At 45.3% G+C, this 144,179-nt stretch overlaps 3 protein-coding genes across 10 annotated transcripts in view; 2 read left to right on the top strand and 1 right to left on the bottom strand.

The window, feature by feature from the left end:
- LOC142466201 (putative cation-transporting ATPase 13A4) overlaps positions 1–18,245 on the top strand; it is a 74,319-nt gene extending 56,074 nt beyond the window's left edge. Inside the window, exons 24-30 of the mRNA XM_075571081.1 lie at positions 430–526; positions 1,762–1,834; positions 12,067–12,238; positions 15,257–15,468; positions 16,764–16,852; positions 17,394–17,474; positions 17,854–18,245. Coding sequence (XP_075427196.1) covers positions 430–526; positions 1,762–1,834; positions 12,067–12,238; positions 15,257–15,468; positions 16,764–16,852; positions 17,394–17,474; positions 17,854–18,093 — 964 coding nt within the window. The 3' untranslated portion in view covers positions 18,094–18,245. The remainder of the gene's footprint in view (positions 1–429; positions 527–1,761; positions 1,835–12,066; positions 12,239–15,256; positions 15,469–16,763; positions 16,853–17,393; positions 17,475–17,853) is intronic.
- A 42,134-nt stretch (positions 18,246–60,379) lies between these two features.
- LOC142466196 (putative cation-transporting ATPase 13A5) lies at positions 60,380–134,473 on the top strand. 3 transcript variants are annotated; one of them, XM_075571066.1, is made up of 30 exons: positions 60,384–60,617; positions 93,627–93,800; positions 94,414–94,548; positions 95,089–95,159; positions 95,593–95,673; positions 96,793–96,862; positions 97,506–97,640; positions 97,729–97,801; positions 98,295–98,426; positions 98,831–99,001; positions 99,921–100,078; positions 100,750–100,938; positions 101,322–101,383; positions 102,022–102,172; positions 102,918–102,998; positions 104,697–104,853; positions 109,986–110,103; positions 110,244–110,368; positions 114,072–114,235; positions 114,962–115,087; positions 116,063–116,142; positions 116,613–116,655; positions 117,309–117,418; positions 119,664–119,760; positions 122,044–122,116; positions 125,785–125,959; positions 126,532–126,704; positions 128,095–128,183; positions 133,227–133,307; positions 134,141–134,473. In XM_075571066.1, the coding sequence occupies exons 1-30, from the start codon at positions 60,549–60,551 to the stop codon at positions 134,387–134,389; spliced, it is 3,612 nt and encodes a 1,203-aa protein (XP_075427181.1). In that variant the 5' UTR covers positions 60,384–60,548; the 3' UTR covers positions 134,390–134,473. The 3 variants fall into 3 exon arrangements, with proteins under 3 accessions (XP_075427182.1, XP_075427181.1, XP_075427184.1); XM_075571067.1 differs by lacking the exon at positions 128,095–128,183 and having other exon boundaries at positions 60,380–60,617; positions 134,141–134,277; XM_075571069.1 differs by lacking the exons at positions 60,384–60,617; positions 93,627–93,800; positions 94,414–94,548; positions 95,089–95,159; positions 96,793–96,862 and having other exon boundaries at positions 95,599–95,673.
- Positions 134,474–135,596: 1,123 nt separating this feature from the next.
- On the bottom strand, positions 135,597–143,436 carry PLAAT1 (phospholipase A and acyltransferase 1). 6 transcript variants are annotated; one of them, XM_075571077.1, is made up of 6 exons: positions 143,337–143,413; positions 142,560–142,579; positions 140,873–141,011; positions 139,550–139,818; positions 137,983–138,068; positions 135,597–135,790 (listed from the first exon to the last, which is right to left on the bottom strand). In XM_075571077.1, the coding sequence occupies exons 1-6, from the start codon at positions 143,356–143,358 to the stop codon at positions 135,766–135,768; spliced, it is 561 nt and encodes a 186-aa protein (XP_075427192.1). In that variant the 5' UTR covers positions 143,359–143,413; the 3' UTR covers positions 135,597–135,765. The 6 variants fall into 6 exon arrangements, with proteins under 6 accessions (XP_075427192.1, XP_075427189.1, XP_075427191.1 ...); XM_075571074.1 differs by having other exon boundaries at positions 135,597–135,786; XM_075571076.1 differs by having other exon boundaries at positions 135,597–135,786; positions 140,873–141,110; positions 143,337–143,388.
- Positions 143,437–144,179: the final 743 nt, after the last annotated feature.

The raw sequence follows: 144,179 nt of genomic DNA, 5'->3' as shown, positions 1-144,179 counted from the left end.
AAGCTAGAAATAAGGAAAATCAAGTTTTTAACAGCAGAAAAATGTTTAAAAAAAAGAGCAGGATGTGTTTGGGGGACAAGGTGCCAGCATAATATGGGTTAATCGCTAAGCTATCAGTGCATTGTAACGGGTTACTCTGTGTACTCCTAGGGTTGTATATCATGTATTTGCTATAATAACAGAGCACAAGGCCTCATAGTAATAATAGTGATGTGCAGTAGAAAATGATAATAATATTGATAATAATAATAATAATAATAATAATAATATAACACCTGTAGTAAATGCAGCATAGATAAGGTTGAGCTTACAATGTAATACTGTGTACCCGAGGCACAGTGAGATAAAGTGACCCTCTGCTCCAGCTCCTCCTGATGAACACTGCAGGAAATAATTACTCTGTATTATGCATTTATTTTCTCTGAACAGGGAAGGTCGAGCCACTCTTGTCACTTCCTTTGCTGTCTTTAAATACATAACTCTGTATGCCATGATACAGTTTATCTGTTTGCTGCTACTTTACTGGGTATGTTATAACACATTGACTTGTCCGTATAAAGCGGGGGGTCCCTGCCTGCTATAGCGTCCCATTCAGGGGCTGGTGCATTGCACGACTCTCCGGCAGGAAGAGGATATATGTGCCTATTACACCAATGTGCACACTGTACTATTATTCGCTGTGTTCCCCACAGCTGGAAGCTCTCTCTGTTTAGAAAATCAACAACGTTTGTTAAATGCGACACCTTTTAATAGAGGAAATTGTACAGAACTTTATGGAACGAGCAGATTTCTGCTATGAGAGTACTGTCACTGGCTGCACAACGTGTTTGCACAGGGACTGTTTCCTTATTATATATGCCAGGTTCGGGGCCGCCGACAGTGGAGAGCAGCCGGGACACGTGGGGCCCGGACAGAGGGGGGAGGGGGAGGACAGAGGGGGGAGGGGGAGGACAGGGGGGAGGGGAGGGCCGGGGGGAGGGGGAGGACCGGGGGGAGGGGAAGGACAGGGGGGAGGGGAGGGCCGGGGGGAGGGCCGGGGGGAGGGGGAGGCCCGGTGAAAACTCTATTCCTGGGCAAAAGGAAATCTGTCGACGGCCCTGACCTTGTAATATAGATTATACACGTACATACATACAAATACTAATCTGTGACCATGTAATATAGATTATACACGTACATACATACATATACTAATCTGTGACCATGTAATATAGATTATACACGTACATACATACATATACTAATCTGTGACCATGTAATATAGATTATACATGTACATACATACATATACTAATCTGTGACCATGTAATATAGATTATACACGTACATACATACATATACTAATCTGTCACCATGTAATATAGATTATACACGTACATACATATACTAATCTGTGACCATGTAATATAGATTATACACGTACATACATACATATACTAATCTGTGACCATGTAATATAGATTATACACGTACATACATATACTAATCTGTGAACATGTAATATAGATTATACACGCACATACATACAAATACTAATCTGTGACCATGTAATATAGATTATACATGTACATACATACAAATAATAATCTGTGACCATGTAATATAGATTATACACGTACATACATACAAATACAAATACTAAACTGTGTTTTGTTGGTAAAAGGTTCTTTGCCTGTAGAGACCGTCTGTCCGGCATAGATAGAGGAATTACAGCGTGTGCTAGTTTTATGTTAAAGGTCTGATCTAACTTGTATTTTTCAGCAATTGAAAATGGTAGGTCTTTACCAATACCTTATCCAGGATGTGGGCATCACTATACTGGTCTCCCTAACAAGTACGTTTCTCATCAGCTGACCTATGTGCTTGTGTCCAGGGCTGCTAAGAGAGGGGAAGGGCTGTCTGGGGGGGAGGTAGCAGCTGGGACTCCATATCTCCCCCAACCCCAACTGCCAGGCCATTATCTTTTCTACCCTCCAGGCCCATACAGTATCTCCTCCACCCTGCAGGTCCATAACTACCCCCAGATACAAAACTACCATCTCCCCCCAGGTCCACAAGTATTCCTTCTCCTTCCCCCCCACCTCCAGAACAATATCTCCTTCTCCCGCCTCAGGGACCCCCAGTGTAGTGTGTGTTTGTGGGGTGGGAGTGGGGACTTGTTCCTTTTATTTGTCCTGGCCGCAGGGTTTCCGCTGGCGGCCCAGCTCGTAACACAGTTAAGTCTATTTCTATAAATCTTCTCAGTCACAAAAAGTATTTTAGCAAACAAAGAGAAAAAGGTCCTTGGCGCACTACCAGGTATAATAAACCTGATGGGCAAGTTCCCAGTTCTCTGAATGAAGGAACAGTTTGTAGATCTTTCAGAAATTCTTTGCTGGTGAATGTATATCTGAAATCAGACAAAACAAAAGAACCATTGCGCAGTACAGGCATAACCCGGTGTAAGGACACTCACTTTAAGTATATTTTCGCTTTACATACATGCTCCGGTCCCATTGCGTACATTAATGCGGGGTATGCCTGTATGTATATATGCGTACGTTAATGTGGGGTATGCCTGTATGTATATATGCGTACGTTAATGCGGGGTATGCCTGTATGTATATATGCGTACGTTAATGCGGGGTATGTATGTATATATGCGTACGTTAATGCGGGGTATGTATGTATATATGCGTACGTTAATGCGGGGTATGCCTGTATGTATATATGCGTACGTTAATGCGGGGTATGTATGTATATATGCGTACGTTAATGCGGGGTATGTATGTATATATGCATACGTTAATGCGGGGTATGTATGTATATATGCGTACGTTAATGCGGGGTATGCCTGTATGTATATATGCGTACGTTAATGCGGGGTATGTATGTATATATGCATACGTTAATGCGGGGTATGTATGTATATATGCGTACGTTAATGCGGGGTGTGCCTGTATGTATATATGCGTACGTTAATGCAGGGTATGCCTGTATGTATATATGAGTATGTTAATGAAGGGTATGTATGTATATATGCGTACGTTAATGCGGGGTATGCCTGTATGTATATATTTGCGTACGTTAATGCGGGGTATGCCTGTATGTATATATTTGCGTACGTTAATGCGGGGTATGCCTGTATGTATATATGCGTACGTTAATGCGGGTATGTATGTATGTATATATGCGTACGTTAATGCGGGGTATGTATGTATATATGCGTACGTTAATGCGGGGTATGCCTGTATGTATATATGCGTACGTTAATGCGGGGTATGTATGTATATATGCGTACGTTAATGCGGGGTATGCCTGTATGTATATATGCGTACGTTAATGCGGGGTATGCCTGTATATATGCGTACGTTAATGCGGGGTATGCCTGTATGTATCTATGCGTACGTTAATGCGGGGTATGCCTGTATGTATATATGCGTACGTTAATGCGGGGTATGTATATATGTATATATGCGTACGTTAATGCGGGTATGTATATATGTATATATGCGTACGTTAATGCGGGGTATGTATGTATATATGCGTACGTTAATGCGGGGTATGTATGTATGTATATATGCGTACGTTAATGCGGGTATGTATGTATGTATATAAGCGTACGTTAATGCGGGGTATGTATGTATATATGCGTACGTTAATGCGGGGTATGCCTGTATGTATATATGCGTACGTTAATGCGGGGTATGTATGTATATATGCGTACGTTAATGCGGGGTATGCCTGTATGTATATATGCGTACGTTAATGCGGGGTATGCCTGTATATATGCGTACGTTAATGCGGGGTATGCCTGTATGTATCTATGCGTACGTTAATGCGGGGTATGCCTGTATGTATATATGCGTACGTTAATGCGGGGTATGCCTGTATGTATATAAGCGTACGTTAATGCGGAGTATGCCTGTATGTATATATGCGTACGTTAATGCGGGGTATGCCTGTATGTATATATGCGTACGTTAATGCGGGGTATGCCTGTATGTATATATGCGTACGTTAATGCGGGGTATGCCTGTATGTATATATGCGTACGTTAATGTGGGGTATGCCTGTATGTATATATGCGTACGTTAATGCGGGGTATGCCTGTATGTATATATGCGTACGTTAATGCGGGGTATGCCTGTATGTATATATGCGTACGTTAATGCGGGATATGTATGTGTAACCCATATTCCCCCCACCCCCCAGACACAGATGCTATATCTAGGGTGTAGTGAGGGCTGGCTACATGTGCTTGAGTGGTGCGTACCTGCAGGTAACAGGAGGGCCTGAGCTTCCCGCGGTGATGTTGGGGACACAGGACCAGGCTTCTGAGGTAGTTGCCTCCATTTCCTTAGTAATGCAGCGCCTCCATCTTCTATAACTTCCCAGGGATGTGGGGTAGGACCCTTATAGAAGAAGAACCCTGGTCCCAGGGTGAATGCTCCAGAATCACACAGTCTTATGTCAAATCAGCAAGGTCTTTATTGTCTCTTATCTGGCACACAGCAGCAGTAGTACACGACAGGTTATATACCAAGGCACTCCAAAGGTACACCAGACCTCCTCCTCGTCTCCTCTCCTCCAGCCTGTACTCCTGCAGGATGGTCTGTGGGGGCCTCAATACCCCCAATGCCCACCTCAGAGGATATGCTCTGGGTGGGGGTAGATTCTCCCCCTCACCCCCTCAGTAGGGTGAGGGGCATTGGTCCACTCTAGCTCTGCTTACTCTCCCAACTCATGGGACCGTAGGCTCTATCTCTGGTCCCAGGACAGAACTTCTCTCCTCCACCTCTCACATAACAGGGAGAGGAACAACAGCCAAGAGCTCACAGGAACTGGCCACTAAATAGAGTCAGCCCCACCCCTCATGATGTCAGCAGGACCTCCCCTCTGTCTCATGCCTGCAGCAGAGTCAGGGGCCTGCATCTATCACTCGAGGCAGGGCGTGAAGGGGGAAAACCCATGATTACTACTGGCGCCTGCCCTTAACAGGACTTACCACAGTAGGAGAAAGATATATAGCCCGTTCTGTTTACAGGGGGCTACACTCTCCCTCTGGTGTAATCCAATGGTCCCCACTTGGACCTAACTTTAGCAGTACCATCCTGCGGTGAACAAACCTGGGAAACAAAACACATCATGGCAGTTTGTTAAGCATAACATATACCACATGAGGTAGTATCACGAGAAACCCGGTTACTCCCAACGGGGAGAACCCTAATAATAATGATTCGGATCAGGTTTCCTTACTTTTCTTCCATTGTGATCCGTAATGGTCACAAAGAAGGACTGTACCGACCCATGCTCTGGCCGATATATGATGCTGCGCATGTATATGCACCGTCCTATACTCCAGATCCTGACCAACTCACTTATCCGGTCCTCATTATGGTAACCTGCTTTACTACATTTTGTCCTCAAATATTCTTGCACGGCTTCTCGGAGCCAACTGTCTCTTTGCTCCTCAATCTCCTGCATTATAGGCTCGGGCACATAGGGGTATTCGTACCCATGGGACTGCCGGTACCTAGCCACTATGGCTCTGTCTGCCCTGCTCAACTTCATGAGTTTCTTATGGCGACCCGCCCTGCTTGGCAGTACCCAGAACTCTGGTTCTGTAGGGGCAATGTCATCGTACAAAATACTGGGCCCCTGGGAAGAATTAGCTTCTGCTCTATCTCCCGATACCTGTGGTCTATTTCGTCCGCCACCTCCTGAGGAGTATAGGCACCCGCCGCCCAACAATAATCAACTACATTGTTCCTGATTAACAGGAACCTGGTGCGGTCCATACCTTCGTGGTACCCAGTGAATAAGGGGGCCCACCACTTGTCACGGTGCTCGTACTCTGATAAGGGGCTAGGGCCCTCTACCTCTGACTCTGCTTGGGATGAGACACCGGACGTCCCCGCCTCTGTAGAGCGCGAGCAATCTCTCCTCCCTTTGGCGTTGATATACACGGTAGGGTTCATCTTGTGAACCACCTCACTGACAGACCCAGCCTCTGCTGGAGTGTGGGACCCTCGGGCCCTCCCTCTAGCTGTAGGAGAAAAAGGCACAGGGTTAGGCACACGTATCACATTGTCATATGGTATTTCCCCATCAGACTCCTCGTCGCTCAATTCCCAATCCCGTACATCTCTGGAATATTTGGGGTACTTGCTTAATTTATCCCCGCTAGGTCCCGGTGACAACACTCGTGACGGGGCAGGGGCAGTGGCCGGGGCGATGGAGCTAGGGGTTGGGCCTGGGGCAATGTTCACGTCAGTGTCCAGCAAGCAGGTAATACTGCGACCAGTGGGCGCTTTCTTGGTTGTTCTATCCGCCATGCTTCGCGCTTCTCTGGATGGGCCTTGGCTCTTCAGGGTGGCCATTGCGGCTGCCATGGCTACTCTCCGTAGGGAGAACAGCGCTCCCGGGCCCCGTTTCCCGTCGGACCCGGAAGTGACGTCATCGCCCGGTGCCCGCGGAATCTCCATCCGCTCCGTGGTCACGCACCGGAAGTGCGTCGAAAACCGGAAGGGGCGGTGGTGGAGATTCCGGTTCGCGGACGGACAAATAGGCCGCAAGCCTATCCTTCTCGTCCTCTGCGGGTGCCGTCTTCGCCAGGCGGAAGGAAGGGGGTGGTGGAGTCTCCTTACCGCTCCAGGCTGATGTACTCAGGGTCCTCCGGAGTCGTCTCGGACGTCCTCTCCGCCGCACTGGGAGTCACTACGGCCGTGGGACTGCTACGGGCCTCAGGCCGCACCAGCGCTCGCCGTCGGAAGGTGTCTGGACTCGTCTGCCCCTCTTTATTACCGCTGGGGTGGTTCGCCGGTGGTTGCATCGCCACCGAGGGTACGCCAACCTCTTCCTCCGAGGATATTACTATCGGATCCACCGCAAGGGAGTCACTGGGTTCTTCGGCGATACAGCTAGTGGGTATTGGTACGAAACGGGCCCGCTCCGGTACCTCCACTGCGGTCGCACTCTTCTCCGCCGACAGTTCTCTCGGCTCTGTAGCTGGCTGGGCCTTGGTTCTTCCTGCATGGTTGAAACGGGGAACTAGGGCAGCCTTGTCTTTCGTATCCGCCACCTCCGTTAGTGTTCCCGGAAAGGCACCCCGCGGGGTCTCGATCAGTGGCCATGGCTCGTTAGGCCACAGTAGTACGTGCCACATTGAGGGCATCGTGCCTTGGTGCTTGGGACCGCTCCGGGTATCCTGCAGTGGACGCACAGACACCGGAGGTATTCGTGTTCCTCCACCTCCACTACCAGTAAACCTCCCGGTAGCTGGTAGATCGTGGTGCTCAGTTCGGACATCTTTTGCTCAGGGGTGGAACAGTTCAGTCTTTCAGCTCCTTGCTCTTCGAATGTCAGGCAGAAGTGAAGCTCCTCGCTCTCGCTTCCGGTCCCTCCCTTTGCTGGGGAGGACGTCTCTGATTGGCTCTCCTTGTGCCCCCTCCCGGTGGAAACAAGAGGCGGGGCACTCCTTCTTTAAGTGTGACGTGGCCTGGTTTGTTGGTCAGTCACAGTACAGGTGGGTGGGCTTTCGGCTTTCGCTCCGCCCCTCTTGCAGGGGATCTGGGTTTGCGCCAAACGCCTGCACATCTCCCGCCACATTTCACATACAGTCTCTTTGCACGATTCACGTGGGCGCTCCAGGATTGGTGGGAATCGACATTTTAGGTCGGCTGCTAACTGCTGGGCTGTGGATTGCGCGTTTGTCACCATTTTGGATTCTTCTTTGCTGCGCGGAGCACATGTAGTGACGGCCGCCATCTTCGATGAGCCCACCACATGTAAATGTGCACTATTCTCAGTGTCTACGGTGTAACACGTTCCTAGACACTGACGGACCTCCACTTGCTCCTTACACTCCCTGATGCTCTCTGCATGCTTTCTGACTGTGCCCACTGATATGAGGTGGCATACCCCAGGCTCGGCAGAACTCCCTGTCTCTGTGGTGCGTTTTATGTGGGTGCTGGCTAGTGTACCGGGCATCTCCCTAAGTATGGGCGTCCCTACTTTTGGCCACTCATAGTGCGGGCCCTGGACAAGTTAACAGGCTAACCCCCCCAGTTGCCACACACTATCTGCCTTAAGGGACTAGAACAGCTATAGCTAGGCACCCATCTTACGCCACCCTCTTAGGGCGCTCAGGGCGTACTGTGCGGAGGCTACGCTCCCCTGACTACCCCTGGTGTACAATTGCGCCGCGTCTATGGGGAATTACCCCTGAGGAAGTGACGTCAGTAGTCACGAAACGCGCGTAGGGTGGAGCTTAGACTTTACGTGTTACTGCGTGCGCGAGCCGGCTGAGGAGAGGAGCGGCGGTGTTTAGTGACGTCATCTGAGGTGGACCTGGCGCTCCGAGTCGCGGCTGCGAGTAGGAAATAGACGCAAAAGACCAAGCCTCCCTACACACCGCGCAGCCACCTTCTCAAGCCTGCGGACGGCACGTTGTAATCCTGTTGCCAGGTCACATAGCACGTGAGTGCATTTGCTGTTGGTCTTAATTGTTTTATTAAATGTTGTTACGGTGCACACCATTGGCATTTTTATTATTTTATGTATCTTCCGTGACTGTGATTGATCCTTGTGGAGAGGGCAACTCTCACCACCTGAAGACCCACCGCTATCCAGTCTCATACACCAGAGCACCAGCTAAAGATACCTTTCAAGGCCTCTTGCTACCTACTTTCATGTAAGTAGTTAGCAGCTGCGTGGTATACCCCACATTAACGTACGCATATATACATACAGGCATACCCCACATTAACGTACGCATATATACATACAGGCATACCCCACATAAACGTACGCATATATACATACAGGCATACCCCACATAAACGTACGCATATATACATACAGGCATACCCCACATAAACGTACGCATATATACATACAGGCATACCCCACATTAACGTACGCATATATACATACAGGCATACCCCACATAAACGTACGCATATATACATACAGGCATACCCCACTTTTAAGGAAGGCATATATACATACAGGCATACCCCACATTAACGTACGCATATATACATACAGGCATACCCCACATAAACGTACGCATATATTCATACAGGCATACCCCACATTAACGTATGCATATATACATAGAGGCATACCCCACATTAACGTACGCATATATACATACAGGCATACCCCACATTAACGTACGCATATATACATAGAGGCATACCCCACATTAACGTACGCATATATACATACAGGCATACCCCACATTAACGTACGCATATATACATACAGGCATACCCCACATTAACGTACGCATATATACATACAGGCATACCCCACATAAACGTACGCATATATACATACAGGCATACCCCACATTAACGTACGCATATATACATACAGGCATACCCCACATTAACGTACGCATATATACATACAGGCATACCCCACATTAACGTACGCATATATACATAGAGGCATACCCCACATTAATGTACGCATATATACATAGAGGCATACCCCACATTAACGTACGCATATATACATACAGGCATACCCCACATCAACGTACGCATATATACATACAGGCATACCCCACATTAACGTACGCATATATACATACAGGCATACCCCACATTAACGTACGCATATATACATAGAGGCATACCCCACATTAACGTACGCATATATACATACAGGCATACCCCACATTAACGTACGCATATATACATACAGGTATACCGCACATTAACGTACGCATATATACATACAGGCATACCCCACATCAACGTACGCATATATACATACAGGCATACCCCACATTAACGTACGCCTATATACATACAGGCATACCCCACATTAACGTACGCATATATACATACAGGCATACCCCACATTAACGTACGCATATATACATACAGGCACACCCCGCATTAACGTACGCTTATATACATACAGGCATACCCCACATTAACGTACGCATATATACATACAGGCATACCCCGCATTAACGTACGCATATATACATACAGGCATACCCCGCATTAACGTACACATATATACATACATACCCCGCATTAACGTACGCATATATACATACAGGCATACCCCGCATTAACGTACGCATATATACATACATACCCCGCATTAACGTACGCATATATACATACAGGCATACCCCGCATTAACGTACGCATATATACATACATACCCCGCATTAACGTACGCATATATACATACAGGCATACCCCGCATTAACGTACGCATATATACATACATACCCCGCATTAACGTACGCATATATACATACAGGCATACCCCGCATTAACGTACGCATATATACATACATACCCCGCATTAACGTACGCATATATACATACAGGCATACCCCGCATTAACGTACGCATATATACATACATACCCCGCATTAACGTACGCATATATACATACAGGCATACCCCGCATTAACGTACGCATATATACATACATACCCCGCATTAACGTACGCATATATACATACATACCCCGCATTAACGTACGCATATATACATACAGGCATACCCCGCATTAACGTACGCATATATACATACAGGCATACCCCGCATTAACGTACGCATATATACATACAGGCATACCCCGCATTAACGTACGCTTATATACATACATACCCCACATTAACGTACGCATATATACATACAGGCATACCCCGCATTAACGTACGCATATATACATACAGGCATACCCCGCATTAACGTACGCTTATATACATAGAGGCATACCCCGCATTAACGTACACATATATACATACAGGAATACCCCGTATTAACGTACACATATATACATACAGGCATACCCCGCATTAACGTACGCATATATCCATACATACCCCGCACTAACGTACGCATATATACATACAAGCATACCCCACATTAACGTACGTATATATACATACAGGCATTCCCCGCATTAACGTACGCATATATATATACATACCCCGCATTAACGTACACAATGGGACCGGAGCATGTATGTAAAGCGAAAATGTACTTCAAGTGAAGCACTACTTTTTCCCACTTATCGATGCATGTACTGTACTGCAATCGTCCTATACATGCATAACTGATGTAAATAACGCATTTGTAACAGGCTCTATAGTCTCCCCGCTTGCGCACAGCTTCGGTGCAGGTAGGGAGCCGGTATTGCTGTTCAGAATGTGCTGACCGGCGCATGCGTGAGATGCAGTTTGCCTATTGGGCGAGATGTGCTTACTCGCGAGTGTACTTAAAGTGAGTGTCCTTACACCGGGTTATGCCTGTACTGCGCAATGGTTCTTTTGTTTTGTCTGATTTCAGATATACATTCACCAGCAAAGAATTTCTGAAAGATCTACAAACTGTTCCTTCATTCAGAGAACTGGGAACTTGCCCATCAGGTTTATTATACCTGGTAGTGCGCCAAGGACCTTTTTCTCTTTGTTTGCTAATTTGTCTCTAGCCTCATGGATCTTCCTGTTGTATATTCATAGGCAGCCCCCCCCCCCATTCACTCTTGGTGATTGTGGGGTCTCTTTGCATTATTGGTTTATCCTTGCACAATTAGGGATAATCATTCTCACAATATCTGTTATCATTACACTGATCTGCATTTATGTTTGTTGAGCATCACGTATATGTAAATAGGTTGAGCGCTTAGTATATGTTTTAGGTTCACCTTTCTTTCACAAAAAGTATGTTGTTTAACCTTTCTTTCAGAAAAAGTGGAATTGCGATTGCAAGGTATTGAGACATTTAGACAGGTGTCTGTCTTTGTTTCAGTGTTTTACAGATGTGTTCAGTTATAGAAGGTCTTGTTTAGTCATTATATTGTGCGCAGTAAATGAAGAGATACCATGTTTGTAAAGCAGCGCAATATTTTAAAGTTACATAACCGTGTAAACGCACACACTATATTCGTTGGGTTATGGCTTGTGTAAAGTTACAGAAACAGTACTTATTCAGTTCTCCTGTCCAGATTTGTCCTTTTCACACATTAACATATTCCTTGATATCACGCAGACGGTGTAATCTATATTACATTCATAGAAGGCAGTGTTTTATTTAATTGCAGTGAGTTTAACTCATGCCTATCCAAAGCTGGCACCATACCGACCTCCGGCACAGCTGATCTCGCCACCGTTGCTGCTTTCAGTGATCCTGAATGTACTTCTCGCTCTGGCCATTCAGATTTGTGGCCTTGTACTGGTGCAGCAGCAGCCATGGTACAGCACTTCCGACTACAGGTACTCTCACTTTACTTGATCTTGTAATCAGTGGCGGATTTCACATTTTGTCGCCCATAGACACTTACCATTTTTGCCGCAGGGCCACCTCCTCCTGCAGTGTTACGGCATCAAATTACACCATGACATCACGTGATGAAGCGTTTCCATGACAACAAGACACCCTGTGATGTCACGTTGTCATGGCAACATTGCATTGTCATTTGATGCCGCAATGCTGCAGAAGGAGGAGGGTAGCGCGAAAAAGAAGGTAAGAGACCCTTTCAGGGGCCCCACACTCTCCCCCGGCAATCAGTGGGGAAAAGAGCGAGGCCCCTGTATATGGGATAAAAAGAGACAAAACAGAATTTGCTGCCCCATTACGGTGCCGCCCGAGGCCCGGGCCTAATGGGAAATCCGTCACTGCCTGTCGTGAATGGAAAGCGTGATTCTTTGTACCTGTTTAACAGAATCACATTTAGATGAGGTTCTGATCATTTGAATCAGTTCCCTTCTCTGAGGGCCTTGTGTTCTATAAAGTGCGATAGCGTCGATTCAGAGATGAAACTTCATTGGGCTGCAAGCCATTGTACAGAATGTACCATCTGGTAGCAAAGCCATTGTACAGAATCTACCATCTGGTAGCAACGCCATTGTATGTACCATCTGGTAGCAAAGCCATTGTACAGAATGTACCATCTGGTAGCAACGCCATTGTATGTACCATCTGGTAGCAACGCCATTGTACAGAATGTACCATCTGGTAGCAAAGCCATTGTACAGAATGTACCATCTGGTAGCAAAGCCATTGTACAGAATGTGCCATCTGGTAGCAAAGCCATTGTACAGAATGTGCCATCTGGTAGCAAAGCCATTGTACAGAATGTGCCATCTGGTAGCAACGCCATTGTATGTACCATCTGGTAGCAAAGCCATTGTATGTACCATCTGGTAGCAAAGCCATTGTATGTACCATCTGGTAGCAATGCCATTGTATGTACGATCTGGTAGCAAAGCCATGGTATGTACCATCTGGTAGCAATGCCATTGTATGTACCATCTGGTAGCAAAGCATGGTATGTACCATCTGGTAGCAATGCCATGGTATGTACCATCTGGTAGCAAAGCCATTGTATGTACCATCTGGTAGCAAAGCCATTGTATGTACCATCTGGTAGCAAAGCTATTGTATGTACCATCTGGTAGCAAAGCCATTGTATGTACCATCTGGTAGCAAAGCCATTGTATGTCCCATCTGGTAGCAAATCCATGGTATGTACCATCTGGTAGCAATGCCATTGTATGTACCATCTGGTAGCAAAGCCATTGTATGTACCATCTGGTAGCAACGCCATTGTACAGAATGTACCATCTGGTAGCAAAGCCATTGTATGTACCATCTGGTAGCAAAGCCATGGTATGTACCATCTGGTAGCAATGCCATTGTATGTACCATCTGGTAGCAAAGCATGGTATGTACCATCTGGTAGCAATGCCATTGTATGTACCATCTGGTAGCAATGCCATTGTATGTACCATCTGGTAGCAAAGCCATGGTATGTACCATCTGGTAGCAATGCCATTGTATGTACCATCTGGTAGCAAAGCATGATATGTACCATCTGGTAGCAATGCCATGGTATGTACCATCTGGTAGCAAAGCCATTGTATGTACCATCTGGTAGCAAAGCCATTGTATGTACCATCTGGTAGCAAAGCTATTGTATGTACCATCTGGTAGCAAAGCCATTGTATGTACCATCTGGTAGCAAAGCCATTGTATGTCCCATCTGGTAGCAAAGCCATGGTATGTACCATCTGGTAGCAATGCCATTGTATGTACCATCTGGTAGCAAAGCATGGTATGTACCATCTGGTAGCAAAGCCATTGTACAGAATGTACCATCTGGTAGCAAAGCCATTGTACAGAATGTACCATCTGGTAGCAACGCCATTGTACAGAATGTACCATCTGGTAGCAAAGCCATTGTACAGAATGTACCATCTGGTAGCAACGCCATTGTACAGAATGTACCATCTGGTAGCAAAGCCATTGTACAGAATGTGCCATCTGGTAGCAACGCCATTGTACAGAATGTGCCATCTGGTAGCAACGCCATTGTATGTACCATCTGGTAGCAAAGCCATTGTATGTACCATCTGGTAGCAAAGCCATTGTATGTACCATCTGGTAGCAATGCCATTGTATGTACCATCTGGTAGCAATGCCATTGTATGTACCATCTGGTAGCAAAGCATGGTATGTACCATCTGGTAGCAATGCCATGGTATGTACCATCTGGTAGCAAAGCCATTGTATGTACCATCTGGTAGCAAAGCCATTGTATGTACCATCTGGTAGCAAAGCTATTGTATGTACCATCTGGTAGCAAAGCCATTGTATGTACCATCTGGTAGCAAAGCCATTGTATGTCCCATCTGGTAGGAAAGCCATGGTATGTACCATCTGGTAGCAATGCCATTGTATGTACCATCTGGTAGCAAAGCCATTGTATGTACGATCTGGTAGCAACGCCATGGTATGTACCATCTGGTAGCAACGCCATGGTATGTACCATCTGGTAGCAACGCCATTGTATGTACCATCTGGTAGCAACGCCATTGTATGTACCATCTGGTAGCAACGCCATTGTATGTACCATCTGGTAGCAACGCATGGTATGTACCATCTGGTAGCAACACCATTGTATGTACCATCTGGTAGCAAAGCCATTGTATGTACCATCTGGTAGCAAAGCCATGGTATGTACCATCTGGTAGCAAAGCCATGGTATGTACCATCTGGTAGCAAAGCCATTGTATGTACCATCTGGTAGCAAAGCCATTGTATGTACCATCTGGTAGCAAAGTCATTGTATGTACCATCTGGTAGCAAAGTCATTGTATGTACCATCTGGTAGCAACGCCATGGTATGTACCATCTGGTAGCAACGCCATTGTATGTACCATCTGGTAGCAACGCCATTGGAAATACTAATGATGTTCTAACTTGCATACTGTGTTGATGTATTTTTCTAGAGCTTGTGCTCCAGCCAATGAAACCCTGACTGAAAGTTTTAACTCAGTTGGCATCAGTATCTCAAATGGGAGCAGTATTGAGGCACAAGGCAGCTCTGGTTCCGAAGACTATGAAACCACTTCTCTATGGTCACTAACCACCATCAGCTGTATAATTGTTGCATTTGTGTTCTCCAAAGGAAAACCTTTTAGGAAGCCAATTTATACTAATTGTAAGTATGCCACATTGAAAAGTTTCCAAGAATTAACCATCGGTTTACTGATAATTAATAAATTAAGATCCTTTTTAAATCATTCAATTATAGTAAATATTCTACATCTACATCTACATATTGGTGACCTTTGCTGTGTACAGACTAAGGATCCTGGTGGACTTACAGTGCACACACCAGAATCTTTGAATCCTTGCAAGAACTTACAATTCATTCTTGGGTTAGTGTGAGAAAAAAATCTAAGGAATCTGGAAGTACAACTCTTGTTCTCAATTGGAACTCTTGACCCTGTTTCACAGTTCAGAATTGAGACGTGTGGCAAATACAATTCAACATTTCTTAGAACAAGAGTATGAATATATATTTCTGCAAAAATAACAAAGGATGGGCACACCATGAATGTGCCAAAAAAATATTTTATTGACCCAACGTTTTGGCACAAGACGTACTTTATTAAGGCTCCAGAAGGGGCGCCAAAACATTGGGCCAATAAAAGATATCTGTTTGCATATTTATGACGTGCCTATCACTTTGTTATCTCTGTTCAGTGCCTAATAGGTACTCTGATAGCAGCACCTTCTCCAGTAGTCTGCCATATACTAGGTAAGTGTGTGCCCCAATCCCTTCACACTATATTTATTTCTGCACAGTTTAAGGCTAATGAGTTGTTTATTCTCAGTGCAAATAAGATGAAATTATAGTAAACATTTGAAGAGACGTACACTGTGCACTGTAATTCTTCATAACAATAATTATTTCAATGATAAATACTTTTCCTCATGTTAAACTTGTAAATAATTTCACAATACACGATAAATATTAATTCGGTATTGTTAAGGGTACAACCAGCATTTTCATGAACAGGAAAAATTAAACTAATATTTTGAAAACGTATCCCTTTAGCCACCAGAAAAATATATGAAAGCCAATATTTCTAATTTAGTGCATTAAAGAACAGAATCTGCATAACTTTGCGAGTTAGCGATGATTTACAAATCTTTGTCAAAAAGTTTGTGGACCGAAAGTTGACACATGTGCCCATCCCTACCTGTAACATGGCTGCTATGGGTAGGGACTTTATTTGGTATGGGAGAGATCTGAATGATCAAGTTTCATACGATAATGTTTCATTTAACAAGGTTTAGTAGAATGGAGATTTGTTTGATGAGTGATGGTATGGATACCATATATGTATTACTTTGTGTTAATCCAATAAACATGATCAATACATTGCACCTTAGTACAATATGCCATGATCAGAAATGCTAACTTAACTTGTACTTTAATCCCTACAGATATATTTTTCTGCCTGTTGCCAATACAACTTGCTGTTTGTCTTTTCATTCTGTTTGCTGACTATGACAGTGTATATCGCGCATTGCAAGTGAGTATACTAATTAATTGGTAATACTTTATTAGAAGATATTATATTGTTATATTATGTATTTATTGAATGTATTGATGCATTCATATATACTGTATATATTGTGCTTTCCAAACCACACAGGTTGTAATACCTTTTTAATGGACTAGCAAAAGTACTCTCAGTATTGCAAAATTAGCATTACACGAGATTTCAGCAGTCAAGAATCACAAGTCTGCAGTCTGGATGAATATATATGTATATAGATACATCCGTTTTGTTGTAATAATGCATAGTAGATAACAGGTAGCATTGTTCTTTGTCACAAGATTGGTACCGAGAACTGCACCATACCAAATAAATGACACAGAAGAGAGCTGTGGGGGTTTGAACCATACGCACTATTTGATCTCTGCCAACGGTACTGTTGGGACATTAAAACGTATCGCAACCTATCAAAGGTGAAAGGAATTTTAGATCAGTTACCAAATCTTACAGACCTGAAGTGACGAATAAAGGTCGAATTCTTATGTCACTGACAACCATTCTCTTGTTTCCCCAGCTTATCTGCACTCCGACTCTCTGGAGGGGTTACATTGTCATCATGTTGCTTGCTTTTTTTCTTGTGTCTTTCACTGTAGAGGTAAGATTACTTCCAAAGGGTTTACAATGTTATTGCACAACAACAAGGTAGAAGACACAAGTTGACTTCCTCCAGTGATGTACTGAAAAGCAAAGCATTGCTGGTCCCTAAACATTGAACCCCAGAACCTGCAGCTGCAAAGCAGTAGCTCGGAATCCGTGCGTTCTCCTACTTCTTACATCCAAATATCATTTAGTTGGTATAAATATATTGGGCAACTGTACCAATTTACCACAGAGACTCCAGATACTTAGCTGAAAAATGTATTATCTTACTATTAGAAGAATTGATACTTTTGATTGTTGTCAAAATGTGACTCAGCGCTATAGGCTGAAGGCTTTATTTTCTTGCATCAAATAATGTTTTTTTTCTTCCTCAGGAGACCGTCATTGAAAACAGGAGACTTTGGCTGTATTTAAAAAGGATTTTCAAATACCAATCACAGAGCCAGTACAGAATATTACACAGAAAGCTCCAACATGATCCCAGCTGGCCCCCGACGAACAATACTCAGTATGCCAACTCAACCAATACAGAGATCAATGTCCAAGGAGCGGTCTATAGCAATGCATGTTATGTACATGAGGAAAAGGAGCACGTTGGATCATGTATAAGCTAAGAACTGTTCTAAACGTATAATGTGTCTATATATTTTTTTCATAGTCTGTATGATTCTTCATAACAATAATGTACTCAAAGAATTATTCTGTCTCGTTAAAACTTGTAATTCGTTACATGATATACTGTAAAAAAATTGTTGGCATTGTTATGATCTCTGAAAATTAAAATATTATTTTAAAAACTGTTATCCCTAAAATCAACAGAAAAATATAAGAAAGCCAATATTTCTGATTAGTGTATGTAAGGAAAGCATCTGCATAGCTTTCCATCAACATAGTTACATAGTAGATGAAGATGAAAAATGACATACGTCCATCAAGTTCAACCTATGCTAAATTTAGACGACAGATACTTTATCCTATATCTATACTTACTTATTGATCCAGAGGAAGGCAATCAAACCCCCTCATTGTTAAATCATCCAATGATATCTCATAAGGGGAAAAATAAATTCCTTCCTGACTCTTAAGAATTGGCAATCGGATTAATCCCTGGATCAACATCCTTCCCATGTATACTTATTTAGTATATCCCTGTATACCAATCCTTTCTAAAAAGATGTCCAACCTTTTTTTGAACAAATCTATTGTATCTGCCATCACAGTCTCCAATGGAAAAATATTACACATTGTAACTGCCCTTACAGTAAAGAACCCTTTCCTTTGTTGCTGGTGAAACATAACTGCAGTATGGAAAGCAAAAACGACATTCTTTTATCATCAAGTTTCATATTAGAAAAACACTCAACTTTAATAAAGGGGACAGCAGTCAAAGAAAACATATCTTTATTTATCTTTTCCATAACACAAATATTATTAGAGGAAATCTTTCACTGATTAGTACTTTCAAAGAGATTTATTTACTTGTCACAATTACCCATAGCAAATGTAGGGTCTCCACTTGTTTGAGGGACGGTATGGAAAGCTCACAACATCTACAAACATATTTTATGTTGATCTGGAAATAGGGTTTTCAGCCTACAAAAATATAAAGAATGCTGTACGACCCCCAGCTGTATTGCAGCATTAATGAAGTAATAAACCTCCAGAAGGACACTGCTAATTGCAGCATTAATGAAGTAATAAACTCCCAGAAGGACACTGCTAATTGCAGCATTAATGAAGTAATAAACCTCCAGAAGGACACTGCTAATTGCAGCATTAATGAAGTAATAAACTCCCAGAAGGACACTGCTAATTGCAGCATTAATGAAGTAATAAACTCCCAGAAGGACACTGCTAATTGCAGCATTAATGAAGTAATAAACTCCCAGAAGGACACTGCTAATTGCAGCATTAATGAAGTAATAAACTCCCAGAAGGACACTGCTAATTGCAGCATTAATGAAGTAATAAACTCGCAGAAGGACACTGCTAATTGCAGCATTAATTAAGTAATAAACCACCAGAAGGACACGGCTAATTGCAGCATTAATGAAGTATTAAACCTCCAGGAGGACACCACTGCTAATTGCAGCATTAATGAAGTAATAAACTCCCAGAAGGACACTGCTAATTGCAGCATTAATGAAGTAATAAACTCCCAGAAGGACACTGCTAATTGCAGCATTAATGGAGTAATAAACTCCCAGAAGGACACTGCTAATTGCAGCATTAATGAAGTATTAAACCTCCAGGAGGACACCACTGCTAATTGCAGCATTAATGAAGTAATAAACTCCCAGAAGGACACTGCTAATTGCAGCATTAATGAAGTAATAAACTCCCAGAAGGACACTGCTAATTGCAGCATTAATGAAGTATTAAACCTCCAGGAGGACACCACTGCTAATTGCAGCATTAATGAAGTAATAAACTCCCAGAAGGACACTGCTAATTGCAGCATTAATGAAGTAATAAACTCCCAGAAGGACACTACTAATTGCAGCATTAATGGAGTAATAAACCCCCAGAAGGACACTGCTAATTGCAGCATTAATGAAGTAATAAACTCCCAGAAGGACACTGCTAACTGCAGCATTAATGAAGTAATAAACTCCCAGAAGGACACTGTTAACTGCAGCATTAATTAAGTAATAAACCACCAGAAGGACACTGCTAATTGCAGCATTAATGGAGTAATAAACCTCCAGAAGGACACTGCTAATTGCAGCATTAATGAAGTAATAAACCTCCAGAAGGACACTGCTAATTGCAGCATTAATGAAGTAATAAACTCCCAGAAGGACACTGCTAATTGCAGCATTAATGAAGTAATAAACTCCCAGAAGGACACTGCTAATTGCAGCATTAATGAAGTAATAAACTCCCAGAAGGACACTGCTAATTGCAGCATTAATGAAGTAATAAACCACCAGAAGGACACTGCTAATTGCAGCATTAATGAAGTAATAAACCACCAGAAGGACACGGCTAATTGCAGCATTAATGAAGTAATAAACCTCCAGGAGGACACCACTGCTAATTGCAGCATTAATGAAGTAATAAACCTCCAGAAGGACACTGCTAATTGCAGCATTAATGAAGTAATAAACCACCAGAAGGACACGGCTAAGTGCAGAATTAATGAAGTAATAAACCTCCAGGAGGACACTGCTAATTGCAGCATTAATGAAGTAATAAACCTCCAGAAGGACACTGCTAATTGCAGCATTAATGAAGTAATAAACCACCAGAAGGACACGGCTAAGTGCAGAATTAATGAAGTAATAAACCTCCAGGAGGACACCACTGCTAATTGCAGCATTAATGAAGTAATAAACTCCCAGAAGGACACTGCTAATTGCAGCATTAATGAAGTAATAAACTCCCAGAAGGACACTGCTAATTGCAGCATTAATGAAGTAATAAACTCCCAGAAGGACACTGCTAATTGCAGCATTAATGGAGTAATAAACCCCCAGAAGGACACTGCTAATTGCAGCATTAATGAAGTAATAAACTCCCAGAAGGACACTGCTAACTGCAGCATTAATGAAGTAATAAACCCCCAGAAGGACACTGCTAATTGCAGTATTAATGAAGTAATAAACTCCCAGAAGGACACTGCTAATTGCAGCATTAATGAAGTAATAAACCTCCAGAAGGACACTGCTAATTGCAGCATTAATGAAGTAATAAACTCCCAGAAGGACACTGCTAATTGCAGCATTAATGAAGTAATAAACCTCCAGAAGGACACTGCTAATTGCAGCATTAATGAAGTAATAAACTCCCAGAAGGACACTGCTAATTGCAGCATTAATGAAGTAATAAACTCCCAGAAGGACACTGCTAATTGCAGCATTAATGAAGTAATAAACCCCCAGAAGGACACTGCTAATTGCAGCATTAATGAAGTAATAAACTCCCAGAAAGACACTTCTAATTGCAGCATTAATGAAGTAATAAACTCCCAGAAGGACACTGCTAATTGCAGCATTAATGAAGTAATAAACTCCCAGAGGGACACTGCTAATTGCAGCATTAATGAAGTAATAAACTCCCAGAAAGACACTTCTAATTGCAGCATTAATGAAGTAATAAACTCCCATAAGGACACTGCTAATTGCAGCATTAATGAAGTAATAAACTCCCAGAGGGACACTGCTAATTGCAGCATTAATTAAGTAATAAACCACCAGAAGTACACTGTTAATTGCAGCATTAATGAAGTAATAAACCACCAGAAGGACACGGCTAATTGCAGCATTAATGAAGTAATAAACCTCCAGAAGGACACTGCTAATTGCAGCATTAATGAAGTAATAAACCTCCAGAAGGACACTGCTAATTGCAGCATTAATGAAGTAATAAACCTCCAGAAGGACACTGCTAATTGCAGCATTAATGAAGTAATAAACTCCCAGAAGGACACTGCTAATTGCAGCATTAATGAAGTAATAAACTCCCAGAAGGACACTGCTAATTGCAGCATTAATGAAGTAATAAACTCCCAGAAGGACACTGCTAATTGCAGCATTAATGAAGTAATAAACCACCAGAAGGACACTGCTAATTGCAGCATTAATGAAGTAATAAACCACCAGAAGGACACGGCTAATTGCAGCATTAATGAAGTAATAAACCTCCAGGAGGACACCACTGCTAATTGCAGCATTAATGAAGTAATAAACCTCCAGAAGGACACTGCTAATTGCAGCATTAATGAAGTAATAAACCACCAGAAGGACACGGCTAAGTGCAGAATTAATGAAGTAATAAACCTCCAGGAGGACACCACTGCTAATTGCAGCATTAATGAAGTAATAAACCTCCAGAAGGACACTGCTAATTGCAGCATTAATGAAGTAATAAACCTCCAGAAGGACACTGCTAATTGCAGCATTAATGAAGTAATAAACCTCCAGAAGGACACTGCTAATTGCAGCATTAATGAAGTAATAAACTCCCAGAAGGACACTGCTAATTGCAGCATTAATGAAGTAATAAACTCCCAGAAGGACACTGCTAATTGCAGCATTAATGAAGTAATAAACTCCCAGAAGGACACTGCTAATTGCAGCATTAATGAAGTAATAAACCACCAGAAGGACACTGCTAATTGCAGCATTAATGAAGTAATAAACCACCAGAAGGACACGGCTAATTGCAGCATTAATGAAGTAATAAACCTCCAGGAGGACACCACTGCTAATTGCAGCATTAATGAAGTAATAAACCTCCAGAAGGACACTGCTAATTGCAGCATTAATGAAGTAATAAACCACCAGAAGGACACTGCTAATTGCAGCATTAATGAAGTAATAAACTCCCAGAAGGACACTGCTAATTGCAGCATTAATGAAGTAATAAACTCCCAGAAGGACACTGCTAATTGCAGCATTAATGGAGTAATAAACCCCCAGAAGGACACTGCTAATTGCAGCATTAATGAAGTAATAAACTCCCAGAAGGACACTGCTAACTGCAGCATTAATGAAGTAATAAACCCCCAGAAGGACACTGCTAATTGCAGTATTAATGAAGTAATAAACTCCCAGAAGGACACTGCTAATTGCAGCATTAATGAAGTAATAAACCTCCAGAAGGACACTGCTAATTGCAGCATTAATGAAGTAATAAACTCCCAGAAGGACACTGCTAATTGCAGCATTAATGAAGTAATAAACCTCCAGAAGGACACTGCTAATTGCAGCATTAATGAAGTAATAAACTCCCAGAAGGACACTGCTAATTGCAGCATTAATGAAGTAATAAACTCCCAGAAGGACACTGCTAATTGCAGCATTAATGAAGTAATAAACCCCCAGAAGGACACTGCTAATTGCAGCATTAATGAAGTAATAAACTCCCAGAAAGACACTTCTAATTGCAGCATTAATGAAGTAATAAACTCCCAGAAGGACACTGCTAATTGCAGCATTAATGAAGTAATAAACTCCCAGAGGGACACTGCTAATTGCAGCATTAATGAAGTAATAAACTCCCAGAAAGACACTTCTAATTGCAGCATTAATGAAGTAATAAACTCCCATAAGGACACTGCTAATTGCAGCATTAATGAAGTAATAAACTCCCAGAGGGACACTGCTAATTGCAGCATTAATTAAGTAATAAACCACCAGAAGTACACTGTTAATTGCAGCATTAATGAAGTAATAAACCACCAGAAGGACACGGCTAATTGCAGCATTAATGAAGTAATAAACCTCCAGAAGGACACTGCTAATTGCAGCATTAATGAAGTAATAAACTCCCAGAAGGACACTGCTAATTGCAGCATTAATGAAGTAATAAACCTCCAGAAGGACACTGCTAATTGCAGCATTAATGAAGTAATAAACTCCCAGAAGGACACTGCTAATTGCAGCATTAATGAAGTAATAAACTCCCAGAAGGACACTGCTAATTGCAGCATTAATGAAGTAATAAACTCCCAGAAGGACACTGCTAATTGCAGCATTAATGAAGTAATAAACTCCCAGAAGGACACTGCTAATTGCAGCATTAATGAAGTAATAAACTCGCAGAAGGACACTGCTAATTGCAGCATTAAGTAATAAACCACCAGAAGGACACTGCTAATTGCAGCATTAATGAAGTAATAAACCACCAGAAGGACACGGCTAATTGCAGCATTAATGAAGTATTAAACCTCCAGGAGGACACCACTGCTAATTGCAGCATTAATGAAGTAATAAACTCCCAGAAGGACACTGCTAACTGCAGCATTAATGAAGTAATAAACCCCCAGAAGGACACTGCTAATTGCAGTATTAATGAAGTAATAAACTCCCAGAAGGACACTGCTAATTGCAGCATTAATGAAGTAATAAACCTCCAGAAGGACACTGCTAATTGCAGCATTAATGAAGTAATAAACTCCCAGAAGGACACTGCTAATTGCAGCATTAATGAAGTAATAAACTCCCAGAAGGACACTACTAATTGCAGCATTAATGGAGTAATAAACCCCCAGAAGGACACTGCTAATTGCAGCATTAATGAAGTAATAAACTCCCAGAAGGACACTGCTAACTGCAGCATTAATGAAGTAATAAACTCCCAGAAGGACACTGCTAACTGCAGCATTAACTAAGTAATAAACCACCAGAAGGACACTGCTAATTGCAGCATTAATGAAGTAATAAACCTCCAGAAGGACACTGCTAATTGCAGCATTAATGAAGTAATAAACCTCCAGAAGGACACTGCTAATTGCAGCATTAATGAAGTAATAAACTCCCAGAAGGACACTGCTAATTGCAGCATTAATGAAGTAATAAACTCCCAGAAGGACACTGCTAATTGCAGCATTAATGAAGTAATAAACTCCCAGAAGGACACTGCTAATTGCAGCATTAATGAAGTAATAAACCACCAGAAGGACACTGCTAATTGCAGCATTAATGAAGTAATAAACCACCAGAAGGACACGGCTAATTGCAGCATTAATGAAGTAATAAACCTCCAGGAGGACACCACTGCTAATTGCAGCATTAATGAAGTAATAAACTCCCAGAAGGACACTGCTAATTGCAGCATTAATGAAGTAATAAACCTCCAGAAGGACACTGCTAATTGCAGCATTAATGAAGTAATAAACCACCAGAAGGACACGGCTAAGTGCAGAATTAATGAAGTAATAAACCTCCAGGAGGACACCACTGCTAATTGCAGCATTAATGAAGTAATAAACTCCCAGAAGGACACTGCTAATTGCAGCATTAATGAAGTAATAAACTCCCAGAAGGACACTGCTAATTGCAGCATTAATGAAGTAATAAACTCCCAGAAGGACACTGCTAATTGCAGCATTAATGGAGTAATAAACCCCCAGAAGGACACTGCTAATTGCAGCATTAATGAAGTAATAAACTCCCAGAAGGACACTGCTAACTGCAGCATTAATGAAGTAATAAACCCCCAGAAGGACACTGCTAATTGCAGTATTAATGAAGTAATAAACTCCCAGAAGGACACTGCTAATTGCAGCATTAATGAAGTAATAAACCTCCAGAAGGACACTGCTAATTGCAGCATTAATGAAGTAATAAACTCCCAGAAGGACACTGCTAATTGCAGCATTAATGAAGTAATAAACCTCCAGAAGGACACTGCTAATTGCAGCATTAATGAAGTAATAAACTCCCAGAAGGACACTGCTAATTGCAGCATTAATGAAGTAATAAACTCCCAGAAGGACACTGCTAATTGCAGCATTAATGAAGTAATAAACCGCCAGAAGGACACTGCTAATTGCAGCATTAATGAAGTAATAAACTCCCAGAAAGACACTTCTAATTGCAGCATTAATGAAGTAATAAACTCCCAGAAGGACACTGCTAATTGCAGCATTAATGAAGTAATAAACTCCCAGAGGGACACTGCTAATTGCAGCATTAATGAAGTAATAAACTCCCAGAAAGACACTTCTAATTGCAGCATTAATGAAGTAATAAACTCCCATAAGGACACTGCTAATTGCAGCATTAATGAAGTAATAAACTCCCAGAGGGACACTGCTAATTGCAGCATTAATTAAGTAATAAACCACCAGAAGTACACTGTTAATTGCAGCATTAACGAAGTAATAAACCACCAGAAGGACACGGCTAATTGCAGCATTAATGAAGTAATAAACCTCCAGGAGGACACTGCTAATTGCAGCATTAATGAAGTAATAAACTCCCAGAAGGACACTGCTAATTGCAGCATTAATGAAGTAATAAACTCCCAGAAGGACACTGCTAATTGCAGCATTAATGAAGTAATAAACTCAAAGAAGGACACTGCTAATTGCAGCATTAATGAAGTAATAAACCCCCCCCAGAAGGACACTGCTAATTGCAGCATTAATGAAGTAATAAACTCCCAGGAGGACACTGCTAATTACAGCATTAATGAAGTAATAAACTCAAAGAAGGACACTGCTAATTGCAGCATTAATGAAGTAATAAACTCCCAGAAGGACACTGCTAATTGCAGCATTAATGAAGTAATAAATCCCCAGAAGGACACTGCTAATTGCAGCATTAATGAAGTAATAAACTCCCAGAAGGACACTGCTAATTGCAGCATTAATGAAGTAATAAACCTCCAGAAGGACACTGCTAATTGCAGAATTAATGAAGTAATAAACCTCCAGGAGGACACCACTGCTAATTGCAGCATTAATGAAGTAATAAACTCCCAGAAGGACACTGCTAATTGCAGCATTAATGAAGTAATAAACTCCCAGAAGGACACTGCTAATTGCAGCATTAATGAAGTAATAAACTCCCAGAAGGACACTGCTAATTGCAGCATTAATGGAGTAATAAACCCCCAGAAGGACACTGCTAATTGCAGCATTAATGAAGTAATAAACTCCCAGAAGGACACTGCTAACTGCAGCATTAATGAAGTAATAAACCCCCAGAAGGACACTGCTAATTGCTGTATTAATGAAGTAATAAACTCCCAGAAGGACACTGCTAATTGCAGCATTAATGAAGTTTTAAACCTCCAGAAGGACACTGCTAATTGCAGCATTAATGAAGTAATAAACTCCCAGAAGGACACTGCTAATTGCAGCATTAATGAAGTAATAAACCTCCAGAAGGACACTGCTAATTGCAGCATTAATGAAGTAATAAACTCCCAGAAGGACACTGCTAATTGCAGCATTAATGAAGTAATAAACTCCCAGAAGGACACTGCTAATTGCAGCATTAATGAAGTAATAAACCCCCAGAAGGACACTGCTAATTGCAGCATTAATGAAGTAATAAACTCCCAGAAAGACACTTCTAATTGCAGCATTAATGAAGTAATAAACTCCCAGAAGGACACTGCTAATTGCAGCATTAATGAAGTAATAAACTCCCAGAGGGACACTGCTAATTGCAGCATTAATGAAGTAATAAACTCCCAGAAAGACACTTCTAATTGCAGCATTAATGAAGTAATAAACTCCCATAAGGACACTGCTAATTGCAGCATTAATGAAGTAATAAACTCCCAGAGGGACACTGCTAATTGCAGCATTAATTAAGTAATAAACCACCAGAAGTACACTGTTAATTGCAGCATTAACGAAGTAATAAACCACCAGAAGGACACGGCTAATTGCAGCATTAATGAAGTAATAAACCTCCAGGAGGACACTGCTAATTGCAGCATTAATGAAGTAATAAACTCCCAGAAGGACACTGCTAATTGCAGCATTAATGAAGTAATAAACTCCCAGAAGGACACTGCTAATTGCAGCATTAATGAAGTAATAAACTCAAAGAAGGACACTGCTAATTGCAGCATTAATGAAGTAATAAACCCCCCCAGAAGGACACTGCTAATTGCAGCATTAATGAAGTAATAAACTCCCAGGAGGACACTGCTAATTACAGCATTAATGAAGTAATAAACTCAAAGAAGGACACTGCTAATTGCAGCATTAATGAAGTAATAAACTCCCAGAAGGACACTGCTAATTGCAGCATTAATGAAGTAATAAATCCCCAGAAGGACACTGCTAATTGCAGCATTAATGAAGTAATAAACTCCCAGAAGGACACTGCTAATTGCAGCATTAATTAAATAATAAACTCCCAGAAGGACACTGCTAATTGCAGCATTAATGAAGTAATAAACCCCCCCAGAAGGACACTGCTAATTGCAGCATTAGTGAAGTAATAAACTCCCAGAAGGAGACTGCTAATTGCAGCATTAATGAAGTAATAAACCCCCAGAAGGACACTGCTAATTGCAGCATTAATTAAGTAATAAACTCCCAGAAGGGCACTGCTAATTACAGCATTAATGAAGTAATAAACTCCCAGAAGGACACTGCTAATTGCAGCATTAATGAAGTAATAAACCCCCAGAATTCACTGCTAATTGCAGCATTAATGAAGTAATAAACCCCCAGAAGGACACTGCTAATTGCAGCATTAATTAAGTAATAAACTCCCAGAAGGACACTGCTAATTGCAGCATTAATGAAGTAATAAACCCCCCCAGAAGGACACTGCTAATTGCAGAATTAATGAAGTAATAAACTCCCAAAAAGGAGACTGCTAATTGCAGCATTAATGAAGTAATAAACCCCCAGAAGGACACTGCTAATTGCAGCATTAATGAAGTAATAAACCCCCAGAAGGACACTGCTAATTGCAGCATTAATGAAGTAATAAACTCCCAGAAGGACACTGCTAATTCCAGCATTAATTAAGTAATAAACCCCCAGAAGGAAACTGCTAATTGCAGCATTAATTAAGTAATAAACTCCCAGAAGGACACTGCTAATTGCAGCATTAATGAAGTAATAAACCCCCAGAAGGACACTGCTAATTGCAGCATTAATGAAGTAATAAACTCCCAGAAGGACACTGCTAATTGCAGCATTAATGAAGTAATAAACCCCCCCAGAAGGACACTGCTAATTGCAGCATTAATGAAGTAATAAACCCCCAGAAGGACACTGCTAATTGCAGCATTAATTAAGTAATAAACTCCCAGAAGGACACTGCTATTTGCAGCATTAATGAAGTAATAAACCCCCCCCAGAAGGACACTGCTAATTGCAGCATTAATGAAGTAATAAACTCCCAAAAAGGAGACTGCTAATTGCAGCATTAATGAAGTAATAAACCCCCAGAAGGACACTGCTAATTGCAGCATTAATGAAGTAATAAACCCCCAGAAGGACACTGCTAATTGCAGCATTAATGAAGTAATAAACTCCCAGAAGGACACTGCTAATTCCAGCATTAATTAAGTAATAAACCCCCAGAAGGACACTGCTAATTGCAGCATTAATGAAGTAATAAACCCCCCCAGAAGGACACTGCTAATTGCAGCATTAATGAAGTAATAAACCCCCAGAAGGACACTGCTAATTGCAGCATTAATGAAGTAATACACTCACAGAAGGACACTGCTAATTGCAGCATTAATGAAGTAATAAACTCCCAGAAGGACACTGCTAATTGCAGCATTAATGGAGTAATAAACTCCAAAAAAGGAGACTGCTAATTGCAGCATTAATGAAGTAATAAACCCCCAGAAGGACACTGCTAATTGCAGCATTAATGAAGTAATAAACCCCCAGAAGGACACTGCTAATTGCAGCATTAATGAAGTAATAAACTCCCAGGACACTGCTAATTCCAGCATTAATTAAGTAATAAACCCCCAGAAGGACACTGCTAATTGCAGCATTAATGAAGTAATAAACTCCCAGAAGGACACTGCTAATTGCAGCATTAATTAAATAATAAACTCCCAGAAGGACACTGCTAATTCCAGCATTAATTAAGTAATAAACCCCCAGAAGGACACTGTTAATTGCAGCATTAATGGAGTAATAAACCCCCAGAAGGACACTGCTAATTGCAGCACTAATGAAGTAATAAACTCACAGAAGGAGACTGCTAATTGCAGCATTAATGAAGTAATAAATCCCCAGAAGGACACTGCTAATTGCAGCATTAATGAAGTAATAAACTCCCAGAAGGACACTGCTAATTGCAGCATTAATTAAATAATAAACTCCGAGAAGGACACTGCTAATTGCAGCATTAATGAAGTAATAAACCCCCCCAGAAGGACACTGATAATTGCAGCATTAGTGAAGTAATAAACTCCCAGAAGGAGACTGCTAATTGCAGCATTAATGAAGTAATAAACCCCCAGAAGGACACTGCTAATTGCAGCATTAATTAAGTAATAAACTCCCAGAAGGGCACTGCTAATTACAGCATTAATGAAGTAATAAACTCCCAGAAGGACACTGCTAATTGCAGCATTAATGAAGTAATAAACCCCCAGAAGGACACTGCTAATTGCAGCATTAATGAAGTAATAAACCCCCAGAAGGACACTGCTAATTGCAGCATTAATTAAGTAATAAACTCCCAGAAGGACACTGCTAATTGCAGCATTAATGAAGTAATAAACCCCCCCAGAAGGACACTGCTAATTGCAGAATTAATGAAGTAATAAACTCCCAAAAAGGAGACTGCTAATTGCAGCATTAATGAAGTAATAAACCCCCAGAAGGACACTGCTAATTGCAGCATTAATGAAGTAATAAACCCCCAGAAGGACACTGCTAATTGCAGCATTAATGAAGTAATAAACTCCCAGAAGGACACTGCTAATTCCAGCATTAATTAAGTAATAAACCCCCAGAAGGAAACTGCTAATTGCAGCATTAATTAAGTAATAAACTCCCAGAAGGACACTGCTAATTGCAGCATTAATGAAGTAATAAACCCCCAGAAGGACACTGCTAATTGCAGCATTAATGAAGTAATAAACTCCCAGAAGGACACTGCTAATTGCAGCATTAATGAAGTAATAAACCCCCCCAGAAGGACACTGCTAATTGCAGCATTAATGAAGTAATAAACCCCCAGAAGGACACTGCTAATTGCAGCATTAATTAAGTAATAAACTCCCAGAAGGACACTGCTATTTGCAGCATTAATGAAGTAATAAACCCCCCCAGAAGGACACTGCTAATTGCAGCATTAATGAAGTAATAAACTCCCAAAAAGGAGACTGCTAATTGCAGCATTAATGAAGTAATAAACCCCCAGAAGGACACTGCTAATTGCAGCATTAATGAAGTAATAAACCCCCAGAAGGACACTGCTAATTGCAGCATTAATGAAGTAATAAACTCCCAGAAGGACACTGCTAATTCCAGCATTAATTAAGTAATAAACCCCCAGAAGGACACTGCTAATTGCAGCATTAATGAAGTAATAAACCCCCCCAGAAGGACACTGCTAATTGCAGCATTAATGAAGTAATAAACCCCCAGAAGGACACTGCTAATTGCAGCATTAATGAAGTAATAAACTCCCAGAAGGACACTGCTAATTGCAGCATTAATGAAGTAATAAACTCCCAGAAGGACACTGCTAATTGCAGCATTAATGGAGTAATAAACTCCAAAAAAGGAGACTGCTAATTGCAGCATTAATGAAGTAATAAACCCCCAGAAGGACACTGCTAATTGCAGCATTAATGAAGTAATAAACCCCCAGAAGGACACTGCTAATTGCAGCATTAATGAAGTAATAAACTCCCAGGACACTGCTAATTCCAGCATTAATGAAGTAATAAACCCCCAGAAGGACACTGCTAATTGCAGCATTAATGAAGTAATAAACTCCCAGAAGGACACTGCTAATTGCAGCATTAATTAAATAATAAACTCCCAGAAGGACACTGCTAATTCCAGCATTAATTAAGTAATAAACCCCCAGAAGGACACTGTTAATTGCAGCATTAATGGAGTAATAAACCCCCAGAAGGACACTGCTAATTGCAGCATTAATGAAGTAATAAACTCACAGAAGGAGACTGCTAATTGCAGCATTAATGAAGTAATAAACTCTCAGAAGGAGACTGCTAATTGCAGCATTAATGAAGTAATAAACTCCCAGAATGAGACTGCTAATTGCAGCATTAATGAAGTAATAAACCCCCCCAGAAGGACACTGCTAATTGCAGCATTAATGAAGTAATAAACCATCAGAAGGACACTGCTAATTGCAGCATTAATGAAGTAATAAACTCCCAGAAGGACACTGCTAATTGCAGCATTAATGAAGTAATAAACTCCCAGAAGGGCACTGCTAATTGCAGCATTAATGAAGTAATAAACCCCCAGAAGGACACTGCTAATTGCAGCATTAATGAAGTAATAAACTCCCAGAAGGACACTGCTAATTGCAGCATTAATGAAGTAATAAACTCCCAGAAGGACACTGCTAATTGCAGCATTAATGAAGTAATAAACCCCCAGAAGGACACTGCTAATTGCAGCATTAATGAAGTAATAAACTCCCAGAAGGACACTGCTAATTGCAGCATTAATGAAGTAATAAACTCCCAGAAGGAGACTGCTAATTGCAGCATTAATTAAGTAATAAACCATCAGAAGGACACTGCTAATTGCAGCATTAATGAAGTAATAAACCCCCAGAAGGACACTGCTAATTGCAGCATTAATGAAGTAATAAACTCCCAGAAGGAGACTGCTAATTGCAGCATTAATGAAGTAATAAACCCCCAGAAGGACACTGCTAATTGCAGCATTAATTAAGTAATAAACTCCCAGAAGGGCACTGCTAATTGCAGCATTAATTAAGTAATAAACCATCAGAAGGACACTGCTAATTGCAGCATTAATGAAGTAATAAACCCCCAGAAGGACACTGCTAATTGCAGCATTAATTAAGTAATAAACCCCCAGAAGGAGACTGCTAATTGCAGCATTAATTAAGTAATAAACCATCAGAAGGACACTGCTAATTGCAGCATTAATGAAGTAATAAACCCCCAGAAGGACACTGCTAATTGCAGCATTAATGAAGTAATAAACTCCCAGAAGAAGACTGCTAATTGCAGTATTAATGAAGTAATAAACCCCCAGAAGGACACTGCTAATTGCAGCATTAATGAAGTAACAAACTCCCAGAAGGACACTGCTAATTGCAGCATTAATGAAGTAATAGACTCCCAGAAGGAGACTGCTAATTGCAGCATTAATTAAGTAATAAACCATCAGAAGGACACTGCTAATTGCAGCATTAATGAAGTAATAAACTCCCAGATGGAGACTGCTAATTGCAGCATTAATGAAGCAATAAACCCCCAGAAGGACACTGCTAATTGCAGCATTAATGAAGCAATAAACCCCCAGAAGGACACTGCTAACTGCAGCATTAATGAAGTAATAAACTCCCAGAAGGGCACTGCTAATTGCAGCATTAATTAAGTAATAAACTCCCAGAAGGGCACTGCTAATTGCAGCATTAATTAAGTAATAAACCATCAGAAGGACACTGCTAATTGCAGCATTAATGAAGTAATAAATCCCCAGAAGGACACTGCTAATTGCAGCATTAATTAAGTAATAAACCCCCAGAAGGACACTGCTAATTGCAGCATTAATGAAGTAATAAACCCCCAGAAGGACACTACTAATTGCAGCATTAATTAAGTAATAAACTCCCAGAAGGACACTGCTAATTGCAGCATTAATGAAGTAATAAACTCCCAGAAGGACACTGCTAATTGCAGCATTAATGAAGTAATAAACCCCCAGAAGGGCACTGCTAATTGCAGCATTAATGAAGTAATAAACTCCCAGAAGGACACTGCTAACTGCAGCATTAATGAAGTAATAAACTCCCAGAAGGACACTGCTAATTGCAGCATTAATGAAGTAATAAACCCCCAGAAGGGCACTGCTAATTGCATCATTAATGAAGTAATAAACCCCCCAGAAGGACACTGCTAATTGCAGCATTAATGAAGTAATAAACCTCCAGAAGGACACTGCTAATTGCAGCATTAATGAAGTAATAAACCCTGAGAAGGACACTGCTAATTGCAGCATTAATGAAGTAATAAACCCCCAGAAGGACACTGCTAATTGCAGCATTAATGAAGTAATAAACTCCCAGAAGGACACAGCTAATTGCAGCATTAATGAAGTAATAAACCTCCAGAAGGACACTGCTAATTGCAGCATTAATGAAGTAATAAACTCCCAGAAGGACACTGCTAATTGCAGCATTAATTAAGTAATAAACCATCAGAAGGACACTGCTAATTGCAGCATTAATGAAGTAATAAACCCCCAGAAGGACACTGCTAATTGCAGCATTAATGAAGTAATAAACTTCCAGAAGGACACTGCTAATTTCAGCATTAATGAAGTAATAAACCCCCAGAAGGACACTGCTAATTGCAGCATTAATGAAGTAATAAACCCCCAGAAGGACACTGCTAATTGCAGCATTAATGAAGTAATAAACTCCCAGAAGGACACTGCTAATTGCAGCATTAATGAAGTAATAAACCCCCAGAAGGACACTGCTAATTGCAGCATTAATGAAGTAATAAACCCCCAGGAGGACACTGCTAATTGCAGCATTAATGAAGTAATAAACTCCCAGAAGGATACTGCTAACTGCAGCATTAATGAAGTAATAAACCCCCAGAAGGACACTGTTAATTGCAGCATTAATGAAGTAATAAACCCCCAGAAGGACACTGCTAATTGCAGCATTAATGAAGTAATAAACCTCCAGAAGGACACTGCTAATTGCAGCATTAATGAAGTAATAAACCCCCAAAAGGACACTGCTAACTGCAGCATTAATGAAGTAATAAACCCCCAGAAGGACACTGTTAATTGCAGCATTAATGAAGTAATAAACCTCCAGAAGGACACTGCTAATTGCAGCATTAATGAAGTACTAAACCCCTAGAAGGACACTGCTAATTGCAGCATTAATGAAGTAATAAACTCCCAGAAGGACACTGCTAATTGCAGCATTAATGAAGTAATAAACTCCCAGAAGGACACTGCTAATTGCAGCATTAATGAAGTAATAAACTCCCAGAAGGGCACTGCTAATTGCAGCATTAATGAAGTAATAAACTCCCAGAAGGGCACTGCTAATTGCAGCATTAATTAAGTAATAAACCATCAGAAGGACACTGCTAATTGCAGCATTAATGAAGTAATAAACTCCCAGAAGGACCCTGCTAACTGCAGCATTAATGAAGTAATAAACTCCCAGAAGGACACTGCTAACTGCAGCATTAATGAAGTAATAAACTCCCAGAAGGACACTGCTAACTGCAGCATTAATGAAGTAATAAACTCCCAGAAGGGCACTGCTAATTGCAGCATTAATGAAGTAATAAACCCCCAGAAGGGCACTGCTAATTGCAGCATTAATGAAGTAATAAACCCCCAGAAGGACACTGCTAATTGCAGCATTAATGAAGTAATAAACCTCCAGAAGGACACTGCTAATTGCAGCATTAATGAAGTAATAAACCCCCAGAAGGACACTGCTAATTGCAGCATTAATGAAGTAATAAACCTCCAGAAGGACACTGCTAATTGCAGCATTAATGAAGTAATAAACCCTCAGAAGGACACTGCTAATTGCAGCATTAATGAAGTAATAAACCCCCAGAAGGACACTGCTAATTGCAGCATTAATGAAGTAATAAACCTCCCGAAGGACACTGCTAATTGCAGCATTAATGAAGTAATAAACCCCCAGAAGGACACTGCTAATTGCAGCATTAATGAAGTAATAAACCCCCAGAAGGACACTGCTAATTGCAGCATTAATGAAGTAATAAACCCCCAGAAGGACACTGCTAATTGCAGCATTAATGAAGTAATAAACCTCCCGAAGGACACTGCTAATTGCAGCATTAATGAAGTAATAAACCCCCAGAAGGACACTGCTAATTGCAGCATTAATGAAGTAATAAACCCCCAGAAGGACACTGCTAATTGCAGCATTAATGAAGTAATAAACCCCCAGAAGGACACTGCTAATTGCAGCATTAATGAAGTAATAAACCCCCAGAAGGACACTGCTAATTGCAGCATTAATGAAGTAATAAACCTCCCGAAGGAGACTGCTAATTGCAGCATTAATGAAGTAATAAACCCCCAGAAGGACACTGCTAATTGCAGCATTAATGAAGTAATAAACCCCCAGAAGGACACTGCTAATTGCAGCATTAATGAAGTAATAAACTCCCTCTGTCCATTCTTTATACTCAGACTTTTATTTGAGAACGAAGGTTTATAGAGCGATGACCAATGATTGATTTGAGATGTGAGTTTATGGGCCGAGATAAGCGCACAGTTAGTTACTACTCTGGATATAATCTAGATGTTAGGATCCCACGTGCGGGCTGTTGGAACCTATTGTATCGGGGTGCGTTCATTTTTTCTTTTATGAATGTCCTTCTGTTTATGTAACTCCTGTTCCCCCATTATAGCGCACAGCAGAATATATTGGCGCTTGGATAAATGAATGATAATAATACTTACAATACCTGCCCAGGTTTACACTGTGTATTTAGCAGTAACGTTTATCACACGCTGAGTAATTACATTGAATAGTTTCTAACACAAAGGATTTTCAGTGTTGGAAATTGGAAGGATGTGATAATGTTCTCCGGCCATTGTTACCCGTCGCTGAGATACCGTATACCGGAATTAGTGTGCTCGGTCATTGTTACCCGTCGCTGAGATACCGTATACCGGAATTAATGTGCTCCGGCCATTGTTACCCGTCGCTGAGATACCGTATACCGGAATTAGTGTGCTCGGTCATTGTTACCCGTCGCTGAGATACCGTATACCGGAATTAGTGTGCTCCGGTCATTGTTACCCGTCGCTGAGATACCGTATACCGGAATTAGTGTGCTCCGGCCATTGTTACCCGTCGCTGAGATACCGTATACCGGAATTAGTGTGCTCCGGCCATTGTTACCCGTCACTGAGATACCGTATACCGGAATTAGTGTGCTCCGGCCATTGTTACCCGTCGCTGAGATACCGTATACCGGAATTAGTGTGCGCCGGCCATTGTTACCCGTCGCTGAGATACAGTATACCGGAATTAGTGTGCTCCGGTCATTGTTACCCGTCGCTGAGATACCGTATACTGGAATTAGTGTGCTCCGGTCATTGTTACCCGTCGCTGAGATACCGTATACGGGAATTAGTGTGCTCCGGTCATTGTTACCCGTCGCTGAGATACAGTATACCGGAATTAGTGTGCTCCCGTCATTGTTACCCGTCGCTGAGATACCGTATACTGGAATTAGTGTGCTCCGGTCATTGTTACCCGTCGCTGAGATACCGTATACGGGAATTAGTGTGCTCCGGTCATTGTTACCCGTCGCTGAGATACAGTATACCGGAATTAGTGTGCTCCCGTCATTGTTACCCGTCGCTGAGATACCGTATACCGGAATTAGTGTGCTCCGGCCATTGTTACCCGTCGCTGAGATACCGTATACCGGAATTAGTGTGCTCCGGCCATTGTTACCCGTCGCTGAGATACAGTATACCGGAATTAATGTGCTCCGGCCATTGTTACCCGTCGCTGAGATACAGTATACCGGAATTAGTGTGCTCCGGCCATTGTTACCCGTCGCTGAGATACCGTATACCGGAATTAGTGTGCTCCGGCCATTGTTACCCGTCGCTGAGATACCGTATACCGGAATTAGTGTGCTCCGGCCATTGTTACCCGTCACTGAGATACCGTATACCGGAATTAGTGTGCGCCGGTCATTGTTACCCGTCGCTGAGATACCGTATACCGGAATTAATGTGCTCCGGCCATTGTTACCCGTCGCTGAGATACCGTATACCGGAATTAGTGTGCTCCGGCCATTGTTACCCGTCGCTGAGATACCGTATACCGGAATTAGTGTGCTCCGGTCATTGCTACCCGTCGCTGAGATACCGTATACCGGAATTAATGTGCTCCGGCCATTGTTACCCGTCACTGAGATACCGTATACCGGAATTAGTGTGCTCCGGCCATTGTTACCCGTCACTGAGATACCGTATACGGGAATTAGTGTGCTCCGGCCATTGTTACCCGTCGCTGAGATACCGTATACCGGAATTAGTGTGCTCCGACCATTGTTACCCGTCGCTGAGATACCGTATACCGGAATTAGTGTGCTCCGGTCATTGTTACCCGTCGCTGAGATACCGTATACCGGAATTAGTGTGCTCCGGCCATTGTTACCCGTCACTGAGATACCGTATACGGGAATTAGTGTGCTCCGACCATTGTTACCCGTCGCTGAGATACCGTATACCGGAATTAGTGTGCTCCGGCCATTGTTACCCGTCGCTGAGATACCATATACCGGAATTAGTGTGCGCCGGCCATTGTTACCCGTCGCTGAGATACCGTATACGGGAATTAGTGTGCTCCGACCATTGTTACCCGTCGCTGAGATACCGTATACCGGAATTAGTGTGCTCCGGTCATTGTTACCCGTCGCTGAGATACCGTATACCGGAATTAGTGTGCTCCGGCCATTGTTACCCGTCACTGAGATACCGTATACCGGAATTAGTGTGCTCCGGCCATTGTTACCCGTCACTGAGATACCGTATACGGGAATTAGTGTGCTCCGACCATTGTTACCCGTCGCTGAGATACCGTATACCGGAATTAGTGTGCTCCGGTCATTGTTACCCGTCGCTGAGATACCGTATACCGGAATTAGTGTGCTCCGGTCATTGTTACCCGTCGCTGAGATACCGTATACCGGAATTAGTGTGCTCCGGCCATTGTTACCCGTCGCTGAGATACCGTATACCGGAATTAGTGTGCGCCGGCCATTGTTACCCGTCGCTGAGATACCGTCTACCGGAATTAATGTGCTCCGGCCATTGTTACCCGTCGCTGAGATACCGTATACCGGAATTAGTGTGCTCCGGCCATTGTTACCCGTCGCTGAGATACCGTATACCGGAATTAGTGTGCTCCGGCCATTGTTACCCGTCGCTGAGATACCGTATACCGGAATTAATGTGCTCCGGCCATTGTTACCCGTCGCTGAGATACCGTATACCGGAATTAGTGTGCGCCGGCCATTGTTACCCGTCGCTGAGATACCGTATACTGGAATTAGTGTGCTCCCGTCATTGTTACCCGTCGCTGAGATACCGTATACCGGAATAAGTGTGCTCCGGTCATTGTTACCCGTCGCTGAGATACCGTATACCGGAATTAGTGTGCTCCCGTCATTGTTACCCGTCGCTGAGATACCGTATACCGGAATTAGTGTGCTCCGGCCATTGTTACCAGTCGCTGAGATACCGTATACCGGAATTAGTGTGCTCCGGCCATTGTTACCCGTCGCTGAGATACCGTATACCGGAATTAGTGTGCTCCGGCCATTGTTACCCGTCGCTGAGATACCGTATACCGGAATTAGTGTGCTCCGGCCATTGTTACCCGTCGCTGAGATACCGTATACCGGAATTAGTGTGCTCCGGCCATTGTTACCCATCGCTGAGATACCGTATACCGGAATTAGTGTGCTCCGGCCATTGTTACCCGTCGCTTAGATACCGTATACCGGAATTAGTGTGCGCCGGCCATTGTTACCCGTCGCTGAGATACCGTATACCGGAATTAGTGTGCTCCGGCCATTGTTACCCGTCGCTGAGATAGCGTATACCGGAATTAGTGTGCTCCGGTCATTGTTACCCGTCGCTGAGATACCGTATACCGGAATTAGTGTGCTCCGGCCATTGTTACCCGTCGCTGAGATACCGTATACCGGAATTAATGTGCTCCGGCCATTGTTACCCGTCGCTGAGATACCATATACCGGAATTAGTGTGCGCCGGCCATTGTTACCCGTCGCTGAGATACCGTATACCGGAATTAGTGTGCGCCGGCCATTGTTACCCGTCGCTGAGATACCGTATACCGGAATTAGTGTGCTCCGGCCATTGTTACCCGTCGCTGAGATAGCGTATACCGGAATTAGTGTGCTCCGGTCATTGTTACCCGTCGCTGAGATACAGTATACCGGAATTAGTGTGCTCCGGCCATTGTTACCCGTCGCTGAGATACCGTATACCGGAATTAGTGTGCTCCGGCCATTGTTACCCGTCGCTGAGATACCGTATACCGGAATTAGTGTGCTCCGGCCATTGTTACCCGTCGCTGAGATACCGTATACCGGAATTAGTGTGCTCCGGCCATTGTTACCCGTCGCTGAGATACCGTATACCGGAATTAGTGTGCTCCGGCCATTGTTACCCGTCGCTGAGATACCGTATACCGGAATTAGTGTGCTCCGGCCATTGTTACCCGTCGCTGAGATACCGTATACCGGAATTAGTGTGCTTCGGCCATTGTTACCCGTCGCTGAGATACCGTACGCTGAGATACCGTATACCGGAATTAGTGTGCTCCGGTCATTGTTACCCGTCGCTGAGATACCGTATACTGGAATTAGTGTGCTCCCGTCATTGTTACCCGTCGCTGAGATACCGTATACTGGAATTAGTGTGCTCCCGTCATTGTTACCCGTCGCTGAGATACCGTATACCGGAATTAGTGTGCTCCGGCCATTGTTACAGGTCACTGAGATACCGTATACCGGAATTAGTGTGCTCCGGTCATTGTTACCCGTCGCTGAGATACCGTATACCGGAATTAGTGTGCTCCGGCCATTGTTACGCGTCGCTGAGATACCGTATACCGGAATTAGTGTGCTCCGGTCATTGTTACCCGTCGCTGAGATACCATATACCGGAATTAGTGTGCTCCGGCCATTGTTACCCGTCACTGAGATACCGTATACCGGAATTAGTGTGCTCCGGCCATTGTTACAGGTCACTGAGATACCGTATACCGGAATTAGTGTGCTCCGGCCATTGTTACCCGTCACTGAGATACCGTATACCGGAATTAGTGTGCTCCGGCCATTGTTACCCGTCGCTGAGATACCGTATACCGGAATTAGTGTGCTCCGGTCATTGTTACCCATCACTGAGATACCGTATACCGGAATTAGTGTGCGCCGGCCATTGTTACAGGTCACTGAGATACCGTATACCGGAATTAGTGTGCTCCGGTCATTGTTACCCGTCACTGAGATACCGTATACCGGAATTAGTGTGCTCCGGTCATTGTTACCCATCACTGAGATACCGTATACCGGAATTAGTGTGCTCCGGCCATTGTTACCCGTCACTGAGATACCGTATACCGGAATTAGTGTGCTCCGGCCATTGTTACCCGTCGCTGAGATACCGTATACCGGAATTAGTGTGCTCCGGTCATTGTTACCCGTCGCTGAGATACCGTATACCGGAATTAGTGTGCTCCGGTCATTGTTACCCGTCGCTGAGATACAGTATACCGGAATTAATGTGCTCCCATCATTGTTACCCGTCACTGAGATACCGTATACCGGAATTAGTGTGCTCCGGCCATTGTTACCCGTCACTGAGATACCGTATACCGGGATTAATGTGCTCCGGTCATTGTTACCCGTCGCTGAGATACAGTATACCGGAATTAATGTGCTCCCATCATTGTTACCCGTCACTGAGATACCGTATACCGGAATTAATGTGCTCCGGTCATTGTTACCCGTCGCTGAGATACAGTATACCGGAATTAATGTGCTCCCATCATTGTTACCCGTCACTGAGATACCGTATACCGGAATTAGTGTGCTCCGGTCATTGTTACCCGTCGCTGAGATACCGTATACCGGAATTAGTGTGCTCCGGTCATTGTTACCCGTCGCTGAGATACCGTATACCGGAATTAGTGTGCTCCGGTCATTGTTACCCGTCGCTGAGATACCGTATACCGGAATTAGTGTGCTCCGGTCATTGTTACCCGTCGCTGAGATACCGTATACCGGAATTAGTGTGCTCCGGCCATTGTTACCCGTCGCTGAGATACCGTATACCGGAATTAGTGTGCTCCCGTCATTGTTACCCGTCGCTGAGATACCGTATACCGGAATTAGTGTGCTCCGGCCATTGTTACCCGTCACTGAGATACCGTATACCGGAATTAGTGTGCTCCGGCCATTGTTACCCGTCACTGAGATACCGTATACCGGAATTAGTGTGCTCCGGCCATTGTTACCCGTCACTGAGATACCGTATACCGGAATTAGTGTGCTCCGGCCATTGTTACCCGTCACTGAGATACCGTATACCGGGATTAATGTGCTCCGGTCATTGTTACCCATCGCTGAGATACAGTATACCGGAATTAATGTGCTCCCGTCATTGTTACCCGTCACTGAGATACCGTATACCGGAATTAGTGTGCTCCGGTCATTGTTACCCGTCGCTGAGATACAGTATACCGGAATTAGTGTGCTCCGGTCATTGCTACCCGTCGCTGAGATACCGTATACCGGAATTAGTGTGCGCCGGCCATTGCTACCCGTCGCTGAGATACCGTATACCGGAATTAGTGTGCTCTGGCCATTGTTACCCGTCGCTGAGATACCGTATACCGGAATTAATGTGCTCCCATCATTGTTACCCGTCACTGAGATACCGTATACCGGAATTAGTGTGCTCCGGCCATTGTTACCCGTCGCTGAGATACAGTATACCGGAATTAATGTGCTCCCATCATTGTTACCCGTCACTGAGATACCGTATACCGGAATTAATGTGCTCCGGTCATTGTTACCCGTCGCTGAGATACAGTATACCGGAATTAGTGTGCTCCGGTCATTGTTACCCGTCGCTGAGATACCGTATACCGGAATTAGTGTGCTCCGGTCATTGTTACCCGTCGCTGAGATACCGTATACCGGGATTAATGTGCTCCGGTCATTGTTACCCGTCACTGAGATACCGTATACCAGAATTAATGTGCTCCGGTCATTGTTACCCGTCGCTGAGATACAGTATACCGGAATTAGTGTGCTCCGGTCATTGTTACCCGTCGCTGAGATACCGTATACCGGAATTAGTGTGCTCCGGTCATTGTTACCCGTCACTGAGATACCGTATACCGGAATTAGTGTGCTCCGGTCATTGTTACCCGTCGCTGAGATACCGTATACCGGAATTAGTGTGCTCCGGTCATTGTTACCCGTCGCTGAGATACCGTATACCGGAATTAGTGTGCTCCGGCCATTGTTACCCGTCGCTGAGATACCGTATACCGGAATTAGTGTGCTCCCGTCATTGTTACCCGTCGCTGAGATACCGTATACCGGAATTAGTGTGCTCCGGCCATTGTTACCCGTCACTGAGATACCGTAAACCGGAATTAGTGTGCTCCGGCCATTGTTACCCGTCACTGAGATACCGTATACCGGAATTAGTGTGCTCCGGCCATTGTTACCCGTCACTGAGATACCGTATACCGGAATTAGTGTGCTCCGGCCATTGTTACCCGTCACTGAGATACCGTATACCGGGATTAATGTGCTCCGGTCATTGTTACCCATCGCTGAGATACAGTATACCGGAATTAATGTGCTCCGGTCATTGTTACCCGTCGCTGAGATACCGTATACCGGAATTAGTGTGCTCCGGTCATTGTTACCCGTCGCTGAGATACCGTATACCGGAATTAGTGTGCTCCGGCCATTGTTACCCGTCGCTGAGATACCGTATACCGGAATTAGTGTGCTCCCGTCATTGTTACCCGTCGCTGAGATACCGTATACCGGAATTAGTGTGCTCCGGCCATTGTTACCCGTCACTGAGATACCGTAAACCGGAATTAGTGTGCTCCGGCCATTGTTACCCGTCACTGAGATACCGTATACCGGGATTAATGTGCTCCGGTCATTGTTACCCATCGCTGAGATACAGTATACCGGAATTAATGTGCTCCCGTCATTGTTACCCGTCACTGAGATACCGTATACCGGAATTAGTGTGCTCCGGTCATTGTTACCCGTCGCTGAGATACAGTATACCGGAATTAGTGTGCTCCGGTCATTGCTACCCGTCGCTGAGATACAGTATACCGGAATTAATGTGCTCCCATCATTGTTACCCGTCACTGAGATACCGTATACCGGAATTAGTGTGCTCCGGTCATTGTTACCCATCGCTGAGATACCGTATACCGGAATTAGTGTGCTCCGGTCATTGTTACCCGTCGCTGAGATACCGTATACCGGAATTAGTGTGCTCCGGTCATTGTTACCCGTCGCTGAGATACCGTATACCGGAATTAGTGTGCTCCGGCCATTGTTACCCGTCGCTGAGATACCGTATACCGGAATTAGTGTGCTCCCGTCATTGTTACCCGTCGCTGAGATACCGTATACCGGAATTAGTGTGCTCCGGCCATTGTTACCCGTCACTGAGATACCGTATACCGGAATTAGTGTGCTCCGGCCATTGTTACCCGTCACTGAGATACCGTATACCGGAATTAGTGTGCTCCGGCCATTGTTACCCGTCACTGAGATACCGTATACCGGAATTAGTGTGCTCCGGCCATTGTTACCCGTCACTGAGATACCGTATACCGGGATTAATGTGCTCCGGTCATTGTTACCCATCGCTGAGATACAGTATACCGGAATTAATGTGCTCCCGTCATTGTTACCCGTCACTGAGATACCGTATACCGGAATTAGTGTGCTCCGGTCATTGCTACCCGTCGCTGAGATACCGTATACCGGAATTAGTGTGCGCCGGCCATTGTTACCCGTCGCTGAGATACCGTATACCGGAATTAGTGTGCTCCGGCCATTGTTACCCGTCGCTGAGATACCGTATACCGGAATTAGTGTGCTCCGGCCATTGTTACCCGTCGCTGAGATACCGTATACCGGAATTAGTGTGCTCCGGCCATTGTTACCCGTCGCTGAGATACAGTATACCGGAATTAGTGTGCGCCGGCCATTGTTACCCGTCGCTGAGATACCGTATACCGGAATTAGTGTGCTCCGGCCATTGTTACCCGTCGCTGAGATACCGTATACCGGAATTAGTGTGCGCCGGCCATTGTTACCCGTCGCTGAGATACCGTATACCGGAATTAGTGTGCTCCGGCCATTGTTACCCGTCGCTGAGATACCGTATACCGGAATTAGTGTGCGCCGGTCATTGTTACCCGTCGCTGAGATACCATATACCGGATTTAGTGTGCTCCGGTCATTGTTACCCGTCGCTGAGATACCGTATACCGGAATTAGTGTGCTCCGGCCATTGTTACCCGTCGCTGAGATACCGTATACCGGAATTAGTGTGCTCCGGTCATTGTTACCCGTCGCTGAGATACCGTATACCGGAATTAATGTGCTCCGGCCATTGTTACCCGTCGCTGAGATACCGTATACCGGAATTAGTGTGCTCCGGCCATTGTTACCCGTCGCTGAGATACCGTATACCGGAATTAGTGTGCGCCGGCCATTGTTACCCGTCGCTGAGATACCGTATACCGGAATTAATGTGCTCCGGCCATTGTTACCCGTCGCTGAGATACCGTATACCGGAATTAGTGTGCTCCGGCCATTGTTACCCGTCGCTGAGATACCGTATACCGGAATTAGTGTGCTCCGGCCATTGTTACCCATCGCTGAGATACCGTATACCGGAATTAGTGTGCTCCGGCCATTGTTACCCGTCGCTGAGATACCGTATACCGAAATTAGTGTGCGCCGGCCATTGTTACCCGTCGCTGAGATACCGTATACCGGAATTAATGTGCTCCGGCCATTGTTACCCGTCGCTGAGATACCGTATACCGGAATTAGTGTGCTCCGGCCATTGTTACCCGTCGCTGAGATACCGTATACGGGAATTAGTGTGCGCCGGCCATTGTTACCCGTCGCTGAGATACCGTATACCGGAATTAGTGTGCTCCGGTCATTGTTACCCGTCGCTGAGATACAGTATACCGGAATTAATGTGCTCCCGTCATTGTTACCCGTCGCTGAGATACAGTATACCGGAATTAATGTGCTCCGGTCATTGTTACCCGTCGCTGAGATACAGTATACCGGAATTAGTGTGCTCCGGCCATTGTTACCCGTCGCTGAGATACCGTATACCGGAATTAGTGTGCTCCGGCCATTGTTACCCGTCGCTGAGATAGCGTATACCGGAATTAGTGTGCTCCGGTCATTGTTACCCGTCGCTGAGATACCGTATACCGGAATTAGTGTGCTCCGGCCATTGTTACCCGTCGCTGAGATAGCGTTTACCGGAATTAGTGTGCTCCGGTCATTGTTACCCGTCGCTGAGATACCGTATACCGGAATTAGTGTGCTCCGGCCATTGTTACCCGTCGCTGAGATACCATATACCGGAATTAGTGTGCTCCGGCCATTGTTACCCGTCGCTGAGATACAGTATACCGGAATTAGTGTGCTCCGGCCATTGTTACCCGTCGCTGAGATACCGTATACCGGAATTAGTGTGCTCCGGTCATTGTTACCCGTCGCTGAGATACAGTATACCGGAATTAGTGTGCTCCGGCCATTGTTACCCGTCGCTGAGATACCGTATACCGGAATTAGTGTGCTCCGGTCATTGTTACCCGTCGCTGAGATACCGTATACCGGAATTAGTGTGCTCCCGTCATTGTTACCCGTCGCTGAGATACCGTATACCGGAATTAGTGTGCTCCGGTCATTGTTACCCGTCGCTGAGATACCGCATACCGGAATTAATGTGCTCCGGCCATTGTTACCCGTCGCTGAGATACCGTATACCGGAATTAGTGTGCGCCGGTCATTGTTACCCGTCGCTGAGATACCATATACCGGAATTAGTGTGCTCCGGCCATTGTTACCCGTCGCTGAGATACCGTATACTGGAATTAGTGTGCTCCGGTCATTGTTACCCGTCGCTGAGATACCGTATACCGGAATTAGTGTGCTCCGGCCATTGTTACCCATCACTGAGATACCGTATACCGGAATTAGTGTGCTCCGGCCATTGTTACAGGTCACTGAGATACCGTATACCGGAATTAGTGTGCTCCGGCCATTGTTACCCGTCACTGAGATACCGTATACCGGAATTAGTGTGCTCCGGCCATTGTTACCCGTCACTGAGATACCGTATACCGGAATTAGTGTGCTCCGGTCATTGTTACCCGTCGCTGAGATACAGTATACCGGAATTAATGTGCTCCCATCATTGTTACCCGTCACTGAGATACCGTATACCGGAATTAGTGTGCTCCGGCCATTGTTACCCGTCGCTGAGATACAGTATACCGGAATTAATGTGCTCCCATCATTGTTACCCGTCACTGAGATACCGTATACCGGAATTAATGTGCTCCGGTCATTGTTACCCGTCGCTGAGATACAGTATACCGGAATTAGTGTGCTCCGGTCATTGTTACCCGTCGCTGAGATACCGTATACCGGAATTAGTGTGCTCCGGTCATTGTTACCCGTCGCTGAGATACCGTATACCGGAATTAGTGTGCTCCGGTCATTGTTACCCGTCGCTGAGATACCGTATACCGGAATTAGTGTGCTCCGGTCATTGTTACCCGTCGCTGAGATACCGTATACCGGAATTAGTGTGCTCCGGTCATTGTTACCCGTCGCTGAGATACCGTATACCGGGATTAATGTGCTCCGGTCATTGTTACCCGTCACTGAGATACCGTATACCGGAATTAATGTGCTCCGGTCATTGTTACCCGTCGCTGAGATACAGTATACCGGAATTAGTGTGCTCCGGTCATTGTTACCCGTCGCTGAGATACCGTATACCGGAATTAGTGTGCTCCGGTCATTGTTACCCGTCGCTGAGATACCGTATACCGGGATTAATGTGCTCCGGTCATTGTTACCCGTCACTGAGATACCGTATACCGGAATTAATGTGCTCCGGTCATTGTTACCCGTCGCTGAGATACAGTATACCGGAATTAGTGTGCTCCGGTCATTGTTACCCGTCGCTGAGATACCGTATACCGGAATTAGTGTGCTCCGGTCATTGTTACCCGTCACTGAGATACCGTATACCGGAATTAGTGTGCTCCGGTCATTGTTACCCGTCGCTGAGATACCGTATACCGGAATTAGTGTGCTCCGGTCATTGTTACCCGTCGCTGAGATACCGTATACCGGAATTAGTGTGCTCCGGCCATTGTTACCCGTCGCTGAGATACCGTATACCGGAATTAGTGTGCTCCCGTCATTGTTACCCGTCGCTGAGATACCGTATACCGGAATTAGTGTGCTCCGGCCATTGTTACCCGTCACTGAGATACCGTATACCGGAATTAGTGTGCTCCGGCCATTGTTACCCGTCACTGAGATACCGTATACCGGAATTAGTGTGCTCCGGCCATTGTTACCCGTCACTGAGATACCGTATACCGGAATTAGTGTGCTCCGGCCATTGTTACCCGTCACTGAGATACCGTATACCGGGATTAATGTGCTCCGGTCATTGTTACCCATCGCTGAGATACAGTATACCGGAATTAATGTGCTCCCGTCATTGTTACCCGTCACTGAGATACCGTATACCGGAATTAGTGTGCTCCGGTCATTGTTACCCGTCGCTGAGATACAGTATACCGGAATTAGTGTGCTCCGGTCATTGCTACCCGTCGCTGAGATACCGTATACCGGAATTAGTGTGCTCCGGTCATTGTTACCCGTCGCTGAGATACCGTATACCGGAATTAGTGTGCGCCGGCCATTGTTACCCGTCGCTGAGATACCGTATACCGGAATTAGTGTGCTCCGGCCATTGTTACCCGTCGCTGAGATACCGTATACCGGAATTAGTGTGCGCCGGCCATTGTTACCCGTCGCTGAGATACCGTATACCGGAATTAGTGTGCTCCGGCCATTGTTACCCGTCGCTGAGATACCGTATACCGGAATTAGTGTGCTCCGGCCATTGTTACCCGTCGCTGAGATACCGTATACCGGAATTAGTGTGCTCCGGCCATTGTTACCCGTCGCTGAGATACCGTATACCGGAATTAGTGTGCTCCGGTCATTGTTACCCGTCGCTGAGATACCGTATACCGGAATTAGTGTGCTCCGGCCATTGTTACCCGTCGCTGAGATACCGTATACCGGAATTAGTGTGCGCCGGCCATTGTTACCCGTCGCTGAGATACCGTATACCGGAATTAATGTGCTCCGGCCATTGTTACCCGTCGCTGAGATACCGTATACCGGAATTAGTGTGCTCCGGCCATTGTTACCCGTCGCTGAGATACCGTATACCGGAATTAGTGTGCGCCGGCCATTGTTACCCGTCGCTGAGATACCGTATACTGGAATTAGTGTGCGCCGGCCATTGTTACCCGTCGCTGAGATACCGTATACCGGAATTAGTGTGCTCCGGCCATTGTTACCCGTCGCTGAGATACCGTATACCGGAATTAGTGTGCTCCGGCCATTGTTACCCGTCGCTGAGATACCGTATACCGGAATTAGTGTGCTCCGGCCATTGTTACCCGTTGCTGAGATAGCGTATACCGGAATTAGTGTGCTCCCGTCATTGTTACCCGTCGCTGAGATACCGTATACCGGAATTAGTGTGCTCCGGCCATTGTTACCCGTCGCTGAGATAGCGTATACCGGAATTAGTGTGCTCCGGCCATTGTTACCCGTCGCTGAGATACCGTATACCGGAATTAGTGTGCTCCGGCCATTGTTACCCGTCGCTGAGATACCGTATACCGGAATTAGTGTGCTCCGGCCATTGTTACCCGTCGCTGAGATACCATATACCGGAATTAGTGTGCTCCGGCCATTGTTACCCGTCGCTGAGATACCGTATACCGGAATTAGTGTGCTCCGGTCATTGTTACCCGTCGCTGAGATACCGTATACCGGAATTAGTGTGCTCCGGCCATTGTTACCCGTCGCTGAGATACCGTATACTGGAATTAGTGTGCTCCGGCCATTGTTACCCGTCGCTGAGATACCGTATACGGGAATTAGTGTGCGCCGGCCATTGTTACCCGTCGCTGAGATACCGTATACCGGAATTAGTGTGCTCCGACCATTGTTACCCGTCGCTGAGATACCGTATACGGGAATTAGTGTGCGCCGGCCATTGTTACCCGTCGCTGAGATACCGTATACCGGAATTAGTGTGCTCCCGTCATTGTTACCCGTCGCTGAGATACCGTATACCGGAATTAGTGTGCTCCGGCCATTGTTACCCGTCACTGAGATACCGTATACCGGAATTAGTGTGCTCCCATCATTGTTACCCGTCGCTGAGATACCGTATACCGGAATTAGTGTGCTCCGGCCATTGTTACCCGTCGCTGAGATACCGTATACCGGAATTAGTGTGCTCCGGCCATTGTTACCCGTCGCTGAGATACCGTATACCGGAATTAGTGTGCTCCGGTCATTGTTACCCGTCGCTGAGATACAGTATACCGGAATTAATGTGCTCCCGTCATTGTTACCCGTCACTGAGATACCGTATACCGGAATTAGTGTGCGCCGGCCATTGTTACCCGTCACTGAGATACCGTATACCGGAATTAGTGTGCTCCGGTCATTGTTACCCGTCGCTGAGATACAGTATACCGGAATTAGTGTGCTCCGGTCATTGTTACCCGTCGCTGAGATACCGTATACCGGAATTAGTGTGCTCCGGTCATTTTTACCCGTCGCTGAGATACCGTATACCGGAATTAGTGTGCTCCGGTCATTGTTACCCGTCGCTGAGATACCGTATACCGGAATTAGTGTGCTCCGGTCATTGTTACCCGTCGCTGAGATACCGTATACCGGAATTAGTGTGCTCCGGCCATTGTTACCCGTCGCTGAGATACCGTATACCGGAATTAGTGTGCTCCCGTCATTGTTACCCGTCGCTGAGATACCGTATACCGGAATTAGTGTGCTCCGGCCATTGTTACCCGTCACTGAGATACCGTATACCGGAATTAGTGTGCTCCGGCCATTGTTACCCGTCACTGAGATACCGTATACCGGAATTAGTGTGCTCCGGCCATTGTTACCCGTCGCTGAGATACCGTATACCGGGATTAATGTGCTCCCGTCATTGTTACCCGTCGCTGAGATACCGTATACCGGAATTAGTGTGCTCCGGTCATTGTTACCCGTCGCTGAGATACAGTATACCGGAATTAGTGTGCTCCGGTCATTGCTACCCGTCGCTGAGATACCGTATACCGGAATTAGTGTGCTCCGGTCATTGTTACCCGTCGCTGAGATACCGTATACCGGAATTAGTGTGCTCCGGTCATTGTTACCCGTCGCTGAGATACCGTATACGGGAATTAGTGTGCTCCGGTCATTGTTACCCGTCGCTGAGATACCGTATACGGGAATTAGTGTGCTCCGGCCATTGTTACCCGTCGCAGAGATACCGTATACCGGAATTAGTGTGCTCCAGTCATTGTTACCCATCGCTGAGATACCGTATACCGGAATTAGTGTGCTCCGGTCATTGTTACCCATCGCTGAGATACCGTATACCGGAATTAATGTGCTCCGGTCATTGTTACCCATCGCTGAGATACCGTATACGGGAATTAGTGTGCTCCGGTCATTGTTACCCGTCGCTGAGATACAGTATACCGGAATTAGTGTGCTCCGAGCATTTGTTACCTGTCGCTGAGATACAGTATACCGGAATTAGTGTGCTCCGGTCATTGTTACCCGTCGCTGAGATACCGTATACGGGAATTAGTGTGCTCCGGCCATTGTTACCCGTCGCAGAGATACCGTATACCGGAATTAGTGTGCTCCAGTCATTGTTACCCATCGCTGAGATACCGTATACCGGAATTAGTGTGCTCCGGTCATTGTTACCCATCGCTGAGATACCGTATACCGGAATTAATGTGCTCCGGTCATTGTTACCCATCGCTGAGATACCGTATACGGGAATTAGTGTGCTCCGGTCATTGTTACCCGTCGCTGAGATACAGTATACCGGAATTAGTGTGCTCCGGGCATTTGTTACCTGTCGCTGAGATACAGTATACCGGAATTAGTGTGCTCCGGTCATTGTTACCCGTCGCTGAGATACCGTATACCGGAATTAGTGTGCTCCGGCCATTGTTACCCATCGCTGAGATACCGTATACCGGAATTAGTGTGCTCCGGCCATTGTTACCCATCGCTGAGATACCGTATACCGGAATTAGTGTGCTCCGGTCATTGTTACCCGTCGCTGAGATACCGTATACCGGAATTAGTGTGCTCCGGTCATTGTTACCCGTCGCTGAGATACCGTATACCAGAATTAATGTGCTCCGGTCATTGTTACCCGTCGCTGAGATACCGTATACCGGAATTAGTGTGCTCCGGTCATTGTTATCCGTCGCTGAGATACCGTATACCGGAATTAGTGTGCTCCGGTCATTGTTACCCGTCGCTGAGATACCGTATACCGGAATTAGTGTGCTCCGGCCATTGTTACCCATCGCTGAGATACCGTATACCGGAATTAGTGTGCTCCGGCCATTGTTACCCGTCGCTGAGATACCGTATACCGGAATTAGTGTGCTCCGGTCATTGTTACCCGTCGCTGAGAAACCGTATACCGGAATTAGCGTGCTCCGGTCATTGTTACCCGTCGCAGAGATACCGTATACCGGAATTAGCGTGCTCCGGTCATTGTTACCCGTCGCTGAGATACCGTATACCGGAATTAGCGTGCTCCGGTTATTGTTACCCGTCGCTGAGATACCGTATACCGGAATTAGCGTGCTCCGGCCATTGTTACCCGTCGCTGAGATACCGTATACCGGAATTAGTGTGCTCCGGCAATTGTTACCCGTCGCTGAGATACCGTATACCGGAATTAGTGTGCTCCGGTCATTGTTACCCGTCGCTGAGATACCGTATACCGGAATTAATGTGCTCCGGCCATTGTTACCCGTCGCTGAGATACCGTATACCGGAATTAATGTGCTCCGGCCATTGTTACCCGTCGCTGAGATACCGTATACCGGAATTAGTGTGCTCCGGTCATTGTTACCCGTCACTGAGATACCGTATACCGGAATTAATGTGCTCCGGCCATTGTTACCCGTCGCTGAGATACCGTATACCGGAATTAGTGTGCTCCGGGCATTGTTACTCGTCTCTGAGATACCGTATACCGGAATTAGTGTGCTCCGGGCATTGTTACCCGTCGCTGAGATACCGTATACCGGAATTAGTGTGCTCCGGCCATTGTTACCCGTCGCTGAGATACCGTATACCGGAATTAGTGTGCTCCGGTCATTGTTACTAGTCGCTGAGATACCGTATACGGGAATTAGTGTGCTCCGGCCATTGTTACCCGTCGCTGAGATACCGTATACCGGAATTAGTGTGCTCCGGTCATTGTTACCCGTCGCTGAGATACGGTATACCGGAATTAGTGTGCTCCGGTCATTGTTACCCGTCGCTGAGATACCGTATACCGGAATTAGTGTGCTCCGGTCATTGTTACCCGTCTCTGAGATACCGTATACCGGAATTAGTGTGCTCCGGTCATTGTTACCCGTCGCTGAGATACCGTATACCGGAATTAGTGTGCTCCGGTCATTGTTACCCGTCGCTGAGATACCGTATACCGGAATTAGTGTGCTCCGGTCATTGTTACCCGTCGCTGAGATACCGCATACCGGAATTAGTGTGCTCCGGTCATTGTTACCCGTCGCTGAGATACCGCATACCGGAATTAGTGTGCTCCGGTCATTGTTACCCGTCGCTGAGATACCGTATACCGGAATTAGTGTGCTCCGGTCATTGTTACCCGTCGCTGAGATACCGTATACCGGAATTAGTGTGCTCCGGTCATTGTTACCCGTCGCTGAGATACCGTATACCGGAATTAGTGTGCTCCGGTCATTGTTACCCGTCGCTGAGATACCGTATACCGGAATTAATGTGCTCCGGCCATTGTTACCCGTCGCTGAGATACCGTATACCGGAATTAGTGTGCTCCGGTCATTGTTACCCGTCGCTGAGATACCGTATACCGGAATTAGTGTGCTCCCGTCATTGTTACCCGTCGCTGAGATACCGTATACCGGAATTAGTGTGCTCCCGTCATTGTTACCCGTCGCTGAGATACCGTATACCGGAATTAGTGTGCTCCGGTCATTGTTACCCGTCGCTGAGATACCGTATACCGGAATTAGTGTGCTCCGGTCATTGTTACCCGTCACTGACATACCGTATACCGGAATTAGTGTGCTCCGGTCATTGTTACCCGTCGCTGAGATACCGTATACCGGAATTAATGTGCTCCGGTCATTGTTACCCGTCGCTGAGATACCGTATACCGGAATTAATGTGCTCCGGTCATTGTTACCCGTCGCTGAGATACCGTATACCGGAATTAGTGTGCTCCGGTCATTGTTACCCGTCGCTGAGATACCGTATACCGGAATTAGTGTGCTCCCGTCATTGTTACCCGTCGCTGAGATACCGTATACCGGAATTAGAGGCTGCATGGGGCACAATATTGGTTTGGTTATGTGCGCTCACACAATTCTCTCCTCCACACACACACAATTCTCTCCCCCCCGCACACACACAATTCTCCCCCCCCCGCACACACACAATTCTCCCCCCCGCACACACAATTCTCTCCCCCCACACACACAATTCTCCCCTCCCCCGCACACACACCATTCTCCCCTCCCCCGCACACACACAATTCTCCCCTCCCCCGCACACACACAATTCTCCCCTCTCCCGCACACACACAATTCTCCCCTCCCCCGCACACACACAATTTTCCCCTCCCCCGCACACACACAATTCTCTCCTCCACACACACACAATTCTCTCCCCCGCACACACAATTCTCTCCTCCACACACACACAATTCTCTCCCCCCCCCACACACACAATTCTCCTCCCCCCGCACACACACAATTCTCCCCTCCCCCGCACACACACCATTCTCCCCTCCCCCGCACACACACAATTCTCCCCTCCCCCGCACACACACAATTCTCCCCTCTCCCGCACACACACAATTCTCCCCTCCCCCGCACACACACAATTTTCCCCTCCCCCGCACACACACAATTCTCTCCTCCACACACACACAATTCTCTCCCCCGCACACACAATTCTCTCCTCCACACACACACAATTCTCTCCCCCCCCCCACACACACAATTCTCCTCCCCCCCGCACACACACAATTCTCCCCTCCCCCGCACACACACAATTCTCCCCTCCATACACACAAACACAATATACACACACCCACACCGCCTGTGTGGGAGCTGCTGAGTGCTCTGTGGTCAGCGTTTTGTTGCTATTGAGAGGTTTCCTTGTGGGTGTTGAATCCAGACTTGGAGATCAGGAGAGAGGAACTTTGATGAGCACTAAAGGCAAAAAGATTTACGGATATATAATAATAATAATAATCTTGTATAGCGCTGCTAGTTTTACGTAGGGCTTTACAGAGACATTTTGCAGGCACAGTCCCTGCCCCGTGGAGCTTATAATCTATGTTTTTGGTGCCTGAGGCACAGGGAGATAAACTGACTGCCCAAGGTCACAAGGAGCCGACACTGGGACTTGAGCTCTGCATCAAGCTCACTGCCAGCCAGTGTCGTCGTTACTCACTGAGCCACCCCCTCTCTCATAGATATTAAGTGTGTTAAATGACAAAGGCCAGGCAGTAAAGGGTTGGTAGATCAGATAAAGGTTTGTTTGTCACTGAATTATAAGCACTTTGTATTCCTAGTTACCTTAATACACAATGCTGGCATTATCTTGAGCGTATACAAAGACTTTCAGCCTGTTGTATAATCACATTAAATTCTCTGATGGAGTTAGCCAGTCATGCTTATCCAGTTCTACATCTTACAAACAATTGTTAAATTGTTATGGTCTCCGTACCTTTTAAAACATTCACACTTTTTTCTAAATTGCCTAAACTCTCCCTGTTCCTTCAATGCTGCAGTGTAACATTTCCCAGTAGTTTTCTGTAGATATAAAATCCTGTTATATTGCTATTTTAACATTGCTTTGTAAGTCCGCTTCGCTTTAACCTGTGCAGTTTTGAAATTGCTTCTGCATCATCAGTTACAATAAATATATACTTGCTACTAGTCCATAACAAAAGCAGCAAATACAAAATGTTCCTGTATACTGTATTTCTCATTCATGTACTTTCACTGTTAGCTTGGCAAATTTAATGTAAAACTTCGTCTACATGTTATATCATGAGTCAAAAGACATACAAAGATATGGAAGGATGTATCTCCTAAAACTGTCAGTCTCTCCTGGCTTCCTATTAAATCCCGTATTACTTACAAAATTATCCTCTTTTTTAAGGCTATACCGTCCTCTGTCCCTCCTTACATCTCACCCTAATATCTCACTATACCCTCCTCTGTCCCTCCTTACATCTCACCCTAATCTCTCACTATACCCTCCTCTGTCCCTCCTTACATCTCACCCTAATATCTCACTATACCCTCCTCTGTCCCTCCTTACATCTCACCCTAATCTCTCACTATACCCTCCTCTGTCCCTCCTTACATCTCACCCTAATATCTCACTATACCCTCCTCTGTCCCTCCTTACATCTCACCCTAATCTCTCACTATACCCTCCTCTGTCCCTCCTTACATCTCACCCTAATCTCTCACTATACCCTCCTCTGTCCCTCCTTACATCTCACCCTAATATCTCACTATACCCTCCTCTGTCCCTCCTTACATCTCACCCTAATCTCTCCCTATACCCTCGTCTGCCCCTCCTTACATCTCACCCTAAATCTCTCACTATACCCTCCTTACATCTCACCCTAATATCTCACTATACCCTCCTCTGTCCCTCCTTACATCTCACCCTAATCTCTCACTATACCCTCTTCTGTCCCTCCTTACATCTCACCCTAATCTCTCCCTATACCCTCGTCTGCCCCTCCTTACATCTCACCCTAAATCTCTCACTATACCCTCCTTACATCTCACCCTAATCTCTCACTATACCCTCCTCTGTCCCTCCTTACATCTCACCCTAATCTCTCACTATACCCTCCTCTGTCCCTCCTTACATCTCACCCTAAATCTCTCACTATACCCTCCTTACATCTCACCCTAATATCTCACTATACCCTCCTCTGTCCCTCCTTACATCTCACCCTAATCTCTCACTATACCCTCCTCTGTCCCTCCTTACATCTCACCCTAATATCTCACTATACCCTCCTCTGCCCCTCCTTACATCTCACCCTAATCTCTCACTATACCCTCCTCTGCCCCTCCTTACATCTCACCCTAATATCTCACTATACCCTCATCTGCCCCTCCTTACATCTCACCCTAATATCTCACTATACCCTCCTCTGCCCCTCCTTACATCTCACCCTAATCTCTCACTATACCCTCGTCTGCCCCTCCTTACATCTCACCCTAATCTCTCACTATACACCTGCTCACCTCTTGCGTTCTGTTTAAGGATGTCTTCTCTCTACCCCCTTTTGTATCTAAAGCTCTCCCCCCACCTAAAACCTTTCTCACTGACTGCCCCGCACCTCTAGAACGCCTTTCCGATCAATACCCGTCTATCACCCTCTCTATCCACCTTTAAGACCCATTTTAAAACTCACCTCCTTAACAAAGCATATAGGTAACTCTGTGGCTGATGCACTGAACATGGCTCCTTACAGATGCTCTTACCCACCCTCCTGCTGTCCTGGAAATTCTCCCCACTTACCACTTAGATTGTTAGCTCTTCGGGCAGGGACTCCTTTCCCTAATGTTACTTATGCAGGGCCGCCTTGAGCCCCGCGCTAACTCCTTGGGGTGACGAGAGGTGGGAGCGCGGGGCCAGAGAGGGGGTGCGTGTATGTGTGTTTTCTCACCTTTTCCGAAGTGGGCCCCCACCTGTTGCATGGCAACGTGATGTCACATGATGCCACGGCGCTGCCAGAGGAGGGCTGCTAGTCAAGGTAAGTCCCCCTCTTTTTTTTACAGGGTGGTCCCTCTGCCAGCATGTCTCCTTGGGCCCCGCAAAGCTTAAGGCTGGCCTTGCTTTTATTATTCCTATTATGTCACGTGCATTACTGCTGTAAAGTGCAATGTACAGGTATGGCGCTGTATAAAGAAACATATAGATACATAGTATTTAAAGCCCCAACTGAAGTTAATAGGGTTTCTGTGTCACAGTAATGCAGTTTATACAAAAAAAAAGCCAAAGTCATAATCAGGGCCGTTTTAACAGCATTATAGGCCCCCGGGCAAAGCAGCGCACTGGGCCCCGCCAACTCTCCGCTACAAGTTGTAATGTTTCTCCTTCTACCGAGCTAGCGGGAGATTTGAATGTTGAGGCGGGTGATCGGAAAATTAGTGTTAAATTCTGGTCTGTGCATAGGTTACCATAGGGCCCCTATGCTCGTGGGGCCCCCAGGCGACTTCCCAGCATGCCCATGCATATATTGTATTTGATAAAAAGTGAAATCACTTGGTAACATTTATTCCGATGTGCTCTGTCACATGAACGCTGAACTATCGCGTGCTTATTTATGATTATGTCATTCCCAGCCAGAAGATTATGTTATTTACAGTTTTTAAACATAGACCCAAATGCCTAAATCCAATTAAACGCAGGACACTTGAGGAAGGAACCTGTGAGGTTTAAAAAAGCCCCGTACACTGCACTTTTATATATGAAGAACTTTCTTATTAATCCACCACAAGGTATCACAACCTGCAACATCTCTACACGGCTTCAGGAAGGATGCAGCTATTAGATTTAATGATCACTTTAAGTAGAGACCATCACTAGCTACAACAGGCCTGCACAACACGCGGCCCACGGGGGGATATGTGCAGGGGGGTGAGGTGCAGGGGGTTTAGGTGCAGGGGGGTGAGGTGCAGGGGGGTGAGGTGCAGGGGAGTGATGTGAGGTGCAGGGTGGTGAGGTGAGATGCAGGGGGGTGAGGTGAGGTGCAGTGGGTGAGGTGAGGTGTAGGGGGTGAGGTGCAGGGGGTTTAGGTGCAGGGGGGCGAGGTGCAGGGGGGTGAGATGCAGGGGAGTGATGTGAGGTGTAGGGTGGTGAGGTGAGGTGCAGGGGGGTGAGGTGAGGTGCAGGGGGGTGAGGTGCAGGAGAGGTGAGGTGCAGGGGAGGTGATGCGAAGGGGGGGTGATGTGAATGGGGGTGATGTGAAAAGGGAGGTGATGTGAAGGGGAGGTGATGTGCAGGAGGGGTGATGTGAGGTGCAGGGGGGAGATGTGAGGTGCAGGGGGTGATTGGAGGTGTAGGGGAGGGTGATTGGAGGTGCAGGGGAGGGTCATTGGAGGTGTAGGGGGTGATTGGAGGTTTAGGGGGGGTTGATTGGAGGTGCAGGGGGGTCATTGGAGGTGCAGGGGGGGTTGATTGGAGGTGAAAGAGGGGAGAATGATGTGAGGTGCAGGGGAGGTGATGTGAAGGGGGTGATGTGAAGGGGGGGTGATGTGAAAAGGGGGGTTATGTGAAGGGGGTGATGTGAAGGGAGGTGATGTGAAGGGGAGGTGATGTGAAGGGGAGGTGATGTGAAGGGGAGGTGATGTGCAGGAGGGGTGATGTGAGGTGCAGGGGGTGATGTGAGGTGCAGGGGGGTGATTGGAGGTGCAGGGGGTGATTGGAGGTGCAGGGGAGGGTCATTGGAGGTGCAGGGGGGGTTGATTGGAGGTGCAGGGGGGGTTGATTGGAGGTGCTAGAGGGGAGAATGATGTGAGGTGCAGGGGGGGAGAGTGATGTGAGGTGCAGGGGGGGAGAGTGATGTGAGGTGCAGGGGGGGAGAGTGATGTGAGGTGCAGGGGGGGAGAGGGATGTGAGGTGCCGCGGGGGAGAGTAATGTGAGGAGCAGGGGGGAGTGGTGTGAGGTGCAGGGAGGAGAATGATGTGAGGTGCAGGGGGGAGAATGATGTGAGGTGCAGGGGGGAGAATGATGTGAGGTGCAGGGGGGGAGAGTAATGTGAGGAGCAAGGGGGAGTGATGTGAGGTGCAGGGGGGGAGAGTAATGTGAGGAGCAGGGGGAGAGTAATGTGAGGAGCAGGGGGGAGTGATGTGAGGTGCAGGGGGGAGAATGATGTGAGGTGCAGGGGGAGAATGATGTGAGGTGCACGGGGGGAGAAGGATGTGAGGTGCAGGGGGGAGAATAATGTGAGGTGTACGGGGAGAAGGATGTGAGGTGCAGGGGGGGTGGGATGTGTGTGGTGTGCAGGGGGGTATTGTGTGTTTGATGTGGGGGGGAGTATTATGTGTGTGGGTGAGGGGGAGAGATGGGGGTATGAGAGATAGATGGGGAGTATCGCAAAGGTTGATAGTGAGGGTTCTGGGGGAGATATGAGGATGATGATGAGGGGTGCTGGGGGAGATATATGAGGATGATGATGAGAGGTGCTGGTGGAAAGATGATAATGATGATGATGATGATGATGATGATGATGATGATGATGATGATGATGATGATGATGATGATGATGATGATTTTACCCGTGCGGCCCCAAATTTTTTTCCTTGGGGCAGTTCGGCCATTCTCGCTTTACGAGTTGTGCAGGTCTGAGCTACAGTATGAAGAAAGACACCACCAAACCTGATGTGTCACCTAGGCGGAGATTACTTTATTTAGATGAGTTTAGTTAATTAAGGGGGTGTGTGCAAGGTAATAAAACACAGGAATGAGAAGTAAAATGCTTGTGGAGTCGGGAGGCGCTGCATTATCTGAGCTCCTTTCTTCCCGGCTTTGCACATCAGGGAAAATACCGTACCCAATCCTCTAATGGATTTCAGCAGCGGGAAGAAGGCAGACAGTCATGCACTGCTTAACCCAGGGGAGGAAAGTGAAATGGTGAGTGTAACTAATTGTTACTTTTAAGTCTGAAGCGCTTCTTCCCATCATGTGTTATTTGTATTATTTGTTACTTATATGATTGTCACGTGTATTACTGCTGTGAAGTGCTATGTACATTAATGACGCCATATAAATAAAGACATACATGAATAAATACATGTGTGTGTTACAGTGCGTTCATGTGTTACAGTGTGTTACAATGTGTTTTTTACCTTTGTGTTTCTGATGCTTTTGTCACACAGCAGAAATATTTTGAAACCCAAAACTTTTTTTGTTGCATGAGTGCTGTATAGAACGTATAAGGTGCTGTATAGAACGTATAAGGTGCTGTGTAGAACGTATAAGGTGCTGTGTAGAATGTATAAGGTGCTGTGTAGAATGTATAAGGTGCTGTGTAGAATGTATAAGGTGCTGTGTAGAATGTATAAGGTGCTGTCAAAATCATACAGAAAACCAATAGTCAGTTGCATGTCGAAAGTTAAAAACCTGTAATATTTAATACTAGCTGAGAAACCCGGCGTTGCCCGGGATGTGAAGTGTGAATAAGTATGTGTAAATGTTGTATGTGAAAGTTGTAATGTGATGCCAATGTTATGTAATATTAGTTAGAATTGTGTTTGTAAATCAACAGTAGTAGAAAGCACATGTATATGAGGGCAAATGTTTGAAGTGTATGTTAGTTGTTACGGTAGTTATTTTTGAAAATGTTATTGTTGGAAATGCTTCTTGAAAGATGTGAATGTCCATTGTTGAGAGGAGTGTATTTGATGTAATGTTAAAGTGTGTGTTGTAAAATAATGTAGTAATAAAAGATGACAGTAGTGTATTGAGTGTCTTTCATTTTTTTGTAATTTCTTATGGCAATATGTAGAGTTCATGGAAATTGAGGAAAGTCAATGTTCATTGTAATGCTTGTTTGTAAACGACATTTTTGGTAGTTCCAGTTGGAGCAAAGATGTACAATTGTTGGGGGGATCCAACTCTAGAGCACGCAACATATAACTGGCCGTGGGAGAAACATGGTGATTCTAAGTTGATACCAGTGCACTTTATAGATTGTCCTTGTGCTTTGTTAATGGTGATAGCAAAAGCTAGTTTGATGGGGAACTGTAGCCGTTTGAAAGTAAAAGGCATGTCTGTAGGAATGAGTGGAATGCGGGGGATGAAGACATCTTGGCCTTTGGCGTTGCCAGTTAAGATAGTAGCTTCAATTAGGTTGGGCATCAATGTTTTTATGCACAGTCTGGTTCCATTACAAAGGTTAGGTGTGTGTAGGTTGCGAAGTAGCATGATGGGTGCTCCAACTTTGAGGCGAAGATGATGTGGTGGCATCCCTGATGGTTCGAGGGAGTGTAGGAATTCAGGTGGATAGTTAACGGCTTCATCGCAATCCACAACTGTATCGATTGAGTTGTATTGAGTAATTGTGTTTGGAATAATGTCTTGAATTTGATGATTGATGTCATTGACAGAAGTATTTTTGGCAGCAAGGATGGCTCTTTCACAGAGCCACTGGTGGTTTGTGTAATTGTGTAAGAGATTTGGATAGACGTGATGTATGAGATCTTCAAGTGATGTCATCATGTGACAAAAATGTGTGGGAAAAGCAATTTCACCTGATGTTAAGTCAGTAGGTAAAGTGCCTTCACCTATTTGAAGAAGTGTGTGTGCAAAAAGTTGTTCATTTGAGTGGCCGAGAAGTTGGACTCGCATATTGGTTGTTAATGGAAAATGTTTGACATGTCGCCATAAAATAGAGGATTTAAGGCATGCATGAAGTTCGTCTGCTGGTGTGGATCGTGGTATGACTGGAAGTGTTTGTCTGAAATCACCAGCTAAAAGAATGACAGCACCACCCATTATTTGTTTATTGTTACGCAAGTCTAGCAAGGTTCTATTAAGGGCTTGAAGTGCTTTTTTATGCGCCATGGTACACTCATCCCAAACAATAAGTTTGCAAATTTGAAGAACACGGGCTTGGCCAGATGTCTTGGTAATATTACATGTTGGGTTTTCTTCATGAGCAATGTTTAGTGGTAATTTAAGAGCTGAGTGCACAGTTCTTCCTCCATCCATAAGAGTGGCTGCAATGCCAGATGATGCAAGTGCAAGTGCAACATGATTGTGCATTCATATTTCTGCAAGGAGTAAATTTATGAGAAATGTTTTGCCTGTTCCACCTGGAGCATCAAGAAACAGGATTGCACCTTGTTCGTTGTTTATGTGCTGCATGATGTTGTCATAGGTGTTAAGTTGTTGTGGAATTAACATTGGTTTTCTTGTGGCAACATATTCTTGTAGTATGGAAATATTGTATTGTTTCTCTCGCATAAGGTCTGTATTGAGTACATCGTGATGATGACGTTGGGGAGCTTCTAGACCTAATTGAAGTAGTGTTTTGTTATTGATAGAGAGACATGTATCTTCTAACAATATGAGTACCTCGTTGAAAATGTCAGGTGAAAAGGTAACATTGAGTGATGGGTTGTGTCTCTGTGCTTTGTGAAGTATATCTTCACTCATGTGAGGTAGCGGGATAGGGGGAGGGACATTGGTGGCATGGTGTAGCGGGGTAGGGGGCCTCGCGGTCCGGTTGTGGTAGGGAGATGTGTGAGGTGCAGGAGATGTGAGGCGTGCTGTGCGGTTCGCGGGAGCTACACTGTGTGAGGTGAGGGGTATTTATTTGTGTTTGGTGTGCGTTTGTGTAGGTGTTGAAATGTTGTGTGTGTTTTTGTTTTGTGTTAATGTTGGCTGTGTGTGTGGCAGAATAGTGTGTGTATGTAATTATTGTGTGTGATTGTTGATTGTGTGGGGTGTGTGTGTGGATGAGTGAGTGTGTGATGTGATTGTGAGTGTGTGGTGTGTGAGTGTGTGTGTCAGTGTTGGTTAGTTGAGTGTTTGTGTGCAATAAATTAGACAGATGTGTAAATAGTAATGTTTTGTGTAAAATATGTTATTGAAAGGAAGAGGTGATTTATTGTGCTAGGTGTGTTAGTAGCGGAGGTGTTGTGTTGTTGTTAATGTTTGTGTGTGGTGGGATGTTGATGTGCAATGGGAGTGGGTGGTGAGACGTGTAAATGTGCATTGTATTCAGTGTAGTGTGTATGGTGAAGGGTAGGTAATTGGAACAGTGGGTTGGGTGTGTGTGTTTGTTTAGTGGTGGTTGTGTTGTGTGTGGTAGTTAAGGTTATGTTGAAGTGTTGTTTTGTGTGTTGTATCAGCAGAGGAGGTTGGTGTGTGTGTGTGAGTACGTGTGTTGCGTGGTTGAGGGCGTGTGGCGTTGCTGAGTGCGTGTGTGTGTGCATGTGTTTGTGTATTTGTGTGTGTGTTGTGTGTGATGGTGTGTGGTGTGTGTGAGAGCATGTGTGTATGTGGCGTGTGTGATGGCATGTGTGTGTGTATGACGCATGTTGTGTGTGTGACGTGTGTGAGTGCGTGTTGTTGGTCATAGACATGTTGTAAATTGCATGTTTTTGAGTGTAGTGTGTGTATTATGAGGGTGAAGGTGAGGTGTGATTTGTTGTTATGTGTGGCATAGAATGACAGGATGTTTGCGTGTGTGTGTGTGTGTGTGTATGAGGGGGTTTTGTGTGGGTGAGTGTTGTGTGTGAGTGGTGGTGTGAGAAGTGTTTTAGAATAAATTATACAGACAGTGAAATTGTTAGGAAAACATATTTTATTGTAAGGAACAGCTGAGTTTCAGTGGTAGGTGTTGTCATACAGTGTGTGAGGTAGCGGGAGTGACATTGGTGGCATGCTGTTTGACTGTAGTCCGCGGCGTTGCGGTCCGGTTGCGGAGGGAGATGTGTGAGGTGCAGGAGATGTCAGGCGTGCTGGTTGTTCCGCGGGAGGTAGAGTGTGTGAGGTAGCGGGATAGCGGGAGTGACATCGGTGGCATGGTGTGTGGTGTGTGTGAGAGCATGTGTGTGTGTTGCTGGTGTGTGATGGCGTGCGTGTGTGTATGAGGCATGTTGTGTGTGTGACGTGTGTGAGTGCGTGTTGTTGGTCATACACATGTTAAAAATGGCATGTTTTTGAGTGTAGTGTGTGGCATAGAATGACAGGATGTTTGCGTGTGTGTGTGTGTGTGTGTATGAGGGGGTTTTGTGTGGGTGAGTGTTGTGTACATTATACAGACAGTAAAATAGTTAGGAAAACATATTTTATTTCAACGAACATCTGATTTCCAGTGGTAGGTGTTGTCATACACTGTGTGAGGTAGCGGGATAGGGGGAGGAACATTGGTGGCATGGTGTGTGAGTGTAGGCCGCGGCCTCGCGGTCCGGTTGCGGTAGGGAGCTGTGTGAGGTGCAGGAGATGAGGCGTGCTGTGCGGTCCGCGGGAGCTACACTGTGTGAGGTAGCGGGATAGGGGGAGGGACATCGTTGCCATGGTGTGTGAGTGTAGGCCGCGGCCTCGCGGTCCGGTTGCGGTAGGGAGCTGTGTGAGGTGCAGGAGATGTGGCGTGCTGTGCGGTTCGCGGGAGCTACACTGTGTGAGGTAGCGGGATAGGGGGAGGGACATCGTTGCCATGGTGTGTGAGTGTAGGCCGCGGCCTCGCGGTCCGGTTGCGGTAGGGAGATGTGTGAGGTGCAGGAGATGTGAGGCGTGCTGTGCGGTCCGCGGGAGCTACACTGTGTGAGGTAGCGGGATAGGGGGAGGGACATTGGTGGCATGGTGTAGCGGGGTAGGGGGCCTCGCGGTCCGGTTGCGGTAGGGAGATGTGTGAGGTGCAGGAGATGTGAGGCGTGCTGTGCGGTTCGCGGGAGCTACACTGTGTGAGCTAGCGGGATAGGGGGAGGGACATTGGTGGCATGGTGTAGCGGGGTAGGGGGCCTCGCGGTCTGGTTGCGGTAGGGAGCTGTGTGAGGTGCAGGAGATGAGGCGTGCTGTGCGGTTCGCGGGAGCTACACTGTGTGAGGTAGCGGGATAGGGGGAGGGACATTGGTGGCATGGTGTAGCGGGGTAGGGGGCCTCGCGGTCCGGTTGCGGAGGGAGATGTGTGAGGTGCAGGAGATGTGAGGCGTGCTGTGCGGTCCGCGGGAGCTACACTGTGTGAGGTAGCGGGATAGGGGGAGGGACATTGGTGGCATGGTGTAGCGGGGTAGGGGGCCTCGCGGTCCGGTTGCGGTAGGGAGATGTGTGAGGTGCAGGAGATGTGAGGCGTACTGTGCGGTTCGCGGGAGCTACACTGTGTGAGGTAGCGGGATAGGGGGAGGGACATTGGTGGCATGGTGTAGCGGGGTAGGGGGCCTCGCGGTCCGGTTGCGGAGGGAGATGTGTGAGGTGCAGGAGATGTGAGGCGTGCTGTGCGGTCCGCGGGAGCTACACTGTGTGAGGTAGCGGGATAGGGGGAGGGACATTGGTGGCATGGTGTAGCGGGGTAGGGGGCCTCGCGGTCCGGTTGCGGAGGGAGATGTGTGAGGTGCAGGAGATGTGAGGCATGCTGTGCGGTCCGCGGGAGCTACACTGTGTGAGGTAGCGGGATAGGGGGAGGGACATTGGTGGCATGGTGTAGCGGGGTAGGGGGCCTCGCGGTCCGCTTGCGGTAGGGAGATGTGTGAGGTGCAGGAGATGTGAGGCGTGCTGTGCGGTTCGCGGGAGCTACACTGTGTGAGGTAGCGGGATAGGGGGAGGGACATTGGTGGCATGGTGTAGCGGGGTAGGGGGCCTCGCGGTCCGGTTGCGGAGGGAGATGTGTGAGGTGCAGGAGATGTGAGGCGTGCTGTGCGGTCCGCGGGAGCTACACTGTGTGAGGTAGCGGGATAGGGGGAGGGACATTGGTGGCATGGTGTAGCGGGGTAGGGGGCCTCGCGGTCCGGTTGCGGTAGGGAGCTGTGTGAGGTGCAGGAGATGTGGCGTGCTGTGCGGTTCGCGGGAGCTACACTGTGTGAGGTAGCGGGATAGGGGGAGGGACATCGTTGCCATGGTGTGTGAGTGGAGGCCGCGGCCTCGCGGTCCGGTTGCGGGAGGGAGATGTGTGGCGTGGAGGGGAGGGGGGGTTTGAAGAGGCAGTCTGCAGTGTTTGGTGTTGTGTGAATGTGTGTGTGTGCTGTGTTTGTGCGTTGTGTGTAGAATCTGTACCTCAGTGGTTCCCAAACTTTTTCGGTTCAAGGCTCCCCAAGGCAATCAGAATTTTTTCAAGGCTCCCCAAGGCGATCAGGATTTTTACGCGGCGCCCAAAGTAAAAACAAAGGTGTATATACATACCTAACAGTTGCAGTGCGCAGTTGGTGTCTCCCTCACACACTCTCACTCTCTCTGACCTCACTCTCTCTCTGACCTCACTCTCTCTGACCTCACTCTCTCTCTCTCTGACCTCACTCTCTCTCTCACTCCTCTCTCTCTCTGACCTCACACTCTCTCTGACCTCCCTCTCTCTCTCTCTGACCTCACTCTCTCTCTGACCTCACTCTCTCTCTCTGACCTCACTCTCTCTCTGACCTCACTCTCTCTCTCTCTCTCTGACCTCACTCTCTCTCTCTGACCTCACTCTCTCTCTGACCTCACTCTCTCTCTCTCTGACCTCACTCTCTCTCTCTCTGACCTCACTCTCTCTCTCTCTCTGACATCACTCTCTCTCTCTGACCTCACTCTCTCTCTCAGTCTCCCGGTGCTGCTCCTCCAGCGTGCGCGCCGGGCCTCCCTCTCTCAGCGTCGCTGAGCCGGGCTGAACAAATGCACAAAGCCCCTGCATCTGTAATCAGCGCTGCCTGGCAGAGGAGACAGCAAGCGCGCTTGGTAGGCGGGTATCACTGTGTGTGTTTGTCACTTGGTAGCTGTCAGTGTGTGTGTGTGTGTGTTTGTCACTTGGTAGCTGTCAGTGTGTGTGTGTGTGTGTGTGTGTGTGTGTGTGTGTGTGTGTGTGTGTGTGTGTGTGTGTGTGTGTGTGTGTACATTATATAATATTTAAAAATGAAAAAAAAAAAAGACATGTGAGAATAAATTATTTATTAACATTGTGCAACTTTGATAAATATATTCACACGCACACACCACACACACATCACACACATCCATATACACCACACATACATATACACACACACACACACACACACACACACACACACACACACACACACACACACACACACACACACACACATATATATCTATATATACATACATACACACACACACACACACCACACATATATATACACCACACATACACATATACACACCACACATTATATATATATATATATATATATATATATATATATATATATATATATATATATATATATATATACACACACACACCACACATACATACACACACATATATACATATATACACACACACACACACACCACACATATATACACACACCCTGCAGCCCGTTTTTCACACACACACACACACACACACACACACACACACACACACACACACACACACACACACACACACACACACACACACACCTGCAGCCCGTTTTTCACACACACACACATATACATATATATATATATATATATATATATCTATATATACATACATACACACACACACACACACACCACACATATATATACACCACACATACACATATACACACCACACATTATATATATATATATATATATATATATATATATATATATATATACACACACACCACACATACATACACACACATATATACATATATACACACACACACACCACACATATATACACACACCCTGCAGGCCGTTTTTCACACACACACACACACACACACCACCTGCAGCCCGTTTTTCACACACACACACACACACACACAACACACACCCTGCAGCCCTGCAGTGGCAATGCCGGGCAGGCTGCAGCCCCATTGGATGGGAGCGGTCACGTGACCGCTCCTCTGCTTCCCCTCAGAGGTTTTTTTTTTTAAATGAGCTAGCAGCCCTTGTTTCCCGCTGCTGGCGGCCCTGATCGCGGCGCCCCTCTAGCCAAGCCGCACAGTTTGGGAAACACTGCTGTACCTGATTCGGCAGTCTGTGGTAGCAGACGTGAAGGTTTTGATAGCTGTGAAGCGTGGCCCCAGCGTTCCCAAAACTCAGTGAGGGGTGGGACAGTGTGGAAGTATTAGGGCATTGGTGTTGGACGCAGGCCAATGAGAGGTGTGCGGGGGCGGGCATTGGACGCAGGCCAATGAGAGTCAGTGAGGGGTGGGACGCAGGCCAATGAGAGGTGTGCGGGGGCGGGCATTGGACGCAGGCCAATGAGAGTCAGTGAGGGGTGGGACGCAGGCCAATGAGAGGTGTGCGGGGGCGGGCATTGGACGCAGGCCAATGAGAGTCAGTGAGGGGTGGGACAGTGTGGCATTGGTGTTGGACGTAGTCCAATGAGAGGTGTGCGGGGGCGGCCATGGCCTGAGCAGGAGTGACAGGCCCAAGGTCCAATGCGATTGACCCTTGGGACGCAGACATACAGTGATTTCACAAATATATAGTAGATGATGTGATATACAATTAGATTAAACAGTAACGTTCAAAGCATAATTTCTAAACTCATTTTGGTTTGACATTGTATTCAATGTTAAGTAGAATTTCATGTTCTCAGGGAGGGTGAGTTGTAACTGGACATGAACATGTAGCACTGTACAATGATAATGAGTATCTATGCACACCTCAGTCTACTCAATGTAATTTAACATAAGTATGTTCACTATTGACGAAGTTGAGACATTAGGGGGTCTGGCATAACAACATAACAGCATTTAGGATGAAGCCATTTTGTGTGAATATTGCAATCCGCCATTTTGTCTTGTCTTTGTGAGTCTAATTTCTGTGTTTCATTTCTGTATAAACAAATGTGTGAAGCAGAGAAAGGAATGTTTTCGCTCTTATTGACTCTTCCTCATCCAATCAGCTTCAAATTGAAAGTGTAAACAGGCTAAAAGTTATGAGAACCCATGAGATAAGTTTAGATTCTTGCAGTAGAATTTATTCTCATAACATATTGCTAGGCGACAGAATAGGCACATCCCATTTAACCCCAGAATGGTTTCTAGCTGACAGGTAGTTATACAATATTGTTATGTATTACAAAATGACATCAACTTTAATATTGTTATGTATTACAAAATGAGGTAATGTTTAGTGACGTGCAAGCCCCCCCATAAAGGGGTGGAGCTTTAGGATTTAGGGTATAAATATATGGCATATCGTGTTATTATTTAGAGAGCTTTTGTTTTGAAGCTGTCTCCGTTGTGCACTTGACTTGAATAAATTCACGTGTTATTCTGTTTCAAAATAACCTCACACTGTGTTTTTTATTTACGCTTTCGACACTATGGAAACATAAAAAGAGGACAAGTGCACGATAGTGTAGTAATGAAAATATAATGTGACAAACAATAGAAGGGTGAGTATCTCTCGTACAGGAGCATAGATGTTTAGGCTTTTCATGAAACCCCTGCTGAAATCCCTCTCCTGGCTTCCGATCAAATCCTCTATCACACACTCAATTCTCCTCCTCACTTTTAAAGCTTTACACTCTTCTGCCCTCCCCCCCTACATCTCAGCCCTAATTTCTTGCTCTGCACCATCCCGACTCTTGCGTTCTGCTCAAGGATGTTTTCTGTCTACCCCCTTTTGTGTCTAAAGCCCTCTCCCGCCTTAAACCTTTCTCACGGACTTCCCTGCACCTCTGGAATGCCCTTTCCCTCAATACCCGACTATCCATCTTTAAGACCCACCTTTGAAACACACCCAAGCATATGAGTAGCTCCGTGGCTAACACTATACACATGATGCATAAAGCTTGGCCCCCTGCAGACGCACTTACCAGCCTGCAGCCAGGCACTGACTCCTCCCTCTCCCTGCAGCCAGGCTCTGACTCCTCCCACTCTCTGCCTGCAGCCAGGCACTGACTCCTCCCCCTCCCTGCAGCCAGGCACTGACTCCTCCCCCTCCCTGCAGCCAGGCACTGATTCCTCCCTCTCCCTGCAGCCAGGCTCTGACTCCTCCCACTCCCTGCAGCCAGGCCCTGACTCCTTCCCCTCCCTGCAGCCAGGCCCTGACTCCTCCCCCTCCCTGCAGCCAGGCCCTGACTCCTCCCTCCCTGCACCCAGGCCCTGACTCCTCCCCCTGCCTGCAGCCAGACTCTGACTCCTCCCACTCCCTGCAGCCAGGCCCTGACTCCTCCCCCTCCCTGCAGCCAGGCCCTGACTCCTCCCCCTCCCTGCAGCCAGGCCCTGACTCCTTCTCCCTCCCTACACCCAGGCCCTGACTCCTCCCCCTGCCTGCAGCCAGGCCCTGACTCCTCCCCCTCCCTGCAGCCAGGCACTGACTCCTTCTCCCTCCCTGCACCCAGGCCCTGACTCCTCCCCCTGCCTGCAGCCAGACTCTGACTCCTCCCACTCCCTGCAGCCAGGCACTGACTCCTCCCCCTCCCTGCCTGCAGCCAGGCCCTGACTCCTCCCACTCCCTGCAGCCAGGCACTGACTCCTCCCCCTCCCTGCCTGCAGCCAGGCACTGACTCCTCCCCCTCCCTGCAGCCAGGCACTGACTCCTCCCACTCCCTGCAGCCAGGCACTGACTCCTCCCCCTCCCTGCCTGCAGCCAGGCACTGACTCCTCCCCCTCCCTGCAGCAAGGCACTGACTCCTCCCCCTCCCTGCAGCCAGGCCCTGACTCCTCCCCCTCCCTGCAGCCAGGCCCTGACTCCTCCCCCTCCCTGCAGCCAGGCCCTGACTCCTCCCCCTCCCTGCAGCCAGGCACTGACTCCTCCCCCTCCCTGCAGCCAGGCCCTGACTCCTCCACCTCCCTGCAGCCAGGCCCTGACTCCTCCCCCTCCCTGCCTACAGAGAGCTTTGAACAGGAGAGTGAGGGGAAAGGTGTGTGTGTCACTGTGTGTGTGTGTTTTGTGGGTGTAAAGAGGGCAGCAGAGTGTTTTATTCATGTGTGTCTTCTGTTGGTGTGTGTTTTGTGGGTGTAGAGGGGGCAGCAGAGTCTTGTTGGTGTGTTTCTGCTGTGTGGGTTTTGTTGGTATAGAGGGGGAGCTGCAGTGTGTGACTTCAGTGTGTGTTTTGTGGGTGGAGGAGGGCTGCAGTGTGTTTTGCAAGTTAGAGGGGGTTTGCAGTGTGTGTGTGTGTGTGGGGGGGTATAGATAGTGGAGGAGGGTTGCAGAGTGTGTTTTGGTGTGTGTGTCTGTGTTTTGTGTGTTTGTGGGTATAGAGGGGGGGCTGCTGTGTTTGTTTTGTGAGTGTAGAGGGTGGAGGAGGGCTGCAGTGTGTTTTGTGGGTATAGGGGAAGGGGCCTGCACAGTGTAGGGGGGACTCCAGAATGTGTTTGTGTATGTAGCCCTTTTTCTGAACCCTCCCAAAGGAACAACTGGTCGCTGTACAACACCTGCGGCTCCAGGAGATCTGAGCCTCCGCTACCTGGGAGCCTGGGGTAACACTCATACACTTACTTAGCGCAGCGCCTCCACTTACCCAGGATCCCCGTGACGTGAGATTCCCCAGGGCAAGAAATACATACACACACATGTAATGCAACCAACTTGACTGTATTAACGATAATGCATGGCAACCTTATCACTCTAACATGCAATTAGCAAAAACACATATCCTAATAACTGGTACCGTCCTTATAACGGTAGTGGCTTAGCCACCCTCTTACGGAGTACTGTCTCAGTCCCGCTACCGCGTGCTCCACACCGTGTCCGTGTACGGTACTATATGGTATAGGCGCAGTCTTGTAACCACTCGCTCAAAGAGTTTAGCCTAAGGCGGGATCAGCGCCTGATCACCGGTGTTGGTGCACTTGATGATATAGTACCTGCCGAGCACTCCAGTACTCGGATCTGCAACTGCTTCACAAAGGTTCCGGCCCGACATCCAGGATCCACCATCCGGGAAGACCCCAACAAGATGTCCTCTGCAACCGCAACGAAGAGCAGCGCCCAACCTTCTGCACGGGTGCGCAGCGTCAATGGAGTCCCTATCTGACTCCGTGAACTAACGTGACACTCGCTGTACTATAGGCCGTCCCTACAGCACAGCAACCTGGAATGGATTTAGGGAAAACTCCTAGGGCCTGCGGGGTAGCCTATCCTATGCAGGTGGGTCACTGACACCCTGCATCCACACTACCTCTCCCTTACCCACCCGGGTCCCCTCTGGCTAACTTCTCCCTAACCTCTGCAGCAAACACACTGTACACACACAGTCAACCTGCAGCAACCCACTGCACTCACTCGGTACCTGCAGCAACAACACACTGCACACGGAACCTGCAGCAACCCACTGCACTGCACTGCACACACTGTGCCTAATTGTCAGCGCTCACAGCACTACCAGCCGTGACACTGACAAGCCTGCACACTCACACACCTAAGGGCAGAGTCCCTCACCTAGGGGCTGTCCCTCAGTACTTACCCCCTACCCTGGTGGGGATTGGGGCCTGCCTGGGACTTGGGGAACTACCTTACCTGGGTGTAGGAGCCACTTGCTCCCTACACCCTTCCTCCCCCTTCCTGCTCCCAGCTTCAACTGCCTGCTCCAAAGCCCGCGAAATGTATCTATATCTCCTCCAGGGAATCCCGGGCCCTTATTTGCCACTATGAGGCACCTGGTGCCTGCCTCCCTATGCCTCCTGGGAGTTGTAGTCCCGTGGAGGCTGCTATAGCATTGGGGCCGCGTGCGCACTTGCCCTGCGCATGCGCGAGTTTCCAATGGCCGCCGCAACCTCTCCCTTGCTGTCCCTGCACTCGTGCGACTTCCTAAGTGCTGCCATGATGCTCTAGCTAATGCTGCGCATGCGCGATCCCTCCTACGCTCGCGCAACCTGTCATGGCGGCCCCCGCAAGCCGGGTGCGCCGCCGGGACTCTGAGCGCTCCAAGCGCTCCCTGCACTGGCCCCCACCCTCGTGCCGTGCTGGCGGGTCCGTCACTGCCTCCGGCGGCACCCGCGATAGCTCGGCACGCTACAGAGGGGGTCTCTGGAGCTGAATTAAGACCGGGGCTACATGTATATAGAGGAGGGGTTGCAGAGTGTGTGTGTGTGTGTGTGTGTGTGTGTGTGTATAGAGGGGCTGTGTGTGTGTGTGTGTGTGTGTGTGTGTGTGTGTGTGTGTGTGTGTGTGTGTGTGTGTGTGTGTGTGTGTGTGTGTGTGTGTGTATAGAGGGGGCTGTGTGTGTGTACAATTCCTTTTAATAAACTTGCAGTAAAAGCATAAGAATGCAGACCAGTGATTCCCAACCATGGTCCGTGGAACCCTGGGGCTCCTTGAAGCAGTCTCAGGGGTTCCTCCTACGGACCACAGACCCCCCTCCCACCCCCCACCCTGGGGGTGTTTTTTTTTTGTATGTATTATGTAGGGTGGATTGAGAGAGTGGGGTAATTGACGGAAGGTAAGGGCCAGTGAGAAAAGAGAGGGGCAGGAGGGAGTGAGTGAGGAAAAGAGGGAGTAAGAGTGAGACGCAGGGTATAAATACATGCGAGGCGTAGGGGGGAGAGTTAGTGAGATGGATGGGAGAGAAATACATGGGTAAAGGGTGGGAAATAGAGGGGGCCCGTGAGGTGTGAAATGTTGTGACTGACCCCTGTCGAACCTAATATGTGTCGGCCAGATAGGGGATCCCGAGATTTATCTAAATACGTCAAGGGTTCCTCCAAGCAAAAAGGTTGGAAATCACTGATGTAGACAATCATGCTGCTAAAACTCAATATGACTACAAAAATGTACATTTTTAATGAAAAATTAAAAATAAGCCCACATTTACCCTATAATAGTAATAATCCCCTCAGAACAGGGCATTACTGGCCAATAATGCCCTGGCTGGGTTACCTCTGCTTCGCCTCGGGCCTTCAACTCCTACAGCCAGGGCATTATTGGCCAGTAACGCCCTGTTCTTCTGGGACTATTACTTAAATATAAGGTAAATACATACACCCAATTGCAGGGAAGAAATAACAACTCACAAATATCATAGACACTGACTCCAGGGCGACCACTACATTTCCAATAGAAAACTTCTCATGTGCGCCTGATCTACATCGATACAACGTGTGGGCGTGTATAGAGAATTAGAGGCGGAACAGGACAGTGTTAGACTGCGGGGGGAGCAAACTCTTTATGCCGAGCCCCCTTTTTATCCATGAAATTTCTCGGGCCCCCCCAGCCTGATGTAATCAAAATCACATGAAAAAAAAACCTTTATTAAACGGTATACAATGTAAATACAAATATGTCTAAGGCCACGCGTATATAGTGCCCGCGACGGATACGCGTGACGTCAGCCGTCGCCGCTAGCAAAAGTTGTATTTCGCTTTGTGGCGGCGCGGACGACACGGGCATTGATTGGTTCAGGGGCTGTCACATGAGGCGACAGGCCGTGAAAAATCAAATATTACCGGCTACTATAAGCGCACTCGGCGGTGGCGGCGACAATGCATTTGTTTTCGGGCGAAGTCGCGTCGCTGGCACTATAAGTGCAGTCAAAATACTTACATACTTCAACAGCTTGCTCTTGCAAAATCAGGCTGCGTCAACGCTGCCGCTGAAAGCGGTGACATCACCAACTCTCCAAGCATGAGCACAGGGTGTCCTGCATAATTTTGCAAGCACGAGCGGGGAAGTGTACACACTTTTTTTTTAATTATTTCTGTACATTCATAGTATGAGTGATATAGGGGCAGCCGACCCTTTCCCTCGCAGAGGATCGCAGCTCATAGTATGAGTGATATAGTGGCAGCCGACCCTTTCACTTGCAGAGGATCGCAGCTCATAGTATGAGTGATATAGTGGCAGCCTACCCTTTCCCTCGCAGAGGATCGCAGCTCATAGTATGAGTGATATAGTGGCAGCCGACCCTTTCCCTCGCAGAGGATCGCAGCTCATAGTATGAGTGATATAGTGGCAGCCGACCCTTTCCCTCGCAGAGGATCGCAGCTCATAGTATGAGTGATATAGTGGCAGCCGACCCTTTCCCTCGCAGAGGATCGCAGCTCATAGTATGAGTGATATAGTGGCAGCCGACCCTTTCCCTCGCAGAGGATCGCAGCTCATAGTATGAGTGATATAGTGGCAGCCTACCCTTTCCCTCGCAGAGGATCGCAGCTCATAGTATGAGTGATATAGTGGCAGCCTACCCTTTCCCTCGCAGAGGATCGCAGCTCATAGTATGAGTGATATAGTGGCAGCCTACCCTTTCCCTCGCAGAGGATCGCAGCTCATAGTATGAGTGATATAGTGGCAGCCTACCCTTTCCCTCGCAGAGGATCGCAGCTCATAGTATGAGTAATATAGTGCAGCCTACCCTTTCCCTCGCAAAGGATCGCAGCTCATAGTATGAGTGATATAGTGGCAGCCTACCCTTTCCCTCGCAGAGGATCGCAGCTCATAGTATGAGTGATATAGTGCAGCCTACCCTTTCCCTCGCAGAGGATCGCAGCTCATAGTAGGAGTGATATAGTGGTAGCCTACCCTTTCCCTTGCAGAGGATCGCAGCTCATAGTATGAGTGATACAGTGGTAGCCTACCCTCTCACTTGCAGAGGATCGCAGCTCATAGTATGAGTGATATAGTGCAGCCTACCCTTTCCCTCGCAGGGGATCGCAGCTCATAGTATGAGTGATATAGTGCAGCCTACCCTTTCCCTCGCAGAGGATCGCAGCTCATAGTAGGAGTGATATAGTGGTAGCCTACCCTTTCCCTTGCAGAGGATCGCAGCTCATAGTATGAGTGATACAGTGGTAGCCTACCCTCTCACTTGCAGAGGATCGCAGCTCATAGTATGAGTGATATAGTGCAGCCTACCCTTTCCCTCGCAGAGGATCGCAGCTCATAGTATGAGTGATATAGTGGCAGCCTACCCTTTCCCTCGCAGAGGATCGCAGCTCATAGTATGAGTGATATAGTGCAGCCTACCCTTTCCCTCGCAGAGGATCGCAGCTCATAGTAGGAGTGATATAGTGGTAGCCTACCCTTTCCCTTGCAGAGGATCGCAGCTCATAGTATGAGTGATACAGTGGTAGCCTACCCTTTCCCTCGCAGAGGATCGCAGCTCATAGTATGAGTGATACAGTGGTAGCCTACCCTCTCACTTGCAGAGGATCGCAGCTCATAGTATGAGTGATATAGTGCAGCCTACCCTTTCCCTCGCAGAGGATCGCAGCTCATAGTATGAGTGATATAGTGGCAGCCGACCCTTTCCCTCGCAGAGGATCGCAGCTCATAGTATGAGTGATATAGTGGCAGCCTACCCTTTCCCTCGCAGAGGATCGCAGCTCATAGTATGAGTGATATAGTGGCAGCCTACCCTTTCCCTCGCAGAGGATCGCAGCTCATAGTAGGAGTGATATAGTGGTAGCCTACCCTTTCCCTTGCAGAGGATCGCAGCTCATAGTATGAGTGATATAGTGGTAGCCTACCCTCTCACTTGCAGAGGATCGCAGCTCATAGTATGAGTGATATAATGCAGCCTACCCTTTCACTTGCAGAGGATCGCAGCTCATAGTATGAGTGATACAGTGGTAGCCTACCCTCTCACTTGCAGAGGATCGCAGCTCATAGTATGAGTGATATAATGCAGCCTACCCTTTCACTTGCAGAGGATCGCAGCTCATAGTATGAGTGATATAGTGCAGCCTACCCTTTCACTTGCAGAGGATCGCAGCTCATAATATGAGTGATATAGTGCAGCCTACCCTTTCCCTCGCAGAGGATCGCAGCTCATAGTAGGAGTGATATAGTGGTAGCCTACCCTTTCCCTTGCAGAGGATCGCAGCTCATAGTATGAGTGATACAGTGGTAGCCTACCCTCTCACTTGCAGAGGATCGCAGCTCATAGTATGAGTGATATAATGCAGCCTACCCTTTCACTTGCAGAGGATCGCAGCTCATAGTATGAGTGATATAGTGCAGCCTACCCTTTCACTTGCAGAGGATCGCAGCTCATAATATGAGTGATATAGTGCAGCCTACCCTTTCCCTCGCAGAGGATCGCAGCTCATAGTATGAGTGATATAGTGGCAGCCTACCCTTTCCCTCGCAGAGGATCGCAGCTCATAGTATGAGTGATATAGTGGCAGCCTACCCTTTCCCTCGCAGAGGATCGCAGCTCATAGTATGAGTGATATAGTGCAGCCTACCCTCTCACTTGCAGAGGATCGCAGCTCATAGTATGAGTGATATAGTGGCAGCCTACCCTTTCACTTGCAGAGGATCGCAGTGAAGCAGGTTGTCAGCGGAGGAGAGCAGGAACACAGCGCTATTGCAGGGCAGACACCGGAAGGAGGGGCGTTTGACATCACAGCGCTCGGGCGTGCTCCTCCCCCGTACCTCTAAATCACGTGGCCGCCACCTGCACTATCCTGTTCGGCTGCCCGTCCCATCTTCAGCTGCCTGTGCACATCTTTTTCGCCTGCGCAACCAGGTTTTGCCACACGCGCCACGCCCCCCCCTCTCCCCCAGTTTGTGCACCGCTGCATTCAATCACAACACCCACACAATCACAACACACATAACCAACACTCAAATCACAACACCCACACACACAATCACAACAGACACAACACATACTCAAACACAACACACAGCACACACTCAACCACACACAGCACACACCCACACACAATCACAACACCCACACAACACACTCAATCACCACACACAAATACACACACACCACACTCAATCACCAAACACACACAGCACACTCAATCACGACACACAAACAGCACACTCAATCACCACACACAGAGCACACTCAATCACCTGTACATTCATAGTATGAGTGATATAGTGGCAGCCTACCCTCTCACTCGCAGAGGATCGCAGCTCATAGTATGAGTGATATAGTGGCAGCCTACCCTCTCACTTGCAGAGGATCGCAGCTCATAGTATGAGTGATATAGTGGCAGCCTACCCTCTCACTTGCAGAGGATCGCAGCTCATAGTATGAGTGATATAGTGCAGCCTACCCTTTCCCTCGCAGAGTATCGCAGCTCATAGTATGAGTGATATAGTGGCAGCCTACCCTTTCACTTGCAGAGGATCGCAGCTCATATTATGAGTGATAAAGTGGCAGCCTACCCTCTCACTTGCCGAGGATCGCAGCTCATAGTATGAGTGATATAGTGGCAGCCTACCCTTTCACTTGCAGAGGATCGCAGCTCATAGTATGAGTGATAAAGTGGCAGCCTACCCTTTCACTTGCAGAGGATCGCAGCTCATAGTATGAGTGATATAGTGGCAGCCTACCCTTTCACTTGCAGAGGATCGCAGCTCATAGTATGAGTGATAAAGTGGCAGCCTACCCTTTCACTTGCAGAGGATCGCAGCTCATAGTATGAGTGATATAGTGCAGCCTACCCTTTCCCTCGCAGAGTATCGCAGCTCATAGTATGAGTGATATAGTGGCAGCCTACCCTTTCACTTGCAGAGGATCGCAGCTCATAGTATGAGTGATAAAGTGGCAGCCTACCCTCTCACTTGCCGAGGATCGCAGCTCATAGTATGAGTGATATAGTGGCAGCCTACCCTTTCACTTGCAGAGGATCGCAGCTCATAGTATGAGTGATATAGTGCAGCCTACCCTCTCACTTGCAGAGGATCGCAGCTCATAGTATGAGTGATATAGTGCAGCCTACCCTTTCCCTCGCAGAGTATCGCAGCTCATAGTATGAGTGATATAGTGGCAGCCTACCCTTTCACTTGCAGAGGATCGCAGCTCATAGTATGAGTGATAAAGTGGCAGCCTACCCTCTCACTTGCCGAGGATCGCAGCTCATAGTATGAGTGATATAGTGGCAGCCTACCCTCTCACTCGCAGAGGATCGCAGCTCATAGTATGAGTGATATAGTGGCAGCCTACCCTCTCACTCGCAGAGGATCGCAGCTCATAGTATGAGTGATATAGTGGCAGCCTACCCTCTCACTCGCAGAGGATCGCAGCTCATAGTATGAGTGATATAGTGGCAGCCTACCCTCTCACTCGCAGAGGATCGCAGCTCATAGTATGAGTGATAAAGTGGCAGCCTACCCTCTCACTTGCCGAGGATCGCAGCTCATAGTATGAGTGATATAGTGCAGCCTACCCTTTCCCTCGCAGAGTATCGCAGCTCATAGTATGAGTGATATAGTGCAGCCTACCCTTTCCCTCGCAGAGTATCGCAGCTCATAGTATGAGTGATATAGTGGCAGCCTACCCTTTCACTTGCAGAGGATCGCAGCTCATAGTATGAGTGATAAAGTGGCAGCCGACCCTTTCACTTGCAGAGGATCGCAGCTCATAGTATGAGTGATATAGTGGCAGCCTACCCTTTCACTTGCAGAGGATCGCAGCTCATAGTATGAGTGATATAGTGCAGCCTACCCTCTCACTTGCAGAGGATCGCAGCTCATAGTATGAGTGATATAGTGCAGCCTACCCTTTCCCTCGCAGAGTATCGCAGCTCATAGTATGAGTGATATAGTGGCAGCCTACCCTTTCCCTCGCAGAGTATCGCAGCTCATAGTATGAGTGATATAGTGGCAGCCTACCCTTTCACTTGCAGAGGATCGCAGCTCATAGTATGAGTGATAAAGTGGCAGCCTACCCTCTCACTCGCAGAGGATCGCAGCTCATAGTATGAGTGATATAGTGCAGCCTACCCTTTCACTCGCAGAGGATCGCAGCTCATAGTATGAGTGATATAGTGGCAGCCTACCCTCTCACTTGCAGAGGATCGCAGCTCATAGTATGAGTGATATAGTGGCAGCCTACCCTTTCCCTCGCAGAGGATCGCAGCTCATAGTATGAGTGATATAGTGCAGCCGACCCTTTCCCTCGCAGAGGATCGCAGCTCATAGTATGAGTGATAAAGTGGCAGCCGACCCTTTCACTTGCAGAGGATCGCAGCTCATAGTATGAGTGATATAGTGGCAGCCTACCCTTTCACTTGCAGAGGATCGCAGCTCATAGTATGAGTGATATAGTGCAGCCTACCCTCTCACTTGCAGAGGATCGCAGCTCATAGTATGAGTGATATAGTGCAGCCTACCCTTTCCCTCGCAGAGTATCGCAGCTCATAGTATGAGTGATATAGTGGCAGCCTACCCTTTCCCTCGCAGAGTATCGCAGCTCATAGTATGAGTGATATAGTGGCAGCCTACCCTTTCACTTGCAGAGGATCGCAGCTCATAGTATGAGTGATAAAGTGGCAGCCTACCCTCTCACTCGCAGAGGATCGCAGCTCATAGTATGAGTGATATAGTGCAGCCGACCCTTTCCCTCGCAGAGGATCGCAGCTCATAGTATGAGTGATATAGTGGCAGCCTACCCTCTCACTTGCAGAGGATCGCAGCTCATAGTATGAGTGATATAGTGGCAGCCTACCCTTTCACTTGCAGAGGATCGCAGCTCATAGTATGAGTGATATAGTGGCAGCCTACCCTTTCCCTCGCAGAGGATCGCAGCTCATAGTAGGAGTGATATAGTGGCAGCCTACCCTCTCACTCGCAGAGGATCGCAGCTCATAGTATGAGTGATATAGTGGCAGCCTACCCTTTCCCTCGCAGAGGATCGCAGCGAAGCAGGTTGTCAGCGGAGGAGAGCAGGAACACAGCGCTATTGCAGGGCAGACACCGGAAGGAGGGGTGTTTGACATCACAGCGCTCGGGCGTGCTCCTCCCCGTACCTCCAAATCACGTGGCCGCCACCTGCACTATCCTGTTCGGCTGCCCGTCCCATCTTCGGCTGCCCGTCCCATCTTTTTCGCCTGCGCAACCAGGTTTTGCCACACGCGCCACGCCTAAATAATCTTGTGCCCGGGGCGCCTTGCCCCCCCCCCTCTCCCCCAGTTTGTGCACCGCTGCATTCAATCACAACACCCACACAATCACAACACCCACACACACAATCACAACACACATAACCAACACTCAAATCACACACCCACACACACAATCACAACAGACAACACATACTCAATCACCACACACATCACACACTCAACCACACACAGCACACAACCACACACCCAATCACAACACACACACACTCAATCCCCACACACACACAGCACACTCAATCACCACACACACAGCATACTCAATCACCACACACACACAGCACACTCAATTACCACACACAGCACACACTCAACCACACACAGCACACAACCACACACCCAATCACAACACACACACTCAATCACCACACACACACAGCACACTCAATCACCACACACACACAGCACACTCAATCACCACACACACAGCATACTCAATCACCACACACACACAGCACACTCAATCACCACACACACAGCATACTCAATCACCACACACACACAGCACATTCAATCACCCAATCACCACACACAGCACACTCAATCATCACACACACAGCACACTCAACCACACACACACACACACCTGGTGGGGGGTGGGAGGGAGTAACTAAGCGTGCTCAGGTCCCCCCATTTGCTGCTGAAAACGGGCGGGTAACAGACAGGAGGAGGACGGCTTGTCTGTGTGCAGGGAAGGCCCCGCCCCCTCTGCAAGGCCCCGCCCCCTCTGCAGGCAGACACAGCAGCAAGGCCCCGCCCCCTCTGCAAGGCCCCGCCCCCTCTGCAAGGCCCCGCCCCCAGAGCAGGGAAGCAGCCTCAGCACAGAGCTTCTGACCGCCCGCGCACAGCTCTGCCCGCCCCCAGGCTTCCCCGCACGCATCCCGCGCCCCCCCCCCCCCTAAATTATCTTGCGCCCCCCAGTTTGCGCACCGCTGTCTTAGAGGATAAGGGGATTGGCTTATGTATGAGCTGCCAAATTAATATCTACATTGAGACCCTTAGATTTTAGTGTGTCTAACATAGTACGGGTCTCACATACATGTGCTGTAATATGGGTGTTTATATAGTTATGTTACGTAACACAGTTCCCCTCCCCCACCCCCAATCGCAGATAAGGTGCATGTGAGGGGAATCTACAGTATATGTATTACCAGGAGTGGTGCTTTACCTGTCACGTTCACAGGAGGCCTGAACCGCCGCCAGTGAGAGCCTGTGGTGTATCTTCTGGAACGATACTCATATATACAGCGCCTCCACCTGTGTAGGGTTCTAAGGGTAGAATACCCAATAAAACAGGACCCACATATAATAACCACATACACCAAACGTATATATAAACAGTTTACTATAGGGGCCGATAAACACACTACAACAACATACATCAACCATATGATAGTATCGCTAAATAACTCTGACCCCCTAGGGCCATTGACCCACACCCTATATCCAGGTGTCTCAAGAATTCAGAAACCCAGCGCCTGTGTGGAACCGGTAATGTTGGTGCACTTGGTGACTGTACCTGCCCAGGGCTCCTGCACCCGGTTATAGCAGAACAACTGAAGAGGACCCGTCCACATCCAGCGCCGAAGTCGCAGTGATGAGGTCCTCCAAATAGAAGGGTCTCCCTCTGGTGATCTCACAACACATATATATACCACGGGTATGAGGGGGGAGAGAAAAGGGAAACTAGTAGGAAACCCCTGCTCAGCTAATAGTGTATAGTTAGTAATGTAGATACGGTGCTATACTGAGAAATGTGCAACAAATATACCAAAGAAAGAAAGTACTCAGTTTAAGTTAGCACTCAAGTATCAGTAATGATGAATGTCAATATTAAAAATAATCTTTATTAGAATACTTATGATTAAAATAGATGGTGCAATGAAATCAGAAAAAAGGGCGCAAAAATTAAGGGTTAATTTCCTACTGGAGCTTGGAACTGTGGTATGAATAGTAGTGTTACAGTCCCCTAAGTAGCTCTCCTAAGGTATAGTTTGTATTCTATATCATTGAAATCATAGTGTTCAACCCTTGTGATATACTGAAATGCTCTCTGAGTGGTAATCTAAGACTATACTAATAGTAGATTGCTACTTCTAATTAGACCCTAATATCGGTCTCATGATGTGGCAGCATCAGATGACTATAAGTCCTGAGTGATGAGGGCTACAGTCTCCGTTTTGGATACTAATAATACTACCCCCTTGCCACGGGAGAGAGTATATATAGTGTAGTAGCTCTAACGGATTGTGCGCAGTGAAATTCAGCAGCAGTTGAGCTGCCGAGCTGCACTGGTAAGCTGTGTTACAGGGGGAAGAGAGAAACCAGCACCCGTGGACTGTAAGCTGCTAAGCAGGTATCGTAGCTCTGCCTGCAGCTGGGAACAATCAGCCACAGTGGGACTGCTGGTTCTCCCGGCGTGTGGCTGCGATCAATGTCTGCAAGCATATACTCCACCGAGCAATGAAGCCTGCGCCCTGCCTCCCCACGCTCTGTGCTAATCACTGAGTCTCTCACCTCCTGGGTATCAGCTGAGAGACTGTATTGCCAGGCTATGCGAAGAGGTGAGTCCTGCGTCTGTGCTGATAGCCCCCTGGGTTAAATGTCAGATGTTCTTGCTGTTAGATACTATTGATGGCGTTCAGAACCATTCACCTCATAAATCGCAGCCTTAAAGTTAAGTAATAGAACACAGCTTGCTAAATACATGTAGAGTCTGATACTGCCACATATGTAAATATAATTACCTCTGTCGACGATCGTTTCGCTTGTTAAGCTTTGTCAAGACTCACAGGCAGGTAAAACAGGTAAAACCTGCGTGTGAGTCTTGACAAAGCTTAACAAGCTCCAGCCCCTGGGGCTGCTGGGAGTTGCAGTTCCCCAGAGAGCCTTCTACAATTGGGGCCGCGTGCGCAAACTATACTGAGCATGCACAATCTTGTAATAGCCGCCGCCGCTGCTCTTCTATGCGCAGGCACAACCTTAGGGAATCCCTCTGCTAAAGGTAATGGCCGCCGCAACTCCAGATACTTACTGCGCATGTGCGAACCTCATATGGCCGTCGGACACCTTCTGCGCATATGTGACACTCCGCGCATGCGCGGATATGAAAAACATGGCGGCGAGCGGCAACTGAGGCCGCTGGGAGTCCCGGGCGACGCGACCGCCCCCGCAGCTCCCCGACATACCACGGGGGTGTTACGGTTTTGCTCGCCACAAACCGGGGCCGGACCGCGTGTCTGAGGCCAGGTAATTAAATCACCGACCTTAGACCGCGCAAACAGAGTGCGAAGTTCATAGTCAAACAGGCCATGTTCTGGACTGGAGAGAACACCGTAGTCGTTGGATGGAGATGTCTGGGTAGTCGTAGTCCAAGAAGGGAGTCGGCAACAGGAAATCAAGCAGGTCCTCCTGCTTCTACAGAATCACTGCAGGTCGGGAACGGGGTTTGCGCGAGTGGCATCCACGGCCCATGGCGCTGGTCTAGGAAAGGGAAGACAAACCGGAGTGGGCACACCGCCAGGCAGCACTGGTAAACCAGTGCTTCAGCGCAAGAGTTCAAGTTGGCCTCTGCGAAGGGAGAAAGAGCAGCAGGCCACAGGGTTCAAACAGCAACCTCTGCTAACGGTAGAAGCAGCAGGTTGCGGGCTCCAGGGAGATAGCACACAGCAGGTCTCCAGGGTGCTTCAGCGCAGGAGTCTAAGCTGGCCTCTGCAAAGGTAGACTGAGCAGCAGGCCACGGGGTCAAAACAGCAACCTCTGCAAGGGGCGTAAGCAGCAGGTTGCTAAGTCCAGGCAGGCGACACAGGCCTCCGGGAACCAGGAACACAGGAACGAAAGCAATGCGCTGGAACACATCAAAGCAGAGTCACGGGAGAAAACAGGAACTAACCCTGGAACACAATACACAGAGATTAGTACATAGAGATAACAAGCCAGGGGCTTGTGGCAGAACATAGGTAACATCCAGGAAGGATTATGCTCGGCAGAGAAGCATTGTGGTGAATGCAGTATATAAAGGCCAGCGGGCCAATCCCAGGAGGAGGGTGTAAGGGCACTGCTCCAATGACTGAATACATGGCTAGGTTGCAGTGAAAGCCCGCACAGCTGCTGTTGATTCCAAAGAGGGAATTTAGTGAGAATTAAGGCTACGAGAAAAGCCAGGAGTGGATTCCTCACACGGGGTCCCTGTTCTCCTGCGGAGGAAAGGGGGGCCACGGGGAAGCCTGCTACACTTACATAGTAGATGAGGTTGAAAAAAGACATGCGTCCATCAAGTTCAACCTATGCTAAATTTAGACGACAGATACTTTATCCTATATTTGTATTTACAGTATATTGATCCAGAGGAAGGCAAACAAAAAACCCTAGTGAAATATCATCCAATGATATCTCATAAGGGGAAAATTAATTCCTTCCTGACTCCAAGAATTGGCAATCAAATTACTCCATGGATCAACATCCTTCCCATGTTTATTTGGTATATCCCTGTATACCCTTCCTTTCTAAAAAGATGTACAACTTTTTTTGAACAAATCTATTGTATCTGCCATCACAGTCTCCATGGGTAAGGAATTCCACATTTTAACTGCCCTTACTGTAAAGAACCGTTTCCTTTGCTGCTGGTGAAATCTCCTTTCCTCCAACCTTAAGGGATGCCCGAGTCCTTTGTACTGCCCGTGGGATGAATAGTTCTTTTGAAAGCTCCTTGTATTGTAAAAGGGGGGAAGGAAAACACAAAATGGATGTGTCTCCTAAAAGAATTCACTATACTGCACTCCTACTTGATTTAAAATTTAACTTTTAATATATTTACATAAAACATATGTTACCTAAACGTCGTGTATTGTGCATTAAGAATAAATTAAATTGACAATACCTAGCGTCCGTGTCAGTGAATGTGCGTTGGAATGGTCTCAAACAACAAATTGTAGTAGAGATTACAGGACACAGGACGCTAATAGTCAGGGTATAAACCCCTCTGGGGCACCTATGAGATCAGGTACATGTGTAATTATAAATATAACTTACAAACTCAGTGACTGATTGTGTCGTGAAAATACAACAGTCCTGCTTAGACTTTTAAACCACAGAGCACTTAGGGATGTCAGTAGGAAGTGTATTACCATCCAATGTATATGAAAGTGCTACTGATAGTATGGTGATGGAGGGTAGATGATTCACAGCATAGTGAAGCAATTGTTCACAGCATTTTGATCAGTGAATCATTCTACAGCACACTCCAAATAATCATATCGTATAAAGAGCAGGAATGCTTGCGCACTGAGTGTTAGTGAAAGTACCCAATTCAGATCAAGTGAAAGTACCCAAATCAGATTGTCAATTTAATTTATTCTTAATGCACAATACACGACGTTTTGGTAACATATGTTTTATGTAAATATATTAAAAGTTACATTTTAAATCAAGTAGGAGTGCAGTATAGTGAATACTTTTAGGAGACACATCCATTTTGTGTTTTCCTTCCCCCCTTTTTCTGATTCACTTTTCAGTTCACAGTCTGCACCCACTTTTTTGGATTACCATTTATTCATTCATTATTTGTTTCAATTGGTGTGGTTCTGTGATCACTCCCTAACCCTAGTGTTTTCTCCTTGTATTGTCCCTGAATTTATTTGTATATAGTTATCATATCCCCTCTTAGACGCCTCTTTTCCAATGTAAACAAATCTAATCTAGCTAGCCTCTCCTCATAAATCAGATTATCCATCCCCTTTATAAATGTGGTGGATTTTATCTGCACTTTTGTAACGAGTGCTCACCACAAACAAAACGGGACCGCGAGGCTGAGGTGGGGATGTTAGTATTCACCAACCTCCCACCGCGTGAGCGCGTCCGGAGTGCAGAGTGATAGTCGTATAGCCGGGTCAGGGTTGGAGGTTGGTTTATACTTGCTTTGAAATATTTCTAGGCTGGGTAGGTTTACCTAGGTTACCTATGTTTACCTAGGCTACGGTAGGTTCACCTACCATAACTTAAAATGTAATGGTAAACCTACCCAGCCTAGAAATATTGCAAAGCAAGTATAAACCAACCTCACACTGATGATACCCATCAAGGCTGAAACATGTATGTGAGTGATTTGTACTTGCTTTGCTAGTCCCATGCTGTGTTTAAAAGGTGTGTGAACGGCGATGCATCAGCTTAAATGGGCTCCATGTGAATGGATATTCCAGGCAAAAGGTGACACACTAAGTGTGCATTTGCATGTCATTTCCCAGAATTCCTTGCTGCTGTGGAAGCACTGTACGCTAGGTGATAATGGTGAAAGGCAGGGTTGCAGACCTGTCTAAGACATGTGAATGTGCTCACAAGTGATATTCTTTATTGGCTGTATGCTAACGGTGGAGGTTTTTTTGTCGCCTTTTTCACCCACCATAACTTAAAATTTATATATATGTATAAAAACAAACAAAGTAGTGCCACGTGACAAACAAAAAATAATAAACTAATAATAAATCAATCAACCTCTAATAAGGCAATAAAGTATGTATGCTCACAATAAAGTACTAGAAACACACCATAAGCATCATCTACAACACACAAATAAAACAGCACAAGAACATAGACTAACAAGAAACCTACACAGTGCAATAAATAAAAAAATATATAATAAAAAGAAAATTATAAAAAACCAGTCCCTTTGAATGTCCTGATTGTAGAACACTCCTTCCAGCTGGGTGAAGGCTGCTTTCAAGGGAATGAACCAAATCCAACAAGGAATCTAAAACAAAAGAGAAAGAAAGCGCATGAATGTTTAGTTGTCTAGAACTAATTATTAATTATTAACGCTGTGAACGGTTTGCTAGGGAACAGGGAGGGTATTTAAGACCACCTACTGCTAGAAACAAGTATCCTTTGAAAAGTTACCCATGAGTGACGAAACGCATCAGGACGTAAGCAGCGTCATTACGTCATCACTGAGGGACGGTGTATCGTGGCTGGATCACGTCTCTGAAGCTGCAGGAGGCTAACAGCATTTACTGCTCACTGGAGCTAGCTGGTGTGCTGGGACTGTAACATCAAGAACACAGGCTCTTCCCGGAGCTCTGTGAAGTTTGCTGAGGACTCTACTCGTGGACATTGACGGCCGATCTACCTGATGTGGCGGTGACAATTAATGTTCACAACTTGCTTTATTTGTACTTCTCTTGTGAGTGAGCCTGTTTCCCTCCCCCCTCCCTATTTCTACCCCCTCCCTATTTCTCCCCCTTTCTTATTAAATGTAAATGATTTTATGCTATGGGCCGTGCGCTTTCTTTCTCTTGTTATATATATATATATATATATATATATATATATATATATATATATATATATAAAATCAAAAAATAAATGATACCATTCTGTGGCTAACGAAATGCTTTTATTTGTGCGAGCTTTCGAGATACACTGATCTCTTCTTCCGGCGATGTTACAACAAATGGTTTTTAAGTATACCTTTGCTTCATTCATTGTAACATCGCCGGAAGAAGAGATCAGTGTACTGTATCTCGAAAGCTCGCACAAATAAAAGCATTTCGTTAGCCACAGAATGGTATCATTTATTTTTTGATTATTGAAGCTCGGCTAACATGGTACTGATGCCTCTACATATATATATATATATATATATATATATATATATATATATATATATATATATATATATATAACAGAAAGAAGAGAAAGAATCTCACCAAAAGCACTCTAGCAATAATAAATGATGATAGAATGTTTTCAATAAAAACACATGAATTATACAAAAAAATAAAACCGTCCCCTTGGAACCCTAAAAGACATAAATTCTGGTTGATACACAAAATCGTAATACATACTGCAATAAATGATAGTATGCAGGTGAATGTCACCAGACATAAGTAAATAACCTGCTCATAAAAGCCCAAGACCGGCCGGTCAAAAAATAAAAGGGTTAATGAAATGAGGACACTAAATATATCTATATAGATAGTACCACTAAACAACCAGTATTAAATTGGTAATATGTGTGAGATAAACACAATACATGAACCATGCTGTATAAATGCAATAGTCACCACCAGATGATAAGTAGAAGTGTCCTGTAGCAAAAATAGGATGATCGCAGAGTTGTAAAAGTGAGTGTCCACTAAAGATACTGAGCCACATTGGGGGATTCCAGGGGAGTACAGACACAGCCCCTGTACATATATATATATATATATATATATATATATATATATATATATATATATATATATATCAAAACAAAACAGAAATGGTAAAGGAGCGCCTAATGCAACAACCTGCCTAACTGTGAATAAGTAGCCAACTGCGTTGATACAACCTATGGGGTGGCTAAGGTGGAATAATATAATTCAAAAACCCTATGTAATTCTATGATAAAATGTGTAATAACTTTAATACAAAGTGTACATGACAAAATAGTTAAAAATGGTTCTGGAAAAAAAATTGTGTGTTGTAATACAAAAAATATCTTGAATGAAATATAAAATATAAAAAATATAAAAAATATGAAAAAATGAAAATAAAAACTTTTTCCAAAAAACTTTTAAAACCTTAAAAGTCACAGAGTCCTGTTCCAAATGAATGCATCCAGGTATAGGCAGCCTGTTTATAAGGGATCACAACTCCCTAGGAATACCTATGAAAGAAAAAAGAAAAGAAAACAGGCGCACACCTACTGTAGTGCATTAAAGTTTACCAATAATTTTATGGAACATTTAAAACCAGACAAATGCCCACTCACAAGTAAAGCGTTATTTGAAAGCAGTTATGAGATTGGCCCTCATAAGCCAGTGGTGCCGTTCGAGCCTGTAATGGTGTCCTCTCGTGCGCGGTCTCCTACCGGAAGTGACGCTCACCCGGTCTGGTGTCCCGCACAAAACGGAAGTCCCTCCAGGAAACCGAGGCCTCTCCTGACTGCCTCTAGCTGCTGCACCACCAATCAAGCCAAACGATGTGTCCACTGAACTGCTTTACCGAGCCTCCCACAAGCTGCGTTCCTCTCAGTCTGCTCTCAGTGGGACAAATGTCTGCTCTAGCCACGCCCTACGCGTTTCGTCATCGATGATGACTTCCCCTGAAGAAGTTTTACTTGTGAGTGGGCATTTGTCTGGTTTTAAATGTTCCATAAAATTATTGGTAAACTTTAATGCACTAGGTGTGCGCCTGTTTTCTTTTCTTTTTTCTTTCATATATATATATATATATATATACATACAGCTCAACCCGGTTATAGCGCGATCCGCTAAAACGCAGACCCACTTATAACACCGTCTGAGTGTAGCTCCCATTTCAAAATATTTTTTTTTGGCAAACTTAAAACACACACGTCTTTTCCAGAAAGTGAAGGGAAAAGCCCCAGAGATGCAGAGCAGCAGTATTATAATAGTTAGGATACTCACAAGCTGTGCTGGGGACTCCAACTAAAGTATATACTGTAAGTATGTGTGGGTCTGTGTGCATCTTTGTACATGCATGTGCATATCCGTGTATATCATTTAGTTATATCACTGTCTATTTTCAATGCACTTGTGTGAATGTGTCATTGTGTGTGCATCAGTGTGTGTCTGTTCTGTGTTTACTGTGTATGCATGGGTTGTCTCTGTGTGTGCCAGGGTATGGAAGGGATTTTGTGCCGTGGCATAAAGTGCAAGCTTTAGTTGTCACTAGAAATATCTAGGTTATACTCAGTTTGTATGTTTTAGTTCCGCGTGCTCTGTTTCAGGGGAGAGAGAGTATACCTGCAATGCCATTTAATCTACAAAAAATCAACATTGCCTTCTACACACAAAAGACTATCTCTGTGTGATTTTGGGCAAATCGCTTCATATGCAGTTTCATTATTTCTTTCCTCATTCCTCCTTTTGAAGGTTTCCATGAAGATCAGAGCACCAGGTGCTATATGTGCTATATGTGCTATATGTGCCTTTAAGAGGTGGCTGCGTAAATAATTTATAAAATTGCTCTTGAAATCTAAACACAAAAAATATCTTAAACTATTTTTACAAAAAATATAATCTTGATAAACGCTCACATTTAACATGTGATGATGGGGGAGAATATACTAGATGTTGAAAAACATATTTTATTTTCTGTCACCTGGAACTTATAATATCATATAACTTTATTTAATTACATATATTCCTGTAAGAGAGTGGGTTTGGATGGAGCACAGCTCCGGACATCCTGCAGTAGAAATCCAGGAAAAACACACCAGGCCACTCCAAATAAATGCAAAAAAGAATAATTTAATGCTAGCTTAACATACAGGGAAAAAGAGGACAAGATGAACGCAGCTACGCGTTTCGTACAAGTTTACTTTATCAAGGAACTTATAATATCATATAACTTTATTTAATTACATATATTCCTGTACCTAACTTAAAGATTTGTTATATTTTCCCCATGGATATGTACACATTACTAATAGCATTAATAGGGGTTTCTTTATAGTATTCATCGTGTTCTAATGCGTTTTGTTGTTTTCCTTTTAACTTTATTTATTATTCAAATGTAATAAAATATTTTTTAATAAAAAACAAACAAAACCCCCCTACGTTACAGATTGTAATTGATTCTTTAAACGCAATGTTTGTACCCGAGAGCAATGTGGCTCATTACCTGCAAACATGCTTCCTGCCTTCCCAGTAATTCAAGCGTATGGTTTTATATAATGTATTGCCATTTAATTTTAGGGAAGGTATAGTCTGTATGGGTGTGTATGCTAAGAGATTGTGCATAGGATAAGAGTAATCTTCTGTATGCTTATTGTAATTACTGTTCCCCAATTATAGCATTAAGGATGGGTAATAATGCAGGGCATCTATTCGTCAACAAATTAACACTGCCTGGAATTTTCCATAATGTAAACAGAAATGAATGTGGACTTTGTATATTATTGCACAATGTGTCCAGATATACAGTGATGTCGCATAACACACAGACACATTATTTGGGCAAGCAGCATATAGATGTGCACTCTCTGACCTTCATAGCTTTCACAAACTCCTTAAAAAGCTGCTGATTTAATTGGTAGACAACAAAATGATTTGTTTTATTTGTAACTATGTATCTTTACTTCCCTTTATTATTTATCATTAAAGCCATTCCTGCAGGAATTGTGAAAAGTTGCACATGCAAACAGTACAAGTGACACACTGTGACTGCACACTGCGGCTTCTTACTCATCTTAACATTTCAATCCCACTCACTTGAAGATTTGAGCCTCTTTTTCTGGATCTGAAGAAAAACAATAATATTCAGTATAAGAAATATCAATACAAATACAGCACAGTATATATACAGCACAGTACATGTACAGTACAGTACATATACAGCACAGTACATATACAGCACAGTACAAATACAGCACAGTACATATACAGAACATATACAGTACAGCACAGTACATATACAGCACAGTACATATACAGCACAGTACATGTAAAGCACAGTACATGTACAGTACATTACAGATACAGTACAGCACAGATACAGTACAGCAAATATACAGTACAGTACATATACAGCACAGCACATATACAGTACAGTACATATACAGCACATATACAGTACATAATGATCTAAACCACCAAAGAGTCAAAAGGTTTTAGAAATAAATGTTTTATTTTATACTGAAGACAACCTATCAATTAAAATGCCTTTCATTGTGATAAAAACATGCTCAGTGTGAATATGTTATAAACATACTGTATGCTGTTATTTACTTACTAAAGACACCTTTATAACAGGGAGTACATTCATGCAAGATTCTATCTTAAATAAACCATACATTATTTCACTCGAGATTATGAGATCTAATGATAATTGATCCCATTAATAATTGGTCGAACTAATGGATTAGCAATGCTTAGTTTATTCACTTTTCGGGTGTATCACACACACGTGGTAACTGTTATGTTGGACAGACATATTAATATAACATATGTTCTAAAATAACAACATTAGGGCATCAAAAGGGTATCAATTTACTCTAAGAGTCACCCACTGCCTCAATTTCACTGGTGGCTTTTTGCTATAAAATATATCACCGTTAAATAATCAAAATTCAAGCTGGATCTAAATATGACTGGTCTGGGATTTAAACCGTAGTCTCCCATTTACACTGCACACTGGATATATACAGTATACAATCATCTTTATCAATACACAATCATTGTAAAACATGTTGTTAACATAATGATGTGTCTCCTTGCTTTCACAGGAGCTGTTCGGTTACAGAACAGAGAGGTGGCGACACGCCCTGTGTATTCTCGGGTACATCTGTTCTCTTGGGTTCCTTCTGCTGCTGTTTTATTGGAAGCCAGAGTGGGATGTCTGGTGTCACTGTGTTCCGTGCACGTTGGAAGAAGCTGATGTTGTGTTGCTCAGAACCACAGTGAGTCTCACAATTTGAGTTGATTCAGCTTTGTATCTGTGTTGCTACTTGTGTTACATCTGTGATTCACGTGTGGTCTGTAACTCCTGACTCATTCTGCCCATTACTCGTCTTTGGACAGTATAAAAACAATATAAAACTAACAAGTAAGATGTGTTTGTTTTTCAGGAGAGATGTACAAACGTATCGCAGGCCTAAACAAACTATGCAAATGTCACCATTTTTAGTTCTGCAAAAAAATAGATTTTTACCAAAAAGTTTGCAACAAATTTGATGAGCGCTAGAAATTCAATGGCCATTGCATGTTTGATTACTTTTGAAATGTAACTTAAGATGCAGGTCTGCTACAGTAGTTTGTCACTTTTAAAAAGCGAAATAGTGAATTTTGAACAATTTGGGTTGTTTCACTCCAATTTTTGGCTTTTGGAGCCAAAGCAGGTATTGTATTGTATGTATGCAGGTATTGTATTGTATGTATGCAGGTATTGTATTGTTTTTATGCAGGTATTGTATTGTATGCAGGTAGGAACACAATTAAACGGCTCATTCCATTCATGCAATATTCTGATGGTATCACAGTGTACTAATATCTCCCTGCTTATTCTTTCTGTAGGATGACTTTAAGAAATATTGTAGAAAGAAAGTGTTGTGGATCCAGCCTTATACCCCGGGTGACAAACAAGAGGACAGGATGATTGCAGATGAAAAGTCTCTCATTATCAAAGCATTGATAAAGCCAGAATGCAAGGTAAATTAGTCGGGAGAGAGTTACTGTATATTGACCAGAACTGAGTCATTTTCCTTCAGCAGCAACCAAAACAAACACAATTTATATATATATACTGTAGTTGCATCTTCATTTAAGACTCAGAGGTCCGGATACATCAAATTCCGTTAAAACAGAGTTAGTATCGCACTCGGTTAAACCCCTTCCCCCAAAACAAACACATAAAATACATGAATATTGCAGTAATAATTTACCACCCAACAGAGGAGTCTGGCAGTATATGGCTGGTCCTGAACAACTTCTATCACTGGAAACAAATAGCACCTCTCTCTATGACATAGCTCCTGAGAGAATGAGACATTGATTGTTTATATTTAGCAGACTCCGCCATTTATACTTACATGTGCCCCAGGAGTTCTCTATGAATTACATTTTCTGATAATGAGTCACAGTTTTACTTACTGGATATAATGAGTTTTCTTGTTGCTTAGATTACTTTGGGTCAGGATAACTTTTACTCATAAAAACAAGGCAAATATAAACGGGCATTTTTTATGACAGGTACGATGTATAAGAGTGCAGAAAATTCAATATGTCTGGAACACATTGGAAGGAATGTTTCAGAAAATCGGGTGAGTTTTACTGCTCAGATAGTAGCTTCCTATAGAACCCTATACGTGATCCCCTCAGTGAGTCACCTCTTCTTATGGAACCCTATACGTGATCCCCTCAGTGAGTCACCTCTTCCTATGGAACCCTACATGTGATCCCCTCAGTGAGTCACCTTTTCCTATAGAACCCTATACGTGATCCCCTCAGTGAGTTACCTCTTTCTATAGAACCCTAAACTTGATCCCCTCAGTGAGTCACCTTTTCCTATGGAAACCTACATGTGATCCCCTCAGTGAGTCACCTCTTCCTATGGAACCCTATATGTGATCCTCTCTGTGAGTCACCTCTTCCTATGGAACCCTATACGTGATCCCCTCAGTGAGTCACCTCTTCCTATGGAACCCTACACGTGATCCCCTCTGTGAGTCACCTCTTCTTATGTCCATACCGCAGGGTTCTGGAAGACGAGCACTCATGCTCAGACATACATTCAACGTTTGGTTCTGGTTTAACTGATGAAGAGCAAGAAATCAGGTAATAAAAAACTTGTGAAAGGGCATAGAGCCCGAAACGCGTTGGTGGACTATTGCTGTGGCTAGGGGGGACATTTAGTCCAATCTTTTTTATGCAATAAATTTTTGCTGCTGCAACCGTGAGCCTCCTCCTGGTCTCCTTAGCAGTGCACTGCCGTTTTTCTGCCAATAAAAAACTTGTAGTCTATTTACCAAGATTTCTGTGTTTTGCAAAGAAAAGATTTCCTATTCTTGCATTAATATCAAATGTTAGAAGTATCTCAATAACATTTTTTAATTTACTGTAGGTCTGTTATGATAAGTTTTTGCCATCATTTTGTCTGAAATACATCTATATATTATTTACGGAAATGAATGCCGTAACATGGCTTAGTGCCGCTCACTTTTGTCATATTTGCTCCTGAAAGCCAAACTTCTGAATGACTCCCCCATTTACATATAGATATTATCAGATAAAAATAAATAAAAACTGTCCTTCTATGTACGCAGACTTAGGGAGAGTATACTCTAAGCTGATATCTTGGTAAAATGCTCTAATCAAGAGATATAAGTGTTTGAAATATTACATATTGGGAGGTTATTATTACTCTTACGATAATAAGGTTAATGTTATGGGTTTAATTAATATAGACTTCTGCAGGAGATTGCTGCTTTAACCATATCCTAAACAGTCATTCTTCAAAATCAATACAGCTCCTAGAAAACAATACAGGCATACCCCGCATTAACATACGCATTGGGACCGGAGCATGTATGTAAAGCGAAAATGTACTTAAAGTGAAGCACTCCCTTTTTCCCACTTATCGATGCATGTACTGTACTGCAAACGTCATATACGTGCATAACTGATGTAAATAACGCATTTGTAACAGGCTCTATAGTCTCCCCGCTTGCGCACAGCTTCGGTACAGGTAGGGAGCTGGTAATGCTGTTCAGGACATGCTGACAGGCGCATGCGTGAGTTGCCGTTTGCCTATTGGGCGATATGTACTTACTCGCGAGTGTACTTAAAGTGAGTGTCCTTAAAGCGGGGTATGCCTGTATACCCTTTTCCAATGCTTTTATATGTGTAACTTACATTTGACTCTTTTATTGTAATAAATGTTGTATTTTTATGCAGAAAACAAGTGTGTGGACCAAATACAATTGAGGTAGAAGTTGTCCCAATTTGGAAGCTGCTTTTCAAAGAGGTGAGGTGCATCGCCGTGCCTTTTATTCTGGGGAAATACATATATATAATATTTACAGAAATTAATGCGGTAACATGGCTTAGTGCCGGTCACTTTTGTCATATTTGCTCCTGAAAGCCAAACTTCTGAATGACTCCCCCATTTTACCAAGATATCAGCTTAGAGTATACTCTCCCTCAGTCTGCGTACATAGGAGGACAGGCCGCGCTGAGCCGTGCGGACGCTCCGCGATGAGCCCGGTCATCCTCAATGAGTATGTCTTGAAAGGGGGCACTCGTGAGCGTCCGCAGGCGTGCTGAGGCGCAGGGATTTTCAGCCGACAGCAGAACCTATTTCTGAGCGCGCTGTGGCTGAAAACCTCCAATCGGAGCGAAGCAGCGTCAACATCACCTGCCGTGACGTTGGCACTTCGCGGGCTATTAGCCCAGTGACGATCGCGCACGCTGGCTCGTCTGCTAGTTCATGCAATTGCTCCTGATTGCGCAGACGAGCCTCAGCGTGAGCGCGGAGGAGCGCTGACTGCTAAACTATGGACGCAGCCTTAGCAGGTGCCTCTCTTATATACATGCTGCTAGTTTGTAATATACTTGGAATCCAAAGCAGCCTATTTGCATTGACCTGTATTTTGTGTTTGTTTATACAGGTTTTAAACCCTTTCTATGTGTTCCAAGCCTTCTCGCTCAGCCTCTGGTTTGCTACAGGATACATTGAATACTCCGTAGTCCTCGTAGTTATGACACTGCTGTCTATTGCTGCAACGATATACAATCTGAGGACGGTATGTATCCACGTGTGTCTCCCGGCGGCGCTGAGTTCTCCTGTCACGAGATGGCCGAATAACACATGTTTCATTTGTGATTTTCTAGCAATCTGTTAATTTGCACAACTTGGTTGAGTCTCATAACAGCATGATGGTGACTGTGCTTCGGAAACATGGAGGTGAGTGAGATCATTCTGTACCTTTCATGATTGTAACTGAATTGAATAAAAGAGTCCTCCAGATGCTAATCCATTCAACTGGTAACAGGTGTTACATGGCTGAGTGCTTTTACTTTATTTCAACTGTATGATACATTGCATATATATGGACTATTTTCAGATGGTGTAAATTCTGATTAGTTTGGGGTTGGATATTTTTCCCCGGCTGATAAAATGTGTCACAGACCAATCTGAAAAGCTGATACATCTCTGGTTCTAAAATCAGGACTCAGTGATTTCACCATGTGTTTGATTTAATAACAATGGAGCTTTTTGTACCTGTATTTCCTTTGTTTTGTTGTCAGTTGATTTCAATAAATACCCCTCATTCCCTTGCAGGTTTTCTCCTCCTGATAAAGCGATAACTGCCATTACTTCTCTAGATCGGAGTGCAAACAAACATCATTGCTAATTTTTAGATGAGATTCTGATTAGATTTTACACTTCTCCACAGTGGTTAAAGAAGTGGAATCTCGTTATTTGGTCCCGGGAGATGTCATTGTTTTACCTGGAAAGAAGCTCTATTTAGCTTGTGATGCCATATTAATTACAGGAGGCTGTATAGTAAACGAAGGCATGTTAACAGGTACAGTATACAACTTTGTGTTTCTTACATTCTGGCTTAGAAATTATCTATACAATTAGATTTGTTAACGCACGAGTGCTGTAAATCTGGTGTAATAGCAGCATTAGATTTATGATAAACAGTAGGTTTTAGGGTAAAACATGATGCAATGTAATCCTTGAAACAATGCCACTAATGGTTTAAATCTATAATACAGTCGGCAACGCTAGTGAATTTCTGCTATAGCACTAGTCTGATAAAAGTGACCAATATCGTTGATGTATTTCGTTATCTGCTATATTTCAGTATACTATAGCACACAGGGGACTCATATCTTTTGCAAAATGATTTAATTACATACATTAGATTACTTTGGTAACTCTTTCATACTGTATCAACCATCTACCACCCATTGATCTTTTTAGGAGAGAGTATTCCTGTGACAAAGACCCCACTACCTCATGTGGATAACTCCGTTCCTTGGAAGACACACAGTGGTGAAGATTACAGGAGACATGTCCTGTTCTGCGGAACAGAGGTCATCCAAACAAAGGCATCCAGCAGTGGCCTAGTGAAAGCTGTTGTGCTACAAACTGGTGTGTTATCTACTTTTGGATTTGAACTTGGTTTTAAGCCCTTTCCTTGCAATAGATCACTGTGCCGTTCTCCTAGGGGAGGTCTTCAACAGAGACGGGCGACCCAGTCCCAATCCGTTCCTCGGAATCCCGCGGCTTGTTTTGACCAATAGTGAAATAATTTTAAATTGATTTTTTTTTTTTTCGCCATTCAATATGTGCATCAATACAATCTGCACACCGACACGTGATTAGCAAAGTTGCCGAACAATACGTTCTCCTGTGTTAGATCGGCAAAGATTCGACTTGGGGGTTCATTAAATCACGTGCAGTGAGGGGTGCAAGATTTGTTTGGAGTGCGCAGTGCTTACAGAGTCCCGCGCTCTTCCCTCAGGCATTTAAATTAAATGCCGGGTGACTGCGCGAGGCCTCTGTAACTTCCCTTACTGTGACTCAGTCCGCTTGGGCACGTGACGTCACATGACCCCGGGGCGTCATTTGACACTTCAGACTAGGTAAGGGGGGCGCGAGAAATGGGGGACAGCAGGCAGGGGGTGGAGGGCAAAAAGTTTGCACACCCTTTCATTAAATCAGTGTCAGTGCTGCAGAAGAGTACACAAGATGCAAAGTTCTGTGGGGAAGATCATGTGACCAGGCAGGCACTGGATACAATTGGTGCACTGCTAGAGAGAGGGCAAAAAGGGTGTGCCAGAGCCTGTCTCAGAAGAGGAAGGGGATGTGACTTTGTAAATGGTTGCTATAGAAACAAAAATGCTTGTTACATTAGAATACATTAAAATGTCTTTACATTTTTTTTAAATGCTACAAGTATTTTCTCATTGTACAGACCTGATTTATTATAAAAAAAAAAACACAAATGTAGGATATTGCTTGAAGTGCAGCTTTAAGTATTTGTTAATGTATGTGTTTGTTTTTGTAGGATTCAACACGGCAAAAGGAGACCTTGTGAGGTCAATTCTGTACCCCAAACCAGTTAACTTTAAGCTTCACAGAGATGCCATCAGGTTCCTTATGGTGCTTGTAGGAATGTCAATGATTGGAGTTATATACACAGCTTGTGTCTTTGCAATGAGTGGAGTAAGTATTAGCATTGCTGACAGTTCTAGGCACCTGAATTATATGTATCAGCAGCAAACCTTCCCAATTAAGAATATTGTTGTAATCTTATGTGAAGCGGAGAAGTGAGCCCTAGTCCTCAGAAATGCCCCGGCTCAGGAGATTTTCACCTGGCAAGGCTTGGTGCAAACTGGGGGCAAAGGGACAGTGATAGAAATGTTTCGTATCGCGGCAATGCTCCTTTCATTCATTGTCTTCATCGTTGGCTCACACTTTGATTTGCTTTGCACTCGGATATTAACACTAGGGGCCAGATTTACTAAACCGCGTTAAATCATTGGACTGAAGGCGTGTTCTGATCTTCCATTTCAGACATTAATAGTAAGTCTGTGAGGAATGAATCCCGCCTGTTTTTCCATGAGGCACTAATATGCATGTTCTTAACTTAGTATTTTTGTTTTTTTTTATTGTGTAGCTACTTTAAAACTCAAAGCTTCTTTTTAGTTGTAAAAATTAACTTCTGCTGCTTTTTTAAAGAAATGAGCGGGATATTGTCTGCTATTATAGCATTCTGTCTCCTACACAAACGATGCATTATATGTCGGAGTGCAGTGAAATCCTGTACAGTATAGCTGCTGGAAGGAAGTTTGTTTCCTGCAGATATAACGATTTTGTTATTGCGTATCCTCCAGGCCTCTGCACGTGACACTGTGTTATACTCACTACTTATTGTGACAGTCAGCATTCCTCCTGCTCTCCCGGCTGCTCTAACCGTGTGTATACTGTATTCCCAAGTGAGGCTGAAGAGATCGGGTATATTCTGCTTAAGCGCACAGAGGATTAATATGTGCGGGCAACTAAACATTATCTGTTTCGATAAAGTAAGTAAAATATATCTGGAATTTGTCATACATGTTGTTATGTTGAGTGATATATCAAAAGAAGGAAAATAATTATTAATAGTGAGTAAAAAAAACATTATCCTTTAACAAAAATGGCACCACTATGTGCACTAAATGTGATCACTACTTGCAATCTGTGGGATTTGTTGATGAACAACCATCATTATCTTCTAACTGACATGTAAAAGTAATGCAATCCTTGTATTGTATGTACATTTTGCTTTAAGGGTAGGATGATAACAAATCAGAATTAACGACGGGCCGACATCTTATTCACGTTAGCACCATTTATATAGATTGTTTACATAAATATACTGTTAATATATATCACGACATTAATTGACGTGTTTATTTAAACCTAGACAGGTACCTTGACAGAAGATGGCATGGAGTTATGGGGAATTGTTCCCTCTGGGGGAAAATGGTAAGCTTAAGGATTAAGTTAATTACTGTAGGAACCCAAATAATGTATTTTACTTTCTGTAGATCTCCTGAGAAATATTCCCACCATGCACTTGGGGGATTCCAGCTCAGCAGCACAAGGGAACAGCAGGAAAGGGTTAAAGGTGTATAAGAATGGGGGGCAGGGGGAGGGAGTGTGTGGTCCAAGTATAGGAAGTATTGCAGAGATGGAGAGATGGAGAGATGGAGAGATGGAGAGAGGGGGAGAGGGAGAGAGGGAGAGATGGGAAAGTGGACAGTAGAAATGAGGAAATTACCATGGTAGAAATCGCAGTAATTGGTGACTGTTTTATGTTGTATAAAATTTGTGTATCAATTGTATCCGTTTATAGGAACCATCATGAATAAAAGAGTATAGTCCAGGCTTAAAAGAATGAGGTTGGTTGCCTGTCTTTTACGTTAGTAAGGGGTATGCCCAAAACCTCAATAGTTTGGTGGCAGAGATAAGGGCATCTTAATGGAATTGGACTAAGGGGGTACTTAAGAAAAATGAGATTGAGAGAATTGTTTCTCTAATATGATGAGTTATGATGATAGATTTTCATGGAGAAGAGATCTTCAGAAGTTTGTGCTGTTTCGGGTCCTTATTCTGTCACTCAGTTTTCAGGACGTGCATTACTTTACACCTGGTAATACTTTACCTTGGGGACCCCTGTTGGGAGCAATGGTCAGCTGCCACTCACTGATAGTCCTGGATGGGATGACTCATGGAGACCCACTAGACTTGAAGATGTTTGAAGGAACAGACTGGGTAACATTATTTTGTATGTTATGCATATAGTACAAGGCAATAATGTACAAGTGCTTTCACAACACGTATTAAAACAGTTTGAACACTTATTTAGTAAAACTCAATTTTTTTAAAAGCACAAATGTTTTATGTTGCCTGAGACTTTGCAAACTGTTAGCTTGATATACAGATCCCTACAGAAGTGCTACCCAATGTTAGCATCGTCATTATAAAGAGACTTAGAGGTTGTAGTTAGTTGAGGGGTTCCTCTGGCTTGTTTCTACGATTAACATTTAATAGAAAGTACTATATAGGTAATGCTCAAACTGACGCCATCTGAGATTTCTGGGATCTGCAGAATTAAATCTCTGGAATTGTCCAGGAACTCAGAAGGTACGGGGGATGTAAAAATCAGGAGATGTGTTTAGTCGATATGGGATTTTTTTTAACGATAGTTTGAAAACCAGGTGAAATAAGCCCATTTTTTGTTAAAAAATTTACGAAACTGTGACAGCTTTGTCAAAATTAATTAGGCTCCATTAGACTAATTAATCCAGATCCTAAAATAGGACTTTTGCTGCAGGGAGGGGGAGAGAGGCTGTTATGAGAGAAAGTTGGGCCTAGATGGAAAGAAATAAAAACTGATAGTAGATTTCCTCTATTAGGGAGCATTATTGTTTGAATGCATTGAAGTTTAATATTAATAATAAGCGTATTCTTTGGAAGTAGCTTTTTATTTGCTGTATTGGATGTGGCTTCTCAATAGGAACTTCAGGACAATGCAGCCGATTGTCCGGAGCAATCCTCTCCATATGTCATTGTGAAACCTGGACCACGCGCTGGAAAGGTACGATTTTCACACAACTTTTTTAGTGATTTAGTTGAGGATTTATTTGTTTCCTGGTCTACTCAAGTTTAATTTTCTGTATCTGTACCCTCACAAGTTATGAGAACACCGCATGCTAATCTTTTATCTCTCTTTGGATCAATAAATGTGAATGGTGCAAGAGCCCAAAAGCTGAACACGGTATCTATGTTCCTTTCAAACATTATATTTACCAATGCAAGATTGTACAGGTAGCAGAGAATAAGCTATGATGCATCTAATTGGTTTCAGTATGTGGCACAACAGAACTTGAATGTTGAGTCTAATTAGACTGACACATCCCTATACAAACACTTATTGTAAGATCTCCATGTGGTTCTCGGGGAGACTGGGCATAAGACAGCATGCCAAATGTAAGAAGGGGGGGGGGGGGGAAGGCACTTTCACTACTGTTTTGGTGCTAAACTATTTTGGTTTTGGTTATGATTATAAAGATTTTTAGTGTTTGGGTTTTACACAAAGCAAAAAAAAAAATACCACAGAATGAGCACCTTGGGTTTTTCTTAAATTGTGTCCGATTCTAAAATTTAACTCTGAGGTTAAATCGAATTCTCGGACGAATCCGTGAATTACTGATTATGAACCTGCCGAGGTGCCGACCCTTAATATTTAACCTCAGTTATTCAAACGCAATTCCACCCTGTGTAAAGGAATTGAAGAAAAAGAACAGAATTGTAGTTATTAAGATATATTTTTATATTATATATGTAGCCATGGCTAGTCCAGACTGCCTCTCTGCCTCCTGTCAAGTAAGTCCTTAGTAGCTATAGGTTGTGGCAGGCTATCCTAGGGGCATTGACCCACCCCTCCCTCATGCTGACTCTTTGAGTGGCAGGAGTGGTGGTGACACAGGGTCTGTGTGCAGTCAATAGTGGTGCAGACCTTGTGCCCTCCTCTTCTGGTGTTTCAGAGAGAAAGTGCTAAATTATAGGGAGTTCTGTTCCACTCCTCCTAGGGAGAGGAGGTGTGTGCTGCTCCACCCAGCTGGGAGTTAGACATGCCAGGCAGTCCCTCATGGGCTGACTGAGACCAGAGATCAGAGTCGTCAATGCAATCAGAGAACCAAGCACCATCCAGAGGTCTGGGATCCAGATCAATCTACTCTGCCTCCGCTCTAATACCATCCCCAGTGGATGTCTCAATAAAGCATCCCTTTTTGTATACCTCTTCCTGAGACTACAGTCTATTGGGCAGGGGTGTGAAAGACGTCTGCTCTGGTGGGGACTATCTCTGGGAATCCTGGAGCCCACTGGAGCTGGAGGCGCTGACACCCTGAAAATCAAGTAGAATTCCCCAAAAGCCTGTCCTGTTCCCCATTACATCGCAGACACTCAGCTCTCCTGGACCCTCACAGGTATGACTGCACCACAGACAGGAGTAGCCAGCAGTACATCTTCCAGAGGGGGGGGGGGGGGGACAGGGCTGCATATACAAAATAACAGAGACCGGTAAATTATTAGCGGGCTGAGTTGGTTATTGTCAAAAAGATAAAAAGGAAAGAACTGAGGGGAGACACCTGGAATGCAGGAATCCTCAGGGATAGGAAAGGGGAGCCATTACCCAACACACTATATATGGGATTCACAATATAGGTGGTGGTGTGGAATGCAATTCTACGCATGCATGTACTTTGTAACACAGCATATTATTTCTCCTTAGGTCCCAGTGGAAGGAGTAGCAATTCTGCATCAGTTCCCCTTCTCCTCCAGCCTCCAGCGCATGTCTGTTATCACTCGGGTCACCGCCGGGGATGAACTCATCGTGTTTCTGAAAGGCGCTCCGGAGATGGTCGTGCGCTTTTGCAAACCAGAAACAGGTATTATTAGGAAGCAAATCGATCCAAGGATTTGGCACCTGAAAGTGCATCATTTTATCAAAGATTATTGTTCCACTTTGATGAATGACCAGTAGCGGTTTTATTTGATTCCGTGCTCCTCGAGGACCACGAACCGCGCAGGTTTAAGGCTTTCCTCTCATTAGCCCAGGGGGCTAAGTCATTGTGACGGAACCTGCACGGGTCGTGTTCCGTGAGGACTGGAGTTGGAGACCTCTGCACTAGGACATTTAGCTGCGGCCGTCTCACGCTGGACACTTTGCCGCCTGGACAGCTCGTTTGCAGGAAGGTTTGGCGCCACCATTTTCCTGAGTCCCGCCGCCCTAGCCCTAATATTAAGGTAATGCAGGGGGATCCTATCCCCACATCCTAGGGGGATCATGCAGGGGGATCCGGGGGTAAAGCAGTCAGCAGCAAAACGGCCACGGGGAATTGTCCTATTCTGAGTCAGGAGCCGAACTTTCATTGACTTTAATCAGCCCCAACATCATCATTACTCCCTGATGAAAGGTCCATATTAAGGGATACAGAATGTGTGTGTGTCCTGTGTATAGTCTCAGCACTAAGGGATACAGGGTGTGTGTGCCCTGTGTATAGTCTCAGCACTAAGGGATACAGGGTGTGCGTGCTCTGTGTATAGTCTCAGCATTAAGGGATACAGAGTGTGTGTGCCCTGTGTATAGTCTCAGCACTAAGGGATACAGGGTGTGTGTGCCCTGTGTATAGTCTCAGCACTAAGGGATACAGGGTGTGTGTGCCCTGTGTATAGTTTCAGCATTAAGGGATACAGGATGTGTGCCCTGTGTATAGTCTCCGCATTAAGGGATACGGGGTGTGTGTGCCCTGTGTATAGTCTCAGCATTAAGGGATACGGGGTGTGTGTGCCCTGTGTATAGTCTCAGCATTAAGGGATAAAGGGTGTGTGTGCTCTGTGTATAGTCACAGCATTAAGGGATACAGGATGTGTGCCCTGTGTATAGTCTCAGCATTAAGGGATACGGGGTGTGTGTGCCCTGTGTATAGTCTCAGCATTAAGGGATACAGGGTGTGTGTGCCCTGTGTATAGTCTCAGCACTAAGGGATACAGGGTGTGTGTGCCCTGTGTATAGTCTCAGCACTAAGGGATACAGGGTGTGTGTGCCCTGTGTATAGTCTCAGCATTAAGGGATACAGGATGTGTGCCCTGTGTATAGTCTCCGCATTAAGGGATACGGGGTGTGTGTGCCCTGTGTATAGTCTCAGCATTAAGGGATACGGGGTGTGTGTGCCCTGTGTATAGTCTCAGCATTAAGGGATACAGGATGTGTGCCATGTGTATAGTCTCAACATTAAAGGATACGGGGTGTGTGTGCCCTGTGTATAGTCTCAGCACTAAGGGATACAGGGTGTGTGTGCCCTGTGTATAGTCTCAGCATTAAGGGATACGGGGTGTGTGTGCTCTGTGTATAGTCTCAGCATTAAGGGATACAGGGTGTGTGTGCCCTGTGTATAGTCTCAGCACTAAGGGATACAGGGTGTGTGTGCTCTGTGTATAGTCTCAGCATTAAGGGATACGGGGTGTGTGTGCTCTGTGTATAGTCTCAGCATTAAGGGATACAGGGTGTGTGTGCCCTGTGTATAGTCTCAGCATTAAGGGATACAGGGTGTGTGTGCCCTGTGTATAGTCTCAGCATTAAGGGATACAGAGTGTGTGTGCCCTGTGTATAGTCTCAGCACTAAGGGATACAGGGTGTGTGTGCCCTGTGTATAGTCTCAGCATTAAGGGATACAGGGTGTGTGTGCTCTGTGTATAGTCTCAGCATTAAGGGATACAGCGTGTGTGCCCTGTGTATAGTCTCAGCATTAAGGGATACAGGGTGTGTGTGCCCTGTGTATAGTCTCAGCACTAAGGGATACAGGGTGTGTGTGCCCTGTGTATAGTCTCAGCATTAAGGGATACGGGGTGTGTGTGCCCTGTGTATAGTCTCAGCATTAAGGGATACGGGATGTGTGTGCTCTGTGTATAGTCTCAGCATTAAGGGATACAGGGTGTGTGTGCCCTGTGTATAGTCTCAGCACTAAGGGATACAGGGTGTGTGTGCTCTGTGTATAGTCTCAGCATTAAGGGATACGGGGTGTGTGTGCTCTGTGTATAGTCTCAGCATTAAGGGATACAGGGTGTGTGCCCTGTATATAGTCTCAGCATTAAGGGATACAGGGTGTGTGTGCCCTGTGTATAGTCTCAGCACTAAGGGATACAGGGTGTGTTTGCCCTGTGTATAGTCTCAGCATTAAGGGATACAGGGTGTGTGTGCTCTGTGTATAGTCTCAGCATTAAGGGATACAGGGTGTGTGCCCTGTGTATAGTCTCAGCATTAAGGGATACAGGGTGTGTGTGCCCTGTGTATAGTCTCAGCACTAAGGGATACAGGGTGTGTGTGCCCTGTGTATAGTCTCAGCATTAAGGGATACAGGGTGTGTGTGCCCTGTGTATAGTCTCAGCACTAAGGGATACAGGGTGTGTGTGCCCTGTGTATAGTCTCAGCATTAAGGGATACGGGATGTGTGTGCTCTGTGTATAGTCTCAGCATTAAGGGATACAGGGTGTGTGTGCCCTGTGTATAGTCTCAGCACTAAGGGATACAGGGTGTGTGTGCCCTGTGTATAGTCTCAGCATTAAGGGATACAGGGTGTGTGTGCCCTGTGTATAGTCTCAGCATTAAGGGATACCGGGTGTGTGCCCTGTGTATAGTCTCAGCACTAAGGGATACAGGGTGTGTGCCCTGTGTATAGTCTCAGCATTAAGGGATACATGGTGTGTGTGCCCTGTGTATAGTCTCAGCATAAAGGGATACATGGTGTGTGTGCCCTGTGTATAGTCTCAGCATTAAGGGATACCGGGTGTGTGCCCTGTGTATAGTCTCAGCACTAAGGGATACAGGGTGTGTGTGCCCTGTGTATAGTCTCAGCACTAAGGGATACAGGGTGTGTGTGCCCTGTGTATAGTCTCAGCATTAAAAGGAGCTGATGATTCTAAACCATATGTTCATTTACTGTGGTATATTACACTTCCATGCCCATTGCGCGGCGAATCTCTGGCAAACTCGGATGCCGCAGATTTCTCTGTGACTTAAAAAGGGCAAATTGTTACTGATTCGCGAGTCCCTCGTGTGAAAACTTCGCACTTCTCTAACCTGCTTGGATTAATAAAAAAAACATCCCGGATGAAAGGTGCATATGGGACCGGTGACGTTGTTCCCCCTCTGTTCTTGGCTGTCACATTAAATGGAGAATTGCATTGTGAACGTGAGTAGAGTTGTACTGTGTATCTCTGTCCCAGAGGAGACCTGCACTTTGAAGAATGTGTTTGTCTATGTTGTGTGGCTGCCGGATTCTCCTCGCCTGAAACCGTTTCCCCGCACTTTGGGGCGGGATTATTAATACACACATTTTATTACAATAGTATGGAAAAGTGAACAAGCGGGGATCCAAACAAAACTATACGTTATTCTCAGCTTCTTTGCTAGTTTGTACATCTCGGTCTCCAACTCGCACAATAAATACATTTTGATGATAATAATTTATTTATGAAATGCTAACATATGCTATAGTGCGGTACAATGGGGGGTACAGCAGTTACAAAAACAGAATGACATACAAAATAAAAGATGAACACAAACCGATACAACCCCAGTGTTACATGTATGCACTTATCTGTATTATTATATTCCCTGTATTGCGATTGTATTTTTATGTTGTAAAAGTTGGAAAGTGCGGCATAAAACTGCAACTATACACACAGTAGGTACAGAGGGTCCTGTTTACAATCTAATGGGAATAAGGAGCACAATTGAAACAAAAGCAATACGTGGATGCTTATTGTGAGCCTGAGTATACCGTAGGATGGAGCTTGGATAGTGTAAATGTAAGGGGGTGTCTGATGGCCCGGGCACTTTTTGACCAAACATCCTCATTGTAGTTTGGTTTTTTTTTAGCTCAAAACAGCCAAGTGGCCACTTTAGCATATACCAAGTAAGGCCTTTAGACTTTGCTGTGAGTAAGTCATTGGACACTGTTAGACTGTTCTCCGTGACGTGTTGAGGGTGGGAGCCAGATTGCAGAGAGTCGAGCAAGAAGTTGGAAGAGAGAAAGTGAATCATTCGGTTGCATACACGGCACTTGGTTAGTTTGGAGGCAAAGGGAAGAAGAGAGATGGGGCGGCAGATAGGGAGAGGTGGGTAAGGGAGAGTTTGTTAGAATTGGTGTGATATGTGCATGTTTTAAGGAAGATGGAAATGTGTCAGTTGTGAGAGAAAGGTTAAAGAAGTGAGTTTAAGGCGAGACGTAGTGTGGTAGAGACCAAGTAGAGAAGATGTGAGGGAAACAGGTCAAGGTGGCAGGGTGAGAGAATAAGAGGGTTGTGGTCACAGGGGAACATTAGCTGAGGGTGAATTGGGGAGTGCAGAGGGACGAAGGTGATGTATGTGGAGCCTGACATGTGATGTCATGTGTGACAGTACATTGTATATTTTAAGTAGGTGGCAAGTTCTTGGGCTGTTGAGGCGGAGCAGGGTGCACGTGTAGTTTGTCAGAAAATGGAGGTAAAACCGGGCAAATAGAAGTTCCGAGTTAGAGGGCAGAGTAGATGTGTTTGCGTGGCAATGAAAAGGGAAGTGCTGTAGGAAGAAAGTTAGTGAAATAAATATATTCAGAGCGTAATTTTGTCTATCAGCTGAACCTCATTTATCACACACATTATAGGTAGCAGGGTACGTTTGTGTGTAATGATTGTGGCTTGTAGTCAGGAGGAGCTTCTTTGTCTAGGGCTTATGTGTATTGTTGTGTAAAGATATTGCCTGGGGGCTGCAGGGGGCTTTGTGCCCGCTTTATCATTAGGTTTGGTTCATATGAGATGCCAGAATATGTGTTTCTCAACCTTGATGACAACACTGGCTTAATATGTCTGCTTCCTCGTAAATTATTTCTGCATCAAATCTATTCAGCTCCTTCAGTTATTATATATTGTGGTTATATCATTTTGTATATATTTTTACCTTGAAAAATTACAGAACACTCCAGGCCTGTTTTTCAAAATCACTAACATTCTCTTATATATGGAATTCTCTACCAAACAGTTCCATCCCATTTCCAAAAAGAACTTGAATACTACACATTGCAAGGGTTCCGAGTGATTGGACTGGCATATAAGATATTGCAGACAGAGAATCACCTTGATATGGAGACATTGGAGAGGTAAGAAAGAAAACATGTATTCTTCTGGTTCCTTGGATGTATCCAGTGTCCAATGTCATCCAACTCCATTGATGTGCAAACCTTCAGATTGCTATTTAATAAATAAACATTGTGGCTGTGTTTCTTATTTCTTATCCAAGGGAAGAAGTGGAATCTGATCTTATATTTCTTGGGTTGCTTATAATGGAAAATAAACTTAAACCTGAAACTAAGTCTGTTCTACAAGAACTCACTGCTGCTAAAATAAGGACTGTAATGATCACAGGTATGTGAGAAACTGGTTCATATTTACCCTACACAAAGTTTGCATAATGATACCTACCTTGTAGTAGTGAAACGGTTCATTTTCAGTAGGGTCTGCTCACGGACATGTGGCAGTCATTATCAATTGTTAATGGCTATTCACTTTTAAAAGTTAAACAAAACAATATCGCGATCACATCACTGCATAGACCCCATAAATAGTTACTTAATTCATATTATAGGCTAAAGCTGTTAAATTCCGGATGTAACGGTGTTTCCCCCACCCGATGGGAGATTCTGCCATTACAGCGTGTGTGGTGCATGCTACCTGTTGGTAAGCAGGAGGGCTGAGTCGTCTGTCGATGTTTCTGGAGACCCAGGACAGGCTTCTGGGTACATACCCGACATAGATCTCTAGTGGTACAGCGCCTCCAGATGTATAGAGGCGATCTCCTAAGGTAGAAAACAATTCCCTCTCCTTCCCCAGAAAGATCACACACCAGGCAGGAGGTATAATAACTGGAACGGTTTATTCTGTTCAGCCTAATGCAGTCACAGCTGACACTGACTCCTCCCCCGCCCTGCCTGCAGCCAGACACTGACTCCTCCCCCTCCCTGCCTGCAGCCATACACTGACTCCTCCCCCACCCTACCTGCAGCCAGGCACTGACTCCCCCCCTCCCTGCCTGCAGCCAGGCACTGACTCCTCCCCCACCCTGCAGTCAAACACCGACTCCTCCTCCTTCCTGCCTGCAGCCATACACTGACTCCCCCCCTCCCTGCCTGCTGCCAGACACTGACTCCTCCCCAACCCTGCCTGCAGCCAGGCACTGACTCCTCCCCCTCCCTGCAGCCAAGCACCGACTCCTCCTCCTTCCTGCCTGCAGCCATACACTGACTCCTCCCCCACCCTGCCTGCAGCCAGACACTGACTCCTCCCCCTCCCAGCCTGCAGCCAGGCACTGACTCCTCCCCCTGCCTGCAGTCAGGCACTGACTCCTCCCCCTCCCTGCCTGCAGCCATACACTGACTCCTCCCCCACCCTGCCTGCAGCCAGACACTGACTCCTCCCCCTCCCTGCCTGCAGCCATACACTGACTCCTCCCCATCCCTGCCTGCAGCCATACACTGACTCCTCCCCCACCCTGCCTGCAGCCAGACACTGACTCCTCCCCCTCCCTGCCTGCAGCCATACACTGACTCCTCCCCCTCCCTGCCTGCAGCCAGTCACTCACTCCTCCCCCACCCTGTCTGCAGCCAGACACTGACTCCTCCCCCACCATGCCTGCAGCCAGGCACTGACTCCTCCCCATCCCTGCCTGCAGCCAGACACTGACTCCTCCCCCACCCTGCCTGCAGCCAGACACTGACTCCTCCCCCACCCTGCCTGCAGCCAGGCACTGACTCCCCCCCTCCCTGCCTGCAGCCAGGCACTGACTCCTCCCCCACCCTGCCTGCAGCCAGACACTGACCCCTCCCCCTCCCTGCCTGCAGCCATACACTGACTCCTCCCCCACCCTGCCTGCAGCCAGACACTGACTCCTCCCTCACCCTGCCTGCAGCCATACACTGACTCCTCCCCCTCCCTGCCTGCAGCCAGTCACTCACTCCTCCCCCACCCTGTCTGCAGCCAGACACTGACTCCTCCCCCACCATGCCTGCAGCCAGACACTGACTCCTCCCCCTCCCTGCCTGCAGCCATACACTGACTCCTCCCCCACCCTGCCTGCAGCCAGACACTGACTCCTCCCCCTCCCCGCCTGCAGCCATACACTGACTCCTCCCCCTCCCTTCCTGCAGCCAGGCACTGACTCCTCCCCCACCCTGCCTGCAGCCAGACACTCACTCCTCCCCCTCCCTGCCTGCAGCCAGACACTCACTCCTCCCCCTCCCTGCCTGCAGCCAGGCACTGACTCCCCCCCTCCCTGCCTGCAGCCAGGCACTGACTCCTCCCCCACCCTGCCTGCAGCCAGGCACTGACTCCTCCCCCACCCTGCCTGCAGCCAGGCACTGACTCCTCCCCCACCCTGCCTGCAGCCATACACTCACTCCTCCCCCTCCCTGCCTGCAGCCAGACACTCACTCCTCCCCCTCCCTGCCTGCAGCCAGGCACTGACTCCCCCCCTCCCTGCCTGCAGCCAGGCACTGACTCCTCCCCCACCCTGCCTGCAGCCAGGCACTGACTCCTCCCCCACCCTGCCTGCAGCCAGGCACTGACTCCTCCCCCTCCCTGCCTGCAGCCAGGCACTGACTCCTCCCCCTCCCTGCCTGCAGCCAGGCACTGACTCCCCCCCTCCCTGCCTGCAGCCAGGCACTGACTCCTCCCCCACCCTGCCTGCAGCCAAGCACTGACTCCTCCCCCTCCCTGCCTGCAGCCAGACACTCACTCCTCCCCCTCCCTGCCTGCAGCCAGGCACTGACTCCTCCCCCACCCTGCCTGCAGCCAGGCACTGACTCCTCCCCCTCCCTGCCTGCAGCCAGGCACTGACTGCTCCCCCACCCTGCCTGCAGCCAGACACTGACTCCTCCCCCACCCTGCCTCCAGCCAGGCACTGACTCCTCCCCCACCCTGCCTCCAGCCAGGCACTGACTCCTCCCCCTCCCCGCCTGCAGCCAGACACTGACTCCTCCCCCACCCTGCCTGCAGCCAGACACTCACTCCTCCCACACCCTGCCTGCAGCCAGGCACTGACTCCCCCCCTCCCTGCCTGCAGCCAGACACCGACTCCTCCCCCACCCTGCCTGCAGCCAGGCACTGACTCCTCCCCCACCCTGCCTGCAGCCAGGCACTGACTCCTCCCCCACCCTGCCTGCAGCCAGGCACTGACTCCCCCCCTCCCTGCCTGCAGCCAGACACCGACTCCTCCCCCACCCTGCCTGCAGCCAGGCACTGACTCCTCCCCCACCCTGCCTGCAGCCAGGCACTGACTCCTCCCCCACCCTGCCTGCAGCCAGGCACTGACTCCTCCCCCACCCTGCCTGCAGCCAGGCACTGACTCCTCCCCCACCCTGCCTGCAGCCAGGCACTGACTCCTCCCCCACCCTGCCTGCAGCCAGGCACTGACTCCTCCCCCACCCTGCCTGCAGCCAGGCACTGACTCCCCCCCTCCCTGCCTGCAGCCAGACACTGACTCCTCCCCCTCCCTGCCTGCAGCCAGACACTCACTCCTCCCCCTCCCTGCCTGCAGCCAGACACTGACTCCTCCCCCACCCTGCCTGCAGCCAGGCACTGACTCCTCCCCCACCCTGCCTGCAGCCAGGCACTGACTCCTCCCCCACCCTGCCTGCAGCCAGGCACTGACTCCTCCCCCTCCCTGCTCTGATGCCTTAATACAGCATAAGTATATTTTCCTTTTGTTTCAAAAGAGAATTACAGTTAAACTTCAGTTATTAATAAATTATTCTAAAATCGTTATTGACACATTTACAAATCTGGAAATATTTCCTCATGTTCTGAAAAAGATTTCAATATGTTGTATAATTTCCAGCCCATGAACTCATACAGTATTTTAATTAAAAAGCGACAATGGGGGTTATTCATTAGACTTTGATAGTGCAAATTGGCACTATCACAGTCTAATGAATGACCCCCCGTGTGGTGAAACTAGTGAGTACCCCTCAAATGAACTGTAATACAATTTACAAGGTAACGTTTTTGAGCACACCATAGCATAGCATTGTCTCATGATACAATGCGTTCATCCCGGGCATGCTTCTTCTTCCAGGTGACAACCTTCAAACAGCTTGTACTGTTGGCAAAACATCTGGGATGGTTCCTGATGGCAGCAAGTTGATTCTAATAGACGCCAGTAACCCTGAAGGAGACGCGCCTGCATCAATTACTTGGCAAACCATGGAACAAAATAAAGAAAATGGGCACGTACCAATTGTATGTATTCATTCCAAAATGAGCATGCAGTTCCTCTGTAGGAGTGACACATTTCCACCTGAACATCCCCTCAGGCAGAATTCTGGGACTTTCGGAAGTTGTATCGGGCGTTTGAGCAATACTTTGGGAATAAGCATGTTGTGACACAAGAAAAAGAGCGCAAACCCAAAAAGTATATATGAAAACTGTGATAGTGAATAAACAAATAAAAATTGTATCACCATGCAGGAGAGGGCAGCTTATCTTAGGGGGTATTTCTCAACATCTCATAGGTAGGCGTCACGAAACCTCCAAGTGCAAGAACTCCACGCAATCATAGAAAAAAGAAAAATATGTACATAGTGCAAACGCGCAAACTTCAAATGGGGTGATTGAAGAAATCTTTTGAGTGCCCACTCACATGGTAGTGTTTCACTCAGCAACATCCCACTCCATCTGGGAAGAAAGGGAGAGCAGGCTGCTGGGGTGACCAGAGGTTGGGGGATGCAGGTGGTGCCCACTAATTCTATAGGGAGCTTGTCCCCTAACCACAGGAACTAAGAACCTGCAGATTAAACACTGCGGTTTTAGAGGTTGCAGCGACCTTGTGCACATACACCTGCCATTGTCTTAATTATACAATACAAAGTAATAGATATTTTACAGATAATAAAATGAAAGTTATCTTCAGTTTTAACACAATGTTTACCAAGAACATATTTAAATGTAAGAAATATTATTTTCTAGGAATCGCATGTTGATATTTATGGCAAAGATCCCCCAGCAAACACCAAAACAGACCATTTTCATTTTGCTATGAGTGGAAAATCCTACCAGGTTATCCTTCAGCATTTCTACAATTTGCTACCAAAGGTAAGTGGGGGGAAATAAAACAGATCGATCTTTATTTGAGCAGAAAGCGGTGCAGCTCCTCTAAGCATTTGATCATGTAATATCTTCTATGTGTACTGTATATTGCATTATTTCGGATATCTTCCCCCCTTTTCTCAGCCAGAGGGGTACGCTATTCCCTTGAAGTGAAGAGGTCAACCGCTGTATACCTTTAAGCCCAAATGCAAGCAGAGAAACTAACAATAATAAATAAGACTATATAATGATGCTGCTTTGTTAATGGCTTTTTACTGGCCTTTTCTAACAAAGAAAGTAATTCTGCATCAACACCAGTAAATGAAAACGAAGGCGTTATGAGTTCTGTCCTACCAGACTATTAAACTATTTATAGAGTCAGCCTCTAATTACAATGGCCTAAAATATACCAGCAATTAGTAATTAATAAAAAAAGAGGGGGATACAAAATAAAGCTTTGTTTCTGAATATGCAAGAATTAGAATACCAAAAAAAGCACATATAAAAATATAATTATTCAGCTGATGCAGAGAGAATAATCCCCGGAGAGCGCTGCAGAAACCGTCCCGGGAGAACGCCAAGTGTAAAGCCCATTATTATATTTGTATATGCAATTTTTTATATGTGATTTTTTGTATTCAATTCTTGCTTATTTGCTTCTCTGTGGTGCTCCCCACTTTTCTGTATGTTTTGGCCACGGTGATCGTGGACGGTGGAATAAGCTGCGTGGCGCAGTAACAGAAACCACGAAAACCGATGAAGTCAAATGCGCCTGTTTTTGGATTTACTTTGTTTTTGAATCCCGTGGCGTCCCAGGAAATCTACAATATAGTCTGGAAGTGAAGTTTATAAATGAAATTCATAATTCAATGTAAATAAAATCCTACCAGGAACACAAGAAAGGGTGTCTGACACATCGTCAGGGCGGTACTGGGCGGAGGCACCGTGCTTGAATGAATTATATACTGTTCTGTCTTGCAGATACTTCTCAATGGAACTATTTTTGCTAGAATGAGCCCAGGACAAAAAACGAATCTTATCGAAGAATTTCAGAAAATAGAGTAAGTTCTGAACATGACACAACACGGATTCTGTCTTTGTATCAGCAACATAACCTGTAAATAGGGCAGCAAAGCATTTATAGCGCAAAGCACGCAATACAGGCGTGCGCCCCGTCAGTGTCACAACATTGAACAGGATTAATTGGTACTATCCGTATAGTGAAAATAAAGAATGACAGGATTGCAAGACCGTATTTTTGTAACGAGTAATTTTTGTCTAACTAAAATGAAGATGTAGAGAAGTGGCAAACTTTGGGGATTTCCTTTGGTGCGATATGCTGTGATATTTTGCCCTGACACTGCCAGTGACTGCTATGGAAACTGTGTGATATTCTGCATTATAACGGGACACGTTGTATTCTATAGGGGAACAATGAAGTCTGCTACATGCGGATATAATACCCGGCCTTATGGGTGAATATAGAAAACCTGATGCTAAAATGTACATAAACGTGTGTTACTTCTTGCAGTTACTATGTGGGTATGTGTGGCGATGGAGCAAATGACTGTGGGGTGAGTAAAGTTGTATCCAATATGAGCACGTTTGCAGAAACTCTGTACCTAGCAGGGCCATTGTGACCCTATTTGGATCCATGTCGATTTTCCATAACCTGGTCAGACTCATTCTGAATGATGTTTTTTTCATTAACATGTTCTAAATATATTCTTTTGACAGTAACCCATGAATATCCAATACTTCCCCTGAATGCTTCAAATAGGATATTATTCATATCTCATGCGTCCGGCAGTTTGGCTCCCATGACTTTGTTGGTTTTATCCAATAAATTGGCTTTTTAGTCCTAGTAAGGACAGGACTTGGGCCAATATTTACTAAGCAGTGCTATGCCGTGAGACACCTTACATCCTTCCTACTTGAATGGACCATAAGGTGTCTTACAGCACAGGAAGGTGCCTTGTGCATTAGCACCTCTTAGTAAATCTGAACATTGATGGCTGACAATACATGCTAACTCCGAAGCACCAATGGAGCTTAAATGAAAAGCTTTTAACATCAGAGCATGTCACTGGCAGTTATAAATGGAAAGAGGGTTTTTTATTTGAAGGTAAGAAGTTAAGAGAAATATAGCAGAATGAAATACTGTAATAAAATGCTGTAACCAAATACTTTATAATGGAGTATAACATCATGGATATATGCATTGCAGGCTCTGAAAATGGCGCATGTGGGTATCTCTTTGTCGGAATTAGAAGCATCCGTGGCTTCTCCTTTCACGTCCAAAACGCCAAACATTGAGTGTGTGCCAAAGCTAATCAAGTGAGTTCTTCCAAGTCATACTGTAGGAAATATCCATGGCAGGATGTAAGAAACTGGTCCCAAGAACAAATATATAAGAACATTACTTATACCGTCTGTGTAAAAAACAAATACAGTATATGACCGTAACTACCGTGTAGAAGTTACATTGTGGTAATTCAATATTTTGTCCATCCTTCGGCTGGGGCCATGGTACCGCAGACTGCGCAGACGCGTCAGCACGCTGAGCGAACAGACTGCCTTAAGGCAGTGTTCGCGTCCATGTGGCGTGCGGGCGCGTGCACGGGGATGCGGGAGGGGGCGCGTGTTGCGCAAGAAATCAGTTGAAACTGATTTCTTGGCGTGACAGGCCGGTCACATGAGCGGTTCTCCCAATGAGGGCAAACCAGCTCCATGACGCCATTGGCACGCCCCCAGAGCACGCCCTCCACGGCCCGTCGACCATGCCCAGGGAAAGCACACGCTTTCCGACAGCCTCCACGCGGGCGAAGGGACCATGGCCCGGGCCTTATACTGATCATCGTATAACACGCACGGTATCAGTCCCTTAAATATCCTATATAGAGATATTAAAATTTGACCCACACATTTTTTGCAGAGTTTTTTATACAATATTTGATTCAGAGACATATATGCGCATATGAAGATGTTGCTAAAAAATGAAAGCGTACAGTGTGTCTGTAATTCTGCCACCAGTCACACATTCATTTCAATCAGAAGGCCCAGGCCGTGAAATACGAGATGTGGAGACAGAGACTATTCTTAGAGTCCCAAGTACTATATACAGTACTATATACAGTACGCTCTTTATGCTCTTTATTTTTTGAGTGTTTTTTTTGTGTTATTGATCTAATAAATTATTTTATTTTGCATTACATGTCTGAGTGCTTTCAATGAGGGTTCTTTTTTCTTTTTGTGTTTACATATTCCGTGTATCCCTCTCGCACTGCCAGCAGAGGTCTCCTGTTATTCACAGGAACACTCTGTTTTGGTTTTGACTGTATTTATTTATATTGGTTGCTTGATGCAGTATTCTTTTGTGTGTTATATATATATATATATATAATCACATGGGACTCTAAATAAGAATAGCTCCGTCTCTCTTCACAGTGGATTGGGATGTTGCATATCTCCAATCCCATATGCAAACTCCCAATGGATTATCTGTCAGATTATTTCGCTCGAATGATGACAATCAGCAGAAACAATTCATAGTCACTAAAATACTGTACAAGAATCAGTCCAAACTGTCCAAACTCAGAATAACGTCACCTAGATCAGGAACAGACGTCATTTACCTTGAGGTAATCACATCCCAAGGGCAGTACAAAGGACTCGGGCCATCCCTTTAGGTTGGAGGAAAGGAGATTTCACCAGCAACAAATGAAAGGGTTCTTTACAATAAGAGCAGTTTCAATGTGGAATTCATTACCCATGGAGACTGTAATGGCAGATACAATAGATATCTTCAAATAAAGGTTGGACATCTTTTTAGAAAGGAAAGGTATACAGGGATATACCAAATAAGTAAACATGGGAAGGATGTTGATCCAGGGAATAATCCGATTGCCAATTCTTGGAGTCGGGAAGGAATTTATTTTCCCCTTATGAGATATCATTGGAAGATATGTCACTGGGGGTTCTGTTTCCCTTCCTCTGGATCAATATACTGTTAGTAGGGATATAGGATAAAGTATCTGTCGTCTAAATTTAGCATAGGTTGAACTTGATGGACGTACGTCTTTTTTTCAACCTCATCTACTATTTAACTATGTAACACACCATTTATGGGCTACTTGTATGCAAAATATCTCATTAGCACAGGCCCAGTCAGGTAATTGGAGCATAATGTGTGTTATCTGCCAATAACACATGATAATACGTATGTCTTGGTATTACTCTGATCCAAAAAGGAGATGGATATAACGCTGTTGGTAACTCCTGCCTACCTGGCGTTACACCCACCCAGATCCTATGAAACCCCAATTTCAGGTCTGAGAGTGAATAACGTCAAGTTTTGTATGACCTAACTAATGTAATGCCTCATTTGCATATAATTATCACTAACGGCCTTTATACTTAACCCAATGCTTTGTATGGCAGAAAACGTTACTTAACATTAATTACCTTGAAGAACGGAGCTCTGTCACACTGGGTCTTGGTCATTAATGGGATTCTTTTTTAAATTAAAGTCATGTTTTATTATCTTTTCTACAAGTTTTCATTCCGTTTTGTCTCTTTGCAGGGAAGGAAGAAATTCTCTCGTCACTTCATTCTGTATGTTTAAATATGTGGCGATGTATGCCATGATCGAACTAATATGTTTGCTGCTTCTGTTTTGGGTATGAATAACATATGTTCTGCATTGTAAAGGGGAGACACACACACACACACACTTTTCATTTCACGTCTACCACCATTTCTGGGAGGCTGTTCCATGTATTTAATACCCTTTCAGTATTTTCTAATTTATCCCGCCTCTAACACTATTCAGTTTCAAAATGTGTCCAAAATGTATAGTAACTGTAAAGCAGTGCTCTTCCAACGCGTTTCCTAGGGGGGAGCGGGCCGGAGAATGATAGTAACTGTAAAGCAGGGCTATTCCAACGCGTTTCCTAGGGGGGAGCGGACCGGAGAATGTATAGTAATGGTAAAGCAGGGCTCTTCCAACGCGTTTCCTAGGGGGGATCGGACCGGAGAATGATAGTAACGGTAAATCAGGGCTCTTCCATCTCGTTTCCTTGGGGGGGACGGAATGGAGAATGATAGTAACGGTAAAGCAGGGCTCTTCCAACTCGTTTCCTAGGGGGGAGCGGAAAGGAGAATGATAGTAACGGTAAAGCAGGGCTATTCCAACTCGTTTCCTAGGGAGAAGCGGAACGGAGAATGATAGTAACGGTAAAGCAGGGCTCTTCCAACTCGTTTCCTAGGGGGGAGCGGACAGAAGAATGTATAGTAACGGTAAAGCAGGGCTCTTCGAACGCGTTTCCTAGGGGGCAGCTGACCAGAGAATGATAGTAATGATAAAGCTGGGCTCTTCCAACTCGTTTTCTAGGGGGGAGCGGAACGGAGAATGATAGTAACTGTAAAGCAGGGCTCTTCCAACGCGTTTCCTACGGGGGACCGGACCAGACCAGAGAATGATAGTAATGGTAAAGCTGAGCTCTTCCAATTCGTTTCCTAGGGGGGACCGGACCAGAGAATGATAGTAATGGTAAAGCTGGGCTCTTCCAATTCGTTTCCATGGGGGGGGAGCGGACCGGAGAATGATAGTAATGGTAAAGCAGGGCTCTTCCAACTCGTTTCCTAGGGGGGAGCGGAACGGAGAATGATAGTAACTGTAAAGCAGGGCTATTCCAACGCGTTTCCTAGGGGGGAGCGGACCAGAGAATGATAGTAACGGTAAAGCAGGGCTCTTCCAACTCGTTTCCTAGGGGGGGAGCGGACCGGAGAATGATAGTAACTGTAAAGCAGGGCTATTCCAACGCGTTTCCTAGGGGGGAGCTGACCAGAGAATGATAGTAACGGTAAAGCTGGGCTCTTCCAACTCGTTTCCTTGGGGGGAGCGGGCCGGAGAATGATAACTGTAAAGCAGGGCTCTTCCAACGCATTTCCTAGGGGGAGCGGAACAGAGAATGATAGTAACTGTAAAGCAGGGCTCTTCCAACTGGTTTCCTAGTGGGGAGCGAACCGGAGAATGATAGTAACGGTAAAGCAGGGCTCTTCCAACGCGTTTCCTAGGGGGGTGCGGACCGGAGAATGATTATAGCTGGGAGTGCTGCTCAGTCATATAATTTCTATCGATCGCTCTGTGTTACCAGGGAAAGTGTCTGTCACTGGTGGGGAGGCATGGGGAGGGGCACAGTGAGAGGTATTGGGAGGGGCACAGTGGGAGGCATGGTGAGGGGTGCAGTGGGAGGCATGGCGCAGTGGGAGGCACGGCGAGGGGTGCAGTGGGAGGCATGGGGCAGGGCACAATGGGAGGCACGGCGAGGAGTGCAGTGGGAGACATGGGGCAGGGCGCAGCGGGAGGCACGGCGAGGGGTGCAGTGGGAGGCATGGGGAAGGGTGCAGTGGGCTGCACAGCTCCTCTACTCTGCTAAAGAATAGTTACAATCAATAAGATAGGAGCAGGGAAGGTTAATGCAACACCAGGGCAGGAAGTAGATGATCACAGGGGCAGATAGGAGCCTCAATTCATTGCTTCTTGCGCATTGCTTTTGGGGATGAAGAGGGGGGCAGAAAGTGTTAGCGTTCTGGGGTCCGCCAATTTAAGAGTCCAGCTCTAGAAAATACTACAATTTTCTAGCGTATTATAGAGCTACTAATGAACACATTGCTGTGCATAAAAAACAATGCAGGAATTATGCAGAATATTACGTCACATCAGTGATTCACATTCCCTATCATCTCTTGGTGCAGTAAAACACATCTGTGGGACTCCAATGCCTTATATAATAGGCCTCTTCTCATCCCAAACACTGCCCATTTTTATAAGGCATTTATAACCCATTATTAAGTGATACATCACATACCGTCCTAGCATTGCAAGGGTTAATCCAATGGTAATTTTTATACAGTAAAATAGCTGTTGTAGTAACTTTTCTTTCTTTTTTCCCCATCAGAAACAAAAAATTCTTGGAAATCGTCATTATCTTTTGCAAGATGTGGCTATCACCATCACAGTGTCACTGACCAGTAAGTCTTCTTCTAGCATCAACTTTTCTTGATGAACAAGGATTGTGCCGGTAACTGTCATGCAAACACTATGTGAGTCTTGGGGGTTCAGGTTTTTGTGGTACACTGTCCATTTCTAGAAGAGCACATTGTTTCTGCATACCATCAAGTGAAATGTGTCCTATTGTGTCTGCTAGCAGTAACATTAAACATACGAAATGTGTTAATCTATTTTCTTACATTTAATGCCAGTAAAATAAATTTATACGTTTATACCAGATCAATTCTATCTGATTTTAAGGCCTGAATTTACCTGGCTCGGAGAACTGAGAACCTGATGAGAGCTAAAATGTGCCCAAAATTGCCACTAGAGCTCTAAGCGAAATTGTAAGATTAGGACGATCGCCTCTTGATTACTGTAGCTATGAAATTCTGGGGAGGGATTCCTAAGATTTGAGGTGTAACCAGGATAAATCCCAGGAACGTTAGATAATGAGAGTCTCAAAATGGTCTTCTCCATATTTATTTTGAAACCTATGGTGGTGAGAAGCCCAATGTCTAATCTCTGTCTATCTCTAGACCAGTGCTTTTCAACCATGGTTCCTATGACACCTTGGGTTCCCCGGGCATCCCTAAAGGGTTCCCTGTAATTTTGTGGTCATTTGAAAATAGTATGAAATACAGAAGAAGTCACAATGCATCTGATCTCAGACGCGCTATTAGAGAGGGTTAGGGTTCCTTACAATGCATCTGATCTCAGACGCGCTATTAGAGAGGGTTGGGGTTCCTTACAATGCATCTGATCTCAGGCGCGCTATTAGAAAGGGTTGGAGTTCCTTACAATGCATCTGATCTCAGGCGCGCTATTAGAAAGGGTTGGAGTTCCTTACAATGCATCTGATCTCAGGCGCGCTATTAGAGAGGGTTCAAGTTCCTTACAATGCATCTGATCTCAGGTGCGCTATTAGAAAGGGTTGGGGTTCCTTACAATGCATCTGATCTCAGACGCGCTATTAGAGAGGGTTCGGGGTTCCTCAGAATTTCACTTAGGGTTCCTAAACTAAAAAAAGGTTGGAAACCACTGCTCTAGACCATGTAGGACTGTGTAACAGTAATAGATTTTCCATGTAAATTAGACATGGTAATCTAGATTTATCCTGATAAAAAAAATCAGGGCCAAAAATGGGAGAGATTTTGAAATTAGGGAACTTTACATATACAGTAAGCAGCATGGATAAACAAATAGTTAAAGTAGTTGAACATTTGTCTAAAAATGGGCTCAACAAATAGCTCGAATCGAAGCCAACAAGATCCACAAAACTCAGTAAATCCGGGCTTATTATGTTACCTAAATCGGATGTTATTTTGCCATCGAAAGAGAGAATTTTAGTAGGGTACCCATTGACTTATATAACTCCCGAAAACTTCTCTATACACCACATGAGGCGATACATAGCCATTTGATTTGGCTCTTCGGTGCTCTGTCACTGGAAGAGAAAATGTGAGACTCCTCCATCGACTTCAAATGCGCTACCGACTCATCATTAGCCATTCGGGGCTCTGACCTTCCTAAGGCTTGGGGGAGCAAACAGGGGTGTCCTAACCAGTCCCCTTATTAGTGTTGCAATGTGGTATTTTGTTAATGGATGAAACCCGCAAAAGGGGAAAAAACATGTTTGAACCCCTTAGCAGGTACTCTCATATAAGATTTGGGTGTCTTTTAAAAAAGGCATGAGGTTGCCCTTCAACCTAAGCGTGTCCGAGGATGAATCTGAGGAGCAAGAATCAAGGAAATTCATCCCGATAAATTCCTATCCTCTGAAGAAAAGGAGCGCATTCTGTTACTCTTCCTTTTATTTCGTGTTAAACTTGGAAAACATGGAGGGATCACTGGCGGATCACTGGCGGATCACTAGCGGATCACTGGCGGATCACTGGCAGTAAACGGAATCTGTGGCAGTAACTGTGTCCACCATGTTTTCAAACTTAAATTAAATCTGCTTGAGTCCGGCGCGTGGTTTTACCGGCGGGTAGAAATGTTCCATATTGGTGATTTCCTCATATAACCACTCTCCAAATCATTTATTAATAAGAGGAGCAGAATACAGTAGGTGCAAACTGATACAATCATGTATCTCCTTTTGTATCAGATTGCCAATTATGTTTTAATAGGTAAATACCATATTGGCCCGAGTATAGTGCTATGTTCTTTCCTTAAAAATGTCCTTTCCTAAAACTGCACTCGTATTATATGCGCAGCCTGACACCTTTTATTTTTTTATGTAGAACAACTTAAAAACGTTAGGGTCGTATTATCTGCGAGGCCGCGCTATATTCGGACCAATACGATATTAAAGGGGATGAGCACATTTCTATCACCTCTGTCATAGGAATGGCAGAAGCGTGACATTATTTCCACATGTAACCGTCTATCATTCCATGAGCCATGACAAAAATGTATTTGCCGTGGCTCAGCGAACGTGGAATAGTAACGTCCATTGCTGGCTGTTCTCTGGCTGCGGTTTGCTGCTGGACCACAGTAAGGCTCCGATTATACCGGCTCCGGCTGGGCGTGCGCGTGATCTGGTGAAGTCACCGCTGCGATCCGGCCGAGCGGCACGTGAACTGCAGGCAGGAGGTAAGCAGAGGAGAAAGGGAGGCGTGGTGGAGGCGTGGCCATGAGCGGTTCACCCTCATTGGCTGAACCGCTCCATGACGCGGCCGTCACCTGCAGAGAACAAAATCGCACGTCTGTTCTCCTGTCTGCCGCTCTGTAGTTCCTGTCTGCGTGCGCGTCACGCGAGGTATGTTAGCTTTCATTGGATTGCTGCAATTTGTTTTTGAGCCACACGGCAACACCGCCGGCCACTTTAGGTATAATCACGGCCTAACCACGGTCAGAAGGCAATTACATTCTGGCTACATACAGTATGTCCAAATGTTTATGCTTTTAGTCCCATGTAAAGCTGCTGCTACAGTTACATCAGCAGAGTTTGATTGAACCATATGGCTCTGGGTCATTCATAGCTTGTTACCAGATAAGTCACGTGGCATAAAGCTCTAAAGTGTAAATTAAGCATATTACAGGCATACTCATAATTAAGCATATTACAGTTTAAGGACACCCAGTTTAAGTTATTTATATTTGTTATTTATATGAGTACAACATGTATCACTACTGTGAAGCGCTATGTACATTTATGGGGCTATATAAATAAAGACATACAATACAATACAACACAAGTACACTCGCGAGTAAGGACATATCGCTCAATAGGCAAACGGCAGCTCACGCATGCGCCTGTCAGCACGTCCTGAACAGCAATACCGGCTCCCTACCTGTACCGAAGCTGTGCGCAAGCGGGGAGACTATAGAGCCTGTTACACATGTGTTATTTACATCAGTTATGCACATATAGGACGATTGCAGTACAGCACATGCATCGATAAGTGGGGAAAAGGCAGTGCTTCACTTTAAGTACATTTTCGCTTTACATACATGCTCCGGTCCAATTGCGTACGTTAACTGTACAGCTGAAGGAACCAGCAAAACTTTGCTTTATAGTGAATTTGGGGGATTCCAAAGAATTCTTGTTGTTTGGGTAATGTGACTATATCAGTACAGTAATAGGCTGACACCAAATGTTGCACAGCTTTTAATGAAATGTATGTTCTTATATTTTTTTTAGTGAGTTTAACTGGACCAGCTCCGAAGCTGGCACCGTACAGACCCTCGGGACAGCTTATCTCGCCTCCTTTGTTACTGTCGATGGTTTTAAATTTTATTTTCAGCCTGATTGTGCAGACAACTGGCTTTGTTCTGGTGCAGCAGCAGCCTTGGTACAACGAATCCGATGTATTTGGGTAAGAATGACCCATTTATGAACAGAGGAAATCCATTCAAACTCACTGGTGACATCCTTGTAACATTTCCAGTGGATTTAAGCAAGTTGCACTCACTTGAGTTCATTGTAGTGGTTACAGCATTATATTGTTGGGGTCAGGATAATCTGACAGTATCTCTTGTTAAGATGTAGTTTGTGCTATTGGTCACTACAATCCATAGCACAGTTTATTTCACAATATCATAGATTTTTCATGGTATTCATTGATAACGCAATATATTATGATCAATCTATATTTGCTATTACACTATAACAATTCATCAAAAGATATCTTTATATATATATATAGGCACTGTACCGTGTATCTGTGTTAATGGACGTAGCACTGAGCTCTGTCTGTGTTTCATGTTCTGTCTCTGGTTTTAAATATATATTGCCATGCTCAGTAGCACTCCTCTTTGACACCTATACGCATATATATATATAGTGGTTATTTTGGGGGTTCAATATGAGCTTATTGGGGTTCTGTATGTTGTACTATAACAATTCATCCTTACAGAAATATTATGCTTGTTTCTTTTCTCTTTCCAGGGCGTGTCTCCCGCTAAATCACAGCACAACCAATGACACCTTAAAACTTGAACCCCAGATGAATCAAAACTTTTTAACCACCACGATGTGGGCCATAAGTGGAATAAACCTCATTATAGTAGAATTTGTGTTCTCCAAGGGAAGGCCTTTTAGACAACCAATATATACCAATTGTAAGTATGCACCAGAATCTTTCATATGTAACAAACAGGAGGAGGACTATTTAAGCTGGTAGTTCTGATTGGCCGGCATAGCCGACCAATCAGATCAACAGGTAACTCACTGGTCCTAAGGACGCAGTGAGAAAAAAATACTAGTCTAACAAAAATAAAACATGAACCTTTATTTAGTGCAACAGTAAATTAAAATAATGTGCGTAACCCTAACCCTTATTAAAATAAGGTGGGCAGGGCTCTCCAGTCTGCAATACCCCCTCGATGAAGGTGCGTGAGTCGGGGTGGACGGTATCTTCAAACAGGAGGAGGAGGAGTGCTAGACAGATGTGCAAAGCTCTGCCCCAAGTGTGCGAACCATGAAAAAGTGGCCCTTTTTTTTGCAGGGAAAATGTGCAAATCAGTCAGAATGGAGTCATAACACTGTAAAATTCACCAAACATTTCAATTAATTATGCTAAATACCACCCACGAGTCTGAAATATGGGCTTTTGTGCAGGAGAAAATGCTTGGTGAATCACTTGCGATTTGTGACTGCGATTCATTGGAGAAAAAGCTGTCTGTGAGTAGGGTTACTGGCTCTGTACTTCTTAAACCCAGGCTGTGCTGAAAAGCTGTGTAATACCGCAGGCATAAGCTTATAGGGGCCCATGTTAAAATGGATGAGAAGTAAAAGGTGACACTGTGTGTCATTACCCAGAATCCCTTTGGACACTGCAAGCATTGTAAGCTAAGAGATAATGGGGAAGGGCGGGTATACAGACGCGCGTGAGCTGTGAAGGGGCTGACAAGTGACATTTTTATTTACTTAGAGACACAGGAAATTGATGATGGAAAAATGTAAATTCTGAGAAACATTTAGACCTTAAAAGTCTTGTGAACTGGTTCCCCAATAATCAATGTTGGTTAAAAAAAGTTTGTAAATGCATTTGCGAATGTTTCACCACATCTAGTTCTAAAGCCACGTGCAAATAAAATGCCAACTTAAATCACCAACCGCAGGAAAGGTCTTGTAACTAACGTCTTGGTAATTCTTCTGTACAAACGGAATTCCGGGTCATTTCTTATTGGACTGGCATTGTGTATAACAACCAAAATGCACCGGCCCAGGCATTCTGCAGCATTAAAACTGAAGCCCCTTAAACACCAATAATTCCTTATTTCATTAACCATCACAGTGAGAGAAAGACCTCAGAGTAAAAAGGGAAATACTTCAAAAGCTTCAGAAATGGCACGAGACATTGTTGATCTGCGCAAACCGTTGGATATACTTCTGAACGGACCCGTCACTTTTTGAATTAAGAAAAATACTCTGCTTTGCACCGAGGCCTGCAGTAAAGAAATTGTGTTTTTGTTTTTCACTAACCTAATAATTATGTTTTATTCATAGACTTGTTTTCATTTCTGATAATTGCACAGCTGGCAGCCTACTTATTTATATTTTTCGCTGATATTGAAGCAGTATACTATGCTATAGAGGTAGGTACTGCATATAATGAACTTATCTGCATGCAACACAATGCTCTTAGTCCTAAATGCACAGAAATGGGTTAAATCAGGGTACACCCAAAACTGGAATTGACGTTCTGTTCCCTGGTTTAAAGCCATATGTACAAATAATGAGAAGTTACTAGGTTATTGGCAGTAGGGCTAGATTGTAATGTCGCATTATTTCTGGATATCGCTATGTGACCTTGACGTTACTCTACATGATGATAAAAGATCATCTAATTAACTTTTATACATTTTGTAATTTATCAGCCTCCCATTGTATTTATTTGTTAATACAAATACTATTAAAAAATAAATACAAAAACACTATAATCGCTCTCTATAACGAGATAATACTCCGTTGCCATTCTGCACAAATAAAGGTACATTTTCAATCTTTATTGAATTACCCCTAAGGTTTGATAGAAGAAATCATGTTCTTTGTTGTTTTTTTCTTCATAAACTGCAGCCCCATCCTCAGTGTTCTCTTTCCGCTAACGAGCCATGTTATGTGAGGGAGTGGCCCTTTTATATTTGGTTAGAATTGAGCAATGCGATTGTTGACTTTAAAATGTGGTTAAATCATCCAATTAGTTACATCAAGCAACCCATCATATGGGTTGGTTTAACCACCAGATAGTTATGTGAGGGTGACAGGCCCTATATAAGGACCACTCACTCTCATTATATGGCTAGCTTTTGGAGGAGAGAGGATGCTGAGGATGGGGCTGCAGTGAAACAAGATGAAGAAGAAAATAACTTCTTTAAACAATGCTCTTCAGTTAGTTTCCGAAGGGGCCAGATCAGAACATTTAGGAGTAGATGGATCACAATCTTAGTGTAATGTAATTTTAGATACATTTACTGACTTGAAAATTATATTTCAACATCTTGCAAGCATTGATAACACCTGTACTGTATATATTTATATTACCTTAACTTACAAGTGACTTTCTGTGTGAAAAACTGCACTTTGCTGCCTAAGCCACGTATGAAATTAGCACGAGCAGAGTCCAAGGGTCACATCGAGACTGGTCCGTCAGTAGACAAGTTCTGTGTCAGGCTGCGCTTATAGTGCTGGCGAGGACGACGGTGACATCAGGCTGCGCTTATAGTGCTGGCGAGGGCGATGGTGACATCAGACTGCACTTATAGTGCTGGCGAGGGCGATGGTGACATCAGGCTGCGCTTATAGTGCTGGCGAGGGCAATGGTGACATCAGGCTGCGCTTATAGTGCTGGCGAGGGAGACGGTGACATCAGACTGCGCTTATAGTGCTGGCGAGGGCGATGGTGACATCAGGCTGCGCTTATAGTGCTGGCGAGGGCGATGGTGACATCAGGCTGCGCTTATAGTGCTGGCGAGGGCGACGGTGACATCAGGCTGCACTTATAGTGCTGGCGAGGGAGACGGTGACATCAGGCTGCGCTTATAGTGCTGGCGAGGGCGACGGTGACATCAGGCTGCGCTTATAGTGCTGGCGAGGGCGACGGTGACAGGCTGCGCTTATAGTGCTGGCGAGGGCGACGGTGACATCAGGCTGCGCTTATAGTGCTGGCGAGGGCGATGGTGACATCAGGCTGCGCTTATAGTGCTGGCGAGGGCGACGGTGACATCAGACTGCGCTTATAGTACTGGCGAGGGCGACGGTGACATCAGGCTACGCTTATAGTGCTGGCGAGGGCGACGGTGACATCAGGCTGCACTTATAGTGCTGGCGAGGGCGACGGTGACATCAGGCTGCGCTTATAGTGCTGGCGAGGGCGACGGTGACATCAGGCTGCACTTATAGTGCTGGCGAGGGCGACGGTGACATCAGACTGCGCTTATAGTACTGGCGAGGGCGACGGTGACATCAGGCTACGCTTATAGTGCTGGCGAGGGCGACGGTGACATCAGGCTGCGCTTATAGTGCTGGCGAGGGCGACGGTGACATCAGGCTACGCTTATAGTGCTGGCGAGGGCGACGGTGACATCAGGCTGCGCTTATAGTGCTGGCGAGGGCGACGGTGACATCAGGCTGCACTTATAGTGCTGGCGAGGGCGACGGTGACAGGCTGCGCTTATAGTGCTGGCGAGGGCGACGGTGACATCAGGCTGCGCTTATAGTGCTGGCGAGGGCGACGGTGACATCAGGCTGCGCTTATAGTGCTGGTGAGGGCGACGGTGACATCAGGCTGCGCTTATAGTGCTGGCGAGGGCGACGGTGACATCAGGCTGCGCTTATAGTGCTGGCGAGGACGATGGTGACATCAGGCTGCGCTTATAGTGCTGGCGAGGGCGACGGTGACATCAGGCTGCGCTTATAGTGCTGGCGAGGGCGACGGTGACATCAGACTGCGCTTATAGTGCTGGCGAGGGCGACGGTGACATCAGACTGCACTTATAGTGCTGGCGAGGGCGACGGTGACATCAGGCTGCGCTTATAGTGCTGGCGAGGGCGACGGTGACATCAGGCTGCGCTTATAGTGCTGGCGAGGGCGACGGTGACATCAGGCTGCGCTTATAGTGCTGGCGAGGACGACGGTGACATCAGGCTGCGCTTATAGTGCTGGCGAGGGCGACGGTGACATCAGGCTGCGCGTATAGTGCTGGCGAGGGCGATGGTGACATCAGGCTGCGCTTATAGTGCTGGCGAGGGCGACGGTGACATCAGGCTGCGCTTATAGTGCTGGCGAGGGCGACGGTGACATCAGGCTGCGCTTATAGTGCTGGCGAGGGCGACGGTGACATCAGGCTGCGCTTATAGTGCTGGCGAGGACGACGGTGACATCAGGCTGCGCTTATAGTGCTGGCGAGGGCGACGGTGACATCAGGCTGCGCTTATAGTGCTGGCGAGGGCGACGGTGACAGGCTGCGCTTATAGTGCTGGCGAGGGCGACGGTGACATCAGGCTGCGCTTATAGTGCTGGCGAGGGCGACGGTGACATCAGGCTGCGCTTATAGTGCTGGCGAGGGCGACGGTGACAGGCTGCGCTTATAGTGCTGGCGAGGGCGACGGTGTCATCAGGCTGCGCTTATAGTGCTGGCGAGGGCGACGGTGACATCAGACTGCGCTTATAGTGCTGGCGAGGGCGACGGTGACATCAGGCTGCGCTTATAGTGCTGGCGAGGACGACGGTGACATCAGGCTGCGCTTATAGTGCTGGCGAGGGCGACGGTGACATCAGGCTGCGCTTATAGTGCTGGCGAGGGCGACGGTGACAGGCTGCGCTTATAGTGCTGGCGAGGGCGACGGTGACATCAGGCTGCGCTTATAGTGCTGGCGAGGGCGACGGTGACATCAGGCTGCGCTTATAGTGCTGGCGAGGGCGACGGTGACAGGCTGCGCTTATAGTGCTGGCGAGGGCGACGGTGACATCAGGCTGCGCTTATAGTGCTGGCGAGGGCGACGGTGACATCAGGCTGCACTTATAGTGCTGGCGAGGGCGACGGTGACATCAGACTGCGCTTATAGTGCTGGCGAGGGCGATGGTGACATCAGGCTGCGCTTATAGTGCTGGCGAGGGCGACGGTGACATCAGGCTGCACTTATAGTGCTGGCGAGGGCGACGGTGACATCAGGCTGCGCTTATAGTGCTGGCGAGGGCGACGGTGACAGGCTGCGCTTATAGTGCTGGCGAGGGCGACGGTGACATCAGGCTGCGCTTATAGTGCTGGCGAGGGCGACGGTGACATCAGGCTGCGCTTATAGTGCTGGCGAGGGCGACGGTGTCATCAGGCTGCGCTTATAGTGCTGGCGAGGGCGACGGTGACATCAGGCTGCGCTTATAGTGCTGGCGAGGGCGACGGTGTCATCAGGCTGCGCTTATAGTGCTGGCGAGGGCGACGGTGACATCAGGCTGCGCTTATAGTGCTGGCGAGGGCGACGGTGACATCAGGCTGCGCTTATAGTGCTGGCGAGGGCGACGGTGACATCAGGCTGCGCTTATAGTGCTGGCGAGGGCGACGGTGACATCAGGCTGCGCTTATAGTGCTGGCGAGGGCGACGGTGACATCAGGCTGCGCTTATAGTGCTGGCGAGGGCGACGGTGACATCAGGCTGCGCTTATAGTGCTGGCGAGGGCGACAGTGACATCAGGCTGCGCTTATAGTGCTGGCGAGGGCGACGGTGACATCAGGCTGCGCTTATAGTGCTGGCGAGGGCGACGGTGACATCAGGCTGCGCTTATAGTGCTGGCGAGGGCGACGGTGACATCAGGCTGCGCTTATAGTGCTGGCGAGGGCGACGGTGACATCAGGCTGCGCTTATAGTGCTGGCGAGGGCGACGGTGACATCAGGCTGCGCTTATAGTGCTGGCGAGGGCGATGGTGACATCAGGCTGCGCTTATAGTGCTGGCGAGGGCGACAGTGACATCAGGCTGCGCTTATAGTGCTGGCGAGGGCGACGGTGACAGGCTGCGCTTATAGTGCTGGCGAGGGCGACGGTGACATCAGGCTGCGCTTATAGTGCTGGCGAGGGCGACGGTGACATCAGGCTGCGCTTATAGTGCTGGCGAGGGCGACGGTGACATCAGGCTGCGGTCATTGGAAAAATCAAATTGAGATGACTTCCAGTGCTCGCGACCGCGCTGTCGCGCTTACTATAAGACTTTGGGAGCTCGTCCGCTCCATTGTACAATTGTATGATCAGCCCAAACAGTTCTACCCAACGAGGGGGAATTTCCACCCAATTATTTATTGCCATATGATTTTCTGATGAAATTGGGGTAAGGGGAATGCGGGATGTAAGCGCTCGCATCAGCCTATGTAGGTAGGTAAAAGTATGGGGCAATAGGGATAATTGATTAGGTACAAAAGCAAGGAAAGGACAGAATCCTTCTGAGTGCATTGAGGGATTCTGTCCTTTCTTTGCTTGTGTCCCTTATAATTTACTGACAAACTATGTCTCCCACAGAAGTTTACAGACCCAGTACAAACCCTGCAGTAAATACATGCAGGAACCCTTTCACTCCCAGATATGCCTGCAAAATATTACTGTCCTGGGAGAGAAAGGGTTACCACATTCTCGCGTCCTCTCTCACCCACAGCTCGTCTGCACGCCATATTACTGGAGGATTAACGTTCTCATTATGCTGATTGTGCTTTTCGTTGTTTCCTACACAGTGGAGGTAATTTTTGCATTATTTTGCTAATTGTATGCCAAGTAGTTCATAATGTACTAATAATCCTTTCTTCATTGTAGTCGCATGGGCCGGCGTGATGGCGAGGCACCGAGCCCCGCGCTTACAGAGGCCCCGCGCTCTTCCCCACGGCAATTAAACTGATTTCCGGGGGAGAGTGCAGGCCTCTAACTATCTCTTACCTGTACGGCGACATCTCCTCCTACAGCGTTCCATTATCATGGCGTCGTGATGTCACACAGCGTCGCATTGCCATGACAATGTGACATTACATGGCGCCGCAATGTCAAATGGTGTTTCGTTGCCATGACGATGTAACATGGTGTTGTGATGACGCATGGCGCCAGTACGATGCGTCATCTGAGGAGATGCCGCACCGGACAAGGTAAGAGGTCCCGCAAAAGCCCCTGCACCCAGCCCCGCGTAATACCAATCTGGCCCTGATTAACCCCCTTGGGGTATTTATATGTCTGCCCCAGTTTAAATACAGTTGTAGGGTCTGAGGAAAGGGCGTTCATGCCCTGAAGCGTCACACTATGATTGTACCTACTCTGTAAATGAATTAAAAACGGAGAAAGCTTTTGACATTTTCTGATTCCTGAGTGCTTCCTTCACTATAGCATTTAATCGCCGGATTAATGGCGGGCGAGCGTCAGTGAGAGAAAACTTTATCGAGAAACCTGGGAGAATCGGAGTGCCACTTGTTCCTATAATATTTACCCTATTAACACCACATTAACTTCTATGTGACTCCATGGTAGGTCATACAATGTTAACTGTGTCGCTCCTGTCAAATTTAAACAAAAAAAAATGTTTTTTAGGAGGGTTTCATTGAAAACAGAAGATTGTGGGCAGTAATAAAGAGGATTTGTAACTACCGATCAAAGAGCCAGTACAGAAAGTTGCAAAGAATGGCTGAGAAAACCCCGGATTGGCCCCCACTGGAGCGCACGGAATACGCCGCTTACTTGGGCGCTGCGACAGGAGACAGGGACACGTTCTATGATAACCCGGCCTTTGACACTGAGCACAGAAGTTACAACGGCGAGAACACGGGCTCCGGCAAATAAAACGTTCATCTTGGTTTACAAAACTGTGGCGAAACAGATACATAAGTATCAAATAAAAATGCACTCAGGTGTCATTTAATAGAATACGTTTTATTCTCTGATAAAAAATGTCATCAATTCTTAGTTTCTTTGCGTATTTCATAACATTCAGCCAACTATTATCCTGGGGCCCGTCACTCTTTAGTAGGAAAACAATGTACAGTCTGCCCGCTGACAATGTAACACTGGATATTCAGTTTATTTTGTACAATTTTTGTAAGCATTAGACAATCTGGTGATAGTTTGCAATCGTTTTTAGTGTTAATTATCAATCTTAACATTAAACAAGGCAGCAATAAAATAAATGTATATTTTTCCATTATGTGCACATGACTTATATTTTATTTAGAAGGAGGAGTTGTAGTTAAAACAAAGTCCGTCGCAGATAACAGTAAAGTCGGAAAAGATTAAATAGTACATTTTTATATACAGATGTAGCAGGGGTTATTGTAACCGCTTGCGCGTTGTATTGCGATATTCTGTGATATTCTGCGATATTCTGCATTATCACAGCCATTCAATCCAGAAATATTCTGGGTTATAAGCGGGTGCAATAACCCTTGCTACTTCTATTCTATACAGGTGACAAGTTTCTCAAATATAACAGTGTTTTAATGGTCACAGAAATGTAACCTTATAAAACATGAAACAATGTATTCATATATTGTTCCAAAGGCCCCCAAATCCTCACTGTACTAAATCTAAACCCAAATGTAATTGATATTGTTAAAAATGTACTGGAACAGATGTGAGATACATCCATACACTGGCGACACACTTTATTCGAGCTCGGCTAGTCCCACGAATTCGGGTATACTCGGGTGTATTGAGGTTTGTGACTGTTTTCTGCCCGAGTGCATTGGGTTATTTTCCAGGCAGGGATTGAAGCATTTTATTCCCGCTGGCTGCAATACTGCACAGTATATATATATATACTGCATTACAATTCATGAATTTATGCCATCTGGTAGACACGCGAAGCATTGCAGCCTATTAAATCCTAATCATTATCATTTAACAGATCAGCCGCCATGAACCCAGCAGGCATGAACCCAGGCTGGGAAGGCAAACGCAACGGGTTTTGTCAGAGGTGAGGAGCGGCGCATTCCAGGTATCTGCCAGGTACATACTGGGTATTTGCTCGAATAAAGTATGTCGGTGCAGTAGATCCAATTTGTTTTTACTTTTTATTACTCCAGTAACAGACGCTGTTTTAGTGGAAGGAGAAGATACACAGTAACCTGCCATGTTGTAAGAAGGTGGTTTTTATTTTGGCGCCCGTGCAGGATTTGGCCAGACTACAGTTTGTCCTCTTGCCTCTGATGTGTGGCTCGCACTTAGTAGTGGTGAATCCGTGCCTGGCTAACACAAGAGATACAGTACAACAGGTTGGACACAGCTCATTGAAGTTGGACATCTCATTTGTTAGTTCTTGTCATATTAAATGATACAGTTCTCCAAACTGGTCAGCCTGTCCCAACAGCTGGTTTTACAGACCCCAGCCTTATTTCTGACAATCTGGAATAAATTTGGTGTGAGATGCAGAGGATCGTGGTGTTTGCATTATTGTGTTTACTGGTAGCGGTGTAAGTACAAGAACATAGAATAACACACTATAGGGTCTTTGGTGTGGAATGGAAGTGAAGAGATTGAAGTACAAATCGGCACAAAAATATCCCTTATGCAACGTCCCCAATATTTAAATGTAAGAGAGGATTGGTATAGGGGCAGTACTGTGGGTCAGGCCTGGTTCTAGAAAGGAGTATCATTTTGAGCAAGTTACATCACCTCCCAGTGGCTCATATACTAAGACACTTAGATTATATTTCTTAACTCAATGTGCCTTTTCTGTTCTTTGTACAGAAGTATTTATTTATCCTGTCAGCGTAATATACAAAAAGACAGGAAATGAGAGGCAGGATTTTGCATGTTTGAAATAATGAGTGTGTTTCATCAAGTAATTAAAGAAGAAAACTTTCAGCATTTAAACCGTAAAGTGTCATGCAAAAAGACACCATCAGATTCTCTGTGTGTATTCTGGTAGCACATACTGTAGATGAGAAGTAATCACACGGGATTGGCAGATTCTACAAACAAACGTGCCCACCTGAGTCAGATTAATTCCTTTACATTGAATACATACAGATGAAGGAGAAGGAGCGGCTCAGTGAGTAAAGACACTGATTAACCCTGAGATTGTTGCAGGGGAACCTGGTTCAATTCCCGGTGTTGGCTCCTTGTGACCTTGGGCAAGTCACTTTATGTCCCTGTGCCTCACGCATCAAAAACATAGATTGTAAGCTCCACGGGGCAGGGACCTGTGCCTGCAAAATATCTCTGTAAAGCGCTGCGTAAAACTAGCAGCGCTATACAAGAACATGGTATTATTTATTATTATTATGAGGCATGAATGTGCAACTCTGATCTTTAAGTGTTCTTTTTAGCAATAAAGTTCATAATATCAAACTTATCACGGCATTTCTACATTTTGTGACCTGAAAGTACAAAATAACTAATTATCAATACCATAAATCTATTTCAAAAAAATTTTCAACATGCTTCCACCAATAAATCAAGGAAAAAAAATGTTCACAATCAAACTATTTTTTTTAAACACAGGCATTTAAAAAGGTAGACTAAAAATGTCAAATACGTTTTTAGGTACACTTAAAATGGTTAATACAGTATGAGGGTATGCGCTTGAGATTTCACTGTATTCTCTTCAAGGCTCAGAACATAGCAATCAAATAGTTGTGATGGTGTTTATGAGATAGAGGAAGTTCATTCGACTTTAATTGTGCCCTGATTAAACAAAAACTTCCATCAGCATTGCCCCAATGAGCACTATCGCAGTTTAATTAATGCAGTACCTCCAAAGTATTAGGCTGTATTTAATTATCATTGCACACCAAAGGTCAGTAAAGTCAATGGGAGGTTGTTTTTTCCATGACCCTTCTTTATCAAACTAATCTAAAACTAACTTACATGAGTATATTCCTGGTGACTTCCATCTGTACCAAGAACACGTGGATAATAAGAGATGCATGTGGAGACTTCGAGTATAATATGGATGTACAGTATGTGCGCTCCTGTCATCTCTCACCACACTGCGGTATTTCTACAACTTGTACATATTCTGGTTAGTATACATTCCCTTTGTTTAGTTAGAGGTACAGTGGATGTATTATAAGGACGTGTAGCTGGCATCTTATGTGAGAAAAGAAACAAACAATGTTTCACTGAGAACATTTATACTACAGCTGTTGAAAAAATACCTGGGTATTATCGAAGTAAACATCTCCCCGCGCGTTTTTAGAGTTTAATACTGTCTTCGGCAAACAGACTGCAAAAAAAAACTCTACAGAGCACAGAAACATTCTCCAGGGATCTGGTGAAATCCCATTTAAATTACTCTGAGTTTATTTATTCTACCAATAGGGCCCCTTGTAGCTGATTTAATAGCATTTTTGTTTCCGGTTGCGCTCCATTCCCCTTTTAATTCTAATAGTCATTGTACTAATAGATGTTCAGTTATTTGTTAATAATGTCCTTGCCTGGACCGGTTTTGAAATATGCCGAGAAGTGAGAAAGCCCCAGCTGCAGCGGTTACAAACCCGATGGCACTGAGAGCTTTATTCGCCTGCAAGAGAGAATACAAAAAGAAATATGTGAGGCATGAGGACCAGCCACTATTATCCTTCTCAGGATTAGGATTTAAAAGCAAAGTATTTTATTCTGTGTGTGATTTTATTACTACAAACATGTTATTTGTTTTTAATATCGTTACGCTTTAACAGACTGCAATCACACTTAGTAGACGAACAAGAGTTCTTCGTGTAGGAAATGATCGTGTGTAGAGATCAGTGAGGTTTCTAAAGCTCTGTACACAATAAATAAGTCTATGAACAATTCTCCGTTTGGTCATTTCAAAGGGATCACAAGCTAAAAACCAACAGAACTATCCACTGCATATAATGCTTCTTAAGGAAAATATACTAAACAGAATTGTGAGGCTTTAAACTGAAACGAAATAATAGCATCACCAACACTAGTGTAAGCCTGTGATAAACTAATACGGTTAGAAAACGAGCTCCTAGACAATCACAGGGTAACTCATGCACAGGATTGTGGGTAATGAGCAGGGTAGGGAATCCAAGCACTTCTGAATTTTATGAATAAAGCACTGTTACCATATAAGAGTTTGGTTCCATTAACCCAATTAGCTAATTAGATGTCAAGGTTTTAGAGTAAATAAATCAAATGTAAATTTCACCATGATTGATGGGTAAATGAACCATCCGAGGAGCTGGTCTGTCAGTGTAGCAAGGAGACAAGTTCATTGTATTCCTGACAACAGAATGAGCCAAAGTACTTGATATCTGAAAGGTTAGTGCAACCTCTAGGGTTAGGGTCAGGATAACTGCGAAACTAGTTGTATTTTAGATGAACAAATCCTCCCTAACTCAGCTGGTCAGAAAGCACAGCAGATGCCAATACCAATTATAAACTATGGGGACATATTATATGGCTCGGCACCCCAAACCCACCTTAGCAAACTTGACACCCTCTACAATTCAATGCAACTACAACACACATCACTGCGAAAATGCTCAAAGAACTAGATTGGTCATCACTTGAGTCTAGGCGCAAAGTTCACCTTTCCTGTCTTACCTTCAAATACTTTCTGGGCTATCTACCCAGCTACCTGAACAAGCTCCTCACACCTACCACACACAGCACTTATCATCTGAGATCTGACTCCAAAAGACTGTTCATGGTCCCAAGGTTCAGCAAAGTATCCGGCCGCTCCTCCTCCTCTTACCGTGCACCCCAAAACTGGAACAACCTACCGGAGCCTCTCACTTCCACCACCAGTTTAAGTTCTTTCAAAACTAAGGCTGTCTCACATTTTAATCTGGTCTGTAACTGTTACATACGCCTATAGCTTATTTTATCTTTAACTGTGCATACAATGTCTTTATATATAATGTATAACTAATGCAACCATGTATTTGTCATCATAACGCTGTGCCCAGGGCATACTTGAAAATGAGAGATAAAATGTTTTATACATAAATAATACAATTAATATTGAGCCCATTAGGAAAAATAACATGTTACCTGTTCAGAAACACCTTCTCCGTAACGGAGCAGAGTGACAAAATGTTCACAGTTGTTCCCCAATAGGTCATAACATATTTCTTGGCCAATGAGAATCTCTGCCCGCCGAATAATTTCTTTTGCTGGGAGGGGGGGGTATTGATCATCATATTTATTGTTCACTTTGTACTTGTCACTTCCCACCACGTCCTTTAGAAGCTGCATCTTTACAAGGGCCTTACTGCTGAAGACAGACTTGGCGCTTGAGAATGAAGCAGCCGTGGTCTCTTCTGCGAAGGAGAAAAGAAACAGATCAGAGAAGAACCAGTGTAGACATTGCCATATAGTGAGATATAAAATATCAGTTAAGAAGACAAGACAATTACATTGTACGTTAGGAGAACACTTGTAAAATGCGGCTTTACTATGCACACTCCATTACAACACCTGCTCCACTATTCTAAATGTTTAATGCATAGATAAACAATATACACTTGTATGGGCAAATAATTACAAATCAGTATTACACAAGTGAAAACCGTTTGTAACCTATATTTGAGAAGCCCAAATTTCCTTCAAGCTGCCTTATGTTTTTTTACTTGTGCCCTTCTCACTCAGGTAATCAAATCACTAATAATATTAAGAATTAAAGATGTGCAAAATGTACGCAGCACTTTGTGAACCATGTGAAAACGTTTGCAAGCTTCTGTCCTGTTTCTACAAAAGATATGGGAGCGAGAGACACCTGCAATGGACAAACAGGCTTATTTTCCTGGTAACTCAGGTGTGTTCCAGGTACCTTCCACGTGTTGTGTAGAGGAGTGTTTGGGATTCCTCCCAGTATATAACAATGGGTACTCTACTAAATAGGTCTTCCTCACTCTCTCATATTTGCTGCAGAATCTAAGACTAATTTCACGATTTTTTTAGCCCCAAAACTTGGGGAAATATTTAAAGAAATATATTTTAAAAAAACCAGAAATGTTGCATATACATTGGGACAGTTTGTCACATCTCTACTACTAATTATGCTCATAAGACTAAAAGACTAAAATTCTACAAAAACTTCTATGTTTAGTGACTGGTCCGATGTTCAGATTATGCCTGTGATCAATTTCTTTCACATTCAGAACTTCCTTCTAATACATGTTGTTTTACCCAAAGTGTTCCAATGTGGAGGGTTTTTGTGAATGGTGTTCAGAATGATGTTGCAATTCTAACTATTTATCTTAGTTTCTTTGCAAAGCAAATTATTGCCGGCACCTGTGTCAGAGAAGGGGTTAACAGAAGAATGAAGGCCTGACACCAATAAACAAGCAGCAAAGGGTTAGCAAGACATTTTACCCAGTGGAGCCACATTTATGACATAACCATCCCCGAGATAAAGGGCCCAGTGCTGATAAGCTGGTCGATATATTTCAATCAGGTCCCCAGGCCGGAGATCTTCAGGAATCTCCACGTTATGGTCCTCACAAGAAGCCATCTACAGAGACAAATACAGGACCTCCCGTTACATTTTTGCCTCTCGTGTCTCAGCGATATTTTCTCTTCTGAAATTAGACTTTTAGCTCTTTCTTCGTCACTGAAAGGGAATATAAAGACCATAATACAGGAAGCCGTCATTTTACCTGTTAGTCCAGAAAGATGTTAATACCAGTATACTGTTTACTCCTAGCCGTCCGGTTCCCCATCCCTATTGTGATATTGGGCCATATTTACAAAGCTATAAGACCCGTCTGTAGGACACATATCGGCCCATTCAAGTCAATGGGATGTAATGATCTTGCAGTGCTGGAAGGTTTCTGATGGCAGAAGATTGCTTACTAAGCAAGGGTCATAATCTTGGTTTTAATTGTGGGGTTTTCCCTGTGTTTTGTACTGATTGGCATTTTTTGTACTTTTTCTTTGAAGTGAAATGGTTGCTGCTTATTAAAACACAGGCTGTGACATGATAACACGAGAGGAATAAATAAAAACAGGAAGCTAATTATGTATTTTATAGATTTTTACAACATTTGATTAACTTCCTGGCAGCAAAGTAGGTAATTTGATAGGTCTCTTAACCTAAAGGGGTAGCGAGTATAACCTACTGTACTTTTCTAGATGTGTTTGTGAGGAAAAGTTCAGTGTTGGGATTAACCTATTTACTGCAATTTATTGGCTCATCGAACAGCAAAGAGATTAAGACAAGAAATCAACAAATTGCATTGAGAATGTTGTCTCTCTAATCTCCGCCGCCTTGTATAAGCAGGGACAGTGTGGGAAGGCAGACAGGACTGCAGAACTACCCAATCCAGTCCCATAAATAAAGGCGTTATCTTTATAACAGAGAACATTCTCAGTGAAAGATAACCATATTATTCTATTGACAGAAGGGGTCCAATGTATGTGCATTTACATTTTAGTGATAAACCTTTATTGCCATCTTGTACAACTGTTACATCACCACCTAAAATGTATAGAGAATCTACTGGAGAATGTACAGAGAGTGAGCGTGACACCAGGCGCCGGAGTCACGGGGACGTTCTGGAATCTTGGCTTTTCCAATGTAAATACAAATACCTGTGAGCTTGAACATTCCCTGTGCATTATCTCCGGCTCAGACACGTGCCACATTGAGTTTCCATGGAAACAGAACTTCACATGCTACTGTGTGTTATTATTCACAAGAAGTGTTACAGAGAAATGCACAGGGAATTGCAGCATTTTACAGTAATACACTTTCATTTAAAGGTGTACTTACCGTCGCAAACATATGACTTTCTTCCCAGCTGTTATTTACTAATTACCTAACTATTTCATGTTCTGTTTTTCATATGTTTATATTCTTTTTTTATTTTTAATAGTGAATGTGTATTTTTAGTTTTTTTAAAGGACTCGGAAATCTTCAACTAGTCGTTCACATAGCAATGAGGAATTCTCTCGGGAAATTCCCTCCCTTGTGTCCGGTCCTCATCCCAAATATAATTCAGACTAGTTCTATGTTTGAGGGTGAACAGAAATAGTAAAGAAGTCAATATTAATACTGTACCTTTATAGGGTATGTAGTTTCTGAGATAGAAGAGAAAGCAGTTAGGCTTTGATATCCTTTGTTTCACCCATACACAATAAACATGACATCAAATTTGTCAAAACCCCCTAGACCACAAGGAATTTAAGTTTTTTACAAAATGAATGTCTGTTTTAGAATTTAAGACACAGCTGTGCTGATTAAGACCTGAAGGCGTATCTGTAAAAAGCACCATACTGTAGCAAATATCACTTTCTATGTGATACAGTCAGTGTAACTTGTGGGGTTCCTCATACCTCAGGCAGAAACGCACCCCACGATTATTTATAGATAAATGACAAGGCTGAGCAGTTCTTCTAAGTGATTATGGTAAATGGAATGACTCTGTATGTGCATTATTCTTTCTTTGTAAATAACCCACGTTGACCCTATACCTGTACAGGCAATTAAACAAAATGGGAACAAGTGGAAGTGATTACCAAATTGCAGATACAGTCCCAGGTGGAGCAGGCATTCCTCCACCCAATGCAGACATGGGGCAGGAGTGAAGCAACAGAAATATGCCCCTGCCATTGCTGAGGATAACCCCCGACTGCATTTTTCTGGGTGGATTCTTTTTTCAGGGGGAGGGACATTTATTTAATATGGTCGTTTTGGAGGCAGAACATTTTAATAATCAGCCCCCACAACTAAGATGATACATGGCTGTACTTTGGTTCCAAACCCTGATAGAGACAGAATAAAAACATCTCCCTAAAGTTTCCCTGGCGCCTTGATCACAAACTGAGGGTCACTTACCGGTGTGAGCCGAGCATCTCATCTCCCAGGTCCATGTACAGCAGCTGGACACGCCGGGGCCACAGGTGGCTGCTCCCTCTGTGCATTATGGCGAGACACCGTCATGCGCAGCAGCAGCGATTGTTATGCAAATAAGGCGCCTCCTCCCAACCAATCAGCGGTCGCGGATGATGCCAGACCCAGGAGAAAAGAGCAGCTTCTGGATGCAGTGGTACCCAGTCACGTGATGAAGAGCGGTGTTAGCGCTGCTGCTGTATCCCCATCCATACTCCCTGCCTGGTACTGTGTGTCCTGCAGAGTATTTCAGTAACTCCAGCAACCCACTCACAGTAATGGGAGGGTCAATAGCCATTTATTAGAAGCCGATCTCACAGCATCGTTGTGCTCATGGGGGTCAAGTCTTGTCTATGTGAGAAAGATTAATTATTCAATTATACAGCTGGTCTTGTATCCAAAAGCACAAGTTATTTTATCTGGGATAACTCAGAGCCAGCCTCAACCCGGGAGTCACCACGAGATCAATGCACAGCGCCTGAAATCACGCGTGTTTCTGTCTAATGCCTGTCCCATTTCTTATAGCGTGGTATCATTTTGTTGTTCTAATAAAGCATTACAAAAAGTAATAATTGGAGAAAGGGGGTCATCTCTAAATTGTATATAAAGAGCTTACAGCTGAATGAGATGTAGGTGAAATAAAACCACTTAGTTGCAGTAAATACTGTACTATGCCTTATAGTAATAGGAGAACACTAATCATGTAATATTAATAATAATCCAAACCTCACTAACACACACATAGCATCTATTGCCCAGAAATGAAACAGGTGAACCAGTCCACAAACA

This window comes from Ascaphus truei, chromosome 14, assembly GCF_040206685.1.
Source record: "Ascaphus truei isolate aAscTru1 chromosome 14, aAscTru1.hap1, whole genome shotgun sequence".
Taxonomy (NCBI): domain Eukaryota; kingdom Metazoa; phylum Chordata; class Amphibia; order Anura; family Ascaphidae; genus Ascaphus; species Ascaphus truei.
The sequence above is the reverse complement of the archived record's forward strand: the minus strand, read 5'-3'. Positions and strand labels throughout refer to the sequence as shown.

Bases quoted from the DNA above. Each gene is read 5' to 3' on its own strand.
- LOC142466196 (XM_075571066.1), top strand. From the start codon at position 60,549: ATGGATTTCAGCAGCGGGAAGAAGGCAGACAGTCATGCACTGCTTAAC. The intron at 102,173-102,917 runs GTAACATTATTT...GCTTCTCAATAG, and splicing joins TGTTTGAAGGAACAGACTGG to GAACTTCAGGACAATGCAGC. The intron at 110,104-110,243 runs GTAAGAAAGAAA...TTCTTATCCAAG, and splicing joins GATATGGAGACATTGGAGAG to GGAAGAAGTGGAATCTGATC.
- PLAAT1 (XM_075571074.1), bottom strand. From the start codon at position 143,358: ATGAGATGCTCGGCTCACACCG. The intron at 142,580-143,336 runs GTAAGTGACCCT...CTTCTATCTCAG, and splicing joins GAGATGCTCGGCTCACACCG to AAACTACATACCCTATAAAG. The intron at 141,012-142,559 runs GTACAGTATTAA...TTGTCTCTGTAG, and splicing joins AAACTACATACCCTATAAAG to ATGGCTTCTTGTGAGGACCA.